The sequence below is a fragment of the Onychostoma macrolepis genome, chromosome 16, assembly GCF_012432095.1.
Source record: "Onychostoma macrolepis isolate SWU-2019 chromosome 16, ASM1243209v1, whole genome shotgun sequence".
Taxonomy (NCBI): domain Eukaryota; kingdom Metazoa; phylum Chordata; class Actinopteri; order Cypriniformes; family Cyprinidae; genus Onychostoma; species Onychostoma macrolepis.
The window spans coordinates 10,366,387-10,478,068 of record NC_081170.1 but is presented as its reverse complement, the minus strand read 5'-3'; the positions used below and the strand labels follow the sequence as shown (position 1 = coordinate 10,478,068).

Sequence of the window (111,682 nt, the reverse complement as noted above, 5' to 3'; positions counted from 1 at the left end):
TGCAACCAAGACTTAGGTTAGTGCCCAGAAAAAGTAAAAATAAAAAATTAAATTGGATATTAATATTAATTAATTAAAAAGTGTGACAAATGTTAAGTGTAAATGTAAAAATATCATAGGCTGTAAAATATAGAAAGAAGCGCTCTCGGATGCCCCCCGCGGCGCGTGACATCTTTCCATTCACGCGCGAGCTGATGGATGAGAGAGATGCGTGATCTCGTCATATATTCAGTGCGTTCTCTCGATACCGCTGGAGACCTCACGAGTAGCGGTGCTACTTACAGACCGCCCACCTACACCACATTTGTGTCTTTGACTTTTTCCTTTGAGCACGCAGACGTGAGATGTTCGCAGGATAAGGATGAATTCGTTGGCAGTATCGGCGTTAAAACAGCTGCTTCCGTTCTCAGCTCTGGATGCAGCAGATGATTGTGTTGTAGCACCGACTGCTGTAAGAAACTGTGATGTTTCTTTCCCGTAAGTGCTCTTATTAGCAGTTTTGATCTGTGATTGAAGATGCCGAGGTTCCAGCATTTAAACAGCACTAGTATACCAAATCACAATTATGAATGGAGTTACGAATACTACGACGACGAAGAACCCGTGTCTTTTGAGGGACTCAAAGCACATCGATGTAAGTGTTTGCTACATTTAGTCCATTATAGCTTGATGTGGTTGCTTCAGCTTGTCATCATTTTCTGTGGGATAATGGTAAGATATTGTGAGATGAATGTTTAAAAAAAAAACAATAAAAAAACCTACTTTAAAAATGTGTAATGAAAAACAAAAGTTTATCCAGCACACAGTACTGTAATAGACAATTATGCAAATGTTTATGTAAATATATAAAAAAAATGTATGCATAAATATAAATTGTTGATAGCTACACTGTGTATTATGACATAAAAACTTAGCATTTATATATTATGACATTGTATGTACGTATATATATATATATATATATATATATATACACACACACACACATATATATAAAATCACATAAAAAGTAGTATTGTCTTCTATACATGCAATATGTAGTAACCTTGTCAGTTAAAAATCGAAAAACTGTAAACATGAATTTATAGATTATACAATGATAAAATAGATTTTTTTTTTCAAATTTTATTTCCCATTTTAAGTAATTTGGGGTAATGCAAGTAGAGACAGTAACAGAAAAAAAATCAGTTGCATTTTTAGGTCACTCAGCTTTGTTTCCTCCTGCAGATTCCATTGTGATCGGCTTTTGGGTGGGTCTTGCAGTTTTTGTCATTTTTATGTTTTTTGTTCTGACTCTTCTGACCAAAACAGGAGCGCCACACCCAGAGTAAGTATATATTTTAATATTCTGTGAAATACCAGTTTTGTTTATCAGGCTTTGTGGCAAGGACAGTACAGAACAGACCAAACAAAAGTGCAGACAGTGTAAATTCCCAATAGGTCAATTCATCTCTCTCATATCTGCACCCCAAGCACGATGCACTGGACCAAGACAGTGTTTCAGCATGGTTTTTCAGGTTCACGCTGCCTGCATTTTGGCCACCTAGCTGCCTCATTATCCTTAGATTCAGAGCTCTCTCTCTCTCTCTGTGTGTGCGTCTCTGTCCGTGTTTGTGGCCTCCCTCACTCTCATTAGCTCTCTGCTAGGTCAGTGTCTCCGATGTAACACTTCTTTAGACCAACAAAGATTATTTTCAGGAAACTTTGATTAAACACACAACAATCTGAAATCTTGGTCCAATTAGCATAACGTCTGGCAACTTTAACCTTCATAAACTCAGAAATATAGGCACTGCGACAATCATTTCATTTCATGCTCAATCTATCCTCGCATCTGTCTTGTCGCATGCTCATGTTTATTAATGCGCACAAATGCACCCATATGCATGCACATACACAAGCACAACAATTATCTCTCTCTGTGTTCTGGTAACTAACCAGAATTCATTTAAAAGCAAATTAATGCCCAATAATGCCCTCTTTCTACATTCAAATGTATTGGCAAATAATTCTAAGGACGTTTATTGTATGTAATTACACTTAGTTATAATAGTGCAGCACTATTAGTCCCCAGCCTCTGGTCTAATGGAGCAGTTGGGAAGCTCAGGGGCCGGGCTGACAGTCTGTTTAGTGCTCTTTTAATTAAACGGCTCTATAGATGTGAGTCATCCATTAACACGGACCAACAGAAACCTCTTACACTCAAGATCATTGAAAAGAGAGGATAGGAATATGTGCTCCCACACACACACACACACACACACACACACACACACAGAAGGAGGATAGAATATAAGATAAGAGTACTCCCACACTCCAGAAGCACCGATGCTCATTTCATCTTGATTAGAAAAGGGAAATAAAGCTGTTTAAACCTGGTGATGAGGTTTTGAGTTCAACGCTCCTGTCTCAATCCCACAGGGCCGCAGAGCCTTATGAGAAACGAATGCGTCTCACAAGCTGCGCTGAGGGTCTGGGCCGCCAACGTGAGGCAGACACCCGAACGAGTCTCTCTCGCCCATTGCTGGAAGAGTCCCGGTCTTTTTTTCACTGTTACATAAACGAAGAAGAGCGAGAAGGAGGCAGGGCCACTGTTGGTGCCGCCCATGGACGTACAGGCAGTGGCGACTCTAGAGACCAGGTGGAAACGGTCGGCCTAGTCGTGCAAAGCATGGTCATGGACACCAGGGCGGAACGAGAGGCAGCGCTCTTGGCGCATTTTAACATCCCCAACTTCGTGAACTCAGAACTGAACTCTGCGTTGGGGGATGAAGATTTACTACTGGGCGATCCACCAATCATAATGGAGGAGGCCCGTCCACGCTGTACCCATCATATCATTGACTAAACCACCAGTTTAAAGATGGCCTTTTTCACTCATTATGGCTCCATTATTGTCTTCAACTCAGCCTGTGATCTCTAAAAGTGAAGAGTGATGGTGTTTTGTTTCAAAAGCTCTGCTTTTGCAGCGCACGCTTTAAGGCTGAGCTATTTTCTGACATCTGGGGTCTACAGTGACTCATGATGTCAGTCTGCAAGATAAAAAAAGGTGAGAATGCACGTATGGGATTTGGCGAATGTGTTCTTGACAGTGTGTCTAAAAGACTGTTGGGAGAAAATGAAAAACAATGAAATCAAGGACAAGGATGTTGTTTCCGGTTGTCGGAAGACATTCCAGTAAATCGCAATGCCTTATTAGTTCATACTTCATTTCAACTATCAGCATGATTAAAAAAATCTCTTGATGTGCATTAGGAAGATGCTTTATGCAGCACTGTACTCGTGCAGCCTAATGGCAAAATTGCAGCAAACTGCCTGGTTCTCTGACCTTGTTATGTGAGCAAATGCCTGAGTAGAAAATAGCTTGCTGTCTGCACCTGTCAACTGAATCAGTGGCTTTCTGCAGAATATCTGCAATATACTTGCATACTAACTCTCTGTAATTGTCTGAATACAGCTGTCTGAGCTGCCGGAGCAATTCAGTTCTGTCTCCCATTTTATTGAACACCTACATGCCAATAAAATTTAGTGCAAATCTTCCCCTGGAGAAACTTTCACATAAATCCACACCTGAAAGAAAGCTCACATTATACAGCTTGTGTTATTACTTTTTGACACGGCCTTTCAGCTGACAGATTATAAAATAGGAGAAAAATCAAATAGACGTACTTTGAGGGACCAATATAGAGAACAGAATGTCTTTTAACGTGGATTAGAAAGTTGCTACTTATCAACCACTCAGAAAACCTTAGCGACCACTTAGCAATGTCCTGGCAACAACTGAGAACACTCAGGTGACGAGAAAGCACCACTTATTTCTTCAGAAGTAAAAAAACCCAAAACAATAATAATAATAATTTAAAAAAAGTGTTTAAAATACTGTTGTAGTTTATAGTACAGAATTATGAGATTGTGTACAAGGTTTTAACCTTTTTAAAATTCAGGCCGATTATTACTATTATTACAGTACATGTCATTATTATCTATCAACAAAATAAAAATGAGCACTGATGAAAACTTTGCCTGAGGAAAAATTAAAAATGAAATGACTCATGATTTACAGAGTGACATTATTTCACCTTCAAACTTGCAGAAAAATTATTAATAATTTAGACAGGTGACAGCTAAGGACAGCTTTGAACCGACATCAGAAGTTACACTACCTGAAGATTGGCAGGTTTTCAGTACAGCATTTATTCTGAATCATTAATAGAATTTATTTTTTCTGGTTATGCAAATTTCATTTTTGAAAGGCAGTGATTTTGCTTTTATCAGGTAAATTTGCCACATAAATTCTTTATACCCCACAGCTTCTTCTCAAATGTATACTGTGTGCCCAATTAAATTATATTTTGTCAGGACTCTTGGTGTTTCTAAACAGTGCTACATGCTGATCAGCTCTTATCAATCATCACACAACACTGCAGCTCCATCTCCAGTATGGTTGCCACCTTTAGCAAGGCAAAATAAGGGATGCATTTTTATTATTTATTCATTTATTTTATTCATTTGCTTAAATTAGGAATACATTATTATGTAATTATTTGTCCCATTTTTATCTACATAATGTAGCATTTTTTAAACGTTTTAAAATGCCAAATTGTATGTGACATATGATTATTTATGTATATATTTAAGATCAATATACGGGTATATAATTACAATATCATCAAAAAGTTGATTTATTTCACTAATTCCATTTAAAAAGTGAAACTTGTATATTATATTCATTCATTACACACAGACTAATATATTTCAAATGTTTATTTCTTTTAATTTTGATGATTATAACTGACAACTAAGGAAAATCCCAAATTCAGTATCTCAGAAAATTAGAATTTGAAGAATATTGTGAAAAGGTTCAATATTGAAGACACCTGGTGCCACACTCTAATCAGCTAATTAACTCAAAACACCTGCAAAGGCCTTTAAATGGTCTCTCAGTTTAGTTCTGTAGGCTACACAATCATGGGGAAGACTGCTGACTTGACAGTTGTCCAAAAGACGACCATTGACACGTTGCACAAGGAGGGCAGGACACAAAAGGTCATTGCAAAAGAGGCTGGCTGTTCACAGAGCTCTGTGTCCAAGCACATTAATAGAGAGGCGAAGGGAAGGAAAATATGTGGTAGAAAAAAAGTGTACAAGCAATAGGGATAACCGTACCCTGGAGAGGATTGTGAAACAAAACCCATTCAAAAATGTGGGGGAGATTCACAAAGAGTGGACTGCAGCTGGAGTCAGTGCTTCAAGAACCACTACACACAGACGTATGCAAGACATGGGTTTCAGCTGTCGCATTCCTTGTGTCAAGCCACTCTTGAACAACAGACAGCGTCAGAAGCGTCTTGCCTGGGCTAAAGACAAAAAGGACTGGACTGCTGCTGAGTGGTCCAAAGTTATGTTCTCTGATGAAAGTAAATTTTGCATTTCCTTTGGAAATCAGGGTCCCAGAGTCTGAAGGAAGAGAGGAGAGGCACTCAATCCACGTTGCTTGAGGTCCAGTGTAAAGTTTCCACAGTCAGTGATGGTTTGGGGTGCCATGTCATCTGCTGGTGTTGGTCCACTGTGTTTTCTGAGGTCCAAGGTCAACGCAGCCGTATACCAGGAAGTTTTAGAGCACTTCATGCTTCCTGCTGCGGACCAACTTTATGGAGATGCAGATTTCATTTTCCAACAGGACTTGGCACCTGCACACAGTGCCAAAGCAACCAGTATCTGGTTTAAGGACCATGCTATCCCTGTTCTTAATTGGCCAGCAAACTCGCCTGACCTTAACCCCATAGAAAATCTATGGGGTATTGTGAAGAGGAAGATGCGATATGCCAGACCCAACAATGCTGAAGGCCACTATCAGAGCAACCTGGGCTCTCATAACACCTGAGCAGTGCCACAGACTGATCGACTCCATGCCACGCCGCATTGCTGCAGTAATTCAGGCAAAAGGAGCCCCAACTAAGTATTGAGTGCTGTACATGCTCATACTTTTCATGTTCATACTTTTCAGTTGGCCAAGATTTCTAAAAATCCTTTCTTTGTATTGGTCTTAAGTAATATTCTAATTTTCTGAGATACTGAATTTGGGATTTTCCTTAGTTGTCAGTTATAATCATCAAAATTAAAAGAAATAAACATTTGAAATATATCAGTCTGTGTGTAATGAATGAATATAATATACAAGTTTCACTTTTTGAATGGAATTAGTGAAATAAATCAACTTTTTGATGATATTCTAATTATATGACCAGCACCTGTGTATATATATGTGTATATATATATAAAAAAAAGGGGAATAATTTCGATTTTAGTCGAATCTGAGGTTTTCACAAAAAATAGCTCATTAAGCTATCCCAATGCTCCAAATAGCAATTAAACATCTAAAAGTACCTTTAATTGTATATTTTCTGAGAGGATTACCTTCCTCCGCTCACTTCTCGCGCTGACTGTCATCTGAAGAGCGTGCATAACGGCATGCGATCTCGATAAATACACAGAATTACAGTATTTCCGCAAACATAATCTGTTCTGTCTCAAGTGAATGCTTGAGGAACTGATGGGGAAAAACATCTGATGTGTAACTTTATATGATTCGTGCATTACAGTAGGCCGTACTGTCTCAATATTATCTATCAATAGCCTAAAAGAGGGAATAATCACTGGTAGCACTTCATTTAACTGCTTTTGTAGTTTTAATAATCAGTTTATTTGTAATGTACACACTGAAGTGATTTTTACATTTGATCATTTGCTTTTCGTAGGCTATATGAATGCTTTTGTTTAGATGTAAAATGATAAAGGTAATGCATTATTTGTTTCTTGGCTATTTGTTCCTATACTGTTTTTTTCCCCTCCATCTGTTTTTATTTATAATAGAGAAGATAAAATAAAAAAACAGCTGTATTGTGATTATTAATATGGTAGCCTAATTATTAATAAGAAAAGAACTTTACTCTAAAAAAGGAAAACTTTAATCTTTCTCATTATCAACCTTGCTGATTTATAGACTTTAAATGGGTGTAGCAATCATTTTTTGATTAAAAAAAAAATCATACATCATTTTGAAGGTCTTTTAATGGAGAATGTGAAAATAAAAATAACTCATTTTTCAAATTTGCTCGACTTGTTTTGTCAGCACAGGTCACATTATTCTCGGGAGGAAGCACGTCCTGGAGGCTCAAAAATGACAACGCATGCGGGATGTTTCAGATGGTATGGCAAGTGTAAACAAATTAATCGGATATGGGTCACAATTGAAAGAACGTGTAAACAGACAGCAAAAAAAAAAAAAAATCCGATATAGGCAACAAATCGGAATTGAGCATCAAGACCTGCAGTGTAAACGAGGCCTATGTTCTTTAGTAGTTTATTAGCATTCAGACCATGTCCTCTGAGCCAGCACTAAGGCGGGTAATAAATCATTATGTCTTCAGTATTTGTTGTGCAAACGTGCTTTTAGGTTGAGCTTTTGAGTTCAGCATTTTTTATAACTCTTATGTGGGTGGTGAATCAACAACAATTTTACTGCTGTTTGTTCAGCTTTTCTGGATTCTGCTCAAGCGGATGTTGTAAAAACAACAGAGCAGCAAAACAGGACACAATGTGCAAATAATAATTAACTTTAATACAAAATAACGTTTGGATTTATGCTACAAATTACTAACACCAAATTGTTTGTATTTGATGTTACAAACCCTGCATGTTCCTTGACAATAATTAAATAATGTTTTTACAATATATAATTATAAATATTCCAACAGATTTAAATCAATGATTAGTTCTGTCACAGGAATTCAGCTAGCCAGAGACAGAGAAATTTGAGTGTTCTGAGTGGTGCAAAGACAGCTCAGGATCGGAGGGGCAGGTATGTGTGGGTGGTGGAGGAGGTGTGTTCGGGGACTGGAATGACTACACCCTGTCTCTGGAGTTCACGAAGCACGTCCAGTATGGAGTCCAGCTCCAGTCTGAAGACCTCCAGCTCTTTAGCCCTGCCTTGAGCGAGTCTCTTCCAGCGCTCCACCTCACCCTGCTGCTCTTGTTCCACCACCCGCCGTGTGTCTGCAATCACCTGGAAACACAATGCCACCTGACATCAGTGCACTCAATCATAGTGCAGAGGTTGTCAATCAACAGACTGCTGTTGAGATCCATTAAAAACAACTATATACTGTATTACACTCATGTTGAGTGTTTAGGGTCAGTTTAGAGTCACTAAAAATATTTGTTTTTCAAAGAAATCACTTATGCTCATCAAGACTGCATTTATTTGATCTAAAATACAGTAATATTGTAAAATATATATACAATTTGAATGATTTCAATGTTTTAAAATGTAATTTATTGCTGCGATGGCAAAGCTGAATTTTACATCATCACTCCAGTCTTCAGTGTCACATGGCCCTTCAGAAATCATTCTAATATGATGATTTACTGCTCAAGAAACATTTCTTATTATTATCAATGTTGAAAGTTGCTTAATGTTTTTGTGGAAACTGTCTTTTTTCAGGTTTCTTTGAGGAGCAGAAAGTTAGCAGAAATAGAAATTCTTCTGAACATCTCTTTGCTGTAACTTTTGATCAGTTTAATGGATCCTTGCTTAATAAATGTATTACTTTGAAAAAAAAAAATCATACTGAACCAAACCTTTAAACTTAAGTGTATGTATAGTGTGTGTAGGTGTGTGTGGGAGTGTTACCTGCTGAAGCTGTTTCTCACGCTGATTATAACGGAGCTCCATGGACTGAATCTTCTGCTCCAGGATAGTGAAGTGTTTTAGTTCAGGACTGTGAGCTTCTTTGGCCTGTTTCAGCTCTTCCAGAAGCTTAGACAGCTATTTTCATACACATTACAGGGAATAATGAGGAGAAAATTAAAAATCCTGTGTTTAAAGAAGAATGGAAACTGAATCACTAAACCTGGGTGTCAAAGTCTCACTGACTACCTGATTCTGCAGGGTTTCCTCTCTAATCTTAGACAGAACCAGAGCATCTTTGGCTCCCTGAAGCTCCTTCACTTGCCCTTGTAAATGCTGCACTATGATCTGAAAAGAGAAATTCAGAATTTGAATGACATGATGCCTTTATCCAAAGTGACTTACAATTATATATATTTTTTTCTTAGCAAACAAACCCATGACCTTGATGTTTCTAGTACCGGGCCAAAGCAACACTTAGTACCAGATAAATGCACATAGCCATATAAATATGACTGTTGGAGTGACCGACCTCCTGTGTGTTCACTTGATTGGTGAGTTCAGCGACTTTGGAGGAGGAATGCTCAAGGGCATGGCAAGCCAGGAGGCGTTCAATCTCTTTATGATGCTCAGCCTTGACCGAGGCAAGCTGCTCAGCATTCTGCTCCTGAAACCTGAAAAAAGGAGAAATTATTATAATGTACATAATGCGTGTCATTAATTGAGATTAAAAGATGACTGATTCTGAATAATAATGTTATTGTATATAATTTTCATTCTTTACATCCTACAGTGCATTCCAATTCTTCATAGTTTGTATATTATAGAATAAATGTTATTATATTGTTTATATATATATATATATATATATATATATATATATATATATATATATATATATATATATATATATACACACACACACACACACACTCATATATACATGATATATTTACATGTATATATTTATATTCATATAATTTATATTATATATAAACATATTTAATATATAAACATAACATTTTTATGTTAATACATATGTTATGTTAACATAACATGCATGTGTATATACTTAATAAATATAAACAGTACACTCAAATGTTATGTAAACAAAAACTTATTTTGGATGCGATTATTCATTTGACAGCACTACTATACACACACACACACACACACACACACACACACACACACACACATATTTCATTTTAGAACCATTATATTTTTTGCAATCCAACAGTAGTTTGACATTTAAGCCACTCACCCCCAACTGCCTGTATCTTATTGTAAAGTATAGAAAATTATATTTTATTTATATTTTAAGTTCATTTGTAAAAATAAATCACTGAAGTCATTTATCATCATTTGTTGTGCTGAATATTTATGCCGAATTAACTGTTGGGATGATGGTGGAATTTATTTTATTTTTATTTTTTCGGCTTGTGGAGTTGACAAGGTCAAATTTTGTGAAGAAAATTGTGGAATTTGATTTCTTGTAGTAGGGCCCTGTGAGCTATTGTTCATCTTTTGTTCAGAACACTTAAAAGGTTCTATAAAAGCTTTATAAAAAAAATGACTGAAGCACTCCAAAAGACTTTACCTGAGGAGCTGACTCTGTGCATGTGCGACTGCAGCCTGCAAGGAAGATTTCTCTTGTTCTCTCTGTATCTCCAGCTGTTCCAATCTCGTCCTCAAACTATCATTCTCCAGTTGCACCTCTGAGATATGTGATCCTGAGAATGCTCCGGGATGGTAGTCTTTCTCATCTTGGGTAGGGGGGAAAGTCTCAGCGGCAGGTTTTTTGGGCTCTTTGGCTGCACCCAAATGTCGCTTGGGCTCATTGGTGGTGCGATCGAAGCCAGGACCTGACAGTATGGTCCTCCTCTCCCTCTGCAGGCGCTCTACAGTACGGCTCAGCTCTTGAATGGTGCGGCTCTTGGAGCTCAGTTCCTGGTTCAGTCTCTCAATGCGGGTTCCTTGTGCCGCCTCTGCATGGAGCTGGTGGCGTGAGGGGCTGCGGGCAGGCTTGTCTGCTTGCGTCAATGACTGGGCCTGGTGGAGTTGTTCTTGCAGAGAGGCCACCTCTGCCTTGAGGGAACTCTCTTGCTTCTGATGGGCCTTCTTCACTTCCTCCAGCTCTGCTTTCAACCCCTGGGTTTGTGACTCAGACAATTCTGATGAGATGACCTGATTGTTCTGGCTCTTCTCAGCCAAACGCTGCTCCAGATCTGAGATCTGCTGTTCGTACTGCAGCTGAAGATGGAGAGAAGAACACATACTGTATCAAATGCAGACACTTTTAATTGAGCTGGCCCAAAACAACACACTGTTCAAAAGTAACAATTCACTAAAATGGACAGTTTGAACTGATTCATTATAATGAACCAAACTTACTGACTCTTTATGGAATAATAAAATGTGTATTAAAATAACTATGATATTTACAATATTGTTTTAGTTTTATTTTAAACTACCATTCAAAAGTTTGGGGTTAATACAATAATAATAATAATTAAAAAAAAGTATACTTTTATTGTTACGAAAGACTTAAAGACACTGAAGACTGCTGAAAACTCAGCTTTGTCATGAAAGGAACAAATTACATCTTGAAATATATTCAAATAGAAAATAGTCTTTTTAACTGTTATAATATTTCATAATATCACAGTTTTTTGATTAATGCAGCCTTGGTAAAAATAAGAGACTCTAAAACATAAAAACTTTTTATGTCCCTGAACCTTTGAACAGTAGTGTAGTGTGTTTATCAGCAAATATATAATATTTATTCAGTTTATCACCACACCTTACATGGCATTCTCATAGCATTTTCTATTTCTAACATTTAAGTCATGTGGGCACACAGCAGGGTTTAGAAATGAGAGAAATGATGCCGTTCTGACAGCACCCTCAAAGCCCTGTGCAAAGGACTTTAAATAGAAACCTAATTTCCTCTGTAAACCTTTTTTTCTGAAAATAGAATGATCCAGCTTTGAGGCTCTGGTAAATAACATGCTTGGAAAAAAGATAAGTAGTTTGAGTTGCTTTCTCCATTACTAATTAAGAACGAAAACACTGTACTTCAGTCAGTGAGCTACCAATACCACTACAGTGAGTCACCAACTTCCAATAGTTCAAACTTGTTTTGATTTTATAGATTGTACGGACTGAACGTTCGATGCTTTTAAACTAAATTCCTTTTGTACTAAACCTGAAATAAATACTTTGATTCTGTGATACTGTTGTTCCATTGTTCTGAGACTGCGTTTGGCTGCTTCATCGCGGCCCTCTAGCTCCGCCTCCAATCGATGGACACGTCTCTCCAACAGAGCTGCAGTCTGGGAGGAATGAGGGGCAGTTGGGGAACGAACATCTAATCCATTATCTTCTGTGCCGGTAGACGCAGCGGCCAAGATCAGGGCCGGCAGGGAGTTTGGATGCCTGCGTTTCAAGAGCTCTTCCATCTGTTTGAGCTGAGACAGGAAATGGAAACATGAGTGATAGATGGAACAGAATGCAAGAAGTTCTATTGATGCAGCTAATGTTAATTATTGCAATGCACTCAGGAAATGTAATAGAAATCCATTCATGACTATTTTTAGTATTATTTATTTACTGGATAGATTTGGCAGGAAAATTTAAAGTTTTGGGAAATGCTGCAAGCCAGACTCGAAACCTACCTGAGCAACACAACTTAAAGAGAATAGAGAGAGTACACTAACCATAAAGCCAATTAAATTGAAAGTTATTAATTTAGTCATTCAGGTGCACATCAGTTAAAGAAAGGAGTTTAACACGAAGAGGAGGTGGTAAACAGAAAGTGCTTGGAAAACCGACTATCCAGACAGATGGTCTGTTACTCACAGACACGGTTGGATAATTCCACCTCTCAGCAAACAGAGCACTAAGAAGAACGTGCCCTGAATGAGCTGTACCTGCAGAATGAGACAACAAAAGTACGTGGAGAGTCTGTGTCTGACCTGTTGTTCCAGGTCCTGGATTCTTTTAGCTTCACCCGCTCTCTCTTTTGCCTTTCTTTGTTGCTCATTGGCCCTCTTGCTGACCTCCATTTTTAGCTTTTCCACCTGCTCAGTGAGCCTTTGAGTCTCAGCGGTGGCGGCTCGGAGTCTGGCCGCATCTTTGTCTAGTAGCTCCTGGTTCTCGGCATACCACTGCAGTCTCTTCTTCAGCTCTGTGACTTCCTCTCGATGTTTTTCCTGGAGCATCTTTAGCTCGAAACCTTTATCACCTGCCAAATACATCCAGATGTTTGTTGCCATCAAGATAACAATTACATTTCTGAAAATAGACTGCTGCCATAACGCTTCCACATCTGAAGCTCTTACCTGATGTACAGTCAGCCTGAAGTCTGGCAAGGTCCCGCTCTTTCCTCATCATCTCCAGGTCTACATGCAGGGCTTGTTTCTCCTGTTTTAGCCTGTGGATCTCATCTTGCAGTCGCTCCTCCTTTTTCTACATGCAAAGACTTTTGTATTAGGAATGCACCTGAAGTGCTATCTAGGTAGGCAGCTTACTAGGTTTTGGAAAAGCTCTTGACATTATGTACTGCAGATCAATTACCTGTGCAGCTTGTACCTGACTTGTCAACTCTGCAATGTTGAAGCTTTGGTTAGCAAAGGGTCTCCCTCCAACGGTTCTTTGAATGCTGTTCATGTTCAATCGGTCCCTGGGGAATGAATATGTATCACTTTTATATGAGCTATTGCAAAGAACAGCATGAATAGTAACAGCCTGCTGTGATATGTATTAGATCACTCTACCAACACACTTTTAAAGCACTGACCTGGTGAGGGCAAGCTCAGTGAGAAGTCTCTGGTTCTCCATGAACAAAGCCTCCTCGTTTTGTTTGCTTTGACCTTGGAGCGCTTTCATTTGCAGATAAAGCTTCTCATTCTCCTTTATAGTTAAAATCATCAGAAAGAAGTTTCAGACATGTTTTTCTCTGAACCTATTTGTAGCATATGAATACTAATGACCAAAATGCAAATATATTCAGTGCATGTATTACACTGAATATAGTTCCAGATCAAAAAATTAATTGGAATTGGTTTCTGGAAAGGCCATGAGTTCTTCTGTAATTACAGAAAATGTGAGAAGTAATTATCATCGTTATTCAAAATTCTGGTAATTGTGGTAAGTGTGTCATTTTAAAAGAACTGCGTTTAATTACATGCCTCATTATGCTGTAAAATGATCTAAAAAAATAAGAGACTACTGAGTTATGTGTTGTATCATTCACTGACATTTGTTAGACCTCACCAAAAGAAAACATCTAGGGATAGGGATAAGAAAATGAAACCTATATATAATGAATGCATGTCATAAGAGCCATGTTTCAGCATGCCTCATTCTAATATATGCCAGAAAATGATCAGAGACAGAGAGAGAGAGAGAGAGAGAGAGAGAGACTTACCTGATGGTAACCCTGAATCAGAGTCTCCTGTTCCTTCATCTCTTTCTCTATCAGCTTGAGTTTCTCTTCAGTCACAGGGCCCGAAGCTTCACCAAAACTCCATTTTCGTTTGTTACTGGCCTCCTCGGCACGGTGTAGCTATGGAATTAGCATTTAACAGTTCAGAACCTAACTTGGATAAATGAGGATGGTTTGCTCAGATTTGTGGCAAAGTTTTTAGGTGTAGTAACAAAACAATGATGCTCCGGGTATGTGTGTGTTCACTGCTGTGTGTGTGCACTTTGGATGGGTTAAATGTAGAGCACAAATTCTGAGTATGGGTCACCATACTTGGCCACATGTCACGTCACTTTGACTTGTCACTAGTAACTTAAACAGTTTTCAATAGCATAATTTTTTTTTTTTTTTAATACAGTAGCTTTTCCATTTAATGCTTTTTTTTTGTGACATTGCTACATTGCTGTAACATTTGCATAAGCCTTTCAACAGAGTGGGCAGAGATGTGCTGTTCTCCTCTCAGTCAATCTTAAATAGCTTTGGTAAGTCCAATTCATTAAGCTGCTTCGTTTAGACAGGTCCATGTAAATGAACTGGTTACAAAACAGCAACAACAAATAATTTGAATCATTATATGTTTCGATAAAACAACTGCTTTTTGTGCTGAAAAAAGTAAACATTTAGTTACAGGTAAATATGGCTGTTTAATCACAGTGATTTCACTATGGCAGGTAACTGTCATGAAAATAATTGTGATTAATGTTTTAACTGTATTTTTTGCTCATGTCAGTAAAAATGTAAGGGTTTTATTTTTTCACACAAAGGAAGAAAGTTGGAAAAATTCATATTCTCTTTATTCTAAATCTGGGGGAAACAATTTCATCACCTCCTTTGAAGCTGGTAACCTGGCAAAAACATTTAGGACTATAGTAGTCAACATTTGAAGTGGATCAAAACCTTTCATCAAAGTTGTCTTAAATTATAAAAATACCTGTTCTTGTCTTAGGACAACTTTGATGAATTTTTTCGATCCACTTCAAATGTTGACTACTGTATGTAAATGAAAAGTGAACAGAGCTTGTTGTGCTCTCAGATCATATTCAGAAAACCTCCCAAGACATGTTAAGTATGGAGCATTTACATAACACTACTGCATCAGAAAGGGCATTTAAAATCATTAATGAATTATTCTTCCTTAGATCTGTTGTCGATAATCACTATTTATACTTCACCAGAAGGGTAAATAAAATGCTGCATGCCCCTATGTCCCATGTCCTCATTTCCTATTGAATCCAAGGTTGAATTTTGTTGAGGATCATTATTTGCTAGTGCAACAAAAAACACTACAAAATACTGAGCACAGCATGGCTTTTATTAAAAAAAATTTTTTCTGTTTAATAAGTCTTTGAGGGTATTCAAACAAATGCCTAGAATAAACCTTACCTAATGCATTTGTGCTAAAAGCACAATTCGTCATCGCTAACAGCATTAAACAGCATACAAGTAAAAATCTCCATGGGCAGAGTAGCCACAGAAATATGTTTGCTATAGACGTTATGATTACTTTACCAAAGCATTCACCTGCAAGTATAGACTGCTAATTTTACCAAACACACTTATTGTAGCAAACATACAATTTTCCCCACATTCACATTAAGGAGAGCTACCAGACAGCTGAAGGTTTTCTATTGATTTTTTTAACAAGATACAAGCTTATATGTGCTTTAAGGCTGAATAAATAGGCCAGGAAAATAGATGAACTTGAGTGGTTTTTAAGTCCTCTGTCAGCAGCAATTATAAAGTGGTAAAGCAGACAGTTCTCTGAGGTTTGTACAAAATTTGACCACACAAAATTACCCACCGGCGATGTAGAGTTTTACAGTTATATGGGGGCTCACCTTGCTCTGTAACACATAGTTCTCCTGTCTGAGGGCTACAAGCTCTTGCTTGTGCTGCTCCCGTAATTGTTCTTCCCTCAGATGGAGATCTCTCTCTTTTTGTGCGAGCTGGAGACGGAAGCGCTCCAGTGATGAGCGCTCCTGCTGAAAGGTCGAACCACCATCTATCTTCTCTTGCATCACCTGGTGCTAACAGACAAACAGAACAGGAAGTTAATGAGCTTGAGGATTTGATCCAATGCTCTGATTCAGTCCCAGTTTACTCACTCCTGTCACTGCTTCAGGTGTGATCCTGTCTGCTCGAGGAGGGATGTTATCCCGTAGACTGCTGGATTCAACCTGATGCTGTAGGAATGTAGCAAAGGACTGCACAGATGCAACCAGTTCATTGCTTAGTCCTAAACTTGTGTCTAAACCTGTAAGAGATGCAAAAAAAACTCAAGATGACCATTTATTACCAAGCAAGCAAATATGGCTGTGAATTTAGCAGGCATCTTTTATGCCAAAAATGATAAGAAAAACTAAATATATTTTAGATTGTTTTTTCCATTGTGACATTATTTTTTATAACAATTAAGATTATTTTCCCCCTAAATTCTCATTACTGTAACATAATTACTAATTAACGGAATAATTATCTTCTTTATTTTGGTGAACATCTATATTTGTGATTTACTATAATTGAATTGATTAATACATCTAAATTTAATGTAATTAAAACTGCTAACTGACTGACAGCCCTAGTAAATAATTATATATGTTTGCATTAAATTAAAGTGTTTAAGAATACTTAATGAGCATTTAAGTCATGTCAGCTGTCATAAAAATATTACAATTTAATGAAAGCAATGAAAATTTACCAAAATAAACAATAACGAAAATAATAAAAGTCATTTTCTTTATGCATTTTTTTTTTGTGTGTGATTTCATTTTGAGGTTGAATATGACAGTTTTGATGAAGTTAACCAAGGTACCTTTGACTGTTTGTGTTTGGCTGAGGTTTTGAGTCTTTTTAGGGGGCTGGTTCTGAGTTTTCCTCTGTGTTAGAGGAGATGGAGGTTCAGCAGCTTGGCTGGTTCTGCTGGGTGCAGGTGCTCTGGATAATGGCCTGCTCTCAGGTTTTTTGGCCCTCGCTGATGGAACAGGAGTTTTTCTAGAGTAAGCTGATGCAAACGCATTGTTTCTGGCAGGAACCTGAGAGAGAGAAGTTAATATTCCATTATAATCTTCATGAATGTCATTATCACATTTGATGTGAATAAAGAAGCCAAGTAGTTACCCACTAAAATTATACCTCATTTACTTTGCAGAGTCCGTGCTATCTTCTAGTTTCTATTTTCATTTACCAAAACCCCAGAAATTACAGGATCTAATTTACAGAGGAAATTCATGAGGCAAATGACTCATAATAGCGAAGCCTTTAACCTGGCGCTTCTTGGGTTTGACAGGAGGTTGTTCCACAGAGGAGCTGTCCTGTTCATGCATCAGCCGTTTGATCTCCTCAGCGATGCTCCTCTGAGTGTACTGAAGGGAGGCTGGATGTTCCTCTCCTGTAAGACCAGCTGCATTACCCCCTCCACAGCCCTCATTAGCAGAACTGAAAGGGCTCCCGTCTGAAGACATCCTTAATGGACTATGATTCTTGCTGCCTCGAGGCACAGCCTCACTGTGAGACAAAAACCTCTAAAGCTGCTGAAATGAGAACACATGACTCATAGTGTGTGAAGGTAACAAGTGAACTCACATTATGGGCTGGAGAGAGAAGCCACGGGTGAATCCAGAGTCTGGTCCAATCGGACGCATCAATTCCTCAGCAGTGGGTAAATCTGTGGTACATAAACAAGACCCTGGTGACAAAAGTTTCACCTAGGCAATTTTCAGTGGTAAGCTTTATTTAGAGTCATAGGGATTTGGTGTGCATGGCTGTCTCTCTCTGGACCTTGGAGAGCATCACATACATAAACAACGTATGTATGCGGATAGGTTGTTTACATTCAGATCAAAGTGTAAACAACATATACGCATACGGTGCTGCTGACACAGAACAGTATATGTTGTTTAAGTATGTGATACTCTCAAAAATAGAACTATAGGGTGACGCAGAGGAGACAGATCGTTGAATAAAGTCGTTATTTTTGTTTTCTTTGCGTACAAAAAGTATTCTCGTACAGTTGAACCACTGATGTAACATGGATTATTTTAATGATGTCCTTGCTACATTTCTGAGCCTTGATTGTGTTAGGATCCTTGCTGTCTATGGGAGGGTCCGAGAGCTCTCAGAATTCATCAAAAATATCTTAATTTGCATTCTGAAGATGAATGAAGGTCTTACAGGATTGGAACGACATTAGGGTGAGTAATTAATGGCAGATGAATTTTGGACGAACTATCCCTTTAAATGCATCCTTTCTGAATAAAAGTATAATGTGCTTTTAAATTTATAAGTTTTCTTCAAGAAATGGTGCTTCTAAAGGGGCTGATCTTAATAATGCAATAACTTATTGCTCTTTTCATGCTAAATATTTAAAAAAAGAACAAAATTTCTGTTCTTGCTTTGACAAGGTTTACATGGATTTGCTGCCAAAACAAGGCACTGAAAAACATGTGAGAAGGAATTAGAAAGAAATGCCAGAGGCAGTAGTTTAGTCCCCCACCCCCTCCATTCATATTCGATCAGGGTGACAGACCTCGAGATTCCAGGAAAAATAGTCATTATGACATCCTCAACAAAATCCAGTTGTTTAGAGTCAGCTAGTGGGACTCATGCCGCAAACAAAGCCAATGCTAAAAACCTCACGTCCTTCGGTTTCAAGCATAACTGGAAGCATTTGCGGTGTAAAAGCAGCAAATCAAAAGGTTTAAAGCGAAGACATGCACTCGGTGACTGGCAACAATTAGCTAGGTGCTGAGTCTGACCTGACTCCACAGTGGAGGCAGGCTGAAGTGTAGAGAGAGAGAGGGGAGTCCTGCTGCCCTCGGCTCGTTTGTCCTCATACTCCCCTGCTGAGCTGCTGATCTGCCTGTACGCCTCCTGCAGCGCCTCCATCTCACTCCCTCCACTCTGACCATACGATTTAACTTAGATATGGAGGAGAGAATGTGCTAAATCACTTGTTGGAAGTTTACTTCAACAATACAAGCTTGAAGCAAAGAAACACGTTCTCAAACCTGCAGGTTCCAATGCCGACGTCTCTGTTTGTTTGATGTCTGGCCAGTTTTCTTTCCCGGGAGCCAAACTGGGAACTGCAGGAGGTAATGCTCCGTCCGTGGAATTGAGAGAGTCATGCAGTGACACTGGGACATAAGAACAGTAAGAACAGCTTTTCACCTCCTGATCTGACCATTCATAACATTACACACTATAAATTGTAAATTGCTGTTTACCTTTGGCCAGCATCCCTTGTCTTTCAGGTTTCTGAAAAAAAGAATAGCAGGAAATGGTTAAAATTAGGGGGCATAATATTACATTATATTTTATGTATTATATATTCTGACACATACTGCAAATGTAGTATAAGGTATGGGAAAAAAAAAAAAAATCAAAATAGCAAACAAGTTTGAATTTTTTATTACTGAGACCTACGGACATGAAATGCAAATTAGAATGTGCTATAATCCTTTTTAGGATTTTCAGCTAATACTCTTTTTGTTTTCTCCCTAATATTGCTCATATATAAATAAATAAATAAATGTCATCCATAATTCTATAAAAGCCCCCAGCAGCCCCCCATGAGAAGGTGACTGACCAATATGCCACCAATATGACTAGCGTAATTACCTTTAGTCATTTTAAGAATTTAATATTAATTTAGAGATGGATTATTATAGTATTGGCATTTTAGTGTAAATGTGTTAAAAAAATATATTAACTTTTGTGAAATATTAGCAAAATCTTTTGTTTCTACTTTGATTATTTGTCCAGCACTCTTTAAAATATTGTTTAATATTAACTCAGTATTTCTCAGCCAGCATATGATGCAAAATTACACCTGCATTTGTATCCGTGCATCTCTAGATAACTCACTACTGAATTCACCAGTTTTTAAGGCAGGGCTCATTTCATAGGCTTAAAGTGCCTTAAAAATGTATATTCACCTTCTCTTGAGGCACCTCGTCACATTTCTCGCTGACCTCTTCCTCAAAATCTTCACTATATGCAGGCGACGCTGACAGAGAAGCAATATACAAGTGTTTTATTGCTTCAGAAAGCAATAACAACAAAACACATCCCTTTCAAATGCTCTCCGCTTTGCTCTTACCAGCAGAGTCTTTATTATTTCTCTGTCCTTCTTCGTTTGTTGAATCCGTTTCTTCTCTTCTGAAAGGAACATGGTGAAACTAAATTTAAAGAAGGGACATATGCAAATACTCCTTCACAGAAAGCATCCTTTGGAATTCATTATGCTTTAAGGCACATAAAGCTTTTTTCATTTCTTGGTGCACCTTTGTGGGCTGGTGGGGGTGAATGGCTCCTGTTCTTGATTCAGTCTGGGATAGTCAATGGAAGAAGAGGACTCTTTCTTCAGGTTGGATAAAAACCTGGTATTTTCATCCACATCCAATGTATCCAGCCCTAGAACACTTGCACCTGATACCATACCAGACACCATCACAGAATCTGTAAAGAAGCAATTACAAGTCAAACAAAGAGGGTGAAGATAAATATTATAAAAAGGTTAAAGAGACTAACCTTCAGGCTCAAGACTGTCTCTGCTAAAGATGACTTGGTCTCTATTCCCTTCATCCTCCAAGAATAGCTCCTTCGGCTGTTCTTCATCCACCTCCTTAATGGACGGAGTCTTCCTCAGAGACTTCAGGAAGGACTTTCCTGTTGATGACATCCCTACAAGTCAAGAAAACATAAATATTACTGAGGCCATTTTTAAAAAAGTACAACATACTGTAAATGTTATTTTTTGTTCTTTTCCCTTCAAATAAATCAAACTATTCAGAATAGACTTTTTATTTCACTAGCCTAAACTGAAGCAATTCTGCATTTCTGAGAATTTCAAAATGTCAGAACATACAAAAGAATGCCTATATAGTTTATCAGACTTCTTTCAAAGAATTAAAATAAAATTCTTATGAGTAAATTCACTGTTTGATATATTGGCCCTCTGTGTGGAACATTATTATTCTGAGCAGCACATATTCAATTAACTAGACATCAGAGAAATGACTAACTGGCACTACATGTTCTTCAAACAGGCACTATTCCAAGGATTTGTTTACAGCAAAAACTGGTGCTGCAAACACTCCAACTGCAATTACATATAACCAAAACAACAGCTCTGGTCTGTACTGCATATAATTATCTATTAAGGTAAACGTATGAAGCAATACATCCAATAATGGTAAGTAAACTCCCACAAAATAACAATCTACTGATACCGTCTTCTCTCTCGACTGAATCACTAGCATTGCTTTCCACAGACAACTCATCAGAACCAGAGTGAATGGGACTCTTGTGTCCTGATGTACTGGAGGGGTTATCAGGCGCTGGACTTGGTAAGCAGCGAGAGTCTTCCTCGGACACCCTCTGCTCCTCTAAAGAGTAACTATGGTCAGGTGATAGCATCTTCTCAGTTACTGCATCATGTTCAGGACTGGTGTTGTGGGATGCCCTCTGATTGGACAACTGGCTCACCCTATCAAGTGCTTTGCTACGAGGTTTAGGGGTGGGTTTAATAGGGACTACTGTTTACAAGGGGAATGAACAAAGGAAGAAAAACAACATGAAAGAAGTTCGTAAAACAGGTAGACGCTACCAAATGAGGGTATAAAATTGTACAATGATCAGTAAAAAACAAAATGACACTTGAAGCTTTAACCAGTTACTCTAAATTAGTTTTCAAGTGTGAAACCTAAATAGAAAATACAGGACACACGTTGACATCTATTAAAGGTCTAAGGAATATCCAAGTAATACTATGGTAAAAGGGTGAAGTGTGTAGTTTTCAATGTTACAATGCTTTAAGGAAACCTGTTTGAAAACAATATTTTTTGCAATTATGTTGCGTGGCACAAAATTACACACTTCACCTTTAAAGTACATCATTGACTAATGAATAAGATATACCCAGAGGAGGGCTTTCTCTGTGTCTGGATTCCACCTGAGGGTCCACAGCTTGGGACTTTTTAATTTTAGCAAAACGGCGTTTAGTGGCTTTTTCTGCAAAAGGGATGGACAAAGAGAAAAGCAGAATGAAAAAGAGAGACTGCGCAGACAAGACGATTATGTCAAATACAAAGAAAGAAAGAATTACTACAGCTTGATGGATAAAATGCAAAATTGGCCAAATTACATAATAAGTGCTCCCTGTGGGGCAGACTTTTTCATCTATTGAAACGCTGAACAGTAATAGCAGCAAATGATACATCTCTGTGAACAACACTTCAGAGGTTAAGGAAGAGTGAACAAAACGTTCATTCTTGGAAATATTGCTATTTATCAGACACAAAACTTGTTTACTGCTGAGAAAGAACATTGTGTGTACAACACACTTGTTGAATAGAAAACTAGACTTTATAAATGTACAATAAAAATGTCTCTTAGTTCTCACTATGAAGCTCTTTTCTTTTAAAGAAGCAAATATATCACAGATATACATTACAGTTCAAAAGTTCAGGGTTGGTAATATTTTTCATGTTTTTAAATATATGAAAGAACTCTTATGCTCAGCAGAGCTGAATTTATTTAATCAAAAATAAAGTAAAGTAAAAACAGCCATACGGTGAAATATTATCATTATTATTATAATTTAAAATAAATGCTTGATATTTTAATATATTTTAAAATGTAGTTTATTCCTTTGATGGCAAAGCTGAATTTTCAGCAGCCGTTACTCCGGTCTTCAGTGTCACATGATGCTTCGAATCATTCTAATATGCTGATTTGGTGCTCAACTAATATTTTTTCTACTTATTATTATTATTATTATTATTAATGTTAAAAGAATATGTGCCTTATAAAATCTTTGTGGAAACTGTGATACTTTTCAGAATTTCCTAATGAATAAAAAAAGTCTAAAGAACAGAATTTATTTAACATTATACATGTCCTTACTATCTTTTTGATCAATATAATGCATCCTTGCTGAATATAAATATCCATTTCTTTCAACAAAGAAATAAACTTAATGACCCCAAACTTCTAAACAGTCATGCAGACAATATTTAGAACTCCAACACAAAATGCATTGAGAGAAATTAGAAACACTTCTTTACTGTTGCTTAGATATAAATGCACTTGTGAGTGACATCCAATAGACTTTCCCACAATATTTTGTGTTAGGTGTTGATATTAGCACCTATGATAAATTGCTTTATGTTCCTCATTTGTAAGACAATTTAGTTAAAAGCATCTGCTAAATGACTAACTGCAAAGTCAATTTACATGCAAGCAAGTGCAAAGGCACTGGGAAACCAAAATCCCCAAACACAAAACAAGCTTATTAAGAGCGTGTAACATAACGAGAAAATGGCAACTCTTCCATCGCAGAAGTAATTAGCCTGCCTATAAGACTAACTCAGGTCTAATCATATAAAAAAAAAACACATGTATCAGTTCTTATCTAGAATTTTGAGTTATAATGTGTAAGCCAACAACATAAAACAACAACAGTCAACTATTCTATTCAATTTATTCTAGTCAGAAAAACTATTTGCTGAACAAACGACTAAAAATGAATCAATCGAGCTACATGCAAGTCATTTAGAAACAAAGGCAGTGCAATTCACAGTTTGCGTTTTAGGGATCCCTGATGACACATCAGCATCTTCATTTGATTTTGCATTATTTACACACATGGTCAGAATTTTTGGTACCCATGGTAAATATGATCAAAGAAGGCTGTGAAAATAAATGTGCATTGTTAATCCTTTTGATCTTTTATTTAAAAAAAAAGCTTCCATTGTAAAATAAGAATTTAAAATGGGGAGAAATCTCATTATGAAATAAATGTTTTTCTCAAATACATGTTGGACACAATTAATGGTACCCCTAGAAATGCTTATGAGTAAAATATATCTGAAATATATTCCCATTCATATTCACAATTTTGAGCACTCCAGCGTGATTATAAACATGAAATTATCCAGCCACGGCTTTCTGTTTCACAGAAATATAAATAGGAGGGAAAACAAAACAAAGGCCAAATTCCAAATTAATCACCCATCACAATGAGAAAAACTAAAGAATATATTTCTGATGTGCAGCAAAAGATAATTGAGCTTCACAAATTAGTGAAGTGGCTTTAAGAAAAGAGTTAGAGCAGTGAAAATTCCCATTTCCACAATCAGGGCAATAATTAAGAATTTCCAATCAACATAAAATGTTATGAATCTGCCTGGAAGAGGACGTGTGTCTATATCAGCGGTTCTCAACCCGCGGCCTGTCACGAATCCAAATGCGGCCCACCATGCTGAATGTTACAGTCTATGTGCTGAACATAATTAAAAAATAACTTTCAGTTTTACAATTCATTTTAGTTTTTACATTAATCTAAAAATGTACTAAACAAATATAAGCTAATGTTTTTGTTATGTAAAATAATTTTGTTTTTCATATATTATTTTCAGACATGAGCAGACCTACGTACGTACATTTAACGAACACTTACAAGCGCGCACTTTGGCAGAATTAAATTCAAATAGTCATCAGCAGCCATTAGTTCTGTAAAATTGAGCATCAGAATGGACAAATTTGTTAAGGGAGAAAACGAAATGTTGAAAATGCCAGCGAAGGAACACATTCAAACAAGAATAGTCGCAGCATCAGCAGTGAAGAGAGTGCTGGACTTTCGGCATCAACTTTCGGTTTGCCCCGCCACTCACTTGAAGATGTTCAGGCAAAAAGAAACACCCATAGGCTACTACACAGCAATCATACTTAATTACAGAAATGTGGCAAAACATCTCTGGAGAGAACCTCAGATTATTGAATTAAAAAATGCTTTCCATATTTGGATCAACATAGGCTACATTTGTAAACGCAAACTTTCTGCAATGTCGCGTGTCAAGTCACGCTTCCGTGCGTGTCTTACAGACTGCAACTTACAATTGCAACTTCATTGTGCTGTTACTCCTTTCGAGCAGAATTTCACAAAATTGGTCAGCTCCCGACAGCATCAGGTTTTTATTAATGGTGAGTAGAATTATTTATTTATTTCAATAAATGTAATCGTTTAGATATCATAATATTTAGGCTATAAATAATATTATAAATCTGGTTGGTTTATTGATGACTTAATATGTAAATGACATGCGTGCAGCCCGTGAGACTTGCACTTGGACCATAAAAAAAGGTTGAGAACCACTGGTCTGCATCGTCCTAATGCATGGTGAGAAGGAGAGTTTGAGTGGCTAAAGACTCTCCAAGGACCACAGCTGGAGAATTACAGAAAATAGTTGAGTCTCGGGGTCAGAAAACCTTTAAAAAAAATGGTCAAACAGCACCTACATCACCACATGTTGTTTGGAAGGGTTTCAAGAAACATTCTCCATAGCTCATCCAAAAACAAACTCCAGCATATTCAGTTATCAGACACGACTGGAACTTCAAATGGGACTGGCTTCTATGGTCAGATTAGGGCTGGGCGGTATATCGAGTTTGTACGATGTATCGATATATTCTTTATAAGCGATACGGTATGAAGCAATACCGTTAATATCGATATAAGTAGTTTGATACGAGCGCATCTGAAAAAAATATCTAGGGAGGACACAGACTGAACTGCTGCAGAGAAAGTGCATAATACAATTTGTTCTACATGTATTAGGCTTTATATGAAGGGCTTTAAAAAAAAAATCGTACGATATAGTAGCCTATAGTTTATAGTTTCAGTTTAAAGCGGCTCTGACAGAAAGGCTGCGTGTGCCGCTGACAGAGACGTGCTGTTTTCCTTAACGCATAACTTACATTTCACAGGTATATTCTCCATCTGTAAATGTTAGAAAGCTAACTGTAAAGTGTAATGGGGTAATCAAAATAGCCTTTTTACTCAATTAGTCTGTGCTTTTTTATTATTTTCAATTTTAGTTTAGTAAATTTAACTTCTGCTTTAAAAGCATTATTTTTGTTTTTAGATTGCAATGTTACAATGTTAGAATGTAATGTGATCTTAACCCTTTTTGCACATAATATATGCCTTCATGCTTACATTCACTTTATTTGTTTAATCCAAATACAAAATACAGAGATATACACTGTATACCGCACATCAGCCAAAAAATACCGAGATATGAATTTTTGCTCATATCGCCCAGCCCTAGGTCAGATGAAACTAAAAATTTAGCTTTTTAGCAGCAAACACTCAAGATGGGTTTGGTGAACACAGGAATAAAAAGTACCCCATGTGTACAATGAAATATACTGCTGTATTTTTAATGTTGTGGGCCTATATTTCTGCTGGAGGTCCTGGACATCTTGTTTAGACACATGGCATCACTGATTCTATCAAATACCAACAGATAAAAAATCAATAAGTAACTGACTCTGTTAGAAATCTTATAATGGGACATTATAAGCAAACCTTAAAAACAACACAAAAATGGGTCACTGGGCACAAAACCAAGCTTCTGCTATGGTCATTCCAGTCCTCTGACCTGAACCCTGTAGACAATGAGTGGGGTGAACTGAAGAGAAGAAGCACCGTCATAGAGCTGGGAATCTAAAGGGTCTGGAGTGATTCTGGATGAAGAATCTGATCTGATCTCTGATCTCTTGTCAGGTGTTCTCTAACCTAGACTATTTTGGCAAATGGAGGTTTCAAAAAGTATTGAATAAAAGGGTACCGTTAATTGTGTCCAACATGTATTAGAGAAAAACATTTATTTCATAATGATATTTCCCCCCATTTTAAATTCTTATTCTCCAATGAAAGGTTAGATTTTTGTGAATTTTTTGAATAATAGATCAAAAATTTATTTCTTTGATCATATAAGGCAGGGGACGGAGCGCAATGGAGGATTTGGTTTTCAAACTAAAATGAAAGACCGCTTCTTAAACCAGAGAAGGTGAACATGTTGGTATTCTTGTAGAAATAAAACATGCTGTCCAAGTCCTGTCAGCGACAGCCAGTTTAGTTTTACTTTTCTTTTTGTTTTCGTTTTGAAAAGCTTGTTATCTTGCTGTTTACCTCACGTTACGGTATGGAGGCTTTTCCTTAATTTTTTTTATCATTATTTATTTGATTCCTCAGTGTTTGCTAAGCATTCTGTAATTTATTAGTCGGTAGCCTAATACAGCATGCGATGTGTCCTATGCCATGCCTCATCTTATTTGTTTTTATTAATAAAGGTTATGCAAGCTAGTTTATCATTGTAGCCTACTGTTTTATTGTTGTTGTGCTTTTTAATTACGAATAACAATGAATCCATCTATTGTTTTAGTCTTAAAAAGTGAAAGGTGTATAGATATAAGCAAAACAGACAATTACCTTTTCTTGTAAAACGTGACACCAAGATCGCAAATTTGAAAGTGAAAGCGCATGAAAAGAAGAATTCCTGTTCACAAAATGTTAATCACAAATAACACTGATGAAAAAGGGTTGAATGTTGAACACTTTCGTTAACATATAACTATAAACTATGATAAAAGTCCATCAGCATGCATTGATTAATCAAATGTTGTAGCAAAATTAAAAAAAATAATAATAATAAATTGCGACCAAATTATGTGCTCGTGCGACCAACTGAGAAAGTTATATTTGCAAAAGAGCGACCAGTGGGAAGAATGAGTCTAGAGCCCTGCAAGGGTACCAACAATTCTGACCACATGTGTATATTGTCTACTGCTTTGTGCTTGCTGCCCTCAAGTGGACAAATGTGGACAAATGTCTAAACTATAATATTTGTTGCTTAAACCCCCAAGATAATTATTAGACAGATACACATTCCTATTCAAAATGTACACAATACACTTATTACAAAACAATTTGAGATAAAGTGTCTTGCTCAAAGGAGATCTCAGTGGATCTCAGAAACTCTCAAGGTCTGAACCGTAAACCTTTGGGTTTTAAACCCAGGTCAAAGATTACGCTAAAGCTTTGGCTGGAGATTTTAGCCAAGCTCATTTTTGACTCTCACCTGGTACCTCTTCACTGTCATCATCATCCTGCCACCACGGCACAGACACTGAAGCTTTCTTTACTGGCCTGACAGGTGCTTGTCCCAAGCTGTCAAGAACACTAGGGTGCCTGGTGCCCAAATCAACAGAGTCATCTGAGACAGACTGGAAAAAAACAGAAATACACAACAGCATCAAATTTACCTGGAATACTGTGCTCAACAATTATGTAATGCATGTTGTCTTTCAATTAATACACTGCATATCGAAGAATTATAAAATAATTTGCAAAATACACGTGTCATATAACAAGCATAAACTTTCCAAAGGTTTTACATATCATATGCCAGTACATATACAAACGTAGATAAACAGAAAATTGTCAAGTTAACAAAAGATTGTACCTCTCTCAAGAACTGCTCAAACTGCTGATCCAGCTCCTCTTTAGTCAGTCTATGAGCCATAATTCACTGAAACACTGCGAGACAAAAATATTAGAATTAGTGCTACGTTTTATATATACAAGTGTTATTATAAGAATAACTGCATACAAACAAATAAACAAAGTTAAATCACTTTTAATACACAACCAAAACGAGAAAGCGTCTGGAAGAGAGACAGAAAATTATGGTCGCGCTGCATTATAAACAAACAAAGTGAAAATGTTTAACTTATAATGTTGTGTGTGATTCTAGGTTTCATTATTAGCTCGCTAGCTCGTTTGTTATGGCAACCGAGCAAAACGTTCAACCTATGATGGAAAAGCAGGAAGCAAAAGACTCACCCATACAGGAGTTGGAAAATGAATATGCAGTAAATCATTTAATGTTCACATTGTTTTGGGATTGATACGGTTTATCATAAAGTTTCCCGCTACAATAACCGGGGGATTAGTGACAGTTTATTGGACATGTTACGTCACATGCTTCCGAAGATTTGATTGGGCGGTTCAGTTCCGTTTGTCTGGGTTGCCATGTTGGAGAAAGACCCGTATTACTCAACACGAATGATTCGTTTAAGAGCCTTGGGTCTTCTTCACAATTATTATTTTTAATTCCTAAATAAAACTAAGCGAAATGGAGAGAAAGAAAAAAATCAGCTTCTACAGGCCCAGGAACTCTCACCTTAAAGTATATGTTATTAAGTTTTAAACAATTATTTATGACATTTGTTCATCATTTCACCGTGGTAGTGAACAAGTTTTTAATAAATTAAAACTTTAAAATTATATAAAATATAAAATTAAAATTATTATTATTTAAATATTAAACTGAGTTATCAAATTAATTTGATTAATTTTTAAATTTGTATATATAAATAAAAATATTTTAATAAAATTTGAGCACTACATTCTATAGATAGAATAAAGACAAATAGCTTTTATTTCAATTTATTCCAAACAAAATGCTTTACCAATACAGCAAAGAGGCCAAACGAAAGACATATATATATATATATATATATATATATTACAAATAATAATAATAATAAAAATTAAATAGTGTTTGTGTTGTATAAATGCACATACAGTAGTATAAGTCAACTTTTAATTTTTATAGTAATTTTGTACACGTGCATAATGGGCACAAAGGCACCCTTTTGACAGATTTGACAGAAATGGCAATTTTTATTTAATTTTTTTTAAAATTCTGGATATTTTCTGTTCATGCGCTTGCAATGCATTTACAGTTTTCCCAGCTATTTTAACCTATAATCCAGTGGTACAGTATGTTACATCACTTGACAAATGACCTTGTGATAGTAGAGAGTGGAGTGATAGTATAACAACAATATTTAAAAACAATTAAAAAATATATATTTATAAATGGCTAATGTTATTAATTTATATATATATATATATGACTATTCTTTAATGGTCTTATACCTTTCAAATCTACATGGAATACATTTCAACAGTATGTTTTATTATTTCTGGATAACAGATGATCAAACACCTCCATCCTTTTTAATAAAACTTCCACACGCGATACCATTAATCAATGCATTCCAAAACCACTTACTATTCAAGCCCTCCTCTGACACTGTGTCCTGTACTGACCATGAGTCACCTCCAGGGGCAGTATTGCTGCACAACTCAGCCACTCTTACCTGTTCAAGTTTTGCATACAAATGTTGGGCTACAATATTTGCAGACAGCAAATAATAGTCTCCCCAACAATATACACAGTTACAACTGCTGCTACTGCTACCATCTGAAATATCATTTCATAATCGAGCATATGCTGCATGAATGAACCTTAAGTGAGTGAAATCATAAAATTCCCTCATTCATCGAATATCATTTGCCTTGTCATTTCTGTTGCATTAGCCCCCTGATGGGTGCTCGAATGGGACAATCAGTAAAATCACTGCCGGGAATACAGAAAAACTAACATCTAAGAGCATAGTTCACGCTCATCTTTGTTTCCGATTTTTCTAATTGAATGCTTAATGCATTCTAATCATGACCCTGGTGTCATCAGAGCTCCATCTGACTCTGTCTGAATGAGATAAGTGAATGAGTGATTGGGATGTGAATGCTTCCCTCCTCCCTCGTTTCTCATGTAAATGCACCCCCATCGTCCACCAAATGCACCCTATACCTTAATGAAGGCAGTGTCCTCTCCCGTCGACTTGACATTGGGATGCTGGTGTGCTCGCTGATAGGAGCTGGACAGGATCACCCCGTCCACCCCACCCTCACTGTAATTCATATTCATGCAAGAGCCTGTTAATATTTTGGTGGGGTGGGCATCTCGCAAAGGAGGGGCTCCATTACAGATAATTGGACTGACCTTCAGTTGTATTTCAGCGTCATACGGTACACTGACATTGAGTGTCCTTCTGCAAACTTATACATTTAAAAGCCACATGGAATACATTTCATCAGGCTCAGCTGTTTTGGAGATTGCAATGGCTCTGAGATTCATTTGCCAGGTAACTTCGAATATCCGTTGGACTGATAACCAATTCTTTAGATTCTATAGAGATATGTAGTGCCGTCCTTCTAGCAAGGTACACGAACTTTGTTGTCCTGATATACAGATTTTTTTACTGTAAAAAAACAAACAAAAAAACAGCCAAAATATTATCACTCTCTATATCAGGGTTATGAAACTAAAACAAAAACCATTAAAAAAAAAAAAAAAAAATTAAATAAATAAAACATTAACTGAATTAAAATAAAATATATATGAACATTTTTAATTAAGTTTGTTTTAAAACATTTTCATTTAGTTTTAAGCTGAACTAAAATAAAATAAATAAGATGTATGTAAAAAATACTAAAAATGAAACAAAAATTAAAACAGAAAACATGAAATTAAAAACGGCTTCAAAATATTAATTAAAACTATAATAGTTTCTCAATGATACAAGAATAACACTGCTTTTTGTTGTTCAGTCATAGTGTGAACATAATTTATAGCAATACTTAATCATTTTAAATGAAAAGATATTTTTACATTTATTACATTATCAATTTATTTATATTTTAAATATTTTAAAAGTAATAATTCATTATCACTTTCGTGTCCACTTTCCAGTGTCGATTTGAAAGAAAAGAAGGATATAAACGTAGATTCCCCCTTAAATGTGGTTTAGATAGATAGAGAAGTGGTGAAGAAAAATGAGCCTGCACGTGTGAGGAGAGATGAGGCCCATTAGACACTAAGGCTGGCAGTCTCTCAGACATCATCTCTTCACTCGTGCTCTTCTCCTGGCCGATCAATTACTACTGCCTCCTGAAATGCTTTGGCGGGGGACACTCAAGTCTGGCAGCCTGCTTCATCATCAGCTTTCTGGGCTCGTTGCCTCAGGCCCATTTCTGCCACAGAGAGGAGGGGAAGAAGCTGTTTATGATGGTATGAGTGGGGACTATGGCTATTGAGACGTGTGAGTCTGCTCCTGACGTGACACTGAGGTCTGTGGTGCGGACACACACACACACACACACACACACACACACTTGTAGAGCTTCTTCAATGTAATTCCTTCCTGAATAGACTCATATTATCTGTAAGTGTGATTCATGATCTAAGTTTCAGACCCTTCTGTTCAATTTTGTTGACCTGCCATAACATCTGTTGATGAAAACCAAGTGTTTTGGGAGAATAAATGGAGGATTATGAGGACTGGGCTGGGAGAACTTTAACTTTTAATATCCAGAGATGTCTGAAGTCATGTTTAAGAGCACTTGCTATTGCATTTCTATGTAATACAAAATTTAAGCATTAATATTTAATACCAGCTTTCTACCATGGTCAAATCGTTACAATTTAATAAGTGGTTGTCTAGGGCAATGTTATCAAACAGGATTCCAAGGACCCCAGGGGACACAAGAGAGGGCTAGGGGGTCTAAGGAAAAGTTTAGAGAAAAACGAATGAATAAATGAATAAAGTAAAATAAGTAAATGAATAGAAAGAAAGAAAGAAAAAACACTATAATGAGTAGGATACAACGTAATAATGTAATGAACATAATAGAAACTAAATATTTTTCAAATAATATTTTAGATATATTATTAATTTTACAATGTGTAAAATAAAACTGGGTCTTTACACAAGAAACTTTCTAGATTTGTAGATCATATTTGTTGTTTCCTCTTCCTCTCCTCTTTGGTGGTTATTGCACAATAATCCACACGTATGCTAAGGAAGTGGCCAAACCCCAGCTAAAACTAGCCTGCTGACAAGCAGATGTCCAGGCTGGATGGCCAGCTAAAACCATCCAACCAGTTTAGGCTGGTTTTAGCTGTTTTCCCCCCTTTTTTTCTTTTCTTTTTTTCAGCAGGGTAGAAACAAACTGGTGTGAATAAAAAAAAAATAATAAAAAAAAAACATTGGCCAAAAACACTTTGGATGTGTTCAAAATTGCTTACTACTTATAAAAGGTATGTTGTATGTAGCATGAACGTGTGTAGTATAAATGTAATGCGGACATACTATATATTCATAATATATATTCATAATGTTGTCATTCTCATGTGACCTTCCAACATTAATTTTGTAGCTGCCATTCACAAATCCTCTTCCATTGCCACATGAGATAGAAAAGCGACCACTGGATGCGCACTTCGTAATTTCGTCAGAAGTTGTACTGTAGGTCAACTGAGTAATTTTCACGCACTGTTTTATTTATACTGTCATTTCAGATGTACCGTTTTCAGATTCTGTTTTTATAGTACAGAAGTATGCATATGAAGATGCAGCCTTTGTTTAGTCTGCTTGTGAGGGAAAACTGCACATCCAACATGTTGCAGAAGGGGGCAGGATTGCTCTATGCGAGTGTTTTCAGCTGTAACAAACCTCACCACTAGAAACAGTCACACTTGGCTTCTGTTCATCTTTCTGCCCTCCTCTATCTATGGGATTTAGGTGTAATCCCCTGAGCATACAAACCTGCCCTCCAAACTCCTCCTTTACCGACCAAAGCCCATTGATCACCAAGTGTATCTATCTCAAGACCACTACAAAGGCATCCACACTCTGTCAAAACACAGCCTACTATGAGAAAATAGAATTGCAATATTCAATATTGCTCATTATCTTCACAGAATCGCTTCATCTCTCAGAGGCCCTTCGCCTAAAACCCTGTCTGCAGTGAGCCATCCTGCCCTCGACGTTTCACGAGCGCTGGGTTTTCAGATGGCACATTATCGTGTCTCCTCATTGCAGCTCACCGTCCCATCATCCCTCGGTTAAGAGTGAGATGGGCTGCGAGACGCAGAGCTGGAGGGTGGCCCTGACTCCGGGAGCGACTCTGCACAGTAACTCTGGAGAGGAGGGTGCAAGAGGCACAGACGCACTGCTCTTCAGAGGAGAGGAGGAGAGGCACATTAATCATCCCAAGACATCTGTTCTTTCTGCTGCTTTAGAATTCTGTCAAAGTGCTCCTGACTTTCCCCCTATAGCTGCACAGAAAAATGTAAAAAAAAAAAGAAAAGAAAAGAAAGAGGTGGTGGAAAACCCCCCAAAATTGTCATCTTTTTGCCCTGGACATACTGAGTGAAATTTTTTGATCTAAGTCTATGATCTTCGCATCTCATTAAATTCCCATTCATATGTATGTGAGTCATTGACAGGTAGGCTGTAGTGAGATTTTAAAGAAGGTGCAGTGATTGAAATGATTAGTTAATCAAAAAACAAAAAATTTGGAATACAGTGAAACAGTTGTTTGGAACAACAAAAGGCTATGAAAATAACAGAAGGATTTCCAATGTACATCAACTAGAAAAAATAAAGTCTTTAAAATGAAAAAAGTGACTGGTATTGCAAACTATATTATTGGATATAGATTATTGGATTCTGTAAAGAGCGATCATGTTGAAGTGTTTTCTGGACATATTTCATGTAGTGCTTCAAACATAAACCAGGCCGATTTAGGCACACATATTCCACTGTGTCTTCTTCACTGTATACAAATAATGTCATTCATACAGTGATACATCTAATCATAACACAATGACATACTTGAATAAACGCAAGGCAACGAAGCATGCAATTTGCTTGTCTGTAGTGCTAGTAAAAGTTTTAAAGAATTTGTCAAAGATATGGGCTGTGATGTAGTTAATGTTAAATTTCTTATTATAAAGATTGGGAATTTGTTGTCTTATGGTAATGTATTTTAAATTACAGACACTTAAATACATTAGACAGTGATGAGCACTAAAGAGATTTAGCAATATGTACTGTATTCTCTGTTTGTATGTCTCAAACAGTCCTGGGTTTTGGTGGCAGCTTTGCTTCGTTCCTGTTCAGAGAGCAAAAGTTTCACCCAAATCTTTGATTTTCAAACTATTGTAGTGTCCACTCTTGACATGTTCACATGATTGAAATCTACTGTCCACTCACACCTCAGTGGTTCTTGAATTGAGTGAGGTTGAGACAGTGTTTCATCTTACTAAATTTGAACAACTAATGGAACACTTTGGTTCCATTATGTGAAACTTCAAGCATTTAAAAAAAAAAAATGTGGTGCAACAGTCTTTAATATTCTCAGACTGGATGCATTTACATAGAACGTCACAATGAACACTTTCGTCTGTCCATTAATAAGCATTACTCATTATCTGTCACTGTCTGTTGCTTACGCATATGCATATACACAGGCAGATGTTTACATTATGCAAACATGCTGTTTAATAGTTTATTGTCAAAGTTTTCCTTTTTTAGATTTGGAGAAGTGAAACTGTCTTGCATTTGCATTAATTAAAACAGAATTAATGAATGTAACCCTGTAACCTTTCTTCAAGAAGTGATTTTAATCATCTGAATGACATTAGAATTAAAGGTGAAATGTGTAATTTCTCCACCACTACCAGCACTAAATGGATTTACTAATGTTTTAAGATATTTTAATGTTTCCTGATTACTCCCCTATTGTTTGGACAAATTCAAATCACCTACTGAGCTAGTGTTGCTGTTGGGCTGGTTGTTGTCTATGCTTTCCGGTAAGATCAACCAAAAAATGTTGTGTTCTACAATGTGATTTTGTTCATTTAATAGGTATTGGTGCTTCTGAGGTGCGATTATTGCCGTTTGACAAATTTTAAATGAATGAAATCCAGTAATTTTAATAGGAATCCATGCAATTGGGAATTTCCTGTTGAGGCGAAAGATTTCCCCAAACAGATTTTGCAATGGCAAGTTGGTCAAATAAATTTGCCACGCTTACCAACAGAAAGTTGCCTGGCTTAAAAGTGACTTCACTACACCATATTGACACTAGACAATGGACCTTTTGGTCTGCAAAATTGTACCGGAATTTTGCTATTGCCTATGCATTTTTTTTATATGGTTGAGAAGTATTCAGGATAGGGGTAGGTTTAAGGGCTCATACATATATCATAATGTAACTTTATATTATAAAATATAATGTAAAGGAGTTTTTTTTTAAGCTGTGCAATTGTAAATATGGTTGTTTGAGATGCTGTCAGTTTGTATGTAGTGTGTTTTCAGTGTATATTCAGATATAAAGAAATGCAAATGTAAACGCTATACAAATACCTATGAATACTAATGAGATCAGGCTGCATGAGCTGGGATAGAAAAAATGTTTTAACAAAGAAAAATTGCACACTTCACCTTTAAAGCCCATATTTATAATTGATATGACCAAAGGTAGGTAAACGTTAATCACATTTCTGTAAACTGTAAACCCAACCAGGTCTAAAGTCCACATTTAACTTCATTGAGGAAGTTACTAAATTGTTTTACAGCATGTGATGGAGAGAATAAAAAAGAGGAAGTGGAATAAAGTGGGCTATACAAAAGAAAAACTCAGAAGTGAAAGTTAAAATATCTAATAAACTGAAAGTGCAAAAAGGCTCAGCTGTGGGGAAAATGTGGTAATACAGGGATTTTTTTTTTTTTTTTTTTTTTAATAATAGAAAATCTTATGTAAAATGTTTTGAGAGTTCTGGTCCTGTCTTAAGTCACCGATGAGAGAGGCTCCTAACTGAAAAGTTCTGGGAGGATTATAGTGCTCTGATATGTAGATCTCCTCGATTTTGTTCTTGTTCCTGTTGAGCTTCACAATGACCCTGTCCATGTTGCTCATTTTGTTATGTGGATCATAGTATTTCCTCACTTCATAGGGAAGATCCTTAGCGTGTCGGTAGTGAAGGTTTCCTATGGTGAAGTACATATACGTGTGTTTGTCCTTCAGCGGAGGGAGCAGGAACCCACTGTTATGGAACTCATGGAACCCAAACTGTCCAGCCACAGGGTTACAGAGAGCCACCATGTTATTGTCAATACAGGTTTTCACATACCACTTAATTAGGGCAAGTCCATGTCGGGGAGGTGGAAATCCAAACCCAGTCTCCTTCAGCTCCTCTTCAGTGTTTAATGTTTTAATGGCGATGACCAAGATGGCAAACAAAAGGCTGTAATGATTTGTCATCATTGGATGAAGTCTGCAGGGAGAATGAAAGCAATTTAAGATCAAAACAACAACAAAAAAAAAATGACTGAAACATGACAATAATTTGCCATTTTTACTTCCTTAATGCACAACCGTATACTGAATAAAATACACATGATTTAATTCATTCCTAAAAAAAAAATTCCTGCTAAGGAATGTAGTGATATTAAAATTTTTGCCACAACCAATTACCAATAAATGGCGCAATATTCAAATTAAATATTATTTTGTATAAATAAAACTAACAAACTAAACTAAAAACGAAAACCATTTAAAATGCTAAAAAGTTAATTTAGACAACATTATAATGTACAGTATGAAAAACTGATATTTGAGATGGATATTCTGAGAATTGATAAAGATACTAACAATGTTATTAAATGTTTAGTATTTTTAAAGATCAGCTTGTCAAAAAAAAAAAAAAAAGAAATGAAAAAAAAAAGCAGAGCAACAATTAAATATCCAATATTGGCTAATATTAATCCAACACTGCCGATTACCGATAGATTAGAAGATTCTAAAATAATCTGATAATTGATATTACACCTATACTGTATATTGAGCATCCCTAATTTTTCATGATTTAATTTGCAATCTGAAATATGTCATAATTTGGAAATAAAATTATTAGTGAATGCTGTTTCTTGTTGACTTTAACACACTTGTTTTAAAAGCTCTTGACATTTCAGCAACCTTTTTTTCACCCCTTTTCTATCACCTATTTTTATAATGTTGGTATGAAAATAATGTCTTTACCTGCTTCTCCTGTTGGTATTGTTATATATCCAGACAAACTATTTTTTTTTTTCAACTTAGACAGGAACATAGACTCTTCTTCTAAATTTATAGGTGAATAAAACACTTGCAGTTTACATTTACAGTTTTTGAAACCTGTGCTGAGGTGTTTAAAGCAAAGAACAGCAGTGAAAATAGCATTCTCGATTAAGCGGTTTTCATGTTAATTTACCTGAATGAGTCAGCAGAACGTGGGTGTGGAATGTCTTGAGGAGGCTGTGGATATTTTGGGACTAACTGCGTGCGTAGAGTCTGTTCAGAGTATGTGGGCCCTTAGTTTGAGAGCTATGTTTTCTGCTGCAATTTTTTCAGCCAATCTAAGAGGAAGTGGTTAAATATGTGAAGCCTACATGACAGATGCGTTCTGCCCTGTTGCCCGGTCTCAGTTCCGGATTATGAATTATCAAAATGCATTCATCTTAATCCTAACAGCTCTGATTCAATTCAAAACACGACAGCTGTGAAATTAAAATACATAATGTGCTGACTGAAAAGAGAGAAAACACATTTCTTCTTCCTTAAGGAATAGCAAATATGGCATGCAATAGCCTACAGGTGATCTGTGCTTTGAGATTTTTTTCTCAGAGAATTTCTGCAGGTGGAAAATACAGTTCCTGCTCACAGATTATGTCCAAAGTCCCTTTAAAGTCAGTTCACTCATGGCCATTTTGGAACCCCCACCCCCAGGCAGCTATTTTGAGTGCAACTCTTGAAATCAGCTTGAAAGTATAAATTTTTTGTCAAGATTAGGTTTCAATAGCATCTTCAACCAAATCTGACAATTGTATCAGATTCATCTTAAAAAAAACGCATTTTTTCCGATGAAGGTCCAGCTAATGTATAATTCAGACTAAACAAACTATTCAAAATGTCTTTCACGTCAAGCATATTCAACTATTTCCCTTTATTTTCACCATATTTTACCACAAATGAATAGGTTTAGCATGTGCTTTGAGGTGGGCAGGCAGCGAACGTGACGGTTACTTTCCTGTACACATTGCATGTAATACAGAAATGCGACTTTTCTCTTCACTGTTCCCTCGTTCCAACTCACAGTGTCATATCAAAGCTTCCCGACTTCATTACAAATAAATTATACTTTTAAATGATCCCAGCACGGCAAACAAGCCCAGCTTTTAGAGGAAGGTATGAATAAAAAAACAGAGACAGGAAGGCAGAGAGATAGAGAAGGCATTAGCATTTCATTTCTACAGATTTAACACCAAATAATGTTCCATTTTGCCGCTTTTATTTATTTATTTTGCCATCTTCCTGCTTACATTGATGCGCACATAAAAGCTTGCTGGGCTAATCTCCCTGGCAACGCGGCCGCTCTCGCTCTTGGGTAGTTTCTTTAATTCCTCTGGTGTATGTATACACGACTTTAGGGTCACACCGTATTAGTTCCCCCTGCCTCTGGGTGCTATAAGCTATCCAGAGCTGCACTGAGTATAAAGATCAGTTTCTTCCATTCCGTGCTGAGTGTGACCTGAAGTTAACCAACTGAGCCTGACTGAAACGACTTGGCGGAATACAAACTATGGGGTGAATTCACTAAAAAAGAACTGCTGCCACTAACAGTAGGCCTATTGTTTGTTTGTTTGTGTGTGCTGTCTGCATTGTTTTAGTGGCCAACTCATTAATGAAATAATGGAAATTAGGTAACAATATAATTCTTATCTCTGACAATTTTTAGGGCAATAGGTTGTGGTAAATGCAACAGGCTACCATGATCTAGATACTTTATTACACAGCCTTGCTCAATCGCTTTAAAGTGCATTTAATTCATGTTTTAATTGTGAAATATATAATTAGAAATTATAGATAATTTAAAAAGTCTAGGACTCAAAATTCAACATATTCTACAACAGCAAAGATACAGCAATTATATTAAGTCAGAAGTGAACATTATTAAACTGGACTGTGTAGAAAAGGGTCTAGTAAATAAAATCTGTTTGAAATTTTATGTCCAGAAAAGCACAGGTTTATAGAATATATATTCATTGATTACAATGACATATTCCCTACTAAAAACAAAACAAAACATGCCAATCAGCTAATCAACTGAAAACACCTGCAAAGGTTTCCTGAGCCTTCAAAATGGTCTCTCAGTTTGGTTCACTAGGCTACACAATCATGGGGAAGACTGCTGATCTGACAGTTGTCCAAAAGACAATCATTGACACCCTTCACAAGGAGGGTAAGCCACAAACATTCATTGCCAAAGAAGTTGGCTGTTCACAGAGTGCTGTATCCAAGCATGTTAACAGAAAGTTGAGTGGAAGGAAAAAGTGTGGAAGAAAAAGATGCACAACCAACCGAGAGAACCCCAGCCTTATGAGGATTATCAAGCAAAATCGATTCAAGAATTTGGGTGAACTTCACAAGGAATGGACCGAGGCTGGGGTCAAGGCATCAAGAGCCACCACACACAGACGTGTCAAGAAATTTGTTAAGACACTCCTGAACCACAGACAACGTCAGAGGCGTCTTACCTGGGCTAAGGAGAAGAAGAACTGGACTGTTGCCCAGTGGTCCAAAGTCCTCTTTTCAGATGAGAGTAAGTTTTGTATTTCATTTGGAAACCAAGGTCCTAGAGTCTGGAGGAAGGGTGGAGAAGCTCATAGCCCAAGTTGCTTGAAGTCCAGTGTTAAGTTTCCACAGTCTGTGATGATTTGGGGTGGAATGTCATCTGCTGGTGTTGGTCCATTGTGTTTTTTGAAAACCAAAGTCACTGCACCCGTTTACCAAGAAATTTTGGAGCACTTCATGCTTCCTTCTGCTGACCAGCTTTTTAAAGATGCTGATTTCATTTTCCATCAGGATTTGGCACCTGCCCACACTGCCAAAAGCACCAAAAGTTGGTTAAATGACCATGATGTTGGTGTGCTTGACTGGCCAGCAAGCTCACCAGACCTGAACCCCATAGAGAATCTATGGGTATTGTCAAGAGGAAAATGAGAAACGAGACCAAAAAATGCAGATGAGCTGAAGGCCACTGTCAAAGAAACCTGGGCTTCCATACCACCTCAGCAGTGCCACAAACTGATCACCTCCATGCCACGCCGAATTGAGGCAGTAATTAAAGCAAAAGGAGCCCCTACCAAGTATTGAGTACATATACAGTAAATGAAGATACTTTCCAGAAGGCCAACAATTCACTAAAAATGCTTTTTTAATTGGTCTTAGGAAGTATTCTAATTTGTTGAGATAGTGAATTGGTGGGTTTTGTTAAATGTGAGCCTAAATCATCAAATTAAAAAAACCAAAGACTTAAACTACTTCAGTCTGTGTGCACTGAATTTATTTAATACACGAGTTTCACAATTTGAGTTGAATTACTGAAATAAATGAACTTTTCCACGACATTCTAATTTATTGAGATGCACCTGTATATAAAATTTACATTTTTTGGTGCATGACTCAGGTGATTCAAAAAATTATAAAAAATAATGCAATTTCTTTGCTACTTTGGTACCCCATCTTATCATTTTTATAAGCACAACTAGAAAAAATATTTTCAGTGGTATAATCAACAATTTTATAATATATAGAATACATTTTGTATCATATATATATATATATATATAAAAAAAAAATTATCCATTTTTTATTATTAACTAAATATTTGCTGGACACTTTTCAACAATTTTTGAACTCATCGCACATTACTTTATTCATTTAAACTAATCAATCAAGAACTGCAACCATTCTGCATTGAATATGAATCACACTTAAAAAGGGTGCGGGTGTTACTGCTTCTCCATCATTTGAAACAGCTGGATGACACTCAGTTAGCAAATAATATAAAAGTTAGTTTAGATCACTCTGGAGCTGAAGAGTTTGATGCAACGGTAATGAAGTGATATTAGGAATACGTATGTTGTGCACTCAGCGACCTAATGTATTTCCATCCAGCTACGCCTTCATCTGATGAGCCTACAGAAGAGTGAGCAGAGGCCACTTCTTGTTGCACTTTTGTGAACGTATATTTATATCTCTGATGAATTGACAGCCGAGTCCCACTGAGGCACAATAGGAACACAAGCTGGTGGATCCTTTAGTGTCTGTCTGCATTGACTGCGGGGGCAAGAGAGGCAGTAAAAACTCTCTCATAAGCGTGTTTGACACTTCTATCGCAGCGTTGCCAAGCGCTCCAGGGTCCGCTTTATATTTTATCCTCTCTCTGCAGTGTCAGCCTGCACGAGAAGGCACTTTTTAAATTGCTCTACACACTCGATTTACACTGCGTTTCTCCCCAATGAAACGGGTCTCCATCAAACCCACAGCAGAAGCCATGTATAATCACTCTTACATGTAGCCTCATAATGAATCTTGAGTGCATCATCATATTGCATGTCTGATGTGTGCTTATGCAGAGACAGGGAATGTGGTTGCAAGCTTGTAATAATATACAGTACCTTGTATTTGAATATACTGAGTGTAGGGGGCTAGAGAGAAAAACATGACAAGTTTCTGCTCAGGTTTGTGTCAAGAAGCTCTATGATTTGTGAAGTATGATATCTGATAGCAATCCCATTTAGTTTGTAATTTATTTAGCCATTATTCCAGTCTTCATTGTGTTACTGCTAACATGATTTTTCAGAAATCATTCTAATATAGGCCTACTGCTTAATCTTGCGGGAGTGAATAAAAATTTAGCCGTTTATGTGCCATTTTTTGGCTAAAGACTCATTTTGTCCGTTCATTTTATCTAAACAACCGCTGACAGACCTGCTGCGCTTTGTTTATGCTCGGGAGGCTGCTTTAGAGAGTGCTCTCTTGCAGTGTTGCCATGTTTTCATATTTACAAGTGCTATTAGGCATGTTGTTTGGTCTTATCTCATAAAGATAGGCGCTTTATGGAGTTAATTAAGTGGTCTGTTGCGAATATGAGATATGTGGCTTTTTTTTGGTGTTATAAAACAAAGCATTTGAGTGTTTTTGTGTTTTTTTGTGCTTCTCCTTGTTAGATTTTTTTTTCTTTGTATGAAGATCTGGCAACACTGACACTTTTCCGCAGGGCTCATGAGCTCAGCTAGCCCCATGTCAAAATGCGCTAAATTAAGACTTCTTTCACTGTTATTTTCTTGCATCTCACATACAGATGAAGACATTTGTGATGCACGTTCAAATACGTTATTAACAACTAGTTGTTCTGTTCAGTCAAAGAGTCTAGGTCTTCTAGTCTTTGGTTCAGTTCCACACTGCGTAGAATTTCTGTAAATGCGGTTGTCACTACCTGCATTTTTCGGGAGTTAATGCGGTTGTTACTCCTGTATTTTAATGAATTATGTGTGTACAGAACGCGATTAAGGAGTAAAAGGTGAACTGACAACCGAATTTTAACTGCAGTATAAGTGGTCATTGTTTCCATGGCGACACGTCATGCTTGTCATGTGACACACTGCAGCCACAATAGCACTGTATGACACATGGATCGCTTTTATTTAGTTTTTCCTTTTCGGCGATTCCGTGATGCCACCACAGATTCGGGGTTAATTAAGTCCGTGAACATTACACGGAATTCTGTGAGATCAGTTGGATCGTACGCTTCAGGGACCAGCCAAGACTGATCACTGGCAAAAAGATAATAATAGTAATTTTAAACAGCTTTTAATAGCTATTTTTACCATTTCATTCAACAATAAGAGAATCTGTGCATTTTATGAGGTGGCAATTTGGTGTGGATTCATACAATGTGATTCTTACAATTTTAGGAAAATAAAAAGCAAGCATGAAGGACCAATCCTAAACCTAACCCTCAGTGAGGTGAAAGCAGATCGGATGAAAAGGTACACATTAGTATGAATTCATGTAAATTAGCCACCAAACTGACAATATGTAAAATAGCTAGCAGCCTCTACACTCTTAAAAATAAAGGTGCTTCACGATGCCATAGAAGAACCTTTTTGTCTAAATGGTTCCATAAAGAACCTTTAACATCTGAAGAACCTTTCTGTTTCACAAAAGGTTATTTGTGGTGAAAGAAGGTTTTTCAGATTATAAAAAGGTAAGAAAGAGATGGTTCTTTGACTGAAAGGTTCTTTGTGGAACCAAAAATGGTTCTTCTGTGGCATCGCTTGAAGAACCTTTTGAAGCACCTTTATTTTTAAGAGTGTATGAACCTGACAATATTTTACTAAAAACGGAAAGTGCATGATGACTGGGGACCAACTGTGTCAGAAAATATCTTCTACCCTGCACATTAACTAGAGGTTGTATGACTATGTATGACTAATATTTTATATTACGGTATGAGTAATTTTATCTTAAAATAATGGTATACACAGTCATCCTGCACATTTTCCTGATTCTGCATAAATGATCTATTTATGTAAAGTGTTGTCACCTGAAAACATCAAGAGGTTCATAATTCCTTTAAACTTGTGCCTATTAAGCAGCAAGACAACAACTTTAGTGAAGTATACTCAACCTGATCCGTTTAATCGTCCTTCTATTCTTCTTCTTCACTTTCTTTCTACTTGAGCAGAAGCCATAAATCAGGAATAACGCTGTCAAATTTCAGATTGGAAAAAAGTGACTCCTCATGACGGCTAGTTTTACACCCAATTGGAGCACAAAGACAGAAAACGAACTTTAACAATAGGGGGCTGTTTGATTAGTTTCACTGAAGCCAGGTGTGCTGCCCAAAATCAATCATCTAGAAACTTTTAGAGAATCAAGGAGTAATGATTGAAAACATCTTTTTCACATGGCGGCTCGTTTTTAGGGACGAAAAGGATGTTTTGCAATCATTTAATTCAAATGAGAGCTCAACCGACATGTGATTTCTATTCATCAAACCGCACTTTGCAACAGGCCACGGTGCCATTTGAACAATCTCGCCATCGTCTGCGTAATCAAAGGAATACTATAATCTGTGCCATTTGGCAAATAACAATTAAAGCGTATCAAGCTGGTGAACACGAGTTAGCGAAATGAAGTCACAGCAAAATAAATAAAAAAAGTATATGGATGACACATGCCAATTATATTCCTTTATATGGTGGGAGTGTATCAGTCAGTGCTTGTGCGTCCCTGTGCCAGCAGACCATTAATTGATGGGCTTTTAGTGTGTGTGCTGGTGTGAGAGAGATGTGACGGAGTGGCAGGTTGCCAAGCATGTCGATGTGGGCAGATAAAAACAATGGGAGGAAGATGGGAGCGAGACCTCCCTGAGGCCAAGAGGGAGTAAGCTATAAAGAGATAAATGAATACTAATGGAAAGATGATTGGCATCGAAGATGGGACACAAATGGAAGGGCACGAGGACAGGGCAGGGACGACGTGTGATCATATAAAAAATGCTACAGCACTGCCCTTGTAGAGGTCAGTGTAAAAACACTACACATTTTGACTGATTTGGCCGCGGTTACTTGAATAACAAGGTGTTTTTAAGGATAAGAATAAGAAACCCTGTAGGACTTGGTTTTTGGCTCACCCACCTGGAAAGATGCCGAGTCGACCTGACAACAGTGTTATTGGGATTCGAATCTAGGATCCTTTTATCTCCAGAACCTTTTACAAATAAAGTCTTGCAATGAAGAATTTTTAATTGATTCATTTGTAAATGGAATTCTGTATGATCTGTATTTGTATTGAATTAGTAATCAATAATTAATTCTTTAATTTATAATTAATTAATAAATTAATTTTTAAACGTTTTATAGTTTTCATTTTCATTTCAGTTCATTTTAGCAATTTTTTGTTTCATTGTCATTTAAAAAAAAAAAACATATGTATACTATATTTAGTTGTAGTTATTTTAAACTAAATGCAAATGAGAAATTTTAATTTCTTTTTTATCTTTTATTTTAAGCAATGAATGTATTTATTATTATTTTAAGTATTTTTTATTATTGTTTTGTTTTAGTTTCAGTTAACTACAATAACCCTGATACAGATAATATTTGAAAATAAAATGATTCATAAATACTTTATAATAAATTATTTATATAAATACTTTAAATATGCTGAAAATATTATGCATACTAAGTAGTATGCTAGTGTTCCAATTTGAACATAGCCATACACTTGTCATTACTATAAAATGTTGCTTCATGTATAATGTGATGACCCATATAAACTAATGAAATTCGTGGTTGATTACTTTCATTATCTTTTTTTATCGATTAGCCATTGCAGCCTTAATTTATTCACAATAGACCTATTAAAAATCCACTGATGTGCAATTATATTTTTTTGTTCTTAGGCAACACATGAATACGGAGTGTTTGAGTTGTTATATGCGAGATGGTGTAATACTGAATTTAGATTTTCATAGCAGTTATATTCAATCATTTTCCCACTAACCCTGCCCAATTAATTTCCACTCCAAGGGTCATCTAAAACGTGGGGTCATTTTTAATGGCCATTTGAATGCTGGGGCTTTTCTGAACATTTCATTCTGATGGCTTGAGAAGAGCTCCACGGTATAGCAGTCATTTTAATATTTCTTTAAGAGGAAATTTATTACAGATAAAGGGGTCACACATTAGAACTCAAGTGCCTGTTCAAGTGGCACTTGGTTTATATTTATCCATTTTTTTCCCTCAAACTTTATTAGTTAATTCATGAGCTCTTAAGAATTCCAATTTTTATTATGAATTGGCACTAAGACTTAAAATTCATTATGGCACTGGCAAGTTGTCTGATGAAAATGGAATCTGCTGCATTAATTAATACCATAGTCACCCTCAACCGTCAAAATGAATAAAACTGGTAAAACCTAAGGTTTCTAATAGGAAATGGTGCTGTAATAGTAATTTTTACAGCCTGGACATTTTTTTATGCAGGCTTAAGAAGATCAATGAAATGCTGGTTAAAGTCTGTTTTCCCCCATATTGGAAACGTTTATTCCCATATTGGTGATGAGCGTTGTTAAACTCAATCATCAAACATCAAATGAATAATCTAATGTGCTATCTTTTACCTCTAGGTCATTCCAAATTTGAGCCATTTTACAGCTTCCAAATGTTTCATTCCACTGAATATTGCTTAATCAAAGCAAACTCAACTGCAAAGATGCTGCAGTAAGTGATTATTTAATTGTGGACTGTTTTGGTTTGGTTTAGAAAATTCTAAGTGACCGAATCCTTCTAACCCAGTTGTCAATGTTAATTACTTTCATTGTTTGTGACAATAGTGGATAACACAGGATGAAATGGCCCAACCGTAAATCAAACCAATCACGAGTCAAGAGGTTTCTTCATAAACTGTGACAGATGGTCTGAACTGGGATCTGGACTGCAGGTGCAGAGAGTTTGCTCTGTGCAACACATTTACATTTTGGGTTTTATATTATATAATATTTATTTGCTCATTATATACATATCAAAACTTTTTTAAAAATGGTTTTAAATGTGTTTCTAGAACATAAACCTAAACAATCTTTTGTAATTTAAAGAAAGTTAAAAATAGGATAGAATAGCATATTCTTGGCCATATCTAGTTACATTCATAAATTTCAATTCTGATTTTAAGGACATTTTTGCTTACTTTTGTATGATGCTGTTATTGGGTTTGCTAATGTAAATCCAATGTAAATCCAGGTCCTGAAGCAAAACCAGTTGAGAACCACTGCACTAAATGGCATTAATAAATTAAATGGCATTTCCAGAATTTCCAGTTACAGTTTTTTTTCAATTGCTAACATCCTGTCCGATCTCTAATCACATTTTCAAAACTCTAAACACAATTAGCACAACATCTGTCTGTTGTAGCCATACCATTAACACAATTTGTGTTGTTTTCACACTATGCAGTCAATTACCATGTTTCTAAAATGCTTACATTTTCTTTTCATACAAGCTTACCCAAAACCAAAATCATGGATCTTTTTAGTCTTATTTACAAATGCTTAAACACACAGCATGTCAGAAATAATGTTTAACCATGTATTCATTTAGAAAACACAAATACACAATAAAACTACCTCAAGAATCACAAAATGAACACAAATTGCACACATTTATCCGTGTTTGAACATTCAGTAGCAAAACTGATGACACGGCAGTCAGAATCTCAGGATGATAAGAACAGGCGCACAGGTGTGCACAGGTTATGTGTTTTGGAAAATGAATCCTGGTAGTGGGAGATAAAGAAGAGTAGGATGAGAAAAGCAAAATTAAGGGGATGAGGTCAAAGGTCATTTGTTCCTGATGAAATGTAAAGCACTATAGTTGAACATGTTCTTGTGCATGGAGTGATCATAAGGAAAGCTGCCTGCAGGCTCATCTACTTACACATTACAATTACAGTACATAGTAGCAGTACTTCAGATGAGAGAACTTTCACTATTCTTTTTACTGTAAATACTGTAGCACACACCCTCAAACTCGTAAGTGTTTAACTGATTTGTAGCCAAGTACTTGTTAGGCAGAGAAAGTCTTTTCTCAGAAGACTGAGAAACTGCTATAGTATAACAAATAAGGATATTACCAATACAGTAATGCAACTAGGCAGAGGATGCTGAATTTATTTATTTATTTATTGCTGTACAGTAACTGAAAGGATATTCCAATGTGTGTTTACTGTATATTCAGTTGTTTGGTTTTTGTACTTTTCTCTTCTAGTGCTTTTCATCTACTGTAAGATGACTTTTCAGTAGCGTAATGAAAGTAAACTTTTCTTAAAGTTTATTGGTGAATTTTGCTGTATCTGCACAACTCTATTTATGCTGCATACTGTAACAGACATTGACTTGCAAGATGTTTCCTGTTTCCCAAAAGGAGGTTTTTGTAAAAGTGTTTTGAATTGATCTCACTAGTGTTGTCTAGTCAGGAAAATAGTCTGTGTATTTGACAGCTTTGTGTGTCATCTGAGGCCAAAGTTTAGATTCTGACAAAAGAGAATATGTTTTTGACTAAAATGTTTGACTTTGACCTGGATGTCTGAAGTTTGCACACATTGGTGTGTAGTTTTGAGTTCCCCTATCAAAAGCTACTCTCGATGCTGCGCTGAAAGCGCTATGGGAACATTCTTTGTTCGACCGGTTGTTGAAGCACGTGTGCAAACACGCCAAACTTGGCTTAAATAACCTCGGTTAGGTGACGTCACTCGATTACGAACACCTGGAGGTTATAAATAGATGTGACGCGGAAACATCCTCAGGTCTTTTGTCTTCAAGGACCGCATTGTTGTGTGCGTGTGTGTGTGAGAAAAAAGCACGATAAAAAAAAAAAAAAAAAAAAGAGAAAAAAAAGGCAAAGCAGGAAGCGAGTAGTTATAGATATAGATATTTATTTATATATATAAAGATAGCTGCTCACTATGGCAGATCAGCAGAGGAGATGTTTACCTCCTTGTCAGAGGCAGCTCTCTGACGATGATCTCCATGCTTTCTGCTTTGAGTGTTTGGGGGAAGAGCACGCGATCCTCGGGCTCGAGGGCGAGTGCGAGCACTGCGATCAAGGTGCTTCGCGCGCGGCTCGCCTTCTTTAAAAGCTCGTGGGGATCGCGTGCCGATCTGGCCGAGGCGCGTGAGACGGACTTGCCCCTTTCTCTCGCTCTCGCCAGATCATGAAGCTCGCGTCCGTTTCTCAAGCGGCGGCGCTTCTTCTGAACGGGCCGAGGAGACTTCATCTCTTGCTTCTGGGGAGGTGGAGAGTGCCACCTCAGAGCGCTCCTCTCGTGATGAGAAAGCATACGAGGAGTTACTCGAGGTGGTTACTCGGGCAGTCGATCGGTTACACCTAGACTGGCCGCAGGAGCAAGAGACCCCCAAGCGCTCAAAGTTAGACGACAGATATCTGTCGGGTGGTCGGGGGGAGGGGCCTCAGCGACGGTCTCTCCCCTTTTTCGGTGACCTCCATGACGAGTTAACTCGTTCATGGAACAAGCCATATTCGTCCCGTGTTTTTGTGCCATCGACGTCGATCTACTCGACTATCGTTGATGCAAAGGCAGGGGCTATGATGATGCCCCAGATCGAAGAGACGCTCGCGGGCTATCTCTCTCCTGGGACATCATCATCACTGAAGAAAGCAACTCTCCCCACCAAGCCATGCAGAGTAACATCTTCATTGGTGGGGAAAGCCTTTCAGGCAGCGGGTCAGGCTGGTACTGCTTTGCACACTATGGCGGTCTTGCAGGCATATCAGGCTGACCTGCTGAAAGACTTGAGCACTGGCGGGTCAATTGACGAGGAGGCGTTTTTAGAACTTCGCCGGGCCACAGATTTGTCTCTCCGTGCGACCAAGCAGACGGCCCGTGCCATCGGCCGTTCTATGGCTGCAATGGTTTCCACGGAGAGACATCTGTGGCTCAACCTCACGGGCATCAAGGACAAAGACCGCGCTTTTCTCCTTGATGCCCCCGTCTCGCCTTCCGGCCTATTTGGTGACGCCGTCAACACCGTCGCCACTAGGTTTCGGGAGGCGAAGCGCTATGAGAAAGTGTTTGTGAGGTTTCTTCCCCGCCGTGCTCAAGAGTCGGGACTGTCGGCCACCCAGTCCCGACCAGGTCCGGTTCTTCTGAGGCGAGAAGCCCAGAAGGAGAGTGTGGCGAGTCGTGCGCCCCCTCGTAGAGACTGGGGAGCGGCTCGCCGCACTTCTCAATCTGCCTCGAAGAGACCGGACCTGCGGAGCATCATCTCCGCCAAGAAGAAGTCCTGAGGCTGGTGCGCCCAGGACCGTGGGGGTGTGTCCCCCCAGGGAGGGGCGCGTACAATTCCAACAGAGAATAGAGGCTCCTTCCTGGCACCCTCAGGGGGCCGCTGTACAATCTCCGCCGCCACTGGCGTTTCGGGGACCAGCGGTCTCCAGCGAAATGTTAGGTGTTCGGTTTCCTCCTGCCACATTTCAGGATGCCAGACATCTAACATCCCCCCATCAAAGCGAAGTGTCAAAACTAGTGCCCCTTTCAGAGAAGCTGGCAGCGTGGAAGCTACTGCCAAATATCTCTCCGTGGGTAGAAAGGACTGTAGAGAGAGGCTACAGGGTTCAGTTTACGTATCGTCCTCCGCGTTTCAACGGCGTGGTCTCCACTTCCGTGAAACCGGAACGAGCGCATTTGTTGACACAGGAGTTGCAAACTCTGCTGGACAAAGGGCCATAGAACGTGTTCCCCTGCCAGACAGACAGTCAGGCTATTACAGCCGGTATTTTCTTGTTCCCAAGAAAGATGGGGGTTGCGTCCGATTTTAGATCTTCGGGTTGAACCGCTACCTCAGAACATACAAGTTCAAAATGCTGACAATCAAGATGATTGTTTCTTACATCCAATCAGAGGATTGGTTTGTGACTATCGATCTAAAGGACGCTTATTTTCATATAGAAATATTGCCACAACACAGGAAGTTCCTGAGGTTCGCTTTCGGGGGCGAAGCCTACCAGTATCGGGTTCTTCCGTTCGGCCTAGCCTTGTCACCTCAAGACTTACACCAAATGCATGGATGCAGCTCTGGCTCCTCTCGACTCCAGGGCATCCGCATTTTAAACTACATAGACGACTGGCTGATTCTGGCTCAGTCTCAGGAGCTAGCGCTCGACATCGGGATGTCGCCCTAGCTCATCTCGAATCTCTGGGGTTGAGACTCAACGCCAAGAAAAGCGTTCTCTCCTGCTCAGAGGACAACGTATTTGGGGTCGTATGGGATTCGATCACGATGCGGGCACATCTGTCTCCTGCACGCGTCGAATCCATTCTAAACGCCCTAAAGAACATCAAGCTAGGCCAGAAGATTACTGTTCATTACCTTCAGAGGGTTCTAGGTCTCATGGCAGCTGCATCCACGGTGATACCCTTGGGTCTCCTGCACATGAGATCGTTTCAGTTGTGGCTCAGAGCCAGGGATTTCATCCAAGGGCCAATCCCCAGAGGCAAATAAGGGTTACGCGCCAGGGCTTCGTACCCTTTCTATGTGGTTCAGACCCGGTTTCTGACTTTGGGTCCCACTCTAGGTCCGTGCTGTCGCCGCAAGATGCTAACGACAGACGCATCCCTCACGGGCTGGGAGCGGTCTTAGATGGCCGCCCAGCCCAAGGGATCTGGAGAGGTCATCTTCTCGAATGGCACATCAATTGCCTCGAAATGAAGGCTGTATTTCTGGCCCTGAAATACTTCCTCCAGCAGTTAAGAGGCTACCATGTCCTAGTGCGGGTGGACAACACGGCGGTAGTCTCTTACATAAATCGTCAGGGTGGACTGCGGTCGCGCGCTTGAACGAGCTAGCGCACCAGGTTCTGCTTTGGGCACAGGAAAAGTTCCTGTCCCTCAGGGCGATTTACATCCCCGGACATATGAATGTGGGAGCAGACTTGCTGTCCAGACAAGCTGTGACACACGGGGAATGGAAACTCCACCCCGAAGTAGTCAGTCAAATCTGGGAAAGGTTTTACGAAGCAGAGGTGGACCTCTTTGCTTCACAGGAGACAGCACAATGTCCCCTCTACTTCTCTCTGACTCATCCAGCTCCCCTGGGTCAGGAAGCGATGGCCCATGTGTGGCCCAGACTGCGTCTTTACGCATTTCCCCCGGTCGCTCTGCTCCCAGGAGTCCTGGCCAAGGTCCGTCAAGAGGGGTCTCGCCTCTTACTGATAGCGCCCCGTTGGCCGACCAGGATATGGTTCTCAGATCTAATATGTCTCCTCGACGGCTCGCCGTTGGCGATTCCGGTGAGGAGGGACCTTCTCTCTCAGGCACAGGGGACAATATTTCATCCCCGTCCCGAGCTCTGGAACCTTCATGTCTGGCCCCTGAGGGGGACCAACTGAGACATGCTGGCCTTCCAGCCGATGTAATAGAGACTATTCTGAGCGCTAGGGCTCCCTCCACTAGAAGAACTTATGCCAGTAAATGGCACGTTTTCGAAAGTTGGTGTCGACACACCATGCAGACCCAGCTCACTGCCAGATTGTTTCAGTACTGGAGTTTCTGCAAGAGAAACTGTCCTCAGGAACATGTCCTAATACTCTCAGAACTTACGTGGCCGCCATCTCGGCTTGCCATGCTCTGATTGATGGGGTTTCGTGGGAAACACCCTCTAGTTGCCCGCTTCATTCGAGGAGCTAAGCGGTTGAGGCCGCCCACTAGAGCGACAGTTCCTTCATGGGACCTAGCTATAGTGCTTGAGGGCTTAGTGGACACCCTTCGAACCACTAGAGTCAGCGCCTGTCAGGCTTCTGACCCTAAAGATGGTTTTTCTAACAGCTATTACTTCTCTGAAGAGAATTGGGGATTTGCAGGCTCTGTCAGTCTCGTCATCCTGCCTAGATTTTGCCCCTGGGCTGGTCAAAGCTATTTTGCATCCTCACCCTAGTTATCTTCCGAAGGTTCCATTCTCGACCATAAATCCGGTCGTTCTCGAAGCCTTCTGCCCTCCGCCGTTCACGACACCGGAGCAGGAGAAACTTCACTTACTTTGTCCAGTACGTGCTCTCCAGATTTACGTCCACCGCACTAGCCAGTGGCGTAAGTCGGAGCAGCTTTTCGTATGTTTTGGAGGCCGCAACCGGGGGGCGGCTGCCACTCGACAGACTATGTCACATTGGGTGAGGGATGCTATTGCCCTAGCCTATGAGGCGCGTGGTCAAGCTTCGCCTCTAGGTGTAAGGGCCCATTCAACCAGGGGGATTGCATCTTCCATGGCTTTGGCAAGAGGTGTCCCCTTGCAGCAAGTTTGTGATGCGGCAGGTTGGTCCTCTCCGCACACATTTGTTAGATTCTATAGTTTGGATGTTCATGTTACTCCGGGCTCGCATGTCCTTGAGTCGACATCCCAGAGTCATGTCTGAGACCTCTTTCATGTTTGTGCGCACACGCTACACAACATTGGGGGTCCAGACACTTCCAGTGCGGCGGCGTTGGTATTCTCGTTCCCATAGCGCTTTCAGCGCAGCATCGAGAGTAGCTTTTGATAGGGGAACGTCCCGGGTTACTTGACTGTAACCCTGTTCCCCGAAAAAGCGGAACGAGATGCTGCGCCTCAATGCCGCACTGTAAGCGTGACTGGACGTCCTTTCAGACAAAATTTTGACCTGAGGATGTTTCCGCGTCACATCTATTTATAACCTCCAGGTGTTCGTAATCGAGTGACGTCACCTAACCGAGGTTATTTAAGCCAAGTTTGGCGTGTTTGCACACGTGCTTCAACAACCGGTCGAACAAAGAATGTTCCCATAGCGCTTTCAGCGCAGCATCTCGTTCCCGCTTTTTCGGGGAACAGGGTTACAGTCAAGTAACCCGGGACGATTGTGTTTATAGTTGTGAGAAAATGGTGAATTGTTTCATGAATTGTGTGTTAGCAATCGAGAAAAACTGTAGATAGTTGCCAAGAATGAACACATTCAACACTTAAAAATGTAAAATTGGTTTCAGTTGAAGGTAAACTGAAGACTAAATTACAAAAAAACTATGGATTTTTATATTGCCTATTACATGCAGGTAGAACTGAAACATGACAAGTAATGCAGTTTTTGTAAAGCCATCAACTGTTAGTATTTTGACAGTCACTGTGGTATGATTGACTATGTTTCTGTTGGATAGAAACTAGTGCTAATGTTTTGACCGAATGACTCAATTTTGAATCAGGTTTGGCGTGTTTTGATAGAGTTAGTATAAGTAGAAAAAGTTATTCAGCATTTTGAAGCGTAGAGTTTGTATTTATTTATTTATTGCTGTACAGTAACTGAAAGGATATTCCAATGTGTGTTTACTGTATATTCAGTTGTTTGGTTTTTGTACTTTTCTCTTCTAGTGCTTTTCATCTACTGTAAGATGACTTTTCAGTAGCGTAATGAAAGTAAACTTTTCTTAAAGTTTATTGGTGAATTTTGCTGTATCTGCACAACTCTATTTATGCTGCATACTGTAACAGACATTGACTTGCAAGATGTTTCCTGTTTCCCAAAAGGAGGTTTTTGTAAAAGTGTTTTGAATTGATCTCACTAGTGTTGTCTAGTCAGGAAAATAGTCTGTGTATTTGACAGCTTTGTGTGTCATCTGAGGCCAAAGTTTAGATTCTGACAAAAGAGAATATGTTTTTGACTAAAATGTTTGACTTTGACCTGGATGTCTGAAGTTTGCACACATTGGTGTGTAGTTTTGAGATTGTGTTTATAGTTGTGAGAAAATGGTGAATTGTTTCATGAATTGTGTGTTAGCAATCGAGAAAAACTGTAGATAGTTGCCAAGAATGAACACATTCAACACTTAAAAATGTAAAATTGGTTTCAGTTGAAGGTAAACTGAAGACTAAATTACAAAAAAACTATGGATTTTTATATTGCCTATTACATGCAGGTAGAACTGAAACATGACAAGTAATGCAGTTTTTGTAAAGCCATCAACTGTTAGTATTTTGACAGTCACTGTGGTATGATTGACTATGTTTCTGTTGGATAGAAACTAGTGCTAATGTTTTGACCGAATGACTCAATTTTGAATCAGGTTTGGCGTGTTTTGATAGAGTTAGTATAAGTAGAAAAAGTTATTCAGCATTTTGAAGCGTAGAGTTTGTATTTATTTAACAAAATGTGGTTTTGGCCAGAAAATTAACTATAATTTGGCTAATTGTGTGATGTAGGTGTGTTGCTGTGTTAAGAGTTTAGAAAAAGTACTTTAAGTATTGGTAAACGCTTGTTAGCAATTGAAAAAAACTGTAAATTAAAAGAGTCTATTTTAAAATTTTTCAAATATTTTCCCAAAGGCAAGGACAGCAGCAGATGAAAGGGAGATGAGTTTAGTCCTTTTCGCCCAATGAAATCCAGCCCAACAATCCCATCAAAACTAAACGTCCTCATCCATTGCCTGCTCTTTCAACACATTCCACGCACTTTTTAAAATTACATTAAGCAAAAGCTTTCTGAACAAAGTCTGAATTTACTGTCCAAAATGAGAAACACATTGATTTGTTCCTGTCGCTGAGCCTGGGCTTTGAATTTATTTTTAGAGAGAAGAAAAGAAATGATGGTGGGGGGGAAATATGAAAGTGCATGAACAAGCGACAAGATAATAAATTGTGTCTATCAGGGGGCTGAGACCACAGATGAGGGCTTCTATCTTCTGATTCAAGGTTAAATGAAGATAAGGAAAGAAAATGCGTGAAATGTGAAGAAGGAGGGGGGAGATGGTCTTTTGGCGCTAGGAAAACCTATCTGGCCCATTGAACATTTGAACTTCATCTTTATATCTCGCTTCTGGACCATCAATTACTGTTTGGACTCTGACGTCCCCTGACCTCTGGGCAGAAGTGACCTTAAGTTTAAAATGAAAGTTTCAGCGAGAACCAAGCATGGTTAAGATTGGATTAATAAAAAAAAATGAAGCAAAGCAATGGGTGAGGAAATAAACGTGTAGCGTAGTGTAAGACTGTAATGAAACATCAACCCTGGAGCTGAGAAACAGATCAGTTCTGGTTTCTAGGACCAGTACTAGACTGTTTATTATGTGCTAACTTTGTTCTCATCTCCCAGTCATGGCAAATTTTGGGCATTGGAGATCTGTGGGGGAGATTATGTGAATCCCTGCAAATAAACAATGCAGAAACTGTTGTTGGTTTTAAAAGCGCAATATGCAAATATCAGAAGTTTATTATCTGCCATTACGACTAGATGTTACATTCAATCTGCTTACCTGACTTTATTCAAAAGCAGAGAGCAAGTCATAAATTAAGAATGGGATAATGTCATTTTCATCATTATTTTTCATGCAGAATGTGGCATTTTATAGTATGAAACTAGGAATAAAAAGTCTTAGTAATATTATACTGTAATAATAAAATTCCAACAGAGCAGAAATAATCAAATACTTCATAAAGAGAACAATAGCTGAAACATTTTAAGTGATACAGCACACAACCCTGTTGCTAGACCTCATGCTTTGGCACATGAGGACACTAATTTTTTTTATTTTATTATTATCTTTATTTTTTTGTATTTGTGCTTGAAGAATGAAAAGCAAAAATGAAATGCCTGATGAATGAAAAGTGCTTCTCACCACTCTGAACGTCTCCAGTGTATTGTAGAAGTTCGCACGAAATCAATTTGGCCAATGTTCCAAGCTGGTTTAAGGTGAGGAGTAGGAGAGCGGAGTTTGAACAGTGGGTGATGAACAATGTATGTGGGCTAAATTTCAGATCAAGTCTGTTTATCAGGGCAACATAATGTACCATGAATTCCACCTTCACTTTCTGGCTCTTAGATAACGTTTTATTCAATTTAGTTGTGCTTCTTTCTTTTGATTAAAAGCTACTCAGCACAGTTTGACTTGTGGAGAACGGCTCTCCTTCTCTTAATGTCTATAAAGTTTGATTTGTCTCGCATCCTCCTGTAGAATTAGGAGCAATGTACCCTGTGGCTAGGCAAATTGCCTGTCTGTAGACTTCATTATGGATAGTTTAACCTCACATGACAGGATATCTCTCAGAGGTAATATAGCAAAATTAAAATCAACTTTAGTAGATGTCAACAAACTGTGAATGCAAGCTGTCTCTGAGAAAATACATTTAACAGCACTTTGTGGAGGTGTCTGATAAAGTTGAAGACATATGGTAAAGATGGGCTGAAACTATTTGTACCTTTCCAGCAAAACTACACTGTTTATTATGCTAACTTTGTTCTCATCTCCCAGTCATGGCAAATTTTGGGCATTGGAGATCTGTGGGGAGATTATGTGAATCCCTGCAAATAAACAATGCAGAAACTGTTGTTGGTTTTAAAAGCGCAATATGCAAATATCAGAAGTTTATTATCTGCCATTACGACTAGATGTTACATTCAATCTGCTTACCTGACTTTATTCAAAAGCAGAGAGCAAGTCATAAATTAAGAATGGGATAATGTCATTTTCATCATTATTTTTCATGCAGAATGTGGCATTTTATAGTATGAAACTAGGAATAAAAAGTCTTAGTAATATTATACTGTAATAATAAAATTCCAACAGAGCAGAAATAATCAAATACTTCATAAAGAGAACAATAGCTGAAACATTTTAAGTGATACAGCACACAACCCTGTTGCTAGACCTCATGCTTTGGCACATGAGGACACTAATTTTTTTTATTTTATTATTATCTTTATTTTTTTGTATTTGTGCTTGAAGAATGAAAAGCAAAAATGAAATGCCTGATGAATGAAAAGTGCTTCTCACCACTCTGAACGTCTCCAGTGTATTGTAGAAGTTCGCACGAAATCAATTTGGCCAATGTTCCAAGCTGGTTTAAGGTGAGGAGTAGGAGAGCGGAGTTTGAACAGTGGGTGATGAACAATGTATGTGGGCTAAATTTCAGATCAAGTCTGTTTATCAGGGCAACATAATGTACCATGAATTCCACCTTCACTTTCTGGCTCTTAGATAACGTTTTATTCAATTTAGTTGTGCTTCTTTCTTTTGATTAAAAGCTACTCAGCACAGTTTGACTTGTGGAGAACGGCTCTCCTTCTCTTAATGTCTATAAAGTTTGATTTGTCTCGCATCCTCCTGTAGAATTAGGAGCAATGTACCCTGTGGCTAGGCAAATTGCCTGTCTGTAGACTTCATTATGGATAGTTTAACCTCACATGACAGGATATCTCTCAGAGGTAATATAGCAAAATTAAAATCAACTTTAGTAGATGTCAACAAACTGTGAATGCAAGCTGTCTCTGAGAAAATACATTTAACAGCACTTTGTGGAGGTGTCTGATAAAGTTGAAGACATATGGTAAAGATGGGCTGAAACTATTTGTACCTTTCCAGCAAAACTACACTATGACTTTTCTGTTCTACAGTTCTGTCTAATAAATTACTCGAAGGGATTGGTATATGAAAAAGTATTATAGCATTTACTTTTCTAATATTAGTAATGGAAAGGCAAATGCTATAATACTTTCTCATCTACTGTCAGCATTCAAGAAATACGCATTTATATTATTTAAACAAGTCTTTACATTTTTAACAAACATTTAATTTCACAAACCTTGCAGACTTCTAAAGTGTGCATCAGTTGACCACTACATATTGTTTTATTGAATGACTGATTGCTTATATGAAGCTATTTAATACATATGCACAACGGAGTTTTGTTGTACAAATTAATAATGGCATTGCCTGGAAAAACTCTGATTCTGATGAGATTAAGCAAATATTTATGCTTGACAGTGTATTGTAAGGGGAAAATGATTTTGAGTGGATTTCGATTCATGCGAAGCAAAATTTCACATGCTAATTCTGGTCCCTGCTGTGTAAAGGAAACGAGAGCACACAAAGTCAAAGACATGAAGGAAAGTAGCGATTTTCCTTCTGCAAAGTCGCAGTATAATAATTAGTGGAAAGAATTAACGGGTGCAGCTATAGATGAGAAACATTCACATTTATCGTGAGGCACACCTGGTAAAATGAAACATGTTATTAAAGCTTCAATGGAATGAATGAGTAGCGGAGAAAAGTGTTTGGGAAGAATAGACTCAGTGAAAGGGTTCAGATATAAGTGGCTCTGGATTTATTCCAACTCAAGGACCACAATGATAAATTCAAATAGTTGATTATTTTTAAGAAGTTAAATTAAACTAGGAATGTTCTTGCTGTGAAGTTAACAAGGCCAGGTGTTTGCAGGCTGACTTGTGGGACAGAGAAAAATACAATTGAAACAATGCAGTGAATGGAACTGGAGTTTGGTGGGTGTTTATGCTTGAACCTTTTTAACAGTCTGTGGTGCCCTCAATCAGAGAGGTATCCGCAGCTCATAAAGAGTGAGAATTGGCATCATGTGAGCCTGGCGCAGGTGTGCCTGTCAAACTCTCATGCTAACCTGCCGTCATTAGAGAGCACAGACTTCCAGAGCAGACAGTCTCAGCAGCTTCATCTGAGGGACTCAACAAACCCACACAACAGCAGGCAAATAATCGACTTCTGCTTAAGGGACAAAATATCACAGACTCTGTCTGTCTGTCTTTCATTCTATCATCTATCTACAGTATCTATCTATCTATCTATCTGTCTATCTGTCTGTATATTTCTATCTAGCTATCTATACAGGTGCATCTCAATATATTAGAATGTCGTGGAAAAGTTCGTTTATTTCAGTAATTCAACTCAAATTGTGAAACTCGTGTATTAAATAAATTCAATGCACACAGACTGAAGTAATTTAAGTCTTTGGTTCTTTTAATTGTGATGATTTTGGCTCACATTTAACAAAAACCCACCAATTCACTCTCAACAAATTAGAATATGGTGACATGCCAATCAGCTAATCAACTCAAAACACCTGCAAAGGCTTCCTGAGCCTTCAAAATTATCTCTCAGTTTGGTTCACTAGGCTACACAATCATGGGGAAGACTGCTTATCTGACAGTTGTCCAGAAGACAATCATTGACACCCTTCACAAGGAGGGTAAGCCACAAACATTCATTGCCAAAGAAGCTGGCTGTTCACAGAGTGCTGTATCCAAGCATGTTAACAGAAAGTTGAGTGGAAGGAAAAAGTGTGGAAGAAAAAGATGCACAACCAACCGAGAGAACCGCAGCCTTATGAGGATTGTCAAGCAAAATCGATTCAAGAATATGGGTGAACTTCACAAGGAATGGACTGAGCTATCTATATATGTCTATCTGTCTGTCTGTCTGTCTGTCTAGCTATCTATATCTGTCTATCTAGCTATCTATATATGTCTATCTGTCTGTCTGTCTGTCTGTCTATCTGGGCTATACAACCTTCAAACTTTACGACTTTTTAAGCCAATTTGAATGTTCTTTTCTTTTTTCTTAATGTTATGAAGATTAGGGAGCAACTGAAGTGTGAAAGTTTATTATGTAAGACACATTATTGCCCTAGATGACATGCTTTCATTAACAGCTCTTCTTGGTTTCTTATTGATCTTTGTCTTACATACTTCCTATTAAAACAAAGCCCGCAGGCAGCATGTGAGCATGTGAGTGCAGGAAGTTGATCTGTTGTTATTGGTGTGTGTTTATGTCACAGTGCTTTGACAGTGAAGGCCCTATGCTTCACAAGTTTTCTTGTATTGTATCAGCTGCCTTGTGGGTCCGTGTAATAAACTTAAACTGTGTATTTGATAGATCACAACGTCAAACAGGAGTTTTTGATGAGCAGTGTCTGAAGCAGTTTCACAGTCTAACTTTGTTAAATAGAGAGACTGATTGAGATGGGCAATAAAAACTCTTCCTCATCGTATGTATTATACAAGTACACATGAACTTTGAGGACAAGAACCAGAACAAAATCTCCAAGGGTTTATCGATCCATCCATGACAGACAATCAAGACAGATATAATTCCCTATGTATTTAGTGATATACTGAAACACCATTAAGCAGTTTTAAGATGTGATGAGCCAACAGCAACTGTCAGCATTAGTTTCTGAAATTGCCTTTTCAGACTTATCACTTGATGCAATCGATGAGCTGAATAAGAGGAGATTAATTGGCTTTTCTACGCACTAAGAAACTTAAGTAACCTCACTTATTCACAGTCATCACAGCAGGCTGTTGAATACAGGCAGCAACGGCTATTATAAATATGTTTGGGCTGAAAGTGGACCACCGGGATGCACCACTTATCGGTCACAATTAGGAGAGAATAGAAATCTAAGCTCATTCAGTCTGTTTCCCCCCATTTCACATTGTTATTTTTCTTTGATTTTAAATTCTTTGTCTAAATCCATAAACTTTATTTTTTTAAATAAAAAAATAAAATTATAACATTTCTAATAATAGTAATTATAATAAAATATAATGATATAATGTACAAATATAATTTAATAATAATATTTAAAATATTAAGATTAAAATTTGATCTTTTTCATGTGGTCTCAAACGTTTAGATCCACTGTATGTAGATATAGATGGGCGCATAGTGCGAGACTGTGCTTTGATACTCATTTATAAAGAGAAGCTTCATTTAATCAACTTTCACAAGCTATAAGGTCCACATTTCAACTATGGCAAATTTCTCCTCATGGCTGATTCCCCTCCGTGCACGGCATATAATTTGAATAAAACTTCCATCTGAGCTCTCCATGAAGGCCATCATCAGTTTGAATACAGGCAGGATGCGGTGATGTCACAGTAATGATAGATTTGCTCTGTTTCTATGGCGCTCTGGAGAGGGAAGGAAGCTGTTTGTGTCTCAGGCCTTGGCCGTTCTCTCGGATTGTCATTTGCAGTCATGCCGATCTGCTTATTAATAAGGAAAGGAGCGCACTTAACAAGTTCAATCAGTGCACCTGGGTGGAGTTGAATGGTTGTAAGTAGAGGGTCAAGTATCTTTAAAAGACCTCTGATTCATCTGGTAATTATTTAATCTCCTTCCTCATACATCTCTGACATCTCAAAAACTCTAAGAAATATTACCTAGCATTACAGTAAAATTAATCCACAGCCCGGGCCACTTATCGAGTAGGTTGTGCAGGGTCACAAATGTGCGGTAATGGGAGCAGAGACAAACTAAATTTCTTATTGCTTTTAAATACAACATGGTAAAAGACCTTTCAATTTATTTATTTTTTTTCTTCTAAAACTCACTTGGGCTTGGCGACATGTCCAAAAATATTGTCACAATATTTTCCCCGTGACATACAATATCACAATATCCGTTAACCATTAATGGGGAAGGAAATGCTTTTTGGTTTTTAGACCTTGAGAATGAATGAATGTAAACATAACAGGGCACCATGAAATCCATTTTATTTTCCTCAAAATCCTGTGTTTTCTGTTTTGTTTTTTTCTTCAGGATTCTGTGTTTTATCTTTGACATGTTGATGATCTGACAAATTTATCATCAAAAATGAAATTAATTCATTTAATTTTAACGATTTATTGAAATTAGATATGAAAAAATAAAATATAACAATTAATTTACCACAAAACATTTAATTTAATTTTTTTGTTAAATAAGATAAATTAAAACATGGATGAAAAAATATCTTGGTTGTATGATTTTTTTAAATTAAAACACTATTATAACAATAATGTTACTTTGAGAAGTACATTCTGTCATAATTTCTTCAAGTTAAACCAAACTTTTATGTTCTCATATTGAGACGGCACTGAAAAACTGTGAGCATGAGATTGTGTAGATGAAACTACGCCACTCATTCACACAGAGACATGCAGAACGTGCAGACTTATTGGCTGTTGTCAAATTTAGATTAGGATATTAAATTCATCCATATTGAGTAAAACTGTCCAGATCTTATCATTGCTATTGACATAAATTTGACCACAATCTTGAAATGATATTGTTTATTGCATAGCCCTACGTAGCACTTCTCTATACACTTATTTGTCAAAAATGTTGCAGATTTATATAATTGTATTTGTAATTACCTTATAAAGGAGGTAGTGGTGGGGCTGTGGGCAGGGGCGTAAATTTCATCTGACAGTAGGGGGGGACAATAAACGTAAAATTTCTCAAGAGCAATTTTTGAAGGGGACACAAATAATACAGCCAAAATTGTACTTGTAAGGATAGATATGTGTACACAGCATGTGTACATAGCATGGAGACCGTGTTTAAATATGAGTTCATGGTTCACCACGCGGTCATATTATAATTATTATTTTGCGTCATCCATAGTATTTTAGGTTTCGTCTGAAACCTAGTATGTCTCTTTCGCATTAATTCAACCGCATTAAACCCACTGATCCGCCACTTAACATCATATTGAACAAAACCCAACATGTAGGTCTACAATATTAGCCTAATATCAGTTCACACACAGGCTTATCACCGTGTTAGTTGTAATGGGTGACAAGCTACGTTATTAAGCTTGTTAACCTTATAATCGCTCATAGAAAATACATCAGATGTCATAATTTTTTTGTCATGACTAATTTATTAATGATCCAGCATGTATTAAAGAGAAAGAATCATTTCATCCGATGTTTAAAGAGAATAAAATAGCCTTGACAGCCTACTTACACATAACTAACTTGCTCTCTCTCACCGGACTCGTGTGTGTGTGTATCGGTAAAGAAGGAAAGCAGGCAGTGGACCAAACCACTGTGAGGAAAGGGAGGGGGGAATCAAAACATTTCTGAACTTAAAATGTTTTTTTTTTTTTTTTTTTTTTTTTTGCGTTTATTTTGTTTTACTAATCACACAATTATTTTAAGTATATGTCCATTATATTATTTTCAATACACAGAGTCGCTTGTAATGATATTTTTAGGGGGGACAAGCCTCAGAGGGGGAGGGGTCAATTTCTGTGGTCCTAAACAATAAAAAAATAACTGTCATTGTTTGTCATGGAAAAAAACCCTCTTTTTATTGTGCTTTATGACAGATAGGAGGCACAAATGTTGTGTAAGTCTCTGTTGCTCCACACATGCTGACAGGATAAAACTTTGGGATTTTGAATTTTGTCATGTTGACTATCGGGACTTTCAATGCTTTCAGCGACTGAATAGAAAAAGAGGGTCTGTTTGACGAACTGTTTGATAGATTCACAAGAGTAATAGCAAAATGTTTTCTTTTACAGATGCTGTTCTCTGTGGAGACTTATTGTTTATCATTCGTTTGTGTGTAATAAGCTGTTGCTCAACCCTCCTGTTAATGGTTTTATTGGCACTTTGTTTCTGTTTTTATCCTGATCTACCTGCCACGGGAATGCCATCAGCTTCAGTTTGGTAAGAAGCATCTGTCAAGAGAATAAATGCAAATAAATATGAATATTCACCAGTAGGGAGTGTCTCATTAGAAGACCCTGCTGTCTGTCAGTGTAACTGATTCCCAGATTACTCGGTGTGATGGTTGGGAGCTTCGTCTTTCATTCTAAACTCTTTTAAGGACTAATCATTTTCGTTTTTAATTTAGATTTGGGGCGAGTGTAGTCATCAATCACAGCAGCCTCCTCGTTCTCAGAGCCACTTTCAGCTTTTGAGGAAAGACACAAGATATTCACAGCTGACTGGCCAAGCCAAATATGCACTGTCTCAACTGACAATGACAAATGCAGACGATACAGAACTAGTCCTGATCAAAGCCATCACAGCATTTGGAAGTGACAAAAAAGATGCAGTAGTTTCACTGGGTAGGAATCTCTTACCTGACCAAGGGTTATTATAGTTAACTAAATCTAGAACTATATAGACATTTTAAAAAGAGACCAATACAAATGACAAAAATATTATAATTTACATATGATTTATTCACAAATTACTTAAACTTTAACTAAAATTAAAATGCAAAAATAAAACTTAATGATACTAAAATAACTGACCTGACCTGAACCTGAAAAGATTACAAACAAACTATTGGTTATTGGATTCATGTTGTTTTTTAATATACATTTTCAGATTTGAAACTGGTTAAGGCTTTGTTGTTTTATTATTGTTTTGTTTTTATATTATTGTTTTTATATTAATGTAATATATTGTTATTTGTCACCCATTATGACAAATAACAGGATGTTATTATTAGATTATTAGGATATTATTAGATTATTCTAAAATATATTTATTTATATATTTTGAATGGCAAATTTCTCAGGTCAGGTCTCAGATACTGTAAGGTGTTGTTGTTGTAGATTTAGATGAATCATACAGCATTCTTCAGAACATCAAATTATTATAAAGAAATATAAAATGATAATTTGACTGTTTATATTTGATCTCTGTTCCTCTCACACATTTTTCTCTCAATAATACTGATTTACATTATGGTAAACACTTTATATTAAAAGATGTAAATATACCTTGACTTCGGTTGTATTACTGTAAGTACATAGGCCAACAATATTTTCACATGTTCATGACTTTTACAAGCTTGTTTGCACCTTTGAGATGATCTGGGTTAAACGCCAAATCTTACGGTGGGTTAAGTGCTGCCTAGTGCCGCTCATCCATGTAAATAAGCAAAATGCGTACTTAATATGTAAAAGAGTTAGACCTTCCTGGGCAATGTTGCTTGATCTCATTTGCCTCAGAGAGAGCAAATTAAATGACAAGCCTGTTTTAATCCTGAAATAACCTCTCTAATCCTCCTTCAGTGGTCCACTGAATCCAGCCAACAAATCTCCTTGAAATCAAATCAAAGCGGTCTCAGTAGGGACCTCAGGGGCACTGCTATGCCGTGCTCATTTGATAGGCAATTAGGTAACATAATGTTATGATTGTAAGGTTGTGAAAAATAATACCCGTGTGTTAGGTGTGTGAGCTAAGACTTAAGATGCAATCTTACACCATTGTATTTCACTGCCGAAACTGGCCTTTTAAAATTACTCCTGTTGACAGTATGATTTGTTTTCCTGCTCCCCTCCCCCATTATGAGTAACTTAGAAGCTTGAAGGAACGTCAACATCTATTTGCAAAATGACACCTTAGACATCACGATCGGACTGACATGAGTGTAAAGAGCCTGAGACCAAATGAAGAAAAATGGCAAAGACTTTAAAAGAGGGGGAGAGAGAGGAATGAGAATGGCACTGCGGGGGAGTGAAGGCATCGGAGAGACCGTGGGGATGTCAAAATGCTCTTATTTGTAGTATCAGATGTGAATAATAGTTGGAGGCTGACATGAATCAAGAGAAATGTGTGTGTATATTTGTGTGTAAGACACCAAAAGTAATAGTGACAGAGAGAGAGAGAGAACACACCTGCTGGTTGAAGAACAGTTTTACAAATAATGTTGAAATTCACTGTAATAATGATAGTAATAATTTTCTTATTTGTCTTACTTTTAAACATTTAGTTGTTCTTATTAAATCTGTTAAAGAACAGTTAAAGAAATACTTCACCTAAAAAATACACCTAAAACATTCTCAGGCCATCTAAGATATAGATGACTTTATTTTGTCTTCATTTGGACATATTTGGAGAAATTTAGCATGACACGCTCACCAATGGATCCTCTGCAGTGAATGGGTGCCGTCAGAAAGAGAGTTCAAACAGCTGATAAACATACACAATAATCACTATAATCCCATACAATAATTAATGTCTTGTGAAGTGAAAAAGCTTATAACTGTTGCTTCCAGCTAAAATTTAAATGATGAGAAATGGAGGCGGAAAGTCCAATGAGATCATGTGTTGATGTGTTTCCTTTGTACTGCATATGCCTCTGAGTGCAAGATGTATCATCAATGTTTTTGCTCTGTTTTCCCAGAGGCAGAAGACTGTACATTTTAAATCTGTATTTTGTCTGTATAAAGTGATATTTGTCAGCTTTGACAACATTTGAAAACACTAACATATGCCGTTGACTAAGATGACCTCTAAGCTAGTAGACGTACTAAAAAGTAAAATTTAGTTTTATGATGTCTGATTATTATTACTATTTGTTCCACCCAATTATATGAGGCGCCACGTAGGATTTAAATCAAACTTCGCTTATCAATACATACATAAAACACGTGCATATACACCTATAAATTACTCGCATATACATGTATACTATTGGATGTTCAAAATATATATATGAAATACACGTGCACACTAATATGAAATCCATACCAATACATATTATGTTAGTAATGAATGCATATACACTTGTGAATAACTTGCGTATACATATAAACTTGACGCATGCATATATACCCACAACAACACACGCACATACATATAAACTCGCTGCATGCACACACACCTATACATACTCGCATATACATATAAACTTGATCCATGCATATACACCTATAAACACTCGCACATACATATAAACTCAATGCGCGCACACACCCATAAAACACTCGCGCAAACATACAAAATAAAATTCACAAACGTATACAATTCCGATAAGAAAGACGCATGCTTTAGTTGTGTATATACGTATATGCAAGTGATTTTATATGTGGATGTGCATGAACTTTTCAGTGCAAACGGAAGGCATTTCAGTGTAAACGGAAGGCATTTCAGTGTAAAAGGAAGCAGCGGCACTTCCGGTGGCATCTCCAGATGCCGGGACATTTGAAAGTGCTTAACATGGCTTAATGCATGTTTTTAAAAGACCAAACTCAATAAACACATTATTAATAAAGCATACGATGTATAGACAAGCAGATGAGTCCAGAATAAGAACGTAACGCGTTTAATTACGCGTAAAGCCTTTTCCTCCCATAATACGCTTAACCTGGCTTAATGCCTTAACACAGTGTTTTTAAAATGCCAAACTCAGTAAACACATTATTAAAATCAAACTATGTACAGTATAGTATGATTTATTAATAATGGGTGTATTGAGTTTGGCGGTTTTGGAAAAAAATAATAATATCATGAAAAAATGACATGAAAAAATATTTAAATCTTAAAAATTTGATTTAAATCCTACGTGGCGCCTCATAATATGATGTTAGAGCTCAAAATGTATTACCTTTCTTAATTTTTTTTTAGTATTTATACATTTAAGTACTCAAAAACCATATAAAAATCATGCAGTGAAACACAATGTTATAATGGGACATATTGAAGGGCCTTTTTTAAAATATTTATTAGGCTTTAGTTTTTATGTGGAGCCCCACACAACATGCAAATAAATAAATAAATAAGACATCACGGCCATGAATTAAAAATTTGTTCCCACAGCTTGTTCCCTTGTTATAGTTCAGTTGTGGCCTCATTGTGCTAATTCTTTCCCTCATTTTAGTTAAACTGTGGCCACAGCTGAATCAAGGTAACAAATTAATAAAACAAGGTCATGAATTAAGTTGGCTACAATGTATAGATTTTTTATTTTCTATGTACTTCATAGTCGTGAGCTATAATTTGATACATGCTAGTCAGTTGAGGGTGGTTTCATAGGGAGGGACATTGTCATTTGTTGAAAGCATTTGATTTGACAAAAAACTGTGTAGTGCAGGATGAGTCATCAATATTTTGGTCTGTGTTTACTGGATAAGAGAGACATTTGTATATACAGTATTTGCTTAAAAATAAATGGTCAACAGTACACTAGCATATAAATTACCTCAAAACTAACACTCATGAACAAAACGGCATAAAACACTGACATAACATTCACTGAATTAAAAAAATTCTGAGAGCTACCTAGCAAATATATGCAAATGTATTCTGCCTACACTGTGAGAACGTAACAGACTCTCCACGGAGATCGTCTAGATTGCGGAGAGGTCATGATGAACACCGCCACGCGTGAAATAAACAAAGACCGGATCAGCTCGAAATGATTTTTTTTTTCTCGTGCCACTGCCCTTCTGTTCATAACCGTTCAGCTCGTCTGCATGTACTGATATTTTCATGCTTGTGAATTCTGCAGTATCCCAGAGCCTCCAGCAGCTTGTCTAACTCCTCTGAAGTGTGAACAACCGCTTTTGAAAGATGAGGCATGAATTTCCGCCATGGAAAGGGCCACAGACCGCTGGATTATGATTGCTGTGGGCTTGCTTTACCACACTTTGTTACTGCAAAAACAAACTCAGAGGCCTTCAGCAAGAAGAAAGAGAGAAGAAAACACTCACAAACCAAGTGCTCCGAGGGGAGACCTGCATAAGACCTGTGCTTTTACTTCACACATTTTTGAAAAGGCTAAATAAGAGCAAATCCCAGCATATTTATATTTATATTATTTCAGTAATTAACCAAAATTCGATCTGAACTTGACAGCCAGTGAGAACTATGCATTTTCATTGACATGTTGGTGGTTAGATGACACAAATTTTAACTCGCTTGGACTGATTGACATGTGAATAAGTGATTTGTGCCACTGCAATTCAGAAAAAAATCAAAATAATTTTCAAAGGCTAAGTTGCATTTAAAATCCACTCAGCTCAAAATTCTTTTTTATTGGGGCACATCTGAGTGGCCATGAGTGTGGATACATTCATTTCTAAAAATGTTTTTAGAAACCTTGAGCTTGGGCTGTTTAAATGTGCAGCATTTTTGCTCTTTTTTCTTCTTCTTTCAATTGTTTGTTATCTTTCCAATGAATGATGTCTGAGATTTTCAGGCAGGCAAGGACACAGCGTCTTCAGTTCATTTATGGAGACAAGAAATAGGCACACAGCAGTTTGCAGTGCTTTATTGTTTAAGATAAGCACTGCTAAGAGAGGGAAAATTGTAAATACAGAGATGTTGTTATAGAGGCTTTCGTCCTCTCTAATTCAAATCAAGTATAGGTGCCAACTCATGTGGTCTCTATTGCCCTCTATGTTTGGGTTGATAGTTTGTTTTGCTGTATCATTTTTATTTTTTTTGAGTTGTTTTGCTTAAGTAAGACCAGAATGAAAATATAAACAGTAAAAACAAGGACAGCTGTTTTCAGTATAATAAGACATATTTCTTGAACACCAATAAGAATTCTGCAGTCCAGATTTTGCAAACCAACATTTTTTTTCCCCAAAAATACATTGGAAATGGTTGCCTTCTGATTCACATGCATACAGATTAATACTCTTTCAGATAATCACATCAGCTGTCCCTAGTTTTACTCCCAGCACCGCATTTAGTTGAATCAGTCCAGAGTCAATTCTTTGTTTCACTCTTGGTCAGTGGCGCAGGGAGGAGGATTTGTTTTATTCTGCACAGAAAAACCTTTATCTGATCTGCTCACTACACTCTGCTAAGACTCACATTGAGCTGCTGTTATTTTAAGGAGAGCCCTCAAAGATTTTTCTCCCTATGGTTGGTGTTGTGTTGTGGTGCAGCCTGAAAATAAAAAATAAAAAATTAGCTTATTATAACAACCTGACAATGCAAGGAAATCGACATCAAAATGCAAACAGACTGTCACAACACCAGTACAAGCATTTACATACAGAGCGAAATCAAGGTAATGGTAGCGAATCACGACTGTGTTTGAGTCATGTTTTGACTGACATATACTGAAAGAAATGGTAACCTAAAAATAGTACCATCCATATAAACTGGTCTTAAAAGTATTAATTAACATAACCGAATCGACCTAAATTCAATAATTTATACTGACAAAACTCTTTACAGTGTCCATGAGACACGCTGATTGTGAGCTATTTTATATTTGGGCAGTGAAATGTGTCCATAATTCCATATGATTTTTTAAAAAGCTTTTACTTAAATGCGGTTGCTTACAAGTAGCAAAATGGGACTGCAGAAGATGCCTGGAACATTAAACATCATCAAGCTGAACAAGTAAACTCATCTCATCTACTCACTAGTCCGCTTTCAGAGCCTCACTGTGCTTATAATCACACTCTTGCAAACTATTCTCAGACTTTCAGGGAAAATGTTTTTAAATAAAGACTAAATGAGTTGAAGTCGTGCACTCGTGGTCTAGTTCATTTATAGCTAATTTTCTGCAAAAGTCCAAAACTCCTTTAGGGTTTTAACTTACAGGTTGGAAATATTTGAATTGCAGTAAACTTAAAGGGCACCTATTATGCAAAATCCACTTTTACATGGTGTTTGGACATAAATGTGTGTTGGCAGTGTGTGAGTACTGCCGTTTTGAGTCTCACCGCAGTGTGACGTCACATTTCGGAGGGCCGGGCCACAGGGGTTGATTGACAGCCCTGCGTTGTTATAGTTTCCGCTCTCAGCGGTTACGCTGTCCTTCATTTTCACCATGTTCGAGCAGCTGTAACACCAACAATGTCTCGCAAGCAATCCCGGTGCTCTGTGTTTGGATGTAAGACTGAACATAAGAGTCTTCATTTCCTCCCAATATCTGAGCTGCTGAGGACGCTGTGGATTACTTTCATTTTTCAAGGTAATACGCCTCAAAATCTACCTAAATACGTGTATCACTCCAGACTCCTTTGTGAATGTCACGTCGTTACCGTATTTGTGTGCGTACATTAAGTATTTTTAACTGATCAGCGTCGTGCTTGTGAGATTAGTTTGCGCCGTTCATAGCTTGAGTTTCGTTCGGTAGTGTGGTCGCGCGGCTCGGCCCATTGATCCGCGCCGTGCTTACCTGTCATCGAGCTCTGTTCCATCGCGCGGTTTCGTCCCACTTTCAGTGCATTTGGCTTCCCATATGTACAGCTGAACACCAGTTCTCTCGCTCTCAGTTATGTTGCTTATAACAGCTGTTTATTGCTGTAGATATGCAATGCAGAGAGACGTATATGCAACGCCCTCTTCTGGAGATGGGGCGGGAATATGCAGCTCATTTGCATTTAAAGCCATCCACTCCAAATCAGCTCTTTTTTAGACACACCCCAAAAATGACATTTTCCAGCTGTTTTAATGAATGATCTGTGGGGTATTTTGGCCTGAAACTTCACAGACACATTCTGGGGACACCCAAGATCAATATTACAAAGGGGCATAATAGGTGCCTTTTAATTCATTAATATTTGGAAGATAAGTGGGGGTTATCTTTTTACTAGTAGATAACATAATTGAGCACATTGAAAGGCGTAATGGATCATATTATGCTCTGTCAGATGCTATTGCATTCAAGTACTGTGGGCGTATCAATTAATGTGAATGCACTTGATGTGAATACAGTGCATGATATTTGCAAAGCAACTCAAATGATTCTCACTTCTTTGGTCAATTATAGTTATTATAAATTTAAGTAATTGATTTTTAAAAAGTAATACTGGCAATTTCATTTTAAATGTACACACTTATGGACTTTTCCCGGTAATTGAAATTCAATAATCTAACATATTAACCCTCTACAAAAAACAAAGAAAAGAGAAAACAAATAAACCAGAAAAGACTGCTTGCTTTAGAAGGGATTTATCCAAGCTCGATAATTTGCAGCATTACAGTAAATCAATAAATCTGATGCGACTCCAGCTCAACAAAACAAATGTGTTTTTCCTTACATAAGAATGCTTAAGTCTCTCAGCAGCCTGGGCTTCAGTGAGAGTAGCTGTGTTTTTCTTCTTCTCTTTCTGCTGTAGGCTCTCTGTCCTGTTTCGATTATACAGATTATAGAGAAAAAAAGAGGCCAGGAGATGAGGGCTCTGGAGATGAGTTCTTCACTCCACAATTCAGCTGGTCACGTCGATTAAGATGTGAACTTTTAGAGTTCCAGCAGTTCATATTCAGCTCAGGGGGCCTTATCTGAAATTAAAAAACCCTCCCTTTTCCTTCCGCTTTGAAGTTTCCCCGAGCCACTCAAACAGTTTCAGTCAGAGGATTGGAAAGCTGAATGAAGACTTTGATTTCTGGAGATGGTTTTGGTCGTCGCTTTGAGTTATGCACCGGATGATCTGACGAGGAGAAACACGCATTTCACCGTTGCTTTAGCAGCCCCACCTGTTTATTACCGTCCACAGCCTCAGCTATTGGTTGGATTAATAACCACATGCTAGTTAAAAGAGGTTACTGTAGTTCAGATGTCAGAGTTGTATCTTAGTCAAGAAGTTGGATCTTCTTAGAACCTGGTCAGTCGTTCTTTTCAGAAATGTTATATCACTGATGGACTTGTTGTACCAGTTCACTGGCCAAAGCATAAATATATGCTAATTAACTTTTGCTACACCTACTAGTAAAAAAAAAAAATTATTATATTATATTTCTCACCAGCCATGAAACTGTATTTTGCATGATTTTTTTTTTTCTTTTTAATATAGACGGAATTAGATTTTATATATTATGATATATTTTTCCTTTGAAGTGACACAGCCACTGATCTGTCCTAATAAAGCTCCAACTGCAGAGTAACTATTTTATTTACTCACCAAAGCCAGTTTTTGCTTCTTGGTGTATTTACACAAATAATGAGCTGATTCATTTGAAAAAGGAAAATACATTGATTTAAGATTAATCGCTCTGTACTCATCCATTAACCAGCTGCTAATAACTAGTCTCAGATGACATTGGCTCAGAAACTGCCAATAGACAGTTTGCACATAGTCCATTGCAGATCACTAACCAAAAGTGTCACTGATGAATCATACATGCATAGCATTGATTTTAGATTCACCTGCCACTTAATTAAAAAAAGTGTTTTGTCACTTTAAATGCAAGTGTGATGGCTAATCATATCACAACAACCTTTAAAGCACAAAGAAAAAAACTAACCTGTTGAACATCTTGATTTTCATCAAAGGCAAAAACACATGAGTGGCTGTGGGCGGCAGAAAGAAACAACCATGTAGAAATGTGTGGATCAAGAGGATAAGAGTTGTGCACAATGACTCTAAACAGTTGTTGCATCTATCTATCTATCTATCTATCTATCTATCTATCTATCTATCTGTCTATCTGTCTGTCTGTCTGTCTGTCTGTCTGTCTGTCTATCTAAATAACAACTTTATTCAACTATTTCTTCTCTTCTGTGTCAATCTTCGACACACGTTCATGAGACAACGTGCATTGAAGATTGACGCGGAAGAGAAGAAATCTTTCTTTTTACACTACTGTAACTTTACAAATAATAATCTTTTAAAAACTTTTCAACATTCAAGTTTGTCTAGTTAAATCTTTGTAAAAAATAATTGATCTATCAGTTGCACTTTATTTTACAGCCTTGTTCTGATTGTACACACTATGTACTTGTTATAGTAATTACAATAACTGGGAAATAGGTACTAACCCTGAACTTTTAACCCATGTAGTTACCTTATAGGCTACTACACATAACTTTCTTGAGTAACTGTATGTACACGTACAGTAAAATAAAGAGTAACCGATATATCTCTTCAGGTAGGCTAAATTTTCAAACCTTAAGGCTTTTTAAACTTTCAAATACAACTTTGTCAATCCAATCCAAAAGTTTGTCTTGAGAAGTTTAGACCTTTCAGCTACAATTATATTAATTGTTTTTATTAATTTGAATTTCAATTAATTAATTTGATTCTATTTACATTTGATTTGAAATTGCATCCTGTTTGCTACACCAATTGAGTTGAAATTAAACAGGCTGATTTTGATTCCACCTTTTTTTTCACATTGTACTTTTGAGTCAAAACTGGTACGTTTGCACAATCAACTTGAGTTCCACCACAAGTACAACCTGAATCTCCTAGAGTTTTATACAGCAGGGAGTAGGAGATCAACACACAGACAGCAATATTGCCTCTACCACAGCAGTATCGCAGGCCTTGGCAGAGCACCAGGTAGAGAAAATTTATCCTAGTGGAAACTTCAGTGTGTGAATGCTCAGAAAACAGATTCTTTTCCAATTTCATATTTTCTATTTCATCACCTCTTTCAAAGATACCAATCTATCTGGAATGGTGCGAGATGCTATTTTGAGAAATAGGAGAGAGAAATTGGACAGATTGGTTTAAGTAGATTTGTCATAGCCTGGGGGACGAAAAAAAACCCACACCAGGCAATTGGTGGCCTATGGAACCCATGCAAGATGGCACAAGAATTTTGGCTGCCGTTTATGAGCAGTACAGTGCATGTGGTTTGTTGGGGACTAGACTATTGGAAAGCAACGTTCACATCTCAAGGACATTGAGCTCGCTAATTACAGTTAACCATTGCATTTGGCACCATCCAATGAGGATATGGTGGCATCAAGCCACCCTCCCAGACAACAGGAGGCGCCGGTATCTGAATGGCTGATGTCTAGGTGTTCAAAGGGGGAGAGCATTTGGCTTGGGAATGTCTATTGGGACCTCCTCTAATTATGGGCAGGCTGCCCTTAATCGGTGGTGGTATGCTGGCTGTCCTTGCTTTGATAGCTTGGCTGGGTGAACTCTTGGTAAGCAGGGCCAAATCCAAATGTCCAGCTGTGCTTGTAAGAGGATATTAGCATTAGCAGTAGCTTATGTTCTTTAGGGATGTCTGCTGGATTTCATGCTTTGTGTTTTAAATCAGTGGAGGTATGTACAATGATGGACATGTAACACCTGTTAACCACATGACTGCAGCTAATCAAATATGACATATGCCAGTCACACATGATATGACCTAAATAAAAATGCAATTGCTAAGATTGTGTATGCAGAAGGCAGAAGACAACAATTAAAGCATGTCATTAGGAAGGCTGTCTCAAGCTACCTCCTCAATGCAAAGGAGTCTTTCAACTGCATTTATTTATTGGAATGTCTATGAACAAAAAAATAAATATAGTTGTGCCATGTTTTTAGAATAGTTAAATTCTTAAATTTGTATTCATGCTAGTTTCATATGGTTTTGTCAGGTGGTGTAACAATCACTAAAAATAAAAATATTTAAAATTTTTGTTCCACCTTGAATAAGTGTACACATTTTAAATACACATTCTTATATATATATATTAGTGCTGTCAAACGATTAATCGCGATTAATCGCATTCAAAATAAAAGATTTTGTTTACAAAATATATGAGTGTTTACTGTGTATATTTATTATGTATAAGTAAATACACACACATACAGTATATATTTTGAAAATATTTACATATATTTACATGCATATATTCATATTCATATATTATATATAAATATATTTAATATATAAACATAACATTTTTCTTAAATATATACATGCATGTGTGTGTATTTACGTATACATAATAAATATACACAGTACACACTCATATTTGGTAAACAAAACTTTTATTTTGGATGCGATTAATCGCGATTAATCGCTTGACAGCACTATATATATATATATATATATATATATATATATATATATATATATATATATATATATATATATATATATATATGTTAAAATACACAGTTATTAATTGTTAAACAATTTAAAATATATATTTTTATGTATTTATTTTTACAAATATAATGAATTATTGATTCATTTATTATGTTCTGGGAGAGTTGGACCGCATGACAACATACAACTTCAACTAACCTTTTCTTGTCATAAAATGATCATAATTACCATATTTTAAGTTTTTTTTACATATGGGTGTGCAAGGGTACTCTTTATAATTTTGCTCTTTATTTTTTTTCTACATGTTTTTTAAAGAAGTAAGGGAACATTATGTCAAACCAATTAAAAAGGTTTTCTTTTTTGTTAATGAGGCTTTTTTTTTTTTATTATAATATGACAGTTGTATTACCCTGACATTTTTGTCTTTTCAATTTATAATATGCCTTATAAAAATTAATAATATGCCCATCATGGAAGAGACGTTTCCAAGTCATTATATTAATAAATAGCATTTTTAATCTATTTTTTTAAATAAATTAACCAGTACGACAGAAAAAAATGAGCATGCCACTGGCCCACCTTTAACTTTTTTTAAACTTTTACTTTAATGGATGTATAAACACTGAGAGCACGTTAAGATAAGCTTTCTACGGCTGCACCAGAGATTATAACAGGCAGAATGAGATGCAATGAATATTAATAAACGTCTACGGCCCGCACCTAATGCCAATTCTGAACCGAAGCATCATGGGAAGTGCAGGCGCTCCATAGCAGATGGAGACACTGTCTGTTTGTATAGCAGAAATCATGAATAAAGGAAGGGACATAAACAACTCTAGTTTGCCCAGTATTTTAATGCAGCCAAAGGCCCTACGTTGGTCGAGACTATCCGAACTCCGCCGACCAACTAGTCATTAAAGAGAGAGAGTTTATAGGCACTCCGCATTAAGGAAGTGTGGGAGGGGAGAGCATCTAGAAAGTAGCAGTCTTAACCTAACCGTCTAATCAGAGCCTGAGTCAGACGCACACACTCGCTCATGTTTATCGGACACGCCGTGAGCAGGCTTGGGCCCCCTGGACATGTAGATATGCTCAGGTAATTAAAGGAACGGGGGACCGCAGGCTCCAACTCAGCCTTCATTAACATTCTCCCATACCGTCCTCCGATCTCGGAGCCTCTCCAGCCAGAACAATCAATCCCTAATCACTCCTCCCTCCCTCTGCCCGCCAGCCAGACAACTCAATCCATGCTAAGATATGCTAATGGCATTCCCGGCGATGATTACACTGTGCAGTCAACATCGATTTTCAGTGACCTCCCAAAATGATCCATCTTCAAAAGCAAAGCTAAAGGATACAGTGGTCTCTCTGCTAAGCAGTTAGATCCAAACTGTGTCTTATTGTCATGCATGTGTGCTTCCTTGTTAAGTACTCACTTCTCAGACTGTTTTATGCAAAGGAACTTACAGTATACTTAAGGGACAATCCCTCTAGAGTAAAATGAAGTTAAGCGACTTGTTTAAGAGTGCAATTGTGATGTATCATGGCTTGCTTCCTGTAGGAATCAAACCAGCAACCCAACCTTCTGTTTTTTATTGAGGAGCTTTAGCCATGCTACTTCTTGTCTTGTGGCTCTATTGTTGGTCTAAATTAATATTTCATTCTTCTCGGTAAGCTGATGATCACAAAGTTGTGAGTTTGTGTTCTTAAAAGAATAGTTAAAAAAAAAAAAAAGAAAAGAAAATTCTGACAATTTAGTTACCCTCATGCTTTTCGAAAATGTGTGTGACGTTCATTATTCTGTGGAAATGGGAATCTTTTGAAAATGTCTCCAAGTGTTTTTAGTCCATACACTGATAGTTAGTGGACTATTTGTTGCATTTGTATGTACAAAAATAGCTTAAATGTGCTTCAGCGCATCTTCCTTTTCCTCGTGTGAACTATCCCTTTAAGCAGTAGACTTGTAGACTAAATACTATGATTTAGAGAAGAAAAGGGAAAACCGGCTCCAGCTTTCAGCTTCCTCTCACCAATAGATGGCACTGTGCCGCCAATATTGTCAGCTCAGACCGGCTGTAGAGAGTGGAGCAGCCCATTTAATGAAATGTCAAGACATGGTAGTATCTCGGTGTGTTGTTTGAAATACACAATGAGTCTGAGCAAAGCAGTTCTCAAAGAAAACCTGTGTTTTTGTCTTTTTTTGCAAGCAGGAAGTTGGAGTAATCCAGCCTTTAATACATTGTGTGCCTAGATGAACTAACTCTCTCTTTTGTCATTCAAAGCATTTTAAATAAAGTCGTGGCTCAACAAGGTTCCTTCCCTGGGTTTGATGGCAACGATTCAACTTCATTCTGAGGGTGACTTCCTGCCTGTTTGCGCTTTGACAGTATAAATGTACAAACGTTTGACTTGACTAGCTCATTAGCGCTAGGCTTTAGTCTCCTTGTGGGAAAGAGGTCGGTGCTAAATTGCCCTGACTGCCATTCAGTGTCTTTCATGTCTTTCACACACACACACACACACTCTCTCTCACACACACTCTTAATGGCTAATCAACTATGTTGCTGAATGTTCCTGTGTTCTGCTTTATTATCTTGATTCTTCTTTTGACCTCTGGAAGAAAAAATCCCATTCATTTTCTCCTTAGAGAAATTGATTGTTAACGATTCTGTATAAACCTTACAAGACTGACCTACCATGAGCCCTGAAGTTATGAATCAATGGTATAAGCTTCTGTTGAAGCCATCAGTCAGTGTAATTTCAACTTAATTAAAAAAAAAAAAAAAAAATATATATATATATATATATATATATATATATATATATATACAGTGGGCAAAAAGTATTTAGTCAGCCACCAATTGTGCAAGTTCTCCCACTTAAAAAGATGAGAGAGGCCTGTAATTTTCATCATAGGTATACCTCAACTATGAGAGACAAAATCTGAAAAAAAATAATCCAGAAAATCACATTGTAGGATTTTTAAAGAATTAATTGGTAAATTCCTCGGTAAAATAAGTATTTGGTCACCTACAAACAAGCAAGATTTCTAGCTCTCACAGACCTGTAACTTCTTCTTTAAGAGGCTCCTCTGTCCTCCACTCGTTACCTGTATTAATGGCATCGGTTTGAACTTGTTATCAGTATAAAAGACACCTTTCCACAACCTCAAACAGTCCAACTCCAAACTCCACCATGGCCAAGACCAAAGAGCTGTCAAAGGACACCAGAAACAAAATTGTAGACCTGCACCAGGCTGCGAAGACTGAATCTGCAATAGGTAAGCAGCTTGGTGTGAAGAAATCAACTGTGGGAGCAATTATTAGAAAATGGAAGACATACAAGACCACTGATAATCTCCCTCGATCTGGGGCTCCACGCAAGATCTCACCCGTGGGGTAAAATGATCACAAGAACTGTGAGCAAAATCCCAGAACCACACGGGGGGACCTAGTGAATGACCTGCAGAGAGCTGGGACCAAAGTAACAAAGACTACCATCAGTAACACACTGCGCCGCCAGGGACTCAAATCCTGCAGTGCCAGACGTGTCCCCCTGCTTAAACCAGTACATGTCCGCGCCCGTCTGAAGTTTGCTAGAGAGCATTGGGAGAATGTCATATGGTCAGATGAAACCAAAATAGAACTTTTTGGTAAAAACTCAACTTGTCGTGTTTGGAGGAGAAAGAATGCTGAGTTGCATCCAAAGAACACCATACCTACTGTGAAGCATGGGGGTGGAAACATCATGCTTTGGGGCTGTTTTTCGGCAAAGGGACCAGGACAACTGATCTGTGTAAACGAAAGAATGAATGGGGCCATGTATCGTGAGATTTTGAGTGAAAATCTTGAAAGTCTGTGTTGCCCAGCGACAGCCCCAAAACATTACTGCTCTAGAGGAGATCTGCATGGAGGAATGGGCCAAAATACCAGCAACATTTGACCTCAGTCATTGCCAACAAAGGGTATATAACAAAGTATTGAGATGAAATTTTGTTATTGAACAAATACTTATTTTCCACCATAATTTGCAAATAAATTCTTTAAAAATCCTACAATGTGATTTTCTGGATTTTTTTTCCTCATTTTGTCTCTCATAGTTGAGGTATACCTATGATGTAAATTACAGGCCTCTCTCATCTTTTTAAGTGGGAGAACTTGCACAATTGGTGGCTGACTAAATACTTTTTTGCCCCACTGTATATATATATATATATATATATATATATATACAATAGGTACATTTTAAGTTCTACGTTAAAACTTTACATTGTCTATTAATGCTTCCGAGATTTTATTAAATAAAAATAACTATAATTATACATATACATACCGTAAATATTTTGTTTTATATTATATTGTATTATATTGTATTGTATATTATATTGTATTAAAACACAAACGTTTGGCGGCAGTAAGATCTTTCTGCAGAAATTGATACTTTTGTTCAGAAATGATGCATTAAATTAAATTGATCAACAGTGTCAGTAAAGACATTTATAATGTAGCAAAGTAAATATTACAATAGAAAACAGTTATTTTAAATTGTAATACTTCACAATATTACTGTTTAATTTTGATCAAATATTCAAATAAATGCAGCCTTGGTAAACACTAGAATCAAACACCATTAAATATGTAATGTTGTGATTAAAGGCATACAACTCTTTATTAAAGAATTCTTTTTGATCACTATGGAGAAAAAATAATTGAAAATACACTACCAGAACCAAGACTAGCAAAAAGGTAGGCGGTTGCACTCTATTATATTTAATAGTGTATTAAATTTCAGCACATCACACATGTCTGGTAGAGTATAATCACAAGCAGCTGGACGTGTTTTTCTATTTATTTCGAGACACCTGCATTAGTTGCCTGATTGTAAGGCTTTGCTGGCATTTAACCTCACATACACATACCAAAGAAGATATGTTCAGCAATTTTAGTAGTTTGTCTCCTCGCCCTTTCTTTAAAAGGACAAACATTGACTACTGTATTGTTCTTATCTAAGCTAATAATAAACATACATCCTACAGATACCTTTTGGCACTTTTTATGATAAATAATACATTATCATGATGTTTTCTCACAAAGTAGGTCGTATGGGATATAGGGTGGTCATTATGGGATATTGGTCCCTATTCGGTTCCCACAAGGACAGACTCATGCACACACTATCCTGAAGTTGAGTAAGTCAAGCACAATCCCAGACCTTTATTTCTCTCCATCATGATTCCCGCTTATATCTCTATCCAAACAGACAGGAGCCTCTTATTATCATTGGTCCACTGCAGTTCCAGTGTGTATTTAATGTCTGCTCAACTGTACTCTCAAACTAATTTTCACTCATATTTCACGAGCACATTACTCAAGCTTCTGCCTTTTTTGACGTCCTGAAGCACCACTCATTCGGTTAATGAACCATGCAATCAATTCCCACAAAGGAGGAGGCAGTGCCAAGTAAAAAAAGATATGGTCACTGATAGTATCTGTGACCATTTTGGTCCAAGACTTCCTGTATCGCCCTGGCAAATGATGCTTCGGTGGGTCACAAACCTTTCTGAGAAACACCTGGATCAATAAGATGCCATTGTGTTTGTTATGTGAGCTTCACAACTAATCCCAGAAGACATCAGAGCTGCCCATTGTCTCAGGAGCTTCGTATAGGTGCTCTCCAGATAACAGAGATATCACTCACTCACAGCGTTGGACTCATGACCCCGGGTCAGTGGTCTGTACGTGTGTGTACACATATCGCTGTCCGTGCCCATTTCTGTCAGATTGCGCAGTAGGATATTTCATATGTTTCTGTATCTCGCTGCCTGTTGGATAAAACTTGATGAATGTTCAACATCATATGTTGCACAATGATGTAATCACTCTGAACTGAACAGATAAAAATATATTTCTACCACTAATCCCACAATTGATTAGATAAATGATACCAGTCTGTCATACCTTAGGGCACCATGTTCCTCAGTCTCTCTGAGACAGTCGGTTTACTTTTTGCCCTTGGCGCTTATGTGCATTTCCCATTTTGTAAGTGTCTGTGTGCTGTGTGCATGCATGATTTATTCAGCAGATATGCAGCTGCTTTGGCCCCACTGCTTTTTATAGATAGTCTGAAGCCAATAAAGAAATGCATGCACTGCAAGCCGGTCGTGAGGCAGTTAAAAGCAAAGTCAATAAAAATGATGAGCTTTTGCAGAGCAGGAGTGGCCCCGTAAATGCCTCACCTTCTTCTTCTTCCGCATTGATTTTTATTGTGCTCGATGCTCCTGATTAATCGCCGGTGGCCCTTGAGTGGTTGGGGCCGTGGACAGTGGTGCAAAAGGTCTCCCAAAGCGCTGCCGCTCATTCAAGCAAGATCGTCATGTGCTCTGTGAGCAAGTGAGAGACGCTATCAGGTAGGACTAAATGGCTTTGATATGAACTGTGTAGAGTCGAGAGGTCAGGATGAAAGCACTAACAATCCCATCATCCATTTATCGAGACCAAGGGTTTTCAAACTGGGGTCCGGGGACCACCAGGGGGCCGCAAGAGGGTGCTAGAGGGGAATTTTTAGGGTTGTCAAAACTTCTGTTGCGTTGAACATTTAATTAATATCTTATAACATATACCAAATTCTAAATATTTTTTTCATTTTGCTTTCTAAAGACCGGTTTGTAATTGAGATTATAATTACAGTTATTATTATTTTTTTTAATATCCTTAATTTTTAACAGCATGAAATAAAACCCATATGGCTGATTAAAAAAATATATTTATTTATAAGTGCTCATTTCTCCTTTCAAGCTGGAAACATATGTTTGTGTTTGATGCCAATATCTACAAAATCTTACTTCTTAAATTTATTGGTAAAGAGCAATATTGGACATCTTAATCATACTCCATCCGTTCCCCTATTTGTTCATTTAGATTACATTTGCCATCATTTAAATTTTAATATTGGTGAATCGCTATTGGAAACATGTTGTTTTTCAAATATTGCGTGTGATATGTGATATAAAGAAGTGAATCATATTTGGAGGTGCTTGGTATCAAAAAGTTATCCAGCAAATGCTGAATATAAGGATGTCACCTAAGTCATGGACAACTCGGGATGTTTTAGCAGGCATGTGAGGAAATCTAAATTGAAAATAACAACAATGGTCTCTGGAGTGCTGCTGGCTTCCTGAGGGGAAAAATGCCTTCGTATTAGTGGCAAAAATGAAAGAAAGAAGCCAATTAGCACCGATGGGTGCCGGTAATCAAGAATAACAAATGGCTGAAATTAGCCACCCCCCGTTCGTCTTTGTCTAAGCATCTCTATTGTGCAGCAAACGCAGGTTGTGCGGCCAGTGAATTTAGTCGCATGCTTTAAAGAGATTCGACACCCGGAGGTGGCGACCCTGCTGGTTTCCCTCACAAAGCATGCATGCACACAAAACACAAACATGTACGTAAAAACTGCAGGGTGATTTATCTTTTGTGTTCATAAATGAATGGGTAGCTTTTATGTTTTCAGTGTTTTCTCTCTGGTTCTTTTAATGACCTGTATTAAAGTAGCTCCATTTATCGACCTTCACTGAAACCTCAGAGCGCGAAACGACCACCGTTAACAAGAATGTGGGGAGAGGCAGGCTTTTAGATAAAAATGAGCGGATAAAGGGAAACTGGATCTTGCTTTCGCTCTCTCTCGCTCTCCCCCTGTGCACCACACAACTCTGGCATCAGATCAGACACCATGTTCTTTTGGTAGATAAAGGGAAGCTCTTACTATTGTAGCAAACACACCATCTTTTGTGACTGGCAACACCCATATGGATGATTACAGACTTGCCTTCTACAAAGCCACTCTGCTGCCAGAGATCACAAAAACGTCCGCACGTCAAAACCGTTCTTGGCGTGACTTATAAATAAACAAGGCTCTTTTAAATAAAAGCAACAACACAAATGACTTAAATAGTAATTAAATCATCTATGCTCATGAAACCATTGTTCCTGCAGAGTACAGCAACTATATTTAACACAACAGTTGTGTCTGTACAACCATAGTGACCTCAGGAAAAAATGGATGGCTCATCATTATTATGTTTAGAGCGATGCAAATTGCAATCTATGGTTTTTATCACAGACAAGAAACTGCCTCATTTGTATAAAAAATACTGCCTTAAACATTGGACCCCAGTGACTTTTGTATGGAAAAAAGAAAAAGAACCCAACACCCAACATTGTTTCACAAAAGAAAGAAAATCATACAGGTTTGGAACAACATGAGGGGGATCTTGAAATTACTGTACTCAAACCTGAGTTAGTTACATTACATTCATGCAGATGGCTTTATCTAAAGAAATTTAATTTGCAAAGTATACATATTAACAGTTCATAGGTTCTCTGGAGATTGAACCCATGGCCTTGTTACTAGTGCCATGTGCTACTGTTTACTCTACAGGAAAGCTTTCATATGGATGGACATATCGCCGGCCCTTAAGAGATTATTATGGATGAGCCTACACAGTTCCTGCCAAGATACTGTAATTGCAGACCCTTTTCCCGGGATTCAGCCCTCTGTGATTAACACAGTTGTTAGCCAACTTAATCTGTGATTATGTATTTTCTACATTTTTTACTGAAAATTGAAGATATATAAAATCATTGGTCTCTCAAATGTTTTAACAATTGCATTGATTTCACTTTCACATATCAAATGATTGGAAGTGTTTGCCAATCTTGTCTGCATATCTGTACGCTCCAATCCTTCATTTTCTCCATAACAGATTTGTCCAAAACTTTTGCGATATTTGATAAATGTCAATAAAAAAAAAAAAACTGTTGTGAAATGACAATGTTTCCATTAACCAATGTTAAAGCATTATCTATCCAAGCATTAATGGCAAGGAAACCCCCTATATACTTGAGAGTGGCCACATACACTATGAGGTGTTTCTTGGAGGTTAAAGTACATAAAATAATGATCCTGTGACTTTCATCTACACTGCAGTTTCCACTGCAGTTTTGCTAAATATTCCTTTTTTGAATTGCCTGAAAAAAAAAAAAAAACTCGTGAGCGTAAATTTTTTTTTGTGATATAAGGGAGTTTTTGCAAAATTGACATGTTTCCATTGGGCATAAATTTGCAATTTCAATTTGCGCAGTTTGAAGGGTAATGGAAACACAGCTCATGTTTTGTTTTTGTTTCACTACTTATTCTTACTTTCAACGAGTGTACTTACTATAAATAAACTTTAGACCAATAATTTTCAATTCCAGAGTTTTGACCCAAACATTTGTTGCTGGTCTGTAGAGCAAAAAAAGAAAAAAGAAAAATGTTTGGGTCTCAAAATAACCTTTCAGTGAAATTCTTAAAAGAACATTCTATTTCATAGTGTGAAGAACATCTTCAAAATTTAAAGAAACTTTTGTGCAATGGAAAGTGTCCATGGAGGTTAAAGGTTCTTCATGGAACCATAGATGCCAATAAAGAACCTTTATTTTTAAGAGTGTAGTTCCTGGTGATATTGATATATTTCAGTGTGTCAGTTTAAGGACATTTTGTACAATTTTGAAACTATGTCGAGTTGCCATTTGTTGTTGTCAATTGTAAAATCCTGTTCCTGAAGTAAATCAATTGAGGACCAGCATTGTTGAGGGCTTAGCACCCCTAAGCCTGACTTCCTAGTATAGACCATGTTTTTACATAGTTATTGTTATTATAGTAAAACCCTTATATAAATATTCACAAGAGAGAAAAACTAGTCAAAGTAAGCTTAATTTCCAAAAGTGGATCTGAGAAGCTGCTTGCCATGGACAGAATGTTCCTCCACAGATAATATCACATACAAAGAAGATGGGAAGCAGATGTTGTGCTTTTCGCTCATGCTCGAGTTTGGCCACGGGCATTTAAATTTCCAGTGTGATGAATATGAGTGGCTTTTTTGCTCGTGCCTCATTCAGAGGGCACAAACAGAGGAGCATTTGAATATTTCATTCCCCTTCCCCCCACAATGGCACGCCATTTCTCTCGGTGCCCACCACGGATGTGTCACTTCATATTACTCTTTCATTCTTCTATGTTCCTTACTTCCTCCATATTCATGATCCTTTCGTTTCCACAGGATTCAAAAATGAAAGCACCAGAGGTTAATGTACTCCCTCTGTACACCACCACTGTTGAGGAGGTCCCATAAGATGTCTTTGTTTGGATCAGTAAATGTTTGAGAAGCTGCATTGTATTTCAGACTCTGGTGAAACTTGGAGAGTTCTGATGTTGGAGTGCTCTGATGGAGTCACGCATCAAGGCTGCGGTGGTTGTTTTAGAGCAGGTTGGCCTGTTCTATTAGTAGATGGTGTTGTAGAGGTCGTCCTTGCTTTTGTGTGGGAAAGACGGACCCAATCCAAACAAGCTTCTTACATGTGCAGGCATAATCAGAGAGCTGTGGGCGGACAAGGAAAAATCACTAGGTAGCCACTGTATGGGGCTCTTTTAGCTCTTGAGATTGTATTTGTTTATGTGTATGCGGGAATGAGAGATGGAGAAGATTTGTTGGCTAATTATCTGTTTTAAACCTGATGATCATCGGTTTGAGTAGATCTAGTACACGTGGATATAATAAAACACAAGCACTACACTGCAGCGCAGAATGTTGTCTTGGATAAAGATATAGGAAAATTTAAGAGAAATGAGTAAAAGCCTTTATATGACTATATGTAACCATTGCAAGCCAATTAAAAGGGTAGTTCTTGGTAGTTAACACTTCAAAAAGGACATAAAACAACAAAAGTCTCTTTAAAATGGTCCATGCAGGTTGTGCATGAAGTCTTCTGGATTCATATAATAGCTTCGTGTGAGGAAAAGACTAAAATTCAAGTCATCATTCATTGTTAATTTTTTTTTTTTTTCTATCTGGTGAGCAATTAACCACTGCAACTGAATCATTCAGTGAGATCATGTTGAACTGAGTCAATGAGTTGAACTCAAGAATCACTTGGTCCAATTTGGAAGCAAATAATTCAGACCTATTTTCCAGTTCATTTGAAAGATCTGTCACGAAGTAAAGATTCTTCACAAATCACTACTTCTTTCCTATCTGTTCTATCTTTTGAATTATAAATGGCTTGGAAGAGTTGGAATATAGTGCACAAGTATAGGGACCATTTTTTTTGTGATATGTGTTCATTTGTTTTTATTTGTCCTAAAGCTTAAATCTGCCTATTTTTTCTAATTTCATGGAAAATAGAATTAATTTTTTGGATGAACTATTCCTATGAATAAAAAATAAGCAGTGGCATGATGATAAGGAAAGCCTGGTCAATCACATCTGTCCATGTACATGTCTGTACAGGTCAAAGAAATAAATTCAGCCAATGTCAAGACTGAATTGAACAAAATATTGATCATATAACACTAAAAGACAACAGAAAACATAAAATAGTCAGAGTGTAAAATTCTGCTGTATTACTAATTTTTTTTAATGCACTAGGCAATGTGACTGGTGGCATCTTGTTTATGTAAATCATGAGTGGATTCATATGTGGATTTTCAGTGCAAAATTACAGGTTAGTGAAGCTGTGCAAACATAAAAGCAGCTATACAGCAGCTATAGTTAGATCTATGACTGGTTGACAGAGACGTTGTTGTAGGAACAACAAATGATGTTGATCCAAGAGCGTGTCATACTTGTGTAAATCATGTTACGCATGTAAAAAGCTGCATAAGTTATGATGTGGGAGGGTCTTTTCTGCCTTTCTTGCATGTCGTCCTGATGCAAAAAAGTGGATTTCAAGAAGGCCAAAGCTCTCTAACTTGAAATTAACATCACCCCAGTGTTGGCTGTCTATTTGTCTTTCTCTCTCTTGCCCGCTGTCTGTCTGCTGCTGGTCTGCATTGAGCGGTGTCAGATTGCGTTGAGGAATCGACACAATGATGAGATGAGATCCGTTCCAGTGGGGTGGGAATGAACCCCTCGCAGCATGGAGCACATAGCTAATCAAGAAACATGTTCTGACACAACAGTAACAATTAACCCTCATTAGGGGTAATACACTCTTCTCGGTCTAATCAGACACACATGTATTGATACAGATGTGACACACACACACACACACACACACACACACACACACAAAGAGGCGCAGTTGGTGGTATGGGTGAATCTGATAGGGTCTTTGATGATCATGTTGACTTCAATGCATTTCTAATTTGATCTCACAATATCCCACAATCCTTTGCACACAGACAATCCTTGCAATGATAATGCACCCTTTAAATGGAGTTGGAAACATTATCAAAAATACAGTCGAATGCATAACATGCTGTAATAATTCATTGCTCTTCTTGCAATAATACTGTAATATGTAATGCAACAAAAAGACATTATTGCAACCTGGAATCTCTGCTTTCAAACTTGTTTACTACAATTTCAGTCTTTGTGGACACAACATGACTGCAAAATAGCTTAAACCGCTGGCCCAGTGACCTCATAAATCTAAAAACCTAAACAGACATGTGGTGCTGGTCTAATCTGTTTGAATCAAGTGATAATATCTGTCATTCAAAGCTTGTTTGTGCCGTCCAACAGAAATAAAATGATTGCAGTCAACAAACATTATTTAAGAGGATTATGGCTCTAAATTTGTTCCAGCTGTCATCATCAAACACACAAAAACCTGAGCATCTACTAAAATGAGAGAGATTTCCTTTCCAATATTTGCTATATCTCACACATAATCTCTGTCATACAGCGCAGAGAGACATTAAACTATACAGCGGGACCATAAACAATGAACATGTGCTCTGTATGCTGGTCTGCAGTGTGGAAACACAGATGGAAGTACAGTATGTGTTTCTCTCTTGAGTTGCCCATGTGCTGAGGCCACAGCTGTGTCTCTGATGTGACCTGGCTAACGTATGCAACAAGAAAACCAATGCAAGAAACCTGCCAAGGTGATGGTTAGTGTGAAAGATTTATGAACTTTTATTTCCAGACAAATCTGTAGGGTTACAGCATACAACCCAGCAACAACAACCCAGTCACAATTTAACTAAAACCACAGAACAAATTAAAAAAGTTGTGGGAACAAATTCTTATTTCATGTCCGTGGTATCTATTTTTTCTTCTGCATGTCATGTGTGGGGCTCTGAAGAAAAAATACTGTACAGGGAACAGAATCAATACAAAACAGTAATTAACTTTTTTTTTTTTTTTTTTTATTATTTTTAACACAAACCATTCAAATGAACAGATTCACTAGCATAAACGAAAATTTCCAGTGCTAATGCTAGTTAATTTTTAAATGCTGGTACTTTAAGTTAGCCACTTCCCAACAATTCTGCATATGTGCTTGTGTTGGTCTTTTTGGAGAAGGAAGTTATTTGGAAGTCAGCATTGAAGTGGGCTACTGTGGCATGCCAAGAAACCCCATTAAATTTTCATGGAGGTTCAATCATGCTGAGAGACACAGTCATTACAGCTTTTTTTAATTTCGTTATACCTATAAAAACTTTATGACAAAAAGATAGAAAGAGATACAATAACTTTTACACAAAGAGGTCTGGGTTTGCCAGCCAAGAGAGGTCAAAGATGTTACGCGCTCTGTGTTGAATAAATATTTCATCAGATTTTCCCCTGCGTCACTTCGGGTAACATCACAAGTGCATTTACACTCCATATATAACAAGTCTTCTGCATATTATCATCTGTTCTGATATCTGAATTCGGCCATGCTGTGTCTGCAGGAGCGGAGGATGATATATTGTGAGCTGTAATTGGCACTTCAGTCAATGAAAGCTTTAGAGCAGGAGCCGAATTGACGTGGGTAATAAGAGGTGGGGTGGAAAAAAGTCCTCACGCAACCCGCTCTTGATTAGCATGTGAATGATGCGTGGCGAGCTGGTGCGAACCTGTTAGCAGTGATATGTCATCAGCCTTACCTCAATAGGAGGGCCCATTTGCAGTGAATGAAGCCCATCTGCTGCCCAGGCCTGTTTGGAAACCTTTGCTTTTGTGGAGCAGCGCAGGCACTTAGCACGCAGAATATGGCTAATTGAATTCCTCCACAGTCTCAATTAGAAGGAAGAATAATTAAAACAGATGTTTGTGCTTGTGTGTGTGCATATGTGGTGGGAACAACATTTATTCCCAAGGTGAAAGCCACATGCATCAAAATATATCTCAGCAGACGATCCAAATTTTCCTATTTCTCATTCCATCCTATCTCTTTCAGATGCGTTTCTTTATCTGATACACGCATGCACTGCACACACAGGCACTGAAAGACTCCAGATGTGCCTGCTATTCTCAGGTGGGTCTAGGGCCACTTATCCTGTGACCCCCTGACCCCTATATGTCACAGAGCCATTAGCTTTCCCATCAGCCCTTCTGTTATGGGTCGGCAAATGTCAGGCATGCATAAGGAGCCAGAAAAACAACTACCAGGAGGTGGAACGGCCCAGTCCAAACAGATTCGGATTCGTTCGAGCTACTTAAAAATGTTGTGCTCCCGTCTTTGCCATCTGGGCCTTGCAGCCTGGTTTCTCTGACGGGTTCCAAAAAAAAGTAGTACACACAAGAAGTTTTGGAAAGATAGATGAAAGATTAAAGTGGACTGCTCAGTAAGGATCCAGACCGGAGATCCGACTCACTAAACTTATCCTGATTAGTGATGTGGGAAATTTCCTAGACAAGAATAACAAAGCAAGCTGAAGGAATAGTTTGTCATCATTTACTCATCTTATCGTGCCAAACCTGCATAACTTTATTAGATTTCAAGCTTTAAAATAGATGCAGCAGCACCAAAGGTTTTATGTTTTAAAAGTCATGTAACATTTGATTTGCTGAGAGAATGATTCTTTTGAGTCAGGCCTGTTATTGAATCAACTGATCCACTCAGATTCATTTAAAATCTCAGTATCTTTATATCTATATTATATATATATATATATATATATATATATATATATATATATATATAATTCATTGTTTCATAAAGTGTTTACTGTCATTTTTGATCAACTTAATGCATCCTTGATAAAATATGTAAAATCATAAAATCTCACTAGCTCCAAACATTTGAATGGTAGTGTATATTGTGTTTATATTACAGTCTACTTTTATCATTTTATTATTTATTAACTACATTCAAAGCTTCAATGTATGACCCATTTTTGCATTTCTAGTCAGCATTGAGTCCTTCACTGTTCATAAAGAATCAGTTAATGTATTTTGGCCCAGCAAGCTTTACTCAAAGGTTTAACCAAAGCTTGAATGCACACAGTGTTACATTGCATCCCATGTGCCGCTTTAGTTTTGCACTTGTGCAGCTGTTCCTTTTTAGCTCTTTGTCTCAGGGTTGTAACCTCCACCGGTGGGCACCAGTCTTGGCTGTCAAGTCTGGTTAATTAACACAGTAGATGAGACAATTAAATCAATATGTGAGTGGCAGAAACAATTTTACTCCATGATTGAATATCAGAGGGGATGAATACAGCCCAGAGAATTTCTGTTTAATTGTGTTGGCTTAATTAATTTTCTTACTTTTTTTTTTTTTTCCGATCAATCATACAGAGAAAGCAAGAAAGCAAGCAATGCCAAAACGGCCGGTTCTGAGCGGAGCAGATTTCATCTCTTAAATGCTTCTAATACCTTTTAAAATCTGTGAGATGGACAACTCTCTCAATAATATAATTTCATCTTGTCTCTATTGGCTGTTGTGTAGCTAATACTAATTATATAAATCCATACCTCATTGGAATGGTCTGAAATCCTGTGCCTGTAGTGGATAAAAGACTACAGAAGCCAGAGTGTCTGACAAAAGGGGATGAGGAAGATGTGCAGTGGGCTTCTAGTCATGCTTTTATTGCTCGTGATGGTTTGAGAATTACCAGACTTGGCTGCCTGTAAATGTCCTCTGGCCAATTTCTCAATGGGATGGACGTCAATGTCATTGCCTCAAAGCTCTATTCTCTCGGTCGGGCCCTGAACTTTTTAGAGCGATTATATGCTGTGCTTTGTTGAATCGGTCTGCTGATGTTCTGCCTAGCATTTCTCCTGCTCTGATTAAATGTGCAAAATTTGGGAGAAGCGCTTAAGCCATGAAAAGAATCTCATTTCCACAGGCTGTTTGTTGAAGTAAATTTTGTGTGTACGTGTGTCTGTGGACATTGTCGGTGTTTATGTGTGTGTGTGTGTGTGTCGCATTGTTTATTTACTTGTGTGGATTGCATTTGTAATTTTTAGTTCTTTGATGTGTTAATCAGGTCTAGTCCCTCTTAGGGAGCATCCGGGTTCAAAGGGAATTAAATCCCTTTTTCGTCTTTGCGTTTGTGTGTGTGTTTGTGAATACTTCATAAAACGACTCTAATTGTCAGAGTGCCGTAGCACAGATGGGCCTGTTGTCGTGGAATTAATGTCGCTGGTTCAACTGTTGGATGAAATGCTCGACAAATAAACTGAACAGAATTCCTCCAAATTTGTGCTTAATTATTATATATATTTTTTCTTATTTACCATGCACGATGATTAAAAAAATGCATGCAGACAAAATAAATATATTGACTTTTAAAGACAATTTTTTGAATATCTATTCAATGCTTTACTTAACTGCCACAATTTAATATCTTTAAACTATCTCTATTTTGGGGCTTATCTTAGCAAATATTGATATGCACTCGCTCTTTCTTGTGCTCTTACAATCAGATGAAGCGTCACAGAACAGTGAGGGCCACACGAAGCAGGTGCCCAGGTGTTCAAAATGAGATTGCAGTTTGTCCTCAGAACAACATCTTAGCAGAACACTTGGTTCAGGATTAGCACTCATATCTTTTCCTGTCAACAATACAGTGCGGTCTATGCTGCAGTCATGTTTGGCAAACTGGATTAGACAAGGCCAGATACAACCGAGTGGACCTCTATTCTGTAAATACTCTTAAAACTCATTTTAAATATTATGAATAAGGGGTACTGTATTTTGTCTACACAACCCTCTATCCACACCTTAGCAACAGAATTGCCATTGGCTAGTCTTTTTTTTTTTTTTTTTTTAGTTTACTTGCCAGAATATAAAACACAATAAGGTCTGATGAGCTGCTGAGTTAATGAATATTAATCATGTTGTCTACATTCATTTGAACTTACTAAAATCAAAATGTGGACAGTAATTGATGTGCACTAGCCAATGGGACAGCTGCTTGGGCATAAGCTCTGCCCACTACTGAAGAAACCGGCAGTGTGTTCTGCTTGTTCTTCAAAGCTGAGTAATTCCAAACAAACTTATTTGACGGGAAAACAAAGAACATAATTTACATGTAGCGTGTAAATTCCTCGTGGTATGTAAAACTCTCTCGCTTTCTCTTTCTTTGTATGCGTGTGAGAAACACAGCTCTCTTAGGCAAGCGACGATGGCCTCCTACACTAGAGGCTACGGCATGTCAAATACGCTGCGCATCCATTAATATCAATGAGAATAGTGCGTTGTAAAGATGGCGAGTGAAACTCTCCAGTGCTCAGGGGCTAAAGCGTGCGAAAATATATCTATACTAAACTTATTCTTAGCCTTTTACCCAAACACTGCCAAGTGAAATTGAACAATTTATTATCCAATTGCAAACGGTAGACATTATTTAGTTGCCTAGCTCAAAATTTAGTCTCATATGCATGACTGAGTGTGCAATTTACGCGCAACGTAGAAGGTTGCTACATCATATCAAAGTTTTCCAATTAAAAAAAAAAAAAAAAAAAAAAATATATATATATATATATATATATATATATATATATATATGGAAATAAAAAAAATATATAATAAATATATTATATATGTGGACCCTGGACCACAAAACCAGTCTTAAGTGTAAATTTTTCAAAATAGAGATTTATACATAATGAATAAATAATCTTTCCATTGATGTATGGTTTGTTAGGATCGGACAATATTTGGCCGAGATACAACTATTTGAAAATCTGGAATCTGAGGGTGCAAAAATTCTAAATATTGAGAAATTCGCCATTAAACTGTGCAAATGAAGTTTTTAGCACTGCATATTACTAATCAAAAATGAAGTTTTGATATATTTATGGTAAGAAATTTACAAAATATCTTCATGGAACTTGATCTTTATTTAATATGCTAATGATTTTTGGCATAAAAGAAAAATCGATAATTTTGACCCATACAATGTATTTTTGGCTATTGCTACAAATATACCCCAGCGACTTAAGACTGGTTTTGTGGTCCAGGGTCACATATAAAAAATACGATGCAATGCATTTATGATTATTTATTTTAAACAGATTTGATTTGGATATAAAAAAAAAAAATCAGATTTTTGTTCAGTCTGAACAAAGCTAGTCTATCCATGCATAAAGCATTCAAACTAGAGAAGTGAACTTTCTCATTTAACTCAATGATAGTGATTAAAATACAAAACTAGAGAGAGCTTGCACTTATAAAGATGAGATTCATCAGTTGCAGTGACCTGGGCCTTGAGTATTAACACTGACCTTTTAAGTGAGAGACACCGACACCTTTTTATGATCTCAACTCCGACAAGTAGATGGAGTCAGAAGAGGATCCCACAATGCACCCTTTGCATATTCATGACTGCACAGATTTATTTATCACTCTCTGTAAACATGGCACAGTTCCAGAAAAACAAACATGCCAATGTGTGTGTATTTGTGTGCATGCAAATATCTTTGGTGGGTTGCAGTGCCACACATGGACAGTTTCCAGAGCTTCGGAAGACAGAATTGACATCTCGGATGAGTTCACTGCTAGGTGGAGTGCAAGAGGTGCAAAACAAGGTGACCTTTTTCATTCTCCCCCACACACACTTTTCCAGATCTTGACTCACTGTGCCTTCCGTGCTCATTATGGAAGCACTGTACCGCTAGCACCTGACAGTGCTCAACAGACACAACGGACATTAACATGCACCCCAGCGATTGCTTCTCTAACAGCTAAATGTCCACAAAGCTTTGGTCAGGGGTGTGTCAATGGCAACATTTACATGCATCCTTCTACTGTGATTAAAGCAATGCTGCAGTTTAGTTGGAGCTCATAGAATACTGTGATTATGTTAATGTGATTACGCTCAGTAACCATAATTGGCATACAATATGTGGACTACTGCTGTTTTAATTGTTGTATACAGGCTTGTATATGCTATATAATTATGCATGCATGTAATCACATTTCCTCCACTTTTTGCACAGTAGTACATATCGAGTCCTATGTGACTGTACCTTTCTTGAATTTTGTAAAAATTTTTTGCAAAATCATATTTGTTGGTTGTTTGATTGTACATTAATTGTGACCTTGAGCTTGCCAATGGTTTAAATTAATGTTTATAATAATAATAATTATTATTATTATCATAAATATAATCCTTTGGAGTGAGCAAAAAGCATATTATTATTATTATTATTATTATTATTTAACATTGTCTTTATCATCATCACCATTATTATTATCATCAATATAAACCTTTGGTGTTAAGAAACATTGTGGGCATAAAACATTATTATTATTAGGGTACAACAGGGCTAAAGGCCCACCTTAAGAAACAATTTGCTATTCACTGTATAATTGCAGAAAAATATATATACATTGTATTGAACATTAATGGAGCAACAGATTTTGCGTGAAAATAAATCATTCAAGTTGTTTATTTTGTTTAAAAATCTTATAAATGTATGCGGGGGCAAGGGGGGCCTTTTACCCCACACACGGGGTAAAAGGCCCACAGTATTAATACAAATACTTCAGCTAAAATAATGTGTGTTTTTTTTTTAAATAATGTCTAAGTTAATACTTGTTCAAAACAATCACTTTAGCAAAGTTTGTACTATTTTCTGCTTATTTTGAAAAACAAAATAATTAATTTTGTTCAATAAATATACTGTCATTAAAATATATTCATATAAAAAATATATTTTAAAATACAGAAACAAATTATATTTTATTATATGATATGATTAATATCATGTTTTTAAATATGATGATTTCATTCTAAACATGGTGATTATCTCTAATATGGACACCCAACATATATGATATTTACCATCTGAATCTAACCATGTCATGTCAACAAATGGAAAAGTAAGCCTTCTATTAATTATCATGTTAATTACTGTGCCAACAGCAGGGGCGCTTTTTACCCAAAATACCATACTTTTACATATTCTTTCGTTATTTAAAAACTGTTGCTTTAATTATCTTAAACAAAACTGAGAATCATAAAGACCACCTTTGTCTCAAAATCTATGCATTAATTTTAGTGATTCTCATTTGATACTTAAATCTACAACATTTTAAAAAACATAAAATATTAGATCAAGTAAGCACAGAATCAACTTTGCACTGCTGCGCGCTATCTCGTCAAAGATCAGACAGATATACACGAAAAGCGGATGTTTTGGAAAGTGCTAAGTCATGTTTTTGTGCCATCTAATGGTTTAGATGAAAATAATATCAAAGACGCCTTTTACCCCGGGGCGCCTTTAGCCCCGTTGTACCCTATTATTATTTAACATTATCTTAATAATCATCATCATTATTATTATCATCAATATAAACCTTTGGAGTTAAGAAACATTGTGGGCATAAAACATTATTATTATTATTATTATTATTTAAAATTATCATCATCATCATCATTACTATTATCATCAATATAAACCATTGGAGTTAAGAAACAACAACAACAACAACAACAATATTATTATTATTATTATACCCACATACCACTGCATGCAAGTCTCCACAAACAGGTGGCATGGATTGTACAAAGGGAAAAAAAATAAAAGGAGAGACAGAGAGAGAGAACAGAACAACTGCAAAGTTGATGGTCATTAGGGAGTGCCATTCACAATAGGAATTTTGATACCTCTCTCCATCCAGGCCAGCGGTAATGGCTCTGAAATTGCATGGCAACAGCCGTGATTACAGTAGGAAACTGTTGCCCCTGTCAAACACATACAAACAATCCTCTAAGAAAAAACACCATCCTAATGCCTTCTCTTGCTGTCATCATCCTTTTTCTTTCTTTCTTTCTTTCTGGCAGCAAAACTCTCTGGCAGCAAAACTCTATCAACAGCAGCAGCGCTCTCATATGAATCAATAACATTGTGCTGACGTGGACCTCAGCCATCAAACAAGATGACCTCCTCATAAATGACCAGTTAAACCAAACACTGTACCATTACGCCATATGTGTGTTTCATAAAGAAGCTAAACACCTCACTGGGGAACTAAAGTACACTTGCCAGGGTCCGTTCCCCGTTTGGCTGTAAAACATTTTCAAGGTGAGTCCATTCTGCTCGTCCATATGCAACGTTGGCAATTATACCTCATCCATGCTGTTAATGTCTCACCAAGGTCTCGTAGAGGCAGCAGTCAGTAATGCGGAGCAGCTCGGCTGCTTGGTCATGCCCTGCACGTTAAACAGCACGACGCTGGCATCAGCTAAACTCAAGGCGACAACTCATGCGGCGGCTCCATCGAGGCAGACGAAAGCCTTACTCCACTGATCTCAGATCTGACGGTAGCATGTCGTGAACATTCACTCCAGAAAAGGCACTGACCCCAGAGCTCCCAGATTCCTTTCCATGCTCCCTTCAGCCTCCATTCCATGAACCGCCCGTCTTCCCGCTATATTAACTATGCCATTGGCTTCACGGGAGGGAGAGAGAGGGCTCAAACCCCATTAGGTCCCGTTAAATTCATTTTCGTTTGACCACACATCGAGTGCCTCCCCTCAGGCAGTCACAGTTCTCTTTCTGCATATCTAATCAGCGGTCTTGAGCCCCGTGCCCAGGCCTCGGCCCCGTCCGCAGCAAACACGCGACTCGCTAATGACGCTCCATTACAGGGCACAACCTCAAGCATGCGGGCGCAACAATCTGCTTGACATTGCCATAAATCAACCCAAATGACCCGCTCCCTCCCTTCTTCCCTTTTTATCCGGCCCGACGAATCACTCCTGACAGAGTTTGGCCTTCAAAGCCATTACGAAAGATTACACATCCACAGTAACTTGGTAAAATGCTGCAACCCAACCATTCCTCACAATTGGCCACACCCCACACACCCCACAGGAAGCTGATTTGGAATTAGAAGAACAATAAGAGAAATTTTCAAATCCCATTCATCTCTCCATCCAACTATCCATCCGTAAATCTATCCATCTATCGAATTGATCTGTCCGTCTGTCCATCCATCCATCGTATCTATCGTATCTATCGTATCTATCTATCGTATCTATCTATCTATCTATCTATCTATCTATCTATCTATCTATCTATCTATCTATCTATCTATCTATCTATCTATCTATCTATCTATCTATCTATCTATCGGTCCATCCATCCATCCATTGTATCTATCTATCGTATATATCGTATCTATCGTACAGTATCTATCTATCTATCTATCTATCTATCTATCTATCTATCTATCTATCTATCTATCTATCTATCTATCTATCTATCTATCTATCTATCTATATCTATCTATCTATCTATCTATCTATCTATCTATCTATCGATCCATCCATCCATCCATCCATCCATTGTATCTATCTATCGTATATATCGTATCTATCGTACAGTATCTATCTATCTATCTATCTATCTATCTATCTATCTATCTATCTATCTATCTATCTATCTATCTATCTATCTATCTATCTATCTATCTATCTATCTATCTATCTATCTATCTATCGGTCCATCCATCCATCCAACCATCCAACCATCCATTCATCCATCAATCAGAATCAGGAGTTCTCTATTCAAGCACATAGCTGTCATTTTTCTTTGGGTCAAAGGAGAGGTCAAATGCTCATACACAATGACACAATGTGTGTCTATTCTATAAAAAGCATTATGGATACAGTGGGGTGATTTTCACAACAATTTTGCTAGGGGGATTTTGGCATAGATTTTTGCACATTATATTCTCAGCCCATCTCTGTAGTATCACTCCCTTGATGCTTTCCACCGTAATGAACCAATATGCTGTTATTGTGGAAAAAACTCTTCCAAGAAAATTACCTGGCTTACCTAATTTATAACTGTATTACATCAACAACATAAAGTTTATCAGCCTTGCGGAATCAGTTCTAGGGCACATGAATCCTTGGGGTCTGCGTCTTCTCAGAGCGCATCGATGCCTTTATATATATCAGCGCTGCACCTTGGCTGTGTGGTGGCCAGGTGGTTGGTTAATGTTCTGCGGTGAGTTGGCTACAAGAATGAGTTGTGCCAATTGATCACTCCCAAATTGGCATCAGCAAAAGCCACGTCGGTCTTCAGAATAAATCAGAATTTGATCTTGATGCAGCTTGTCCGGACCTCTGATTGACCCTTTATTGCAATCTTGCCTGACATCATTTCAGTCTGATCTGGAGATATGAGGATTTATATCGGATTGAGGTCGTAAATGTAAATTTGGTGCTGCGCACAATTAGGGGAGCCCTTAGTCAGACCTCACAGAGTCAATATGTTTGGAAGGTGCCAAAGCTATAAGCTAATTTACTGCCGCTCTAGTTTGGCCATTTGAATTGGTAATGTATATTGTTTAGTTGTGGCAATGAAAAGCAAAAAAACATTTTGCTGTTTATGCTCAGTATGCTTGGGGCACAATCAAAAGCAATTTGTGGTGCAATTTTTGGTCAAGTTGAACTAAAAAAAAAAAAAAAAATGTCAAGGGTAGTTTGTTATTATTATTATTTTTTAAATCTGCAGTTACGGATCTGGAGAAATCAGCTTCATTGAAGCACCTCATCAAACTTCAAAGTAAAATTTACTAATAATTTAAATAACCTTACTTTGCTTACCTCCAGGCAGTGTGACCTTACCCCAAAATCAGTGACCCATTTGTGCAACTGAGTGGTATTTTGGATGCATCCTGTTTTATGTGTGCGATAAACAGAAGTTTACTCGAGTTTTGACTAACAAATGTTCAAAACAGCCTTCCGTGTTCCTCCGAATTTCCACCCTAGCCTGATCGACTTCTCATTTCTAATTTGTCAGTGAGGTTCAACAAAAGAGCAAGCATTGGCATTAAAAGGTCATCTCACCTGTCGGCTGGAGTTTGATTGAAGTTTGACAGGGAAAGTTGTCTAGGGTTGGGATGTGTCTGACATGCTATATGTCAGCTTCTGCATTACGCACGTCAACCTTAGACTCAATTCAAGACACTTTAACAGAGGTCAAAAAACCTCAGACTCTTAACAGACATGCACAATTACAGGAATTATTTTACCAAAAACCCCTCATATTTTTCATATGACTTTCTATCTGATGCATTTTGAAGGAAAATCATAACGTTTTTACATTTTTTTTTTTTAAAAAAAAAAATTATTTAATGATCTTTGACTTGACATTGAATATCATAAGTCATGGGCCCAAACTAGTAAAAAACATACTTTAAAACAGAACGTAACAGAAAAGGTGCAATGTATTAAAGTGCCACTCTGATTGAAGTAAAAATATTCTAAATATAACCATAATAGTGAAGTAGAAAGCTTAACGGTGCTTTAAATCCCCTGAAGCATAGTGAGTGTGGAAAAGCTGAACTCTATTGTGAACCAAAGTGAAGATTTGAGCAGAGGAGAAATGACACCGAACCTTTAAGAAACCACATCTTACAGTGTGAGTGACTTTACCTGGATCTCTCTCTCTCTCTTTAAAAGCTTTCTAGATCCCGAGGTTGGGCTTCACTCTGAGTGATTTCCAAAGATTATGGCCTTCTGTAGGGAGACCATCGAAATACCATGACTGCAAAAAGCACTATGGTGAGGTGACAGTGCACATTGGAAAGAGTTACAGCATACATTACATACTATTGTGGAATTATATATAATTAGGATGGTGGGCAGGTGTGCATGTGTGACCAAAATAAAAAATGTGCTGGGTAAATAGGTTCAGACCACTCATTTGCATACTAACATGGTTGACAGCTGTTTTAGATCGACTAACTATGATACTGTATAAGATTTCCATTAGAACTGAAAGCAGTTTCGGAGTAAAATGCAAAACGTATGCGCTTCACTTGTCAGTGCATATTCTTACTTGCCGGTAAAATAAAATAAAATGCTGATGCTTAGGTTTGAAAATGATAAATTTATTAAAAAAGCAAAAAAATAAATAAAATACAATTAAAATATAAATATTGGCACTGTTTTTTTGTTTTTTTTTAAGCGTTCTGTAAAATAATTGTATTTTTATTTTAAAATATAGGAGTGTTATTTTATTTATTTATTTAAAAATATTATATTAATTATTTAAATGAACTCATACAAACACACGCACACACACATACAGTACCATTTCTTCACACTTTTATTTTTATATTTAAGTATAAACCAGCTTTAAATAATTCCTCTTTTTAAGTAAGACACTTAACACTTAAAGTTGTTGAGCCAATAATTCTGTTCCTTAGATATGTGATATCCAGGATAAGATGTGACAGCCAGGGACAAGTGCTGTAAAAAAAAAAGCGCCCGAGGAGGCACGTGGCCACTCAGCACGCTGGGTGATTATTCCTTCAGGCAGCCCTCAACTCATTACGGTGTGCAGTAATAGAGAAAAAGGAGAAGTGTGCTGCAAGATTTACAAGATAATGGGCGAGTGCTGCATTTTCAGTATGCTTCTCTGTGATTAAATCAGAGGCTCGATAAATATTTACATTCATCTAAAATGAGATTAGGCCTCGGCAAGATGGCTGGCAGTCCAGCCCGCCGCCCGAGGACAACAACGCCTTCGAATTCCTGATGAGATGCGTCAGTGTGAGTTTTCTCGTGTGCTGTTAGACCCACTTTAAAACTCAATCTTCCCGGAATAAGCTATTGCCCTAGCAGACATTAAAACGTGTAAAGGTCACCTATGGGTTGGTGATTGTTAGCAAAGTCAAATTTGGAAATGGAAAAAAGCCATCATAGAATAAAATCAACCTTAATAGACTACAGTACATCATTTGTTTAGTCTTGTTAGTTTGAATTTCTGACTGTCTGTATCCAGTTTATCCTTCAATGATGACATAATCAGAGTTGGCATGTAAAGCTGTTTGTTTTTACCCAAGAGAAACGGCTCATTAATAAAGTTGATATACTGCACTGACAGTCCAATATTTGGCAAGCCTGGAAAAACAGACAGAAAAAAGACTTATTAAAAGACTACATAGCTTTATCTGTCCTGCCTACTAACAACGGGCAGCACAAATGACCATGGAAACCGATATATCTAACAACATTTCATTTAAAAAATCTGAGATCTGCTGGAACAAAGATTTTCCTCCATCTATGAGTCTCTATGGTGTAACAAAATTAGATCCACGTTAAAGCTTTTCTCTCAAATAGCAGAACAAAGATTGATCAGAGCGCGAGAGTGGCTGATATAGGGACTTGTATTTATCGGCTAAATCGCTCCAGGCAGTAAGGGGAGTGCATCAAAAATAATAAGATCATCGATTAGGAACAGAGGTGTGTAGATCAAAATGGGTTTTCGGGAGAAACTCGCTCGCAAACACACACTCAAATGTGCCAGATTGGTTCGTGAAGCAAGGAAAGCATTTGAAAGATGTTTGAGTTTTCCATAAAAAGATCATAAAGCCATATCTGATGAATAAATATGAGGTATGGGGGAGGGCTATTGCTGGGTCATTGTGGTGTTACTGCTTCAAGTTTATTTGTGATTATTTTTCAGGCTTGAAATCTTCCTCTCTTGCTCTCTTACTTTCTCTCACCCACTGTACTTCCTTTAGCTTAAGTGATCTACCCTTTTTCCCATCCTCCAAAATGTCACACAAAGCCACGTGATGAGCGCGATTGTGCTTATTCCTGGCTTCTCCTGTCCCATTTCTGAAAAAGTGCAATGTAGGATTTTTACAGTGGCTGGGGTGGAAGTGGAAGAGAGCTCTCTAATTTAGACTTAATTCTTCTACTCTACATACCCTTTGACCTGAATCGATCAGCATTTGTCATACTTCATGGTTTTAGGTGATTAAATTGTAATTGAAGGCCTGGTGGTAAGGTGTAAGAATATTGCTTAGGGTGCAAAGACAAAAATAAAAGTTCATACTGGCCTCTTATTTGTCTGACCGCTGTATCCAATTAATCTCAAAGACAGCTGCTTGAGTGGCACAAGATGCCTGGACAGGAAGAACACATGGTAAAAAATACATTGTCAGATATATGTTAATTCCAAATTGACCAAAAATGGCCCCAAATTTATTGCTAATAAACATTTAAAATATTTATTTACATTTATTTTTATTTTTAAAATATATATATTTTTTTCATAGAAATTAATGCTTTTATTCAGCAAGGATGTGTTAAAATGATAAAAAGTGATAGTAAAGACTTACATTATAAAAAGATTTATATTTTGAATAAATACTGTTCATTTTTATTTTATTTTTTTAACTTTTTATTCATCAAAGAATCCTGAAAAAAGAATCACAGGTTCCAAGAAAATATTTAGCAGTACAACTGTTTCCAACATTGATAATAAATGAGCGTATTAGAATGATGCTGCGTTCACGCCATATGGTAAATTACCGTAATTCTGAGATGACAACATGTGACGTTCGGAATTATGCTTTTCTATGGCAACACTATCAATGCCTAAACAGAGCCTGCAGTGGTCAGGTGGTACAGCAGTCACGTGGTACAAGTCATAGCTCTCAGAATACTCCCAGTTCACAAGATGTAATTACAAGTTCTACAAGGACGTGAACGCTTTTTACAAGTTGGAATCTCGTAATTACGGGAATTCCCGATATGGCATGAACTCACCTTGATTTCTGAAGGATCATGTGACACTGGAGTAATAATGCTGAAAATTCAGCTTTACGTCAAAGGAATAAATTATATTTTAATGTATATTACAATAGAAAACCTTTATTTTAAATTGTAATTTTATGCATTTAAGAGCCTTCCAAAAAACTGTGCACTGGTGAAGCATCCACTTAACATAATGAAAAAGTTGAGAATTATATTTGCTTGCAAAAAATTATATTAGGGTATTGATTGAGGAACACGCTTTTTTGAAGCCAGCTGGTGTAGTTACGACATCGACCAGCAGGAACTAGGCCATGCTAACTAGCCAAACCTTGACCCACACCTACCTACAAAAGCAAATCAAATATCCATTTTGAAGTGACAAGGTCCATTCCTACAATTAACTATTTTATTGCTTCTTTCACCTTTTTTTCCCTGTTCCAGATTCCCATATACCATGGCACAGGTATAGAAAACAAAGTGTGTTTGCAGCCATAACCTGGTGTGACATTTATGTGTGCCATTGTAAACCCCAAGAGTAAGTGTGCTTTTCTTAATAGCCATTTTACTCTCTAAATGACATGTTACAGTTTTTTTCCTGCTCTTGAACCTTTAACTCCGTCTGTGCAAATCCAATCAATATCTTATTATTAAGGTAACGGGCGAGGGCAGGCAATGAGCTACTTCAGCGTGCTTGTAATTTTTTTCCTCCGCTCCTGTGAACAGCTTGTTTAGTATGACAGGGAGATAATAACATTAATGTGTCATTGAGCATAGATTTCTGTGGTACTTCATTGCGCCGCATCCATTGACAGCTCATCAAAATCAGCTCCTGGGAGGAGAGTCTGGACTTCAGTCCGTGTTCCTCGGCATGACGGCTCGAACCTTATTGTCGAACGATGACCTCTAGGTCCAGGCCATAAAGCAAAAATCCATATGCTGTTGACGCGTATACAGTTTCATTAAATTGGAATTATTGATCAGTGTTTGCTGTTGTTGCCTAATACTCAGTGACGCTCACTGGACCATAGCTGCTGTGACCAACGGGCTTCATAACAGTTTTATCAACACAGCAGGAAAAGAAAAATTACTTTGAGGTAGTGAAGCATTTTCATTGCAATCATAAAACTGGAAAATAATATGTATAGTGTTGGTGGTCTGCATTGCAGAAATGTTTTTGAACACAAGGACAAAACGTTTAGATCTGCATAGAGCAGTTAGTATTTTAGTGTGGCTTAGTCACCAACCACCCGCAATCCAGTGTAAATACGTGGTTCTAGCATTGTGCTGTTATAATTCATGGCCGTCACTAAAATTCACACCCAAGATAGTTTTTATAGTAGGTCTTCTCTTTTGTGGCCTTCTAAAGGTGCACTAAGTGATTTTTGAAAAACGCTTTTGACCACAGCATCGGACCGAGTCCCAAAACACACTTGTAGCCAATCAGCAGTAAGGGGGCATGTCTTGCAATGACAGAGAGAAGACAGCGCTCAATTTGAGTGCACAGGATGGATATTAGTAGATCGACTATAGATAGAGAGAAAAAAAAGAGGAAACTATCAGAGAAACAAAACATTAAAAAGAAGGATTACGATCAGGCAAGAGGTAGGACCTGTGTAAATATCGGAGCAGCTTTCCAGCGGTGGAGAGACATCATAGGAGGAGCAGGAAAGCCTGGAATAAGACGCCGAGGTTCCTTTGTTTCTTCTTGATAGGTGAGTAACGTTGATTAAAAAAAAAAGGGGAAAAAACACACTGGACTTTATTTACACAACAGAAAAGAACGCATACAAAGCCGAACCCCGCCCCCACCTCGGGTACTCGGACCACATCTCTGTTATGCTAATCCCAGCATACAGACCACTTCTCAAACTTGCCAAACTGGTTCAAAAACAGATCACGGTATGGCCAGAAAATGCTACCTCAGCGCTGCAGGACTGCTTCCAGGACACAGACTGGAACATGTTTAAAGAGGCGGCCACCTACAACAACCACACAGACCTGCAGGAGTACACTGAAACTGTGACTGCTTACATCAAAAAGTGCACTGATGATGTGGCAGTCACCAAGACCATCACCACACGCACCAACCAGAAGCCATGGATGACAGCAGAGGTTCGTGGGCTGCTAAAGATCAGAGATGAAGCTTTTAGATCAGGAGATAAAGCAGCAAGAGCCAATCTGTCCCGCAGCATCAAAAATGGAAAACGGTCATATGCTCAAAAAAATCAACAATCACTTCACAGACAGCAGAGACACACGGAGTCTGTGGTAAGCCATTCAGACCATCACAGACTACAAGCCCCCGCCACAGGCCTGTGATGATGACACATCCCTCCCAGATACACTCAACCACTTTTATTCACGGTTTGAAATGCAGAATGACACACCTGCACAAAAACTGCCCACACCTCCCAACGACCAGGCGCTCTGTCTGTCTACAGCCGACATAAGGAAGACCCTATCTAGGATCAACCCACACAAGGCTGCGGGTCCCGACAACATACCGGGCCGTGTACTGAAAGACTGTGCTGTACAGCTGACAGATGTCCTAACAGATATCTTCAACACCTCGCTGAGCCAGGCAGTCGTCCCCACATGTCTCAAATCCACAACAATCATACCGGTACCAAAGAAATCACCTGTGTCCTGTCTAAATGACTACCGTCCCATAGCACTGACTCCAATCATAATGAAGTGCTTTGAGAGGTTAGTCATGCACAACATCAAAACCAGCCTCCCCAACACACTCGATCCGCTCCAGTTTGCATACCGTCCAAACCGCTCTACAGACGATGCAATCTCCTCCACCCTCCACCCTCCACCTGGCTCTTACCCACCTAGAAAACAAAGACTCTTATGTTAGAATGCTGTTCATTGACTTCAGCTCAGCATTCAACACAATAATCCCACAACAGCTCATCAACAAACTAAACCTGCTGGGCCTTAACAACTCCCTCTGTAATTGGATTCTGGACTTTCTAACCGGAAGACCTCAGTCAGTCCGTGTCGGCCACAACACCTCGAGCACTACCACACTGAGCACAGGTGCCCCACAAGGCTGTGTGCTCAGCCCGCTGCTCTTCACGCTGCTGACCCATGACTGCACTGCCAAGTCCAGCTCCAACCACATCATCAAGTTCGCTGATGACACAACAGTGGTAGGTCTCATCAGCAACAACGATGAAACGCACTACAGAGAGGAAGTGGCACAGCTGGCGAAATGGTGTGGCACTAACAACCTGTCCCTCAATGTGAGTAAGACAAAGGAGGTTGTGATGGACTTCAGAAGGAACTCCGGTGATCACCCCCCACTGACCATCGACAGCTCACCTGTGGAGAGAGTCAGCAGCACTAAATTCCTGGGGGTGCACATCACCGAGGATCTCACCTGGACCACCAACACCATGTCACTCTCCAAGAAGGCACAACAGCGCCTACACTTCCTCTGCCGGCTGAAAAGAGCAAGTCTCCCTCCACCCATCCTCACCACTTTCTACAGAGGCACCATTGAGAGTGTGCTGACCAGCTGCATCACTGTCTGGTACGGGAACTGTACCGCAGCAGACCGCAAGACCCTCCAGCGGACAGTGAACACAGCTGCAAAGATCATCGGTGCTCCTCTCCCCTCCATCCTGGACATTTTCCTCACACGATGCTCCAGCAAAGCCAATAGTATCGTGAAGGACTCCACACATCCCTCCCACACTCTCTTCCAGCTTCTACCATCAGGAAGACAGTACCGGAGCATCAGAGCCCGCTCTGCCAGACTGCTCAACAGCTTTTTCCCCCAGGCTGTGAGAGCCCTGAACTCAAATCACCCCGCCCCTCTCTGAAACCCCATACAAACCCCCTACCTCCTGAAACATGGACCATCTGAAACTTATGGAACTTTTTTTTTTTTTGTGCAAGCAAAGTGTGCTACACACAGGTGAGTGGGCCTTTACAAACCACCTGTAGTAGCACACTCTCCTCCTCTATGCGCACTAGTCACTTCTCACACACACTGCTGTGTGTATACATATCCCACAAACGACTCAGTAATATACGTATGTTTACATGCTCATGCACTACAAATCATCCTGCACTGTTCCCCAGCCAGCTGCTGACTCACAATGTTTCTCTTCGCACATGTACAGTATTTATCTGAAGCACTCGTATAGTTTGTATTGTTTGTATTTTTTAGTTTATGTATAGATAAAACGTTTTTTTTTATATAGAGTATATTTATAGTCAAATCTATCAGTAGGATAGTTGTGTATAGGTTTATATTGTTTTACTTCATTGCTGTATGCCTGTATTTATGTAGAACCGTGGTCCTGTGAGGCACGACAGTTCGTTCCACTGTATGCCCCCGCATGTAGCGGAATGACAATAAAGCTCAACTTGACTTGAACTTGACTTGACTTGATTTTGCTTCGTTTCACACAACTTATCTGTGTTGGCTTTTGTTTGAATGTGCTTGTGTGTCATCTTTACTTGTTTCCGCGATCGTCATTGCCATGGTTGCGTATGTACGCGTGGGGTGGAGATTTCAAAATAGGGGCGAGGTCCTGTCAGGGTACGGGCGTGTTTGTTTTGGTGCTTTCAAATATCAACATCGTTTGGCAAAAATCGCTTAGTGCACTTTTGAATATTGTTTAATATTAAATTATATGCATACAACCCGAATTCCAGAAATGTTGGGACATTTTTTAAAATTTGAATGAAATGAAAGCTAAAAGACTTTCAAATCACATGAGCCAATATTTTATTCACAATAGAACATAGAGAACATAATAAATGTTTAAACGGAGACATTTTATACTTTTATCCACTAAATGAGCTCATTTCAAATTTGATGCCTGCTACAGGTCTCAAAAAAGTTGGCACGGAGGCAACAAAGGGCTGAAAAAGCAAGAAATTTTGAAAAGATTCAGCTGGGAGAACATCTAGCAACTAATTAAGTTAATTGACATCAGGTCTGTAACATGATTAGCTATAAAAGGGATGTTTTAGAGAGGCAGAGTCTCAGAAGTAAAGATGGGCAGAGGTTCTCCAATCTGTGAAAGAGTACGTAAAAAGATTGTGGAATACTTTAAAAACAATGTCCCTCAACGTCAAATTGCAAAGGCTTCACAAATCTCATCATCTACAGTGCATAACAGTGCATCTACAGTGCATAACATCATCAAAAGAAATCTCTGTGCGTAAGTGACAAGGCCGAAGACCTTTGTTGGATGCCCGTGGTCTTCGGGCCCTCAGACGACATGATTTTGTTATTGACATTACTAAATGGGCCCAGGAATACTTCCAGAAACCAGTGTCGGTAAACACAATCTGCCGTGCCATCTGCAGATGCCAACTAAAGCTCTATCATGCAAAAAGGAAGCCATATGTGAAAATGGTCCAACGTGTCCTTTGGGCCAAGGCTCATTTAAAATCGACTGTTTTAAAGTGGAAAAGTGTTCTATGGTCAGACGAGTCCAAATTTGACATTCTTGTTGGAAATCACGTAAGCCGTGTCCTCCGGGCTAAAGAGGAGGGAGACCTTCCAGCATGTTGTCAGCATTCAGTTCAAAAGCCAGCATCTCTGATGGTATGGGGGTGCATAAGTGTATACGGTATGGGCAGCTTGCATGTTTTGGAAGGCATGAATGCTGGAAGATATATAAAGGTTTTAGAGCAACATATGTGTATTTCAGCAGGACAATGCAAAACCACATACTGCAGCTATTACAACAGCATGGCTTCATAGTAGAAGAGTTCGGGTGCTGAAATGGCCTGCCTGCAGTCCAGATCTTTCACCTATAGAGAACATTTGGCACATCATTAAACTAAAAATACGTCAAAGACGACCACAAACTCTTCAGCAGCTGGAAACCTATATCAGGCAAGAATGGGATCAAATTCCAACTCCAAAATTCCAGAAACTCATAACCTCAATGCCCAGATGTCTTCAAACTGTTTTGAAAAGAAGAGTAAATATGCCCCCGTCCCAACTATTTTGAGACCTGTAGCAGACAGCAAATTTGAAATGAGCTCATTTTGTGCATAAAATTGTAAAATTTCTCAGTTTAAACATTTGTTATGTTATCTATGTTCTATTGTGAATAAAATATTGGCTCATGTGATTTGAAAGTCTTAATTTTGGTTTTCATTTTATTCAAATTTAAAAAACGTCCCAACATTTCCGGAATTCAGGTTGTGTAACAATTGTTTCATTTAATTTAAAATTGTCATGCTTTTTAGTAGCAAATATGCTTATTTTCTATGTAAATTAGGCAAATTATATATTGCACCTTGATCATCTGTTAAGGACTGCATGATTTGAGGAAAAAAAATGTAATTGTGAATTTCTAAAAATAATTGCATATACAGTATATAAATAATAACAATGTTAAACTTTTTGATGGAAAACAGCAGTGCATATATTTAACTGAACTGTGATTTGACAAACTAAGCCATATCGCAATCTCACTTTTATTTATATTAATCGTGCATCCCTATCATCCACTGAACAATTACTGTCCATTTAAAAGCAATTGTGTATATGTGAATTTTCTAAAGATTACTACAGCAGAGTTCAAATGCCAAAGAAGAGCATTATAACCACTGAATGTATTATTCATTTTGTTCATAAGGCATATGACAGAATTAAGTATTAGTGTTACTATTTTTCCTCTATTGTAGAAGCCCTTCTTGCCAACCCCATTCCTCAGAATAAGGCCACTATTTCATGACACAGCAGTGCAGATTACATCTTGATTGGCCCAAAGATGAGAACACTTCCTGTCTCAGCAGGAAGTTAGCTCTCCACTGAGACCCAGCGGTGTTCTTTTGTGGCTGTTCAGCCATGCCATTCCCCCCGACCTGGCTGTGCTGATTAATCTCCTGCCGTCAGAACACTCAGTATAAATGAGTGGTGCTTCTTTTGTCTCTCGATGATGGAAGATGATATGGAATTCAGTTTAGGCTTCATTCCTGTGGTGGTTCTTGCCACAGAGCATGTAACAGTTTGGGGTTTGCTAGATCTGAGCTTCTGAAATGTTCTGTTGGATAGTTGTATTGGCAGGTTAATGCACTGCTGACTCTCTCTTTGTGTGTGTGTGTGTTAGAGAAGTGGAACAACAAGTGCTCTTGAGTCTCAGTGGTGAATGTACCAGATGTGCAGCAGAGGGAGATGGAGGCTGTTATGAGTGGAGACTAATCAATGAAATTATTAGATAAAGCTGCTCAGAAGATGCTGTTGGGGATTAAGGGATGCATAAACATGAGGTGAAATGTGTTTTTCTGGGTGTAAATGTTTGGCAGTTTTGTAGCTATGTACATAAGAGTTTTATAATTTATATACTATTGTATTATTTATTAATATTTTGAATTAGCTTTAATTTTTATATTTGAAGTTTTAATTTTAGTAAAATTAAATTTAGTAAAATTTTGTCATTTGGTTGTGCTTTTTTACTATTTTATACTTCTATTTAGCTTTATTTTTATTTCAGTGTAGTCATTTTAGTACTTTTAAGTTTTTAAAGTACTTTTATTTTATTTTTTATTTTCTTTTCTTTTCTTTTCTTTTCTTTTCTTTTCTTTTCTTTTCTTTTCTTTTCTTGTTTTTCTTTTCTTTTCTTTTCCTTTCCTTTCCTTTCCTTTCTTTTCTTTTCTTTTAAATTGTATTGCCAGTAGAATAGAATGCAATGCAATACAATACAATGATGGAAATAATAATTAATTTATACAAATTAAGG

The 111,682-nt window shown here is 37.7% G+C and overlaps 3 protein-coding genes across 7 annotated transcripts; 1 reads left to right on the top strand and 2 right to left on the bottom strand.

The window, feature by feature from the left end:
* Positions 1-202: 202 nt before the first annotated feature.
* Positions 203-4,361, top strand: mrap2a (melanocortin 2 receptor accessory protein 2a). The gene is made up of 3 exons (XM_058747130.1): positions 203-634; positions 1,228-1,327; positions 2,422-4,361. The coding sequence occupies exons 1-3, from the start codon at positions 517-519 to the stop codon at positions 2,846-2,848; spliced, it is 645 nt and encodes a 214-aa protein (XP_058603113.1). The 5' UTR covers positions 203-516; the 3' UTR covers positions 2,849-4,361.
* A 3,239-nt stretch (positions 4,362-7,600) lies between these two features.
* On the bottom strand, positions 7,601-29,004 carry cep162 (centrosomal protein 162). Of its 3 annotated transcripts, none has more exons than XM_058747779.1 (26): positions 28,867-29,004; positions 28,487-28,560; positions 28,103-28,247; positions 20,706-20,858; positions 20,459-20,633; positions 20,275-20,333; positions 20,111-20,181; positions 19,400-19,430; positions 19,184-19,309; positions 18,932-19,093; positions 17,760-17,841; positions 17,441-17,681; positions 16,990-17,209; positions 16,283-16,431; positions 16,016-16,204; positions 14,121-14,258; positions 13,491-13,603; positions 13,268-13,373; positions 13,033-13,159; positions 12,667-12,935; positions 11,911-12,159; positions 10,290-10,942; positions 9,222-9,363; positions 8,939-9,037; positions 8,693-8,827; positions 7,601-8,065 (listed from the first exon to the last, which is right to left on the bottom strand). In XM_058747779.1, the coding sequence occupies exons 2-26, from the start codon at positions 28,544-28,546 to the stop codon at positions 7,844-7,846; spliced, it is 4,116 nt and encodes a 1,371-aa protein (XP_058603762.1). In that variant the 5' UTR covers positions 28,547-28,560; positions 28,867-29,004; the 3' UTR covers positions 7,601-7,843. The 3 variants fall into 3 exon arrangements, with proteins under 3 accessions (XP_058603762.1, XP_058603764.1, XP_058603763.1); XM_058747781.1 differs by having other exon boundaries at positions 12,772-12,935; XM_058747780.1 differs by having other exon boundaries at positions 20,706-20,843.
* A 6,045-nt stretch (positions 29,005-35,049) lies between these two features.
* On the bottom strand, positions 35,050-63,678 carry si:ch211-198c19.1 (uncharacterized protein LOC100151013 homolog). 3 transcript variants are annotated; one of them, XM_058747254.1, is made up of 2 exons: positions 63,670-63,678; positions 35,050-37,000 (listed from the first exon to the last, which is right to left on the bottom strand). In XM_058747254.1, the coding sequence occupies exon 2, from the start codon at positions 36,988-36,990 to the stop codon at positions 36,463-36,465; it is 528 nt and encodes a 175-aa protein (XP_058603237.1). In that variant the 5' UTR covers positions 36,991-37,000; positions 63,670-63,678; the 3' UTR covers positions 35,050-36,462. The 3 variants fall into 3 exon arrangements, with proteins under 3 accessions (XP_058603237.1, XP_058603235.1, XP_058603234.1); XM_058747252.1 differs by lacking the exon at positions 63,670-63,678 and adding an exon at positions 37,765-37,909 and having other exon boundaries at positions 35,051-37,000; XM_058747251.1 differs by lacking the exon at positions 63,670-63,678 and adding an exon at positions 37,976-38,113 and having other exon boundaries at positions 35,053-37,000.
* Positions 63,679-111,682: the final 48,004 nt, after the last annotated feature.

Excerpts from the sequence above, each read along its gene's own strand:
- mrap2a (XM_058747130.1), top strand. The coding sequence starts at position 517 with ATGCCGAGGTTCCAGCATTTAAACAGCACTAGTATACCAAATCACAAT. Across the intron at positions 635-1,227 it reads GGGACTCAAAGCACATCGAT|ATTCCATTGTGATCGGCTTT; the intron begins GTAAGTGTTTGC and ends TTCCTCCTGCAG. Across the intron at positions 1,328-2,421 it reads ACAGGAGCGCCACACCCAGA|GGCCGCAGAGCCTTATGAGA; the intron begins GTAAGTATATAT and ends TCAATCCCACAG.
- cep162 (XM_058747779.1), bottom strand. The coding sequence starts at position 28,546 with ATGGCTCATAGACTGACTAAAGAGGAGCTGGATCAGCAGTTTGAGCAG. Across the intron at positions 14,259-16,015 it reads ACTATGTGTTACAGAGCAAG|CTACACCGTGCCGAGGAGGC; the intron begins GTGAGCCCCCAT and ends CTAATTCCATAG. Across the intron at positions 12,936-13,032 it reads TCAGGCTGACTGTACATCAG|GTGATAAAGGTTTCGAGCTA; the intron begins GTAAGAGCTTCA and ends TGTATTTGGCAG.
- si:ch211-198c19.1 (XM_058747254.1), bottom strand. The coding sequence starts at position 36,990 with ATGATGACAAATCATTACAGCCTTTTGTTTGCCATCTTGGTCATCGCC.